Genomic DNA, 124283 nt, shown 5'->3' with positions numbered 1-124283 from the left:
GGAAGCCCTTACCTTCGAGTTGGGCATCTTTACTACTAGATTCAAGTGGGAAACAAAATACGGAAGACACCAGACTTCAATAAATACACAATGAATGACAGCAAAAGCTCTTATGTCTGTTGTACCAGTGGATAACACCTGCATTAGTTTTACACTACCTATCTGATGTAGCCTATGAATGCATGATATCTAGCAAATTATTAATTGTCTTAAAACAAAACGCTAAGGGTGAGTCATTTGTTGACTTTCACATACAACATATTAATGTTATTGAAATTAAAAATCACTGAAATCAAATAACTTAGCAAAATCATTGTGTCCCATCATGTTTCTTGTCGACATGCCCCTTTCAATGTCACTACTCGGGTATCAAGAATTCCGAGTTTCCCACTTGTAAATACAACTTCGCTGGGTCATTTATGTGCTCATAATTACGTTATTCCACTTGAAGGACACAGCAATCTAAGTTATCACCATGATTTTGGACACTTACACTCTTAGATTCAATTAATAATGGCTGACTGTGAATAGTGAAGTTCTGCATAGGCATGTTACTGCAAACTATTGATTTTCAATGATGCTGCACTGTTAGACCTAAATGACACAAACAAAAAAGTTACTTAATACTCCTTTAAAATATGGGTATAGGCCTACTCAAAAGTTGTCAAATGTTTGCTAATTTATGAGTCAAGGTAGCCAAAACATACTTAAAAAAAAGTATTTAAAAGTAAAAACCAAAAAAATTAACTTTTTTCTTGGTTTTTGCAATGCCCTGATGACAGGCTCGGATCTAGAAATGCAACATTAGGGGGGCAATGACACACGATGGGGGGACCTGAGGTGCGCAAGTGTGTCTTCCGTCGACTTCCATTTTATAACTCTGTGACACTTCAATAACTGATCACGATCGTGATCTCACTCAAGTCAAGTTCATCTTCAAAGATGGTTCTAACATAATTAAAATGCTTTAGGCCAAAGTTTTGTGAAGACTGCAGAGATGTCTTTTCACAAGGACGAATGACCATCTGTGGCCAATTAGCCTGACTAGCCTGGTCTCCCCTATATGTCATAGCAATATACTACCATCTGTTCCATGGTACACCACAGTACTTTTGTCAAGCTAATATCCATGTGAAATTCCCATATATGATTGAACAGCACAAAGGCTAATGAGATTCTATCAGCCTTTCAATTCCAGTGGTGTATGTGATGCCTATTGTAAAATGTATTGTCATCTAGCACTATAAAAGTTTGTTGACATGAGCCTCAAAATATACAATGGTAAATGTAAGTCACCCCTGCGTCACCTATTAAATTTGATCCAATACCTGCTAATTTAAACAGTATGAAGAGTTTTAAGATTCTAACAACAAATATTTCAAATTATGGCTGTTACAACCAAGAGCGTAGGTTTGGTTTGAAAGTTGGTAGGGATATATTACAAGGACATTATTCAAAACTTTGATATTACGAATGCGAGAAAGTATAGTGTATATAGGCACATTATTTCCTCAAATAAAAAGTCCCATTTTCTCTCCCACTGCCCCACCATATTAAATATTAGCCTGCTTTTTCACTAGCACTATTTTGATCTGGAATATCTAATTTTATTTCTAGTATTTTATAGACAAAACATGCTTTTCCTATTTACCCTGACATTCTTCTCCAATGTGTAAAATAAAACATGTATTGGCTAAATGTATGCTATACATTGTATACAAAATGCAAACATCCTTGCGCTGACATTTTGACGAGCTGCTTGCTTGACTCTCTCACACACAACTATGTTGTCATAGAAACACACATATACTAGACACATGCCTAATATTTTCTGCTCCCTGTATCTTTATACACTTTCACACATAAATGAATTAAAATCATACAGCAAGTTAATTTGTATACCAAAAAAAATATGTATACATCATACAGCCCCAATGGCCACCACTAAATTCTTAAGTCCTGCACCTCTAGTCCACCCCCTTACAGCCGATAAAAAATTCAAAGGTATCTTCCTCAAGAGAACGCATACCACTCATAAAACAGAATCTTCCATTGGGCCGCATACAAAACTCAGTACGTTTTTTGACTTAGTCTTAGATAGTAAAAATTTGGACACAAAAAGTATGCTTGTTTAAATCTATTAGTTTAATAGATTGGAATTAAGATACAAATGGAAATCTGCCCATGTAATCTTCAGAGAATGATGAAAAAAGCCCTTATGCAGTAAACACAAACTACTGTTATTGGTGCATCCTGAACAGCGCAGACAAAACTGACATATGAGTAATGATACTGATCATCAAATGAAAATGAAATCATACTATAAAGTTAAAGGATTTTTAAAGTGGTAAAATTGCCCAAATGTTGGTCGGGACATTTTAGATTTTCTAAAAGTCGATAGGGACATGTCCCTATCCTCCCAACCTAAATCTATGTCTATGGTTATGACTGTTTCAAAGTCATTTGTCTTTTTCAGATTAACATTTTTATCGGTTGATTCTCAAACATAACACAGAACAAAGCAAAATATACATGCACCAAGTCAACCATTATCCCCCATTAATTCCCTATCCCCCTCCCTGTCCCCAACCCCACCCCAACCCCCAATAAACATTCCCGTGGTCCAAGCCTGAGTATACATATATAAACTCGGAGAGAAAAAAAAAGGTTTCACATGGCCCTCAACAAGAGGCTTCCAGAAAAGTCATGTTTTTGTCCCATTTCTTACCATATGCATCTAATCTGCCAAGCTGTTTGTATGCCATCTTTTAGAATGCCGCCACCCTGCCCAATTCGTCCACAGAGCATGGACTATCTTCATCCTTCAACTGTCATTGCCAGCAGGTAGGTGTGTCTTTTAAACCAAGCTTAAACAATATAGAGGGAGTCCAATAGAAAGGATGCAAAATCTTAAACTGAATAAGGCATACCCTTGCATCCCTAGACATAGTTTTAATATTTTTTAAAATTCTTTCCCACTCCCCATCCTTCAATACCAAGATCAAATATCTTTCCCATAACCTCTTAAAAGCTGTTAAGGCCCTGTCACCAAGACTCTGAATCAATGTGGAATAAATACACTGATTCTTCATGCCCCTTTCCAAAGGTTGTGAGCACCACATATAGAGTGTCTGCAGCATTAGGGGGTTGTGTACTACCACCAAAAATAGTACAAAGTAAATGGTGCAACTGTAAATAACTGAAAAATTGAGACATAGAAATCCCAAATTTCTGTTATATTTTCAAATGATCTCAAAGATCTGTTTTCATTAAGGTTACCAAGTGTAGCAACACCCCTCTCCATCCAATCTTTCCAGCAAAAGGGGGGGTTCAGCCATATGCTTGAGGAAACATTTAGGCAAGTATCAAAACTGAACATACTGGAAACCTTTGTCCATACTGAATGCAAGTGTGAAATAATGGGATGCATTTTTACTTCTCTGGGCAATTTGATAGAAAGACTTTGCAATGGTGAAATTGGGGCAAAGACTGTCTGTTCAATGTTATACCAGGCAGGAGCTCTCTCAGGTGGAAGAGACCAATGGGCCAAGTGTCTAAGATTAAAAGCTAGTAATAAAACAAAATTTTGGGGAAGCCTAAACCTCCTTTATCAATTGGTCTATGTAACTTACAGAAATGTAACTGAGGTCGTTTACCATTCCAAATAAAAAAACTTAGATATTCTAGAGACAGCAGTAAATAATTGAATTTGGGGATACAATTCATTTTCATAACATTGACATTCCCAGCCATAGACAAATGTCTATCAACATCACACGAGAACTTTTTCATTGAGGGGTAAAAAAAAATAACTAAATGAATCTCTTAATTTTGCTGCAAAAATAAAATGCCTAAATACCTAATGCCTTCCTTGGGCCATTGAAAGGTGCCAGGTTGGAAAGCTGTGGTAGGGCAATATGCTGTCAGAGCAAGAGCTTCCGATTAAAACCAATTCATCCTGTATCCTGAAAAATTGGAGAAAGAGTTAATAATACTATGGAGGCTAGGCATAGATCTTTTAGGGTTGGAGACAAATCATTATATATCGTCTGCATAGAGTTTATGCACCACACCTCCTGCTACAATACCAGAAAAATCATACTCTTTTCTTAATGGTTCCAGGTCAAGACAGAACAGCAAAGGGGAGAGAGGACAGCCTTGCTGTGTTCCCCTTCCAAGACAAAAATAATCTGAAATTAATCTATTAGATTGCACTGCCACTGACGAATGTTTATAGAGTAACTTAATCCACCCAATAAAAGTGTTCCCAAACCCATATTTCCAAAATCTTAAAAAGATTGTCCCAATCCACCCTATCAAATGCCTTCTTGGCATCAAGTGAGATGGCAGCAATCGGGGTCTGATCATTCGCTACTGACCACATAATATTTACGAAATGTCTAATATTATCAGAAGAACCACGACCACTTGATCTATATGCATAAGAGATGTAATTACTCTGCTTTATCGATTAGCCAGAATTTTAGACAATATTTTTTATATTTAACTGGATCAGGGAAATTGGATGATAACTTTTTCATTCATTTGGGTCTTTATCTTTTTTAAGAATGAGACTGAGCAGGGCTTGCACCATGGTTGGCTGTAGATCACCTTTCTTTAATGACTCTGTGTAAACTTCTAACGTAAGTGGAGCCAGTTCTGTGACAGAAGATCTAAAAGATTCTGTGCCAAAATCTGGCCTCGGTGCCTTACCTGTTGGCAAGGCTTTAATTACCTCAACAAGCTCCTCCAAAGTAATATCTAAAAAGTAAAGTCAAAAAAGTATTTTAGATCAATCGTCAATTTAAGAAGTTCTAATGGCTCTATGAAGTTACTAATATCCTTATCAGTAGATGAAGACGTGGAACTATAAAGATCGAAAAAGAATTCTTTAAAGGCCTTATATATGTGGCAGAGGTAAATATATTGCTTCCAGAAGACTTTACTGAAGGAATGGTGGAAGAAAACTCTCTCTGTTTTATGTATCTGGCAAAAAGTTTCCCTGCCTTTTCTCCCGACTCAAAGTATGTCTGTCTTGCCCTGAATAAGCAAAACTCTACCTTCTGTGACAAAACAGTATTTTACCTACCTGTATATTTTAGCCGAGTCAACTCTCTAAGACCATTGGATGACATTTGGCACTTCAGCTCTGTTTCAGCTCTTTTAATACTCTTCCAATTCCATGAATTACTGTGCTTTGAACTTTTTAATGAATGAGGCATACTGTAAGATCAGTCCCCTAAGAACTGCCTTAAGCGCCTCCCATGCAAAGCCCACAGAGTACACTGAGGACCAATTGGGTTCTACATAAATGTTAACTTCTGTCTTTAACATTTGTTGAAATGCTGGGTCCTGTAGAAGGGATGTATTAAAGCACCATCTATATGATTTTCTTTTCTCTATATGCGGCAACATCTCTAAACACACCAAAGTATGATCTGAAACTAAAATGTTCCTAATTGAGCAAATAGTGGCAAATAGAATATGTGACTTAGATATAATATATATATATATATATATATATATATATATATATATATATATATATATATATATATATATAATATATATTATATCTAAGTCACATATGTATATATATATATATATATATATATATATATATATATATATATATATATATATATATATATATATATATATATATATATATATATATATATATATATATTCTACAGTAAATCTTATGAACTGATGAAAAAAAGGGGTAGTCCCTCCCAGATGGATTCAGAAGTCTACAAATGTCTGTAAGACCAAGATTTTTACACATCCTCTGTAGTGTCAATGTTGCTCTAAAGGGTCTATACACTTTTGCATCACTATGATCAAGGACCAGATACATTAAAAGATTGAAGTCTGGGTCACGTGACGCCATGTGAGGATCAGACATGTGAACGGCGAGCTCTGTGCACTTTGCTAGTTTTAATAATTTTTATGACATAAACCGGTGAGATTCGATACACTCTGTACCATAACAGTTCTAGGAGGACAATAAGTTGAATAACGGCCGTATCATCGGAATCCCTGAGGGAGCAGAGGGACAGGATACGGTGAAATTCCTGGATGGGCTCTTTCCCAATCTGCTCAACATAGCAGACCATAAGCTGGAAATAGAGCATGCTCACAGGGTTCCTGCTCGGTGATCCGCTGAGGGAGACAGGCCCGATCAATTCTGGCCAAATTTCTGAGATCATCCGATAAAGATCTTGTTATGCGAGACCTATATGAGAATGGAGTGTTGAGATCCTTTGAAAATATGGTTCAACATTTTGGGATTCCCAGGTCTCAATTCTTTAGGTATTTACAACTGCGCCACCTGCTCTGTACTATTTTTGGGAGTAGCATACACCCCCCTAAAGTGGCAGATACTCTGGGAATGGTGATTACTTAAAGACACATCCACCTGCTGGTGATGCCAATCAGAAGATGGGGACACAACTTACGTTTTTTGGTGGTGTGTTAAGATCCAAGAATTTTGGTTGAGGGTTCAGAGTTTTGTGTGTGACATACTGGACACTCAAATTTCATTTTGCCCCAGATTCTGTGTTTTAGGCGATGGGGCGGTCATTAATATAGGGAATAAATACATAAGATTTTGGGTCCTAGCCAGTGTTATGATCGGTAAACAGATCATTCTGAGGGGAGGGAAGTCGGCTGGTGCACCCTCATTTCAGGAGTGGTGGACGGAGATGGGCAGGGTGGCAGCATTTGGGGAGATGTCAGATAGAAGGCTAGGCAACCTGGAGGGGTTTAATAAGAAGAGGGGCAGCTATTTGACCTTTTTGGAAGCCTCTCGGGAGGGGCAGTGGGGAGGGATTTATAGTATAAATGTGTGTGATTATTTTTATATATATATATATACAGGTGCATCTCAATAAATTAGAATGTCGTGGAAAAGTTCATTTATTTCAGTAATTCAACTCAAATTGTGAAACTCGTGTATTAAATAAATTCAATGCACACAGACTGAAGTAGTTTAAGTCTTTGGTTCTTTTAATTGTGATGATTTTGGCTCACATTTAACAAAAACCCACCAATTCACTATCTCAAAAAATTAGAATACATCATAAGACCAAAAAAAAAAAACATTTTTAGTGAATTGTTGGCCTTCTGGAAAGTATGTTCATTTACTGTATATGTACTCAATACTTGGTAGGGGCTCCTTTTGCTTTAATTACTGCCTCAATTCGGCGTGGCATGGAGGTGATCAGTTTGTGGCACTGCTGAGGTGGTATGGAAGCCCAGGTTTCTTTGACAGTGGCCTTCAGCTCATCTGCATTTTTTGGTCTCTTGTTTCTCATTTTCCTCTTGACAATACCCCATAGATTCTCTATGGGGTTCAGGTCTGGTGAGTTTGCTGGCCAGTGAAGCACACCAACACCATGGTCATTTAACCAACTTTTGGTGCTTTTGGCAGTGTGGGCAGGTGCCAAATCCTGCTGGAAAATGAAATCAGCATCTTTAAAAAGCTGGTCAGCAGAAGGAAGCATGAAGTGCTCCAAAATGTCTTGGTAAACGGGTGCAGTGACTTTGGTTTTCAAAAAACACAATGGACCAACACCAGCAGATGACATTGCACCCCAAATCATCACAGACTGTGGAAACTTAACACTGGACTTCAAGCAACTTGGGCTATGAGCTTCTCCACCCTTCCTCCAGACTCTAGGACCTTGGTTTCCAAATGAAATACAAAACTTGCTCTCATCTGAAAAGAGGACTTTGGACCACTGGGCAACAGTCCAGTTCTTCTTCTCCTTAGCCCAGGTAAGACGCCTCTGATGTTGTCTGTGGTTCAGGAGTGGCTTAACAAGAGGAATACAACAACTGTAGCCAAATTCCTTGACACGTCTATGTGTGGTGGCTCTTGATGCCTTGACCCCAGCCTCAGTCCATTCCTTGTGAAGTTCACCCAAATTCTTGAATCGATTTTGCTGGACAATCATAAGGCTGCGGTTCTCTCGGTTGGTTGTGCATCTTTTTCTTCCACACTTTTTCCTTCCACTCAACTTTCTGTTAACATGCTTGGATACAGCACTCTGTGAACAGCCAGCTTCTTTGGCAATGAATGTTTGTGGCTTACCCTCCTTGTGAAGGGTGTCAATGATTGTCTTCTGGACAACTGTCAGATCAGCAGTCTTCCCCATGATTTTGTAGCCTAGTGAACCAAACTGAGAGACCATTTTGAAGGCTCAGGAAACCTTTGCAGGTGTTTTGAGTTGATTAGCTGATTGGCATGTCAAAATATTCTAATTTTTTGAGATAGTGAATTGGTGGGTTTTTGTTAAATGTGAGCCAAAATCATCACAATTAAAAGAACCAAAGACTTAAACTACTTCAGTCTGTGTGCATTGAATTTATTTAATACACGTGTTTCACAATTTGAGTTGAACTACTGAAATAAATGAACTTTTCCATGACATTCTAATTTATTGAGATGCACCTGTATATTTATTATATATATATATATATATGGGTGATTCTATAATTGCGGGTACATTTGTCATTTCAAAAAGTTAAGGAAAAGAACTGTTCACTAACAAAAATTCTTTCCAGTATCTTATTGAAAACATATTCAATTTTAATAACCAAACACAAGTTACTTCCTTTTTTTACTTTTAATAGAAAATGATTTATTTATAGTATCGTTTGTCAACTCTGTTACAGACAAATTAGGCAATGTGTAGAAATAACAATAAAACATAACAGGAAAAATCCTTAGACAAACAGTCCTTACATTCCAACACTTGAAACTGAGATAATATTTCATCTATGCATACATTAAAAATGAAAAAATATGTCTTCAAAGAACCATCCACTAGGAGAAAATATTTTTCATCTAAAAATGTATTATATACAATATCCAGTAAAAAAAAAAAAATGTTGTTGAATTATTATAAGGGTGCAAAAATACATCAGTAATGTTTATGAGATTTTAAACAACAATGTAGTTATTTTTTGTGAAAATAGTTCATTAACAGAGTTGACCCTTTAAGTAACAGAATTGATCAAAGTAACAGATTTGACAGAATCAACTTGGGGGAACAAACCCTCTGCCCCCCTAACCCCCCTCCCTGCCCCCCTGAACCCCCCTGCACAACCATGGAAAAATATAGTTAGGGTAACAAAAACAATTAACAATTCCATCAATGTAATAATATAATGAGCAAATATTCTAAGAGAACCTATCATTCAAACATCAAAAAGCCCTGTCTTCACAAAAATGGCATAGAAATAGAATCATGTATGATCTGAATGCCTGTACTGAAAATTCATGGTGCTCATTCTGGTGAAATACTGGCCCATATTTCCTTCGGTATTTCAACATGTCGTGATGCAACCTTGGTTGGGGATGGAATTAATCTTATAATATCCTCATGAGGATACCACAACACATCATCTCGTGTTGGCTAGAAGAAATGGTTCCTTCCAGTGTTATGCATACACTTGACCGTTGCATGCGTTTCGCTGATTGAGGATGGTTTCAGGTTGGATGTCATTATCATATTTCAGGACACACCAATGTCCAACAACATCTTGACACTCCCAACGGATTTCCACCTCTTGCTCTTCACTTGCTCTAAGAGGCTCAACAGCAAAATTGAAGGTTTTTGTATGGTGGCACTGGCACACCAATTTTTGCTTTGTGGAGCAGAAGCAGCTCACATCACGATAAATCAGCTGGCCAGGTGAGACCGTTATCATTTGATCCATCTGCATTGTTAAGGGCATAACAGGAAGTACTTTTGGCATTTCCTCAATGTAGAAGAGCTTCACTGATGTGTCTGCATCCATTAAGTCATGAAACAACTTCTGAGCACTAGGGACATCTCTCCCACAATTCACTAATCCATCAGCAGTACATTTGAGCAATCCACCAACTCCATCTGGAGTGCCCTTGCCATGACTGGCCTCAAAAAAATTCCATGTTCCAGCCATAAAGCCACGCCAGTGCAGTTCAGTGCTGAATAGGAAAAAATTCCCCTTTTGCCGGTACTGAGTACACGGCCCATCGCTAAAAACGTGAATGACTGATACTGAGGGATGGAATGTTTTGAGATGATCAAGGATTGGGGAGAGGTGAGCCCATATAGCAGCAGGACCTTTTTCCTTGGAGGATGAAATGGAGCAGAAACACATGTGGTTCTCTGCCCCTCTCATGTGAACTACACCTGTGTGTATTGTTGCCTGCTGTTGTGAGGAGGCAAAATGCACTAACTGAATCTCTGATGCATATTTGCATGCATAATTTTTGTGTACGATGTATTGTGATTGTAGCATTTCCGTCACACAAACACACACACACACACACACACACACTCTCCCCACTACCTCACATGAACAATCATGAACACACACACACTACCCTCTTTCTCTCTCACACACACACTACCTCACATGAACAATCATAAACACACTCTTACCTCTCTCTCTCTCTCTCTCTCTCTCACACACACACACACACACACACACACACACACACTACCTCACATGAACAGTCATAAACACACTCTTACCTCTCTCTCTCACACATACACTCTCCCCTCTACACACATACACTCTTTCCTCTCTCTCTCTCTCTCACACACACACTACCCTCTTTCTCTCCCTCACACACACATACATGACTGTCAATTCTGTTACATACTGTCAACATTGTTACTCTACCTTGGTAACAGAGTTTGATGGCAACCGAATTGACAGTTTTAAACTTTTTAGCCAAAAACTCCACTTGCTAGCATAAATGCTAAGAGCACATGGCACTAATGAAATCATGATTAAAAGACTTTTAAACAACCCACTGTGTGATCAGTGATAAATTCTGTTTTCCTTGTGGTATTGTGGTTTGACGTTTTACAAAATAACTCTTGGTGTAAGAACTTTTTAGACTGAAATATTTTCTCAGAGAGAGCACACATACCTTTCAGTGCTTTAGATCCTATCAGTGAGGGAAAGTGACATAGTTTCCTGGATCTTACATAGTTGTGGGAGATAATTCCACCAATTTAAAGGCAAAGTATGGTACGGTAACAGAATTGATGCAAGATTTATGGAGACACATTTTTATAAGATAAAAGATATTTTTAAATAATTTAATTTTGTAGAATTAAGAAAATGTCTATTTAGGGCATTTATAAAATAAATAAAATAAATGAAATAAATGAAATATTATATGGCCTGTAACATCTTGTGATCCTTGACAATAGTAACAAATTATTAAAATAATTAAAAATATAACCATTTAAAATTTAAAATTACTTTGGATACCAAATGTACCTGCAATTATAGAATCACCCATATATATACATCTCCACCCAATCCCATATCAAGGAGGATCCCAGCTTCTTGTAACTTTCCCTCAAGATCTATAAAAAAAGTTCTGATCATCAGCGTTGGGTGCATAAATATTAGCCAAAATAAGATTTTGCCCCTGTATTTCAGCCAAAACAATAATGACTCTTCCTAAATTATCTGTGATCTGTTTGAGACAATTAAATTGTAGATGTTTACTTATCAATGTGATGACTCCCCGCTCTTACTCGAACCAGCACAACAAAACACACGCCCACCCCATGCCCTACCAAGTTTTTTTTAGCTTCCTGTGATGAAAGGTGTGTTTCTTGAAGGAACAATATATCACATTTTTTAAGCTCAAGAAAAGATACAACTTTCCTTCTTTTTATAGTGTCCCAGCCCATTAACATTTCACGTGGAGAGAAACATTTTGCATACATTAAAGTGACATATTGACATACAAAAGAAAACTGTGTCCCCAAGACTAAATTATATAGAACACTATTCAACACTGATGTAACCATAAAATCCTTAATAACCCACAGAACAGAAAAACGATGTGCTTCAACCTCATGCATAACAGTCCCAACTGGTTTCCATCGCTCGGAAATCCAACGGTCCATGCTCTCTCATCAGATTTTCTGCAACACTATTGCTATCAGACTGCTCAAGTCCAGTGTCCCCCCCCCACTTTTTTTTTTTTTTTTTTTACATAAACCATGGCATTAAATTGCACATAAATGTATTCAATAAAATAGGCCCCAGTAAATAATAAAATCGAATCCACAAAATGAACAAATTAACACAACAATAAGTCAATAAAGGGAGAGAGAAAAAGTCTTGCGTCCATCCTTGGCATCAATTCTCAGCTTAGCAGGTTAAAGCAAATCAAAGCTTACCTTCTGTTCATGCAGAAATTTACACTCTTTGAAACTATCCCACTTTGCTTGCATAGCTTTGGCAAAGTCTGGAAAAACCATAATGTTGCAGTCCTCCAAGCACAACTTGCCTTTATTCCTCACCGTTCATAGAACAAAGTCTCTGTCTGCTGACCGCAGGAATCTTGCCAGGATGGATCATGGTCTGTCGGCTGTTTTGGGAAGCTGACAGAGAGCAGGCGGCACGCTGTGTAGATCAAATTCGGTATGAGCCCCTCCAAAAACAATCATATATTGACCGTCCTTTCCAACGAAACAAACATTACGTCTGCTCCGATATTTCATATCCTCCATTTTTTCCGCACACGTGGTGCATATCAGCCTTGGTGGCAGGCAGGTTAGCCTGTAGCTCTTTCCCGGCCGACTCCAGAAACTCGACTTGTTCTTCAACATTGTCTATTCTTATAATCAGGGTGGAAAGTTTTGCCTCCACAGCTCTATGTACAGGTGCTGGTCATATAATTAGAATATCATCAAAAAGTTGATTTATTTCACTAATTCCATTCAAAAAGTGAAACTTGTATATTATATTCATTCATTACACACAGACTGATATATTTCAAATGTTTATTCCTTTTAATTTTGATGATTATAACTGACAACTAAGGAAAATCCCAAATTCAGTATCTCAGAAAATTAGAATATTGTGAAAAGGTTCAATATTGAAGACACCTGATGCCACACTCTAATCAGCTAATTAACTCAAAACATCTGCAAAGGCCTTTAAATGGTCTCTCAGTCTAGTTCTGTACGCTACACAATCATGGGGAAGACTACTGACTTGACAGTTGTCCAAAAGACGACCATTGACACGTTGCACAAGGAGGGCAAGACACAAAAGGTCATTGCAAAAGAGGCTGGCTGTTCACAGAGCTCTGTGTCCAAGCACATTAATAGAGAGGCGAAGGGAAGGAAAATATGTGGTAGAAAAAAAGTGTACAAGCAATAGGGATAACCACACCCTGGAGAGGATTGTGAAACAAAACCCATTCAAAAATGTGGGGGAGATTCACAAAGAGTGGACTGCAGCTGGAGTCAGTGCTTCAAGAACCACTACGCACAGACGTATGCAAGACATGGGTTTCAGTGTCTCGCCTGGGCTAAAGACAAAAAGGACTGGACTGCTGCTGAGTGGTCCAAAGTTATGTTCTCTGATGAAAGTAAATTTTGCATTTCCTTTGGAAATCAGGGTCCCAGTGTCTGGAGGAAGAGAGGAGAGGCACACAATCCACGTTGCTTGAGGTCCAGTGTAAAGTTTCCACAGTCAGTGATGGTTTGGGGTGCCATGTCTTCTGCTGGTGTTGGTCCACTGTGTTTTCTGAGGTCCAAGGTCAACGCAGCCGTATACCAGGAAGTTTTAGAGCACTTCATGCTTCCTGCTGCTGACCAACTTTATGGAGATGCAGATTTCATTTTCCAACAGGACTTGGCACCTGCACACAGTGCCAAAGCAACCAGTATCTGGTTTAAGGACCATGGTATCCCTGTTCTTAATTGGCCAGCAAACTCGCCTGACCTTAATGGGGTATTGTGAAGAGGAAGATGCGATATGCCAGACCCAACAATGCAGAAGAGCTGAAGGCCACTATCAGAGCAACCTGGGCTCTCATAACACCTCAGCAGTGCCACAGACTGATCGACTCCATGCCACGCCGCATTGCTGCAGTAATTCAGGCAAAAGGAGCCCCAACTAAGTATTGAGTGCTGTACATGCTCATACTTTTCATGTTCATACTTTTCAGTTGGCCAAGATTTCTAAAAATCCTTTCTTTGTATTGGTCTTAAGTAATATTCTAATTTTCTGAGATACTGAATTTGGGATTTTCCTTAGTTGTCAGTTATAATCATCAAAATTAAAAGAAATAAACATTTGGAATATATCAGTCTGTGTGTAATGAATGAATATAATATACAAGTTTCACTTTTTGAATGGAATCAGTGAAATAAATCAACTTTTTGATGATATTCTAATTATATGACCAGCACCTGTATTTCTGCGAGGCCCTCCATGTCAGTCGAGATTTTCGTTAGTGCTGCATAAATGTTTGCAATATCTTCATCAGTGATTTTTTATGTCCCCACAGGCCGCCGATTTCAAATTTTTTGACATCCTACACTCCCAGCACAGTTTAACAATTGAAACAGTTTCAGTTCTCACTGGTTAATATTGATTAAAAGGATAATTGTAGCAAAGTGAAGTGGAGCTCGCCTCGAAGTCACCAACACTCGCATAGCGTCACGTGACTCCATCCCACAATTTTTTAATTCCTGCATATTTCCAGATTTTCCAAGACCATGCGAACCCTGAAAATAGTTCGAAATGGAAGTTTCGAACAGGGCTTCTTGTGTGGCGCCATTATTTAGTTAAAATATAAGCAAATAAAACATTCAAGCACAAACCAGTGATGCTTAATAAAATAAAGTCAAGAGAAACAAAAGTCAGACTGAGATCTGTACAGTTTATTCTATTACAGGCAGGGCAGTGTAAGTGTGTGCATTTAAATACATTCTCATTTTTGAAAGGTAAGACTGGCAGAGTAGTGACCAACTTAAGATCTTTTTTTTTTTTTTTACTGATGATTTAATCATTATATACTTTCTGTAGTCAACATATTGACACAGTATTAGGTTTTTCTTTCCTTAATAGTCATACTTTTTCTATTTATAATTTATACTGTGTACACATATACTAATACACACACACACACACACACACACACACACACACAGTACATTCAGAAAGTATTCAGACCCCTTCTTTTTTCATATATGTTGCAGCCTTATGCAAAAATGCTTTATTTGTTTCACATCAATCTCCACTCCATTCCTTTTTCATAACTTTGAAATTTATTAAAAAGAAAAAACTGAAATATCACATTGACAAGTATTCAGACCCTTAACGCCGTACTTTGTTGAAGCACCTTTGGCAGCGATTATAGCCTCAAGTCTTTTTGGGTATGATATGACAAGCTTTGCACACCTGGATTTGGGGATTTTCTGCCATTCTTCTCTGCAGATCCTCTCAATCTCTGTCAGGTTGGATGGGGACCGTCAGTGGACAGCCATTTTCAAGTCTCTCCAGAGATGTTTGATTAGGTTCAAGTCCAGGCTCTGGCTGGGCCACTCAAGGACATTCACAGAGTTGTCCCTAAGCCACTCTTGTGTTGTCTTGGCTGTGTGCTTAGGGTCATTGTCCTGTTGGAAGGTGAACTTTCAGCCCAGTCTGAGGTCCGGAGCGCTCTGGACCAGCCAAAATGTTTTGTAGCCTTCTCCAGAACTGTGCCTCTACACAATCTTGTCTCTGAGCTCTGCAGGCAGTTCCTTTGACCTCATGGCTTGGTTTTTGCTCTGATATGCATTTTCAGCTGTGAGACCTTATATAGACAGGTGTGTGCCTTACCAAATCATGTCCAGTCAATGGAATTGACCATAGGTGGACTCCAATCAAAGTGTAGAAACATCTCAAAGATGATCCAGAGAAATGGGATGCACCCGAGCTAAATTTAAAGTGTCATAGCAAAGGATCTGAATACTTATGTCAATGTGATATCAGTTGTTTCTTTTTGAAAAATTTGCAAAGTTATGAAAAATCTGTTTTTTGCTTTGTCATTATGGAGTATGGAGTGTAGATTGATGTGGAAAAAAAATAAATAATTTAAAGCACTTTAGCATAAGGCTGCAACAACAAAATATGAAAAAAATGGAGGGGTCTGAATAATTCCTGAATGCACTATATTATACATATATATATATATATATATATATATATATATATATATATATATATACACACACACACACACACACACACACACACACACACACACACACACACAGTATACTATAGCTATACATTTGAGAAGTCATCACTATGTTACATTTTATTGAGAAGTCCCATGTATTTATTTATATATATATATATATATATATATATATATATATATATATATTTTTTTTTTTTTTAACACAACTGGAAATAAGACAGTATTTACACATGTGAAAAGGTAGTGCTATATACAACCCTGTGAAAAAGTACAGCAGTCAGAGCTTATAACGTTATAAAGGCTTCAAACAAATCACTTAGTAGAGTAGCAGTTCCAGAAAATAAGTCCTGATTATTTTGTTTCGCTATATATGCCAGACTTTTGTATATTTAACGTACATTTATACATGGGGGGGGGGATTGAGCAAAACTCAAGAAGTGATGCACTTAATTTTGTCACATGCAGAACCTCTCAGTTGAAACTAATTTGCGCTGGAAATTTGTGCCATACAGCATTTTAAACAAATCAAAAGCATGCAAAATAAAATATTCGGCACTACACAAATTTGTGACTTGCTTTGAGAGCTTTGTGGTGACAAACTGCTGTACTATTTCACATAACCCATTTCACCCAAAAACATCCAGAAATAATATCCTTCATCCAGAAATTATATATAATGGAAGTTATTAAAATATTCTGCCACTGAGATAAACCACTATTTATTTTAATATAGCAACAACAGTAGAAATGATTTAAAAAAAAATGCAGATGAGAGGATCTCCTAAAAATTTCTCTATCCTTATTTTGCTACCGATTGCACACAATACCCATACTGCATGAGATGAGACTTTTCTCGAAGGAAGAGTCTCGTACTGCGTGAAAGACATCAAATTCAGGCAAGCCATTTAAAGGGAGTATTTTGTGACTGGTGCAAGCCTGTACCCATTCAATAACTCTTTCTGATGTCAATTGCATTTATGGGTAGTGGTTTGTAAAAATAAATAATCATTATATATTAATTGTCATAGAATTAAAACTTCTATATAGACTTTTATATAGTTGGCATTGTTTTGGCAACTGGGTGAAAAAATTACATAAAACTCGCATGCTTAAATTCAAGTGGATTTATGTAAATAAGAGATGACAAAAGTTAGCTAAATGAAATGCTTTACATGAGCATACAGTATTTTCTCATGCACATCAAGAGACAATCTTAACTCATAGATGTTCACCAACTATCAGTGCCACCAATTACACATACTCAGCAGGACATTTCACACAATCTTCAATTAAAAAATGAAAAATTACAATCCCCCAAAAATTAATCTTTGCCATTTATTATCCTTCATCTGAGACACCGATGTCCCATTCTTCATTCTTGAAAGTCCTGAGGAAATGCTTGTTGTGTGCATCCCGCCTCATAATTCTATCAAGTTAGTTTGTTAGTCTTCCCTTTTTGCCTATCCCAGCCTTTCCTTATAAGAAAATCTCAACATTTGTGATAGCTTGGTGTTCTGTGGCTTCAATGTAAACATAACCATGACATTGGATTGAACGTGAAAGTAGGGTCATTTGTGCAAACCTCTTTATATGATAACAACAACTTTAGTGTTTGAAGGAGCAACTCAGCACCTTGTGTGTTGCAGGCAGTGAATAGGACACTTCGTAATGGTGATGGACATGACACAATGCATTCAGCAAAGTCTAACGAGTACAAAATGAGGTCTTCGGTTTTCGATGAATCCTTAAAGGTCCGTAAGTCTGGAAGTCTTGGACTGATCATACTGCTACGCATGCAAGTTTCTACAATCAGTTCAGAAGAGCAAAGAAAGTGGGCCCACTAAGCATTGGGCAAGGAAAACAGGAGGGTCACTGTAGGGTAAAATAAATTAATGGACATTAAAGGGGAGCATTACGTTGAGGTTCGACAGCGGGCCACTAGACCATAGACGACAATTCTGCTTCCTTGGGGTTGGGAATAGCAGCAGAAGGTCGTAGTGTGGAATGGTTGACAGGTATTGCTCCATCAGGAGGAGAAAGATCATTGAGTTCTCCGGATGAGGACAGAGGGAAGGATGGAGAAAGAGAAATGCCAGAAGAGGGGTCAGCTGAGCCTGCAAAGGTGCGAGGGGGCTTGGGAACCAAATTGGGCTCTAGAGTGGCTCTGGCCAGTAGCTGCCTGTCCTTTTCTGAGTTTTTCACTCGCTGGTCCTCATGTTGTTCTTCAGCTTGACTGTAAGATCCCCGTCCAGACTCAGATTCCGCATCGGACAGTTCGAGAGGGGGAGAGCTGCTTACATCGAGCCTAAACAGAGAGTCCAGGTATTGGGCGAACTCCAGAACCGCCTGGCTGGGGGTTCCATTGGACAATGGTGGAACTGGTTGAAGAGTCTGGGACTGGCCACTCTCAAGGTCAACTTTGACCTCTCCCTGTTGCTCTTCCTTTTCAATCTCTCTATCCTTTGCCATTTCGCTAAGCTTTTCTTGCCTTGAACCAGTCCGGGATTCAACAAGGCAGGATTCTTGACTACTCGGAACAGCTGATGGCTGGCAAGCCACAGGTGTTTCTGGAGATGTGCGGACATTCATGCCTTGGCTGGCCGGCTGATCTACTGTAGTTTGCCCAAGCGAGAGCGGAGGGAAGTGCCCATTGTAGTGCGAACTGACTGCGAGATGATAGGTGTCATTGGAAGGTACAGCCAGTTCAGGCGGGGTAGGGCAGTACGGACCAGTCTCGCCCAGCTCATGGTCCACCGCATCCTGGCTCAAGCCGTCTGCAGGCAGGAGTTCTGTACGGGAGCTCAGTGAAGGATTCTCTTCTGGGATGGGGGCATTCAGAGGGAAAGGTAGACTCCCTAGACAGGGCGAGCTCCTCAGGGCGGCAGAGGAACGTCGAGAGTCCAAGCTATAGACAGATTCGGCATCAGACAGGCTCTCCATGATGGCGAGGGGAGCTTTTCGCTCCCGTAGCTCCACAGCCAAGTGCTCACGAGCTCCAGTGAGCACCACAGGCACAGGAGGAGGGGGACACTCCGAAAAGCCATCCATCGAGATCTCAGAGCGGGCACAGGAACTACAGCAGGAGAGGAGAGGAGGTGGACACAGGAGGAGGGTTGAACACAGGGGAATGTGGAGAAAAGTGACAAAGACCAGAGAGACAGAAATACAGAGGGAGGAGAAGGTAAATGACAAATAAAATGGAATTAAAAATGTGTATTTGAAGGAACAGAGGGACCAAAATTAATGGCATGTTTTTAGAAAGAAAAAAAAAAGAAAAATAGAAAAATCACCATATTAAAAAGTGTTAATAAGTGTTAATAAAAATCAGTGCAAATTCAACATAAAATTGAAAATGCAACAAAAATGCAAATTTTTTTTTTTTTAAATGACAAACACAATGGAGGGAACAAAAAGTGATTAAAGAACAACAGTAACAAGAAAGTGATAGGTAATAGGATGTGTTATAGGATGTGTTCATAGGAAATTAGTTAAAATATGACATTAAAAAGTTAAATAAAAAGAAAAGTGTCAAAAACATTTAAAAAATAAATTAAATTAAAGAGCAGAGAAGAGAGTGGATAAAAATTGGAAAGAGGAGGATAAAGGGTAAGGCTATGGTTAGGCAACACTAACATGACTAAAGTCTATGCTGAACTTTTCTACTGAACCAGAGAGGACGGGGTGGAAACTGTATACTACCATAAACAGTACCTCTGCAGTCGGCATGAGTGAGAAGGACAGGCAATAGAGTTACAAATCAAATGAAAAGACATGCTAAAAATCTCAATTAACTGAGGTGATGCCTTTTTAAACTGACTAAAAATATTTGCATACACACACACACAATTGTGTACAACTTTGTGCACAGATCAGCATTTTGTAGTCAAACTCATAGGTATGTTCTCATTGGTCAGTCACTTTGTTTCAAACTCTTACTGGCATGCTCTGATTGGTCCTTGAAGAACTCACCGGACACTACTGTTTCTGCGATGGTGTGTGGCGGGTGTGGGCTGCAGGGAACTAGAGGCATCGAGGAAGATCGTTTCTGGATTCAGGTCTACTTCCGTGGGACTAACCATTATCTTAGCAGCAGATAGTAAAGCTGTCTTTCCCTTATTATAGTTTTCCAACACCTGCAGCACGCAGAAGGAGAGAAAGAACCGGAGATATAATAGTGATTTGTTAAGGATTAAATCCACCAAGAACAAGAAAATAATTATACGAATATATACTGTATATACACTAGCGGCCAAATGTTTGGAATAATGTACAGATTTTGCTGTTTTGGAAGAAAATTGGTACTTTAATTCACCAAAGCGGCATTCAACTGATCATAATGTGTAGTCAGGACATTACTGATGTAACAAAAACAGCACCATCACTATTTGAAAAAAGTCATTTTTGTTCAAATATAGACAGGCCCCATTTTTAGCAGCCATCACTCCAACACCTTATCCTTGAGTAATCATGCTAAATCGCTAATTTGGTACTAGAAATTCACTTGACATTATATCAAACACAGTTGAAAGCTATTTGGTTCGTTTAATGAAGCTTAACATTGTCTTTGTGTTTGTTTTTGAGTTGCCACAGTATGCAATAGACTGGCATGTCTTAAGGTCAATATTAGGTCAAAAATTGCAAAAAAGAAACAGCTTCCACTAGAAACTCATCAGTCAATCATTGTTTGAGGAATGAAGGCTATGCAATGCTTGAAATTGCCAAAAACTGAAGATTTCATACAAAAGGTGTACACTACAGTCTTCAAAGACAAAGGACAACTGGCTCTAATAAGGACAGAAAGAGATGTGGAAGGCCAGATGTACAACTAACAAGAGGATAAGTACATCAGAGTATCTAGTTTGAGAAATAGACGCCTCACATGTCCCCAGCTGACAGCTTCATTGAATTCTACCCGCTCAACACCAGTTTCATGTACAACAGTAAAGAGAAGACTCAGGGATGCAGGCCTTATGGGAAGAATTGCAAAGAAAAAGCCACTTTTGAAACAGAAAAACAAAAAGAAAATGTTAGAGTGGGCAAAGAAACGCAGACATTGGACAAAGAAATAACTGGAAAAGAGTGTTCTGGATCTTAACCCCATTGAGCTTTTGTGGGATCAGCTAGACTGTAAGGTGTGTGAGAAGTGCCCGACAAGACAGCCACATCTATGGCAAGTGCTACAGGAAGTGTGGGGTGAAATGTCACCTGAGTATCTGGACAAACTGACAGCTAGAATGCCAAGGATCTGCAAAGCTGTCATTGCTGCATGTGGAGGATTTTTTTGATGAGAACTCTTTGAAGTAAAATCACCATATATTAAGAAGTTCTGCACATTTTTTTCCAAATTGTAATAGTAATTTTTCACGTTATTAATGTCCTGACTATACATTGTGATCGGTTGAATGCCACTTGTGAATAAAAGTACCAAGTTCTTTCCATAAGAGCAAAATCTGTACATTATTCCAAACTTTTGGCCGCCAGTGTACCCACACACACACACACACACACACACACACATATAGATGCTTGCATGATATCAAGATCTCAAGAAGAGTGATACAAAATCTTTTTACCTGAATACATTTGAGGAAAACTACAATTTCAAGATATTCAGTATGACTCATTAGCTAAATTCCAAGTCTTCTGAAGTCATTCGATATCTTTGTGTATGAAACATTATTCACGGATTATTTACTACTATGATGATGCTTTTGTTTTCTGCCTTTTTTGCAGCCTGATAGTGTCCCTTCACTATGAATGGAAAATTTTCCTTTTGTATCCCAGGTCTGAAGTAACACAAAGGAGAGTAAATAATGACAGAAATGTCATTTTTGGGTGAACTATTCCTTCAGTTCAGATGCAAGCCATTAATTTTTTGTTGGCATGAAGTAATATTGAGCAATCAAGCATGATACAAATGTCATATTTTTAACTACCATGTGCCAATATTTAGTTTACATATGTTTATGTAATTATAAGTTATAAAATCAGCAGGGGTACACAGTCTACCTGTATTATGTACATTTAAAAAAAAAAAAAAAAGAATTCTCCAGGACAGTCAACAAGAACAAAGTTGAGCTAGTGGCAAAACACATAACCAAGATAAAGTCATTTACACATCAACCATAAAGTGAAGATGCTGTTTTATTTATTAATGTGCATAAACATACGAATATGAATGGAGTAAGAGAGACTATATTCACATCAGTAAATGGATGCAACGGAATGCAATGAAATAATGTAAAACAAACTAAAATCAAACAATCATGACCATGTACCATGCAAAAAAAAAAAAAAAAAACCCTTTAATACAACAAATAACAATAAAGTAATAATTACACAAGACACAAAACTGTTTACATAAATATAAGGTAGCCATGTTGTGCAGGTTTAGAACATTAGTCATATGATGAAGTCATATGAACACAAGCTTTTCCACAAGCCTCAATCAATGTGAGCTTATAAAACCAAAAGCAGGATGCAAGACACAGAACCACTATAAACAAAGATGAGAAACTTTATAAAATTTCCTGTAAGAGTCAGTACAACAACAACAACAAAAAAAAACCTTTTAAATAAAGTGTGAATTGTATGTAAGATTCTTTTGGCACAGACCAGTAAGTAAACTTTTATTCCACATCTTCTAAAGCCATATGATATCTCTGTGTGAGGAACTCACCAAAATGTGTGTTTTTTGCTGAAAATCCTGCCATTTTGGCAGGGATCTAAAATGTTATTTACACTACTGCAAATTCAAACTTGCCGTGTGAAGATGCATCAGGTTTGACGTCAGTGACGTGAATGAATCATGACAAAATGTGCATTTTTGGCTGAACTATTCCTTTAAACTTGCCACTCCGAGGCAGAATTGTCTGAGGTTTGCCTCACCAACCTTTTTTACTGCATCACCACCAGCAATGAAAGAAATGCAACAAGCTGGGTGAACAAACACTGCTGCCCACCACAAGAGCTGACACACGGTTTAATCCACCTCCTCAAGCCCGAAAAAAACATGAAGCATTAAAGACAACGAGCGTACAAGCAGCTCTTTCCTGAACCAAAGAGATGATAAACTCAAGGCACATTTAGGGGAAGAGAGGCTGAGAAGAAGATTCTGCTGCAAAGAGCTGAAGCTATAAACCAGACACCAAACAGAAAATTAGGAAGAACTGATGGGTAGAGAGACCAGGTACAACAAATACACCAGCAGAAAGAAAGAGGGTGACACCTAAGACGCTCAAAACTCAAGCTGGAGAAGGTTTCTGGTAGTGAAGAACATAGATTGTTAGCTGCAAAGGAAGAAGGCACATGCATTTGGTTGTACATTGGACAATAAATATCTGTATTTTCAGATATTTGACACATAACATGTGGCAATAGAAGGCCTAAACAAATTGTTACGAGTTAAAACCGTTGAGGTCTCTTCAGATGGGCTGGTAGAGGAACTCAGTCCAGTCTGGGAATGGTCTGTCGGCAAGGGGGTTAAAGATGTGTTATCAAAGACTGGGGGTTTCAGAGAATGGTTCTCTGTGGAGAGCTGGGCTGAAGAGCCTTCAGCCATTAGTCTTGTTGGGGGGCCTTCTGATTGGGTATTGGGCCCCAGAGTTGGGCTAGGGTTTAACAGGAACTCTGAGGAAGAAGGGCAATTGGACGGTTTTAGGGATGGAGTACTACTTTCACTGGAGGGGGCTGAGGAACTTAACTTCGCAAACTGAGAGGGGGTCTCAGGGGGTGTATTATAACTCAAAGAGGAAGGTGGAAAAGATGCTTCAGAGGGAGAATCTGACATTTTGGAATAAAAGAGGGTGGAATCTAGCGGGGTGGTTGAGTCTTGGACCGATGAGGGGGTTTCTAATGCTGGTGAGTTTGAGGGGTCAACCACTGACAATGTAAGGCTCGATTGAGCATAATTTTTGGGTTCTATGGATCTTGAAGTATCGCATACAAGTGTTGGGAAATCAGGCCGAGATGGACCTGCTGATGTTTCTGGAACTAAGGACTGATGCAATGAAGTGTTATCTGACTGCTGAAGGGTAGAGGAAATGTCTCCTGGCCAATCAGAGAGTATTGTATCTGACCCAATAGGATATGTATCTTCAGGAACAGACATTGTAGGTGATGCAATTGGATTGGGAGTTCCTGTGATAAAGTTTTGAGTGTTTGATATCTCGGTAACACTGTTGGAAGTTGGCATTAACGGATTGACTGTGTTATTAAGTAATAAACTCTGCTCCTGAGTGTCTGAAGACTGCGGTTGTAAAGAAGACGTTTCATTGAAAGTTAGAGGAACAGAGCAAGCTTCTGGAACCACAAGACACTCATCTGGAACAAGAGGCATAAGAGGGGTGTCTGGGAGTGTGTTAAGGACAGGAAAACGCACTCGGGTGCTAGTTCTTTGGCTTCCAACCTGAGAAGCATTCAGTTCTGAAATGAAAAATGGGGTTTCCAGCACCTGTGAAGACAAACCAACACATTACCATACAAATGGACACATCAACATACTTTCAAAAACAAAAAACAAATCATGACGGTACAACAGCACAGCTTAAAACCAAAAAGCAGTCATTTGATTTGCAATGGTATTATGTGGTTGAGCGCATTCTTGCATTATTACAGGGTTATATAGTGACCATCAGATGTTTGTGCAATTCAACTGCATGTGTTATTATTCAGGTAACTAGCCATGTCAACAGTTTAACTAACTTTAACAAACTTGTTCAGCAAGATTCTCTTCAAACTGTTCCGCCATGACAGCAGTTGACCTGAGAGAAAACTGGCCGTGGAAGAAGAGTTTGCGCCAATTCTCGCTATTGACCGGTTTCAGTGATGTCACTTTTTCCTCGCAGCCGCCATATTTTTGACCATCAGTGGGAGGAAACAAAGGCAGTGAATGGAAAAACACCCGTGAAATGATAGAGAAAAACATCAAAAATTGCTTTTGATCCATGGTAAATCCCAGGAAAATTCATGCAGGTCTGAAGACAGCACAAATAAAGCCAAATTGGACTTTTGAGTACATTTAAATATATTTTATCCATGATTCATATCCGTATGCTGGCGAGTCCTACGTGTGACCGATGAATACATACACACGCCTGTACATCACCGCAAACATCTCTCATTCAGAAGTTACAAATGTTTTGTGTTGTTTTCAGGTCTGATTTGGTCACAATATTACAAAACGCCTGTGATTATCACATCCGTATGAATGTAATGTAACTCCTGAAGAAGGCATTTGTCGCATCCCACAGCACAGCACCTTGAAGGTATATGGAATTTTGGTCACAAATATGGCGGCGCGGTCATACAGTTACGTCACATGAAACAGGTATATAGTGCCCCTTGTGGCAACACTGAGAATGCAACATGTACATGCTGCATTATGAATTGCAAAATGACACATTTCAGAATGCAACGATGCACAAAATCAAGCTGGGATTGTCAGAAGTGTTTGCATTTACATACTTGCATAGAGTTTGTTCCGTGACTAATAGTTATGCTTGCCTTAACAAATGGCACTAATAAGAAGGCCGGTAAAACAAAATTTATTTATGCATTATTTCCAGCAAAAACAAGTTATGTTGTGGCCGATAATCTAGATGCAAAGGGTCACAACCGATAGTGTCAGAGACCTGCAACACAGATAAGCCTACAATCCACTGCAGACCACAAGATTTAAAAAGCAACTGATTCTTGACCCAGACATAATGAACCCAAAGCCACTGCAATAACTATGGTAGACCTGGGCACACCAGAACCACTCAATACATGGATTATTGTGGGAAGCAGGGCTGGGTGATGTAGTTAAAACAAATCTCTAAATTTTATAGCCTTTTGAGGACATTTGACAAATGTATCTCAATATCTATGTATTTGTTCAGAAAAAGCTTACAAGGGTGATTTTTATAAATAATTTTTAAATGGGGCTATCAAATTATTCACATTTTTAATCAAATTAATCACATGATATGCCAATTAATTAATCAAATGAATCGCAATTGATCATACATACAGACATATACACACACACACACACACACACATACACACATATGTATATGTGTATAATATATGTATATGTGTATGTGTGTATAATATACATACACACACACTTTGGCATTGATTTTGAAAATATGGCTGATCATGCAAAAAAAAAATTTTTTTTTATTTAAGGATAGTGATCATATGAAGCCATTTATTATCACATAGTTGTTTGACTCCTTTTTAAATCATAATGATAACAGAAATCACCCAAATGGCCCTGATCAAAAGTTTACATATCCTTGAATGTTTGGCCTTGTTACAGACACACAAGGTGACACACACAGGTTTAAATGGCAATTAAAGGTTAATTTCCCACACCTGTGGCTTTTTAAATTGCAATTAGTGTCTGTGTATAAATAGCCAATGAGTTTGTTAGCTCTCACTTGGATGCACTGAGCAGGCTAGATACTGAGCCATGGGGAGCAAAAAAGAACTGTAAAAAGACCTGTGTAACAAGGTAATGGAACTTCATAAAGATGGAAAAGGATATAAAAAGATATCCAAAGCCTTGAAATGCCAGTCAGTACTGTTCAATCACTTAAGAAGTGGAAAATTCGGGGATCTCTTGATACCAAGCCAAGGTCAGGTAGACCAAGAAAGATTTCAGCCACAACTGCCAGAAGAATTGTTCGGGATACAAAGAAAAACCCACAGGTAACCTCAGGAGAAATACAGGCTGCTCTGGAAAAAGACGGTGTGGTTGTTTCAAGGAGCACAATACTTGTTGACCCCTCTCCAAACATAGTGCTTATAGTTGTGACCATAAAGCTCTATTTTGGTCTCGTCACTCCAAATTACAGTGTGCCAGAAGCTGAGACGTGTCAAGGTGTTTTCGGGCATATTGTAACCGGGCTTTTTTGTGGCATTGGCTTCTTTCTAGCAACTCGACCATGCAGCTCATTTATGTTCAAGTATCGTCGTATTGTGCTCCTTGAAACAACCACACCATCTTAAATAAAATAAAAAACATTTTTTTGCATGATCAGTCATATTTTCAAAATCAATGCCAAAATTTCTGCCAGGGTATGCAAACTTTTGAGCACAACTGTATGTGTGTATATATATATATATATATATATATATGCATATTTGCTGAGGAAAACCCCTCAAATTACAATAATTATACAGTATATAATGATTAAATAATTTAGTTATATTTAAATAATTATAAAAATGATAATTAAAAAGCATTACATTATTGTGGCAGACGAGTAAAGCATTGATAAGACAAAAAGTGGCTTTAGAAGGCTATATATACACACAACGCGCAAATGCATCAGACAGACACTTTTGGAGCATCTCACTTTGTTTGCATTGCGTCATAGACACAGCGTTTTAAGTCGCTGTGTCAAGTTAAACATGGTAACTTAGAAAAACAAGTCTCGATATCCCTGCATTCGTCCGGCTGATTTTAAACCCAAGAATGCATTCTCATCTTGCGCTGTCACTGGTGTCAAGCAAGCCCGAGTCTAGTTTGTTCTTTGTACAGGTGCATGTTGCCTATCCAGCTGGAGTTTTACTAACTACTCCCTGCTGAAAACAGGTGGTACTTCAAGCTTGAATTGCTCTGATGGTAGAAATATTCCTTATTATAATCAGGGAACATGATTAATTGCATTCTTTTTTGAACGCGTTATTTTTTAAATAATCACACAAATTAACGAGTTAAACTGACATCAGTATTTTTAATAAGGAATCATAATTTTGAACAGTCATTCATAAAATGGACAGTTTGAACTGATTGGTGAAATTGAATCAAATTTATCAACTCTAATGCCATTTTTGCTACTGAAGTTTAAGAGATCATATTAAAATAATTTATCTTAACGCTCTCATATTTGCAAGCCGGGAGACAAGAGGGATCACAAAACTAATCTAATGATGGGGTCTTTAGGAAACTTAATGGCCAAAATAAAAAGTGTGAACAAATCATTGTAATTTTTTATAATATTGCCTACATTTATATTGCAAATGTATCATGAATATTTGATACATCACCCAGCCCTTGTGGGACGTTTACGATTGTTCTTAAGATCAGAATTAGATAGATGCTGCATCTAATGTTACCCAGATTTGCTCAATCACTGAATTAGCATGTGGCAAGACCTGGACCGTGAAGCGTGCACACAAAAATCAGACACACAATACACACCTTGTTGAGGCCATCCATCACCACATGGGGCATGTGTTCATTCAACATGGCTGAAGAAATGATGACCTCATCAAAGGCCTTGTTGTCCCCCCACAGAGCAGAGTAAGTGGGTTCTTCCTGACCACAACTTCACAGAGAGAGAGAGAAAGAGGGAGATTTTCAGTCTTTTGGTAACGTCATGCAAACTCTCCCAAAATTCTGACTCCGCTATAAAATATGTGGGATGTGATATATTTAGTGTTCTGGTTATGACAATCACTGTGATGATTGTTATTCAAACTGCGATTTAAAAAAAAAAGAAAAAAAAAAGGGTGTTTACTATTGAGTTCTCTAAAAGAACCAAATATGGCAGTGTTTCAGTACCACCCAAAGTGAACCAAGTGATAAAGAACCTAGTGGATTCAATCTCATTTTGGGCCAGTTATGTTGACAGGGCTTCACTTTTCATTCACACTGTTATTTTTTGATTGGATTTCAACTGTGATATATGAATAATTTAACATCTCATTAACATCTCTTATTGCTGCTACTTGGATATCAAGGATAAAAACAAAAAAGGTAAAAGTAGCTCTCATGTTCAATGGAGTGTGTAAAAAAAAAAAATAAATACAAACAAACTTTGTATCCAGGCTAGGTTATATTTTGCCCTTGCTTTGCTCCCAATAGAAACTTGCCCTTTAAGAGTGTTCATACATTCCAAAGTCCTTTTTATAAGAACTAAACTCAAACCTCTGTGAACCAAAAGAGAATTGAATCCAGTTCTCCTTGCATTCATATTGTCCTCATATCAAATCTAGTGAAATGCTCTCATTCTGTATGTCTGATGGTGGTGACAACTCAATAGAGTTGAAAGTCAGTTTGAAACCATCCTGTTTTCTCAATTCATTCATTGAAATGAATGCTAGATGTCAACATTTGTAATAAATATTTGACACGACAGCACACATTATGTTTGTTTCTGACGGAGTTGACATACATTAGGCCTACTGAGTTACGGGAAATGTACAACACTCATTTAGTTAGAAAATGGAAGAATCAAAAGGTGTTACTAAATGAAAAGGAATCACCAAACATAAATGAATAGCTCATGTTTATCATAGGGTTCTCATACCTTTTAACCAATGAACTTCCATGATTTTTCCATGACTTTTCCAATCATTTGCGATAACTAGATAAGGATTATTAAAAACCCTCTTATAGAGATTGCACTCACAAAGAGCAATTTCTAATCAATGAAACACAATGAAACAGCCTACTGTAGCATAAGCAGAAATACCTTTTTATAATTTTTTTAATTCCCAGACTTTTCCTTGCCTGGAAATTACCATTATAAAATTCCTTGATATTTCCAGGTTTTCCATGACAGCAGGAACACTGTTATCAGATTATTCCAAAATAATTCCATGGTACTTAACCCTCGGTTAATAACACATATGTATCCACTATATCTGAAGAGCAGATGAACTTATTTCCTCTTTCCATCCTTCCATTCCATTATTTCTTTACTCACCATGTCTCAGGAGGGTGGTTGTGCACCACATGGATGACACGTCCCGGAGGATACAGCGGGGTGGAGGCAGACAGGGCGATGCTCAGATCACTGGGGTGTAGACATAGGCGAGAGTTAGAGGGGGTCACGCCCTGAGATAGAGGGGGACCATCATCCATGGGCAGCTCTGATTTAGGGATGCACTTTGTACCGCCAGCAATGATTCGCCACTAACGGAAACAGAGAGAAAGATATAAAGATATTAGTTGAGTAGGGGTTGCTCCCACTAGTCGTGAATCTCATGACTTCAGGTTGCGCTTATTTTGTACATGATTGACAGAATTCCTCTGTATACAAACTGTGCCCAGTACAACTTTGTCAGTAGCTTTATATAGTAACAAAAAATGTCATAACATATCAATACATTGATTATTGATTATTATTTTTCAGTATGTTTTTGAGGCATAGATGTATTAACATTAGCTGACATTTAAATTAGAAGCCTAATTTGTGTGCTTTCCAATTCACTGTCAGTTGGCCTTCAGATTAATGTAGTCTGGCATAATAGCTTTGGGAGACCACAAGGGGGTGATATAACATTTACTTAATTCTGAATAATGCGTTGATGTGATACAGGTGGCATTCCAATGTTGTGAATCTAGTCACTATACACACAAAAGTTACAAAGGCTTTTGTACTTCAAGAACATGTTTTCTGATTATCGATGCATGAAAAAGGCATTGATCCCAAGCCAAAGTGACCTGTCATATTCAAATATTTGACATTACGTAACAGTGAAAACAGAAAAGTTAAACTAGAGCACTCCGTGTTCACAAAGCATGTTATAGGCAAACCAAGTGGGTGCTGTTAAAATTGTAAGTTTTAATGGCAAGTCATTTAGGGTGTAAACAATGGCCGACTAGTCGACTAGTAAAAATTAATAGTAACGCAAGCCCTAATATGGAGTCAAATGTATATATACTGTGGAGGGAATTGCAGAAAATAAACAACCAACATGGGGCTCGAACCCACAACCCTGAGATCAAGTCTCATGCTCTACCAACTGAGCTAGAAAAGAGGTGTGAAAAGCAGAATTCTGTTTGCATTTGAATAATAATACTTTTTTTTTTTTCTCCCCAATTTGGGATGCCCAATTCCCAATGTACTCTAAGTCCTCACGGTGGCATAGTGACTCGCCTCAATCCGGGTGCGGAGGACGAATCTCAGTTGCCTCCTCGTCTGAGACAGTCAATCTGCGCATCTCATCACGTTGCTTGTTGAGTGCGTTACCGCGGAGACGTAGCGCGTAGAGGCTTCACACTATTCGCCGCGGCATCCACGCACAACTCACCACGAGCCCCACCGAGTGAGAGAACCACACATTATAGTGACCACGAGGAGGTTGCCTCATGTGACTCTACCCTCCCTAGCAACCGGGCCAATTTGGTTGCTTAGGAGACCCGGCTGGAGTCACTCAGCATGCCCTGGATTTGAACTCACGACTCCAGGGGTGGTAGTCAGCGTCTTTACTCGCTGAGCTACCCAGGCCCCCATAAGACTACTTTTCAATGCAAAAGTCACTTTTCCCTCAGCTATTTCCCCACAGTTATAATTAGTAACATACAACTGACATTTATCTTTATAGTCCCAGTGGAAAAGAACATGAGAAAGTACATGACCGATAAAATGAGGGCAGATTATTACTGGATCAATTCAATAATTAATGCTACTGTGCTAACATGGTAATTCTTTTTTGTTTTGTTTTTTGAAGGACTTATTAATTTACACATTTCTCTGGAATACTTTATTATGCAGTCAGTCAATAATGACCGGTTGAATGTCCATTGTCTCTTACATACATGTATTGTGAACAAACATACCAATGAGGGAGTGGGGGGAAAAAGAGAATTCTAAGCAAGTTCTTTATGAAAAATGAAGACAAAAGGCAAACATTTATCAAGATGATGTCACTTTGTGTCTCTTTTCCATTGTAATGTTTAGTACTGCTTCATTATAATCACATCCCAATGAATGAAACAGAATACAGTGATTTTACCAGAGTAAAGGGCTGCTGTTGCTCAGTCAGAAATTCACTGTTGCATCAAACAACAGCAAAATAACTACGATAAAAGACAATACTGTTCAATAAAGATTACAAATTACATTTACTATTATAATTAATAATAATCATTAGAATACTACAGTTCATTAGCCCAACAGTAGGCTGGTGCATTAATATAGAGTTCGATTGATGTGCGGTCTCAGATATCTTTTATTTTACAATGGTTTCAAATATGGCTCATGCAATTACAATCAGAAATATCAATTTTATAAGGTCTATTTAACAGTTAAAGAGCTGATTGAGCTGTTTTTGATGCTGATAGCGCTGTGTGTCTAATATGAAATATGGGTAACACTTTACAATAAGGTTCCATTTGTTACCATTACATTAATTAACATGAACTAACAATGAACAATACTTTTGCAGCCTTTATTAATCTTGGTTAATGTTAATTTCAACATATACTACTAATATTTTTAAATCAAACTTGTTTTGTTACCATAAGTTAATGCACTTTGAACTAACATGAACTAACGAATGAACAATTGTACTTTTATTAACCAACAATAACTAAAATTAATAAATGCCGTCAAAAATATATTTGTTAATGATACCTAATGCATTAACTAATGTTAACAAATGGAACATTCTTGTACAGTGTTACCGGAATATGTTCAGCTTACCTTTGGTTTCTCACTCTTCTGTAGGACTTCAAGTAGGTGCCGACGGAAACCCTCAAGCTGAGAGAGGCCAATCCTGAATGAACATGGGAAAACACAACATAAACGTCCTCCTGCTCGTATTTATACATACAGTATATGCAAACATGGTCAAAGACTCATTTACCTGGGGACCAAGTCTTTTCCCAGCACGACTGAGGTGACGAAGTCTTTAGAGTACTCCATCGCATCCTCACTGTGAATTAAACAGACAAACAGACCTGTGTTTAACCAGGCTCTTTAAATCTACATTGACAAGGAATATTACAATATACAAAGAGCATTGTCATCTTTGCATTTTAATATGGAAGGGGACAATGAAACATTTAGCAGCATTTTAGTCTCTTAACTTCAACTTTGGTTGAAGTTGACGTAATTTTGAATTTTTGTTTAACACTTTTGTTCTTCACAAATAATTGGCCGACCCCCTCCTGTACTGCCACAGACCCATAGGGGTCTCTAAGGAGTTGTGAGACACACTGTGCACTGAATTAAAACAATAACTTTGTGTTTCAGGAAAAAGCTTTGACTGAATACTAATTCACACAGAAGCCTTCCTAAACCATATGCAAGATTAAGATTAGTGCAGCCCAAATCCGACTATGTTTACAGTGGATTTGAGCATCAGTGCATGTTTTTGGGCTGCTATTTCCCACATCCCCACTGCTTTATGGAGAAGTACAAGTTATTTTCTGCACAATTTCTTCAAGTGTAAAAAAAAAAAAAAAAAAAAAAAAAAAGCAGAAACTTCCAAAGCAGTTTTTAAATGCATAAACCTTAAAGTTAAGTAACACTGAATTTTAAGGTCATGAATTTAGGCAGATGCAAATGCAAACAAATGGGTCTGTTGCATCAACACTCAAGAAATATTTTAGCCTATTTTTAAGAATTACACATTTCAATTTCATTACAAAATTCCATCAAATTATATTGTGTAATCTTTAACTAAATTAAATTAATACATCTTAAAATATATATTGTATTTTATTAAAGATCACGCAATTCAATTTGATGGAATTGTGTTATGAAATTGAAATGCTTAAATCTTAAAATTATTTATTTGATTGAAGAGAGAATTCTTTAAGATAGTAGATTGCCACAGGCCGGTGGGTCCAAAGAGGGGGTGTTATATCGCGAAAAAAATGTTTACACTTAAAATGTTAAAGTCCCCGTATACATAAATCAGGTACAGTTGTGCTCAAAAGTTTGCATACCCTAGGAGAATTGGTTATATATGTACTATGCTTAAAGAAAACATGAGTGAGCAGGCAAAACACATTTCTTTTATTTCTTATGGGATTCATATTCAACTGTAGGTTATAACAGAATTGCACAATCATAAAACAAAACATGGCAACAAAGAAAAAAATGAAATGACCCCTGTTCCAAAGTCTGCATACCCTTAGTTCTTAATACTGTGTATTGCCCCCTTTAGCATCAATGACAGCGTGCGGTCTTTTGTAATAGTTGTCTATGAGGCCCCAAATTCTTGCAGGTGGTATAGCTGCCCATTCGTCTTGGCAAAATGCCTCCAGGTCATGCAAAGTCTTTGGTCGTCTTGCATGAACCGCAATTTTGAGATCTCCCCAGAGTGGCTCGATGATATTAAGGTCAGGAGACTGTGATGGCCACTCCAGAACCTTCACCTTTTTCTGCTGTAACCACTGGAGGGTCAACTTGGCCTTGTGCTTAGGGTCATTGTCATGCTGGGAAGTCTTTAGAGCTCACACCCCCCCCAAAATATCAGTGAGACACCACCATGCTTCACAGTAGGGATGGTATTCTTTTCACTTTAGGCCCTGTTGACCCCTCTCCAAACATAGCGCTTATGGTTGTGACCATAAAGCTCTATTTTGGTCTCGTCACTCCAAATTACAGTGTGCCAGAAGCTGTGAGGCGTGTCAAGGTGTTGTCGGGCATATTGTAACCGGGCTTTTTTGTGGCATTTGCGCAGTAAAGGCTTCTTTCTGGCAACTCGACCATGCAGCTCATTTTTGTAGTATCATATTGTGCTCCTTGAAACAACCACATCATCTTTTTCCAGAGCAGCCTGTATGTCTCCTGAGGTTACCTGTGGGTTTTTCTTTGTATCCCGAACAATTCTTCTGGCAGTTGTGGCTGAAATCTTTCTTGGCCTACCTGACCTTGGCTTGGTATCAAGAGATCCCCGAATTTTCCACTTCTTAATAAGTGATTGAACAGTACTGACTGGCATTTTCAAGGCTTTGGATATCTTTTTATATCCTTTTCCATCTTTTATAAAGTTCCATTACCTTGTTATGCAGGTCTTTTTACAGTTCTTTTCTGCTCCCCATGGCTCAGTATCTAGCCTGCTCAGTGCATCCACGTGAGAGCTAACAAACTCATTGACTATTTATACACAGGCAATAATTGCAATTTAAAAAGCCACAGGTGTGGGAAATTAACCTTTAATTGCCATTTAAACCGGTGCGTCACCTTGTGTGTCTGTAACAAGGCCAAACATTCAAGGGTATGTAAACTTTCGATCAGGGCCATTTGGGTGATATCTGTTATCATTGATTTAAAAAGGAGACAAAAGAACTACACTACCGGTCAAAAGTTTTGAAACACTTACTCATTCTGTATTATATTTTTTTTTCTTCACATTTTAGAATAATAGTAAAGTCATCAAAACTATGGAATAACGTAAATGGAACTGGGAATTATGTTGCGACTAAACAAAATCCAAAATAAATCAAAACTGTGTTATATTTTAGCATCTTCAAAGTAGTCACCCTTTGCCTAGAATTTGCAGACATGTACTCTTGACATTTTCTCAACCAACTTCTTGAGGTATCACCCTGGGATGATTTTTTAAACAGTATTTAAGGAGTTCCCATCTATGTTGGGCACTTATTGGCTGCTTTTCTTTATTATTTGGTCCAAGTCATCAATTTCAAAAACTTTTTTTTTTTTTAATTAAATTGTAGTTTTATAATGAAATAAATTAATATGGTGGCACAATTATATTTTTGTCTACAAAACTAATTTCAAACATTTAAGCATACGCCTTCAGATAAAAAGATTTTTAAGATCATGAGAAACATTTCAGTCAAGTGTTTCAAAACTTTTGACCGGTAGTGTCTGTGATGATAAATGGCTTCATATGATCACTATCCTTAAATAAAATCCTTAAATAAAAGACATGATCTTTGCATGATCAGCCATATTTTCAAAATCAATGCCAAAATTTCACAATTTCTGCCAGGGTATGCAAACTTTTGAGCACAACTGTATAAGAGGAATCGTTTGAAAGCTTAGAATCTGGACTTTTCAGAGAATACCATCACTTTTGCATTTATGTTACACAAAATAACAAAAGACCTTAAAAGCTTTGTCGCAAATTACCGCCCCCTAGAGGTAATGGGGTAGAAATATTACTATGAATATAAAAGTCTTTCACATAGCACTTTAATGGACAAGTCACATATCAAATGAAAGCTCTCATTCTCAGGAATGTGACTGTACAGTTTATTTTGTTGTCCTAATATCACAGTAAACATATTAATGCCTGATTTATCTTATTACTTCCGTAGCTCCGCCCAGTAGCAGTGAGCTGTGACAGGGCAAGAAGAGAGCAGGTCAGTCAAGAGCAGAGAGCCAATCATAACAGTGGGTGTTTACTGTCAAGTCTTAAAGGAGAAACAGCACCAAAACCGAGCGTTTCTTACAGAGGGTCCAAATGAGGGTGGAAAATGATCCTAAAATGATCCTAAAACTTCACAAAAATTATAAGTGAACCTCAAGGAACATTTTAAAATAATAAACAAGGCATGTCATGACCCCTTTAACTCCCATTCTTAAGTTACCACAGTGAATCCTGGAGGTTCAAGTTGTGGTCTGGTTTGCATTGTAAATGATGTTTTTTGGGGGTCAGTGGTGGCTCAGCGGTTAAGGCTCTGGGTTACTCATCAGAAGATTGGGGGTTCAAGCCCCAGCACTGCTAAGATGCCACTGTCGGGCCCTTGAGCAAGGCCCTTGACCCTATCTGCTCCAGGGGTGCCATATCATGGCTGACCCTGCACTTTGACCCCAGCTTAGCTGGGATATGTGAAAAAAAAGAATTTCACTGCATATGTGCAAACATATAATGTGTGATAAATAAATAAAATTAATTAAAAAAATAATTATTAAATTAATTAATGTGTAACAGAAAAGATTGGCAGCTTCCACTGAAATTATCAGAGTGTACACAGAAGGACTATGAACTTTTTCAATTTCATTTTGTTTTTCCATTTCATGTACTCACCATCATTCCAATACCTGATTTTTGTTTCCAATGAAACACAAAATGAGATGTTAGTCAGAATGTCTGCTCTTTTCTATACAACAAAAGTAGATGGTGCTTTATACCGTCAAGCTCCAAAAAAAAAAAAAAAAAAAAAAGACACCAATGCACCATAAAAGTATCACTGAAGTAGAACATACTGTATAACTCAAGTCTTCTAAAGCAATATGATTGCTTTGTGAGGGTATGGAAAACATTAGCTCGGACATTCTGTGTAACATCTCATTTGAGTTTCGTGGAAGACAGAACATAATACTGGATTAAAATGACATGAGGTCGAGTAAATGACAACGGAATTGTCATTTTTGGGTGTACTATCCCTTTAACACATCAGTTTATCTCTGCACATGAGGCTTAATGAATGTTATCATGCCTCAGTGACTGCTAAACACACGCAGTTATCTTGCACTTTGTTAATAAACGCTGTGTAGGACCGATCAGAGGTAATACTGACCTGAGGAGTCCGCCAGGAGGGGAGTATGCGTAACAGTGCAGTGAAGGATACTGCGGCCGGAGGAGGAAGGACAGGATGGCGGCCGTTCCGGCACCCAGAGAGTGACCCACAATCACCAGCCCATAGTGCATCGTTCCTTTACCCTGAAATACAAGCACATACACAAACATGATCACCAACTATAATGACTCATCCTACACGATCTGTATACAAACAGATGTAAGAAAGATAGCACACCTAAAGCTAAAAATGATCTAAAAATAAAGTTTGAATGGCATCTGTATGTTAAGATGTTTAGGCTGAATTAAAGGAATCAGTCAGTCACATTTAAAAACACCAACTGTTGGCCAAAGTGCTGTACAATTAAACTAGTTAAAAAGTAAGGTATGTATTACAAGAATACCAGAACAACATTCACAAAAGGAGATAAAAACAAATACACAAAAAGTAATAAATGTTACAATTGCAAAGTATCAAATGCTAAAACAAGCAAGTATGTTTTAAGACCTGATTTAATATCATCAAGAGCTGGAGCATACTTTATATGTAAAGGCAACTTATTCCAAAGCCTTGGTGCTGCAACTGAAAAGGCTCGATCACCCTTCAAATTTTAATCTTGATCTGGGAACAGTTAACTGTAAACCATTTAATGACCATAAAGGTCTAGAGGATTGATGCAGAGAAATTAACTCAGAAATGTACTCAGGTGCCAGAACTTTACATTAAAACTTTGAACTGGATCCTGCATTGGACAGGAAGCCAGTGAAGAGAAGCCAGCACTGGATATTATCTCTTTTTCTGGTTCCAGTCACAAGACTAGCAGCAGTGTTTTGAACCAGCTGAAGGCGTGAGAGAGAGGATTGTGAAACACCAAAATAAAGTGCATTACAATAATCAATTATATAAATAAATAGGAATAAAAGCATGAATCACAATCTCCAAATCTTTACAAGTTAAAAAGGTTTTTAACTTAGCGATGGTCTTTAGTTGAAAAAAAGCTACCTTTCACCACAGAGTTTATTTGTCAATCGAATTTTAGAGCTGAATCAAAAATTACACCTAGATTTCTTGCTTGGCAATGTAAGTTTGAAGATAAAGCTCCTGCATTTCTGGTTTCCATTGTAATGGAATTAAGAGAGCCAAAAACTAGGACTTCTGTCTTCGATTTGTTTAACTGTAGAAAGTTGGCTGCCACCCAGCTTTTAATGTCCTCAAGACAATCAAACAAAAATTGTAAGGCAGATACATCATTTGATTCTATCGGAAGATAGAGCTGAGTGTCATCTGCATAGCAATGATATGAGATGTTGTGTTTGTGAAAGATAGCACCAAAAAGGAAGCATATATAAAGAAAATAGAACAGGGCCTAAAATGGAGCCTTGAGGTACTCCACAGGTAATAGATGCAGAAGATGAAGAAAAGTTTCCAATCTCAACTGAAAAAGTTCCATCTTTGAGGTTAAGAGTCAAACCAATTAAGTGCACTACCCTGAATTCCAACCCACTGCTGTAAACGCTTCAGAAGGATGGTGTGGTCGATCATGTCAAAGGCCGCACTGAGATCTAGCAAAACTAGAATGGCACACTTCCCAGAGTCCACAGTTAATAACAAATCATTCATCACTTTCAGGAGAGCAGACTCAGTGCTGTGTCTTGCTCTGAAGCCGGAATTATATTTGTCTAAAATTTCATTTTTATTTCAAAATGAGGAAAGCTGCTGAAAAACAACCTTCTCCAGAACTTTAAAAAGTAAACTAGTAGTGTCTACTGCTTCCACAAGGAGACGTGGAGGAACAACATCCATAGAACAGGAAGCAGGCTTCATACGACAAATAGTATCTACAAGCTGAGAGAGTTGTACAGTCAAATTTACCTAATAAGATGAAATTGAAGTTACCTCAGTAAAGTCTTGTGGAGAGATTTTTTTAATGAAAACCTTTTTGTCACAGGCAGCAGGGGTTGAATCAGGAAATGAGGTGACAACAGGATTAAGTACTGTGTTTATAGTACCGAAAAGGATTTTTGGACTACGAACATTTAAATTTAGATTAAATCAGAGAAATAGTTAAATAAATAAAAATAAATTCTCTCATTATTAACTCACCCTCAAGCTATCCCTGATGTGTATGATTTTTTTTTTTCTTCTGCAGAACACAAATGAAAATATTTAGATGAATATTTCAGCTCTGTTGGTCCATTTAATGCAAGTGAATTGTGGCCAGAACTTTGAAGCTTCAAAAGGCACATAAAAGTAATCAATAAGACTCCAGTGTTTAAATCCATATCTTCAGAAGCAATATGATAGGTGTGCGTGAGAAATAGATCAATATTTAATATTTTATAGTAAAATATACATTTCCACTTTCGCATTCTTCTTCTTTTGTTTTTGGCAATGTGCATTCTTCATGCATATTGCCACCTGTTGGGCAGGGATGAGAATTTATAGTAAAAAAGGACTTAAATATTGATCTGTTTCACACCCAGATCTGTAAAATCGCTTTTGTGTGCTTTTTGGATCTCCATAGTTCTGGCGACCGACCAACAGAGCAGAGATATTCTTCTAAAAATATTCGTTTGTGACCAGCAGAGGGAAGAAAGCCATACACATCTAAGATGGCATGAGGGTGAGTAAATGATTTTAATGATTTAAATCATTTATTTTTTATTTTTGGGTGCACCATTCTTTTAATAACAGAACTGTAATGGTTTTAGGAGTTTAGAACAAACCCTAACCAGAATGTATGTGGAATATAAATCTAATAGTGCTACCTAGAAAATTGACGGCGATGTGTCTGGTTACGTTTTTACGATTAGGCAAGCAAGTTATTATTAAATGTATACAAAAATAAATAAAAATGTTCATAAAAAATTAATTTAATAAGATAAAAGATAAGCTTTTAAATGGACAAGTATAAAAGAAAAAATGAAAAACTGCCAGTAGCTACACATTTCTTCATTAACATGCTCTCTAATGAGTTTGCAATTTTTTTTTTTTTTTTAAATATCATGTTTGCATGCTGATATTTTTGGTGTTATAACCGGTCACAATAAATTAAATGTATAAAAAATAAAATTAAAAATATGGTAAAATGCATAGAATCACCCATATCACGTTTGAAGCAAGAAACATTTCCACTTACCAAATCTCTCCCAAATGCTTGAGAGAGAATCATCTCTTGCTCTAGTTTCTTCTTTATGTATTCAGCTGAATAAACCATTCCCTACAAAAGAAAAATTTCTATCTGTGAATCTGTTTCATGTTCATATCTGTCACACATAATCCGAGTATCCTCGGATTATGTGTGTTTGTGTCTACATGCATGTATGTATGTAGAACCTTATGTCCAAGCCATGTTCCATGCTGTTCCTCTAACGGCAAACGCTCCGAATCCCCAGTGAGATCCGTTAAAGCATCCTAAGAGTGAGAGGGGAAAGAGAGTGAAACAAAGATCAATGCAAGGGCTAATAGAAGGCGTGCCGGTCGTTTTCGCAAAACTATCAGGGTTATTTTGTGATAATGACCAGCTCACTGTACATTAGCCCACTGATACCCAATAAATAAATCAATGGACATGAAAAATAATTTGAGTTAAAATTATGTTATTATGTGGAAAGAGACCAAGGAGTGATACAAGAACCATGAAACTAAACTTTAATAATGTAATGGTCTGTAGTCAATTATTCTCCTTCTACCACAATTATCATATGCACATTTGTGTATCTCAAACATTTTTCAGATATTTGTCTCTTGAATGCTTGTGTGTAGAACTGCTTTCTTATGCCACCGATTTATCATCCTGCTTAGAAACAGCCCAAGCCAGTGTTACCAGCTCGAAAATGTCACCCAAGCCTCAGTAACTAGTTCGAAGTTGATGCAACAAATTGGTTGGAGAGTAGTCCCATTCAGCTTTCACATGTTAATATAATTCCATAGATGTTAAAGTAATCTGGCTCCGTTTCATTCATTTGAAACAAATCGGAAAGAACGTGGCGAAGTAATATGGAATTGTAACATGGTAATCAAACCTGGAGCTATTTCATAGCGGTGCAGATAATTAAAAACCAATCAACACCCTGGAACATCTGTCAACCAATCAGAATCAAGCATTCAACCATGCCATGATATAAATAGGTGCCTGCAGATTGACCAATCAGTATCAAGAATTTCAGAGCCATGTAATAATTAAACTGTAACTTTACTAGAAAAGAAAGTACCATTTACATTTAAATATAACTATTAATCATGTGAATATCGTGAAAATATGGTGAATCCTGACCTCATTAAAAACTAGTATGTGCTTAAGTGTAAAATTCACCTTGGGGGACAAAGTCCCTCTGATGCTGATTACCACTTTTTTCTTTGCATGATCCACTGCCACAAAGAAGGGCGTCTCATAAACCTACAAATCAGACCAAAATATGGACAGCAAAATTAATCACGTCTCACATTTATTGCAACAGTTATGGGTTTCAATGACTCATTAATAAACAAACTTTTATCAGACAAGAAAGCATTCAAATTCTACCTCAGGGTTTTGAGTCAAGGGTTAGAGTTACAGAACAGAAGATATATAGCAAGGTGTCATACCGCATCATGGCAGGATGTGTAGACAATTTGGACTTCTTTAAGATCTCGGTCCAGAAATTGCCGTCGGATGGCGAGAACGTTACAACCACAGCAGTTATCCTCCTCAACAGTGACTGACTGAGAGAGACGAGACCCTGAAACTGACGTATTACAACTGAGAAAAAGAGAGAGAAATAAATAGGGAATTAAAAGGAATATTCCAGGTTAAATACATCAATAAGTTAAGCTCAGTCGACAGCATTTGTGGCATAATGTTGATTACCACCAAAAAAAATTTAGTTGTTCCTCCATAAATAAAAAAAAAAAAAAAAGCAAAAATCGATGTAACAGTGAGGCACTTAGAATGGAAGTGAATGGGGATTTTTGGAGGGTTTCAAGGCAGAAATGTGAAGTTTATAATTTTTTAAAAACACTTAAATTATTCTTTTGTGAACACTCATAAATGATGGGGGCCTGGGTAGCTCAGTGAGTAAAGATGCTGACTACCACCCCTGGAGTCACGAGTTTGAATCCAGGGCATGCTGAGTGACTCCAGCCAGGTCTCCTAAGCAACCAAATTAGCCCAGTTGCTAGGAAGGGTAGAGTCACATGGGGTAACCTCATCGTGGTCGCTATAATGTGGTTCTCGCTCTCGTTGGGGCACGTGGTGAGTTGTGCGTGGATGCCACGGAGAATAGGTGAAGCCTCCATATGCGCTATGTCTCCGCGTTAACACGCTCAAGCCACGTGATCAGATGCGCGGATTGACGGTCTCAGACCGTGGGCAACTGAGATTCTTCCTCTGCCACCCGGATTGAGGTGAGTCACTACGCCACCATGAGGACCTAGAGCACACTGGGAATTGGGCATATAAAATAAAAAAATAAAATAAGATAAAAAAGTACCTTATTTTAGCTCTTAAGTTGTTTAAATTGCAGTTCTACTGCCATTTTAAGGTTTTACCGTTCATGGTGTTATGTCGTCATGGCAATAAAGTTGTAAAATTGGCTATAACTTTACACAGAAACTGTTACTAAGTGATTTTATCACACTAAAATAGTGTTAACACAGATGTTGTTTGTGTCTTGTGGCTTAGGGTTAGGGTTACACTTTTGAAACAGTGAGTATTTTAATGTTTATGGATTGCCCCATTGATTTCCATTGCCTCACGTGCTTCTTCTTTTTTTTTTTTTTTTTTTTAAAGAGAAAGAGGAATAAGTCAAAATACTCTATTGCCCCTTTTAGAACCAAGTCTCCCAAACCTAGGACACAGCCTTGGTTTAATAACCATATACAAGCCCTTGGGCAGGAATGCCGGAAAACACTGTGACACTGAATACTGCAGTAATGATGCTGAAAATTCAGCTTTGATCACAGGAATAAATTGCATTTTACAATATATTCAAATAGAAAACAGTTATTTTAAATTGTAAAAATATTTCACAATATCACTGTTTTTGCTGTATTTTGGATCAAATAAATGCAGCCTTGGTGAGCAGAAGTGACTTCTTTTAAAAACATTTTAAAAAATCTTACAGATCTAAAACTTTTAAATGGTAGTGTAGGTCTAAAGATAAGTAAAGTCTTTTTGTAAAAAAAATGTATAGTCAGATTACTTTTTAACTTAAGCTACAAACAATACATTCAATCATTAAGTCTCCTCACATTCATTCTCTCTCAGGGGAGGGGTCTTTGTCTCATCAGGTGTGTATCACATCAATATTCATGATCATCCACGCCTCCTTGCATATGGCCTTTCTAACACTAAAAGTGTCTTACAAAAGTTAAATGACTATATTGTTTTGTATGAATGAACGATCAGGATGGTTTTCACATCATTTTTGTAGCAAAAACTCTAGGCTACTAGAACAAATGTTTAGTATGTGTTATATGGCCTTATTTCAGTGACTTACATTGTTTTGTTTTTTTAAAAACCATGCATAAAAGTTATTTTCTCAAAAATACAAACATGTACGTACATGTTGTTCACATATTATTGTAGCCCAGTTTGTGCTGAATACAGTGTTCAGACTTTAGCCATTAATATGTTTTTAAGCAACTGAAAAAAGCACAAATGTCAAGGCATGTCAAAAGTTCTCCAGGGCCCAAAACACCCTCAGACCCCAGAGGGTTAAAGCCAATGGATTCCATTGATGTGCTAACAATCCAGGTTCAACTCAACACAACACAGATGTGACAAATCTCTTCCACATTAATCTGAGTTATTGGAAACAAAAGCTTAATGTGGCTTAATGCACTAAAATAATGACCTCCCCTGTCATAAACACTGTCTACTGCCAAATAACGACACTGAAATCCAAGGAGAAAGACAATGTTTGATGTGTTAAGCATTTTCTCCCCCATAGATGCCTGTTAGAAGCAGACATCTTTAAAGGTGCACTCAATATTTTATTTTTCCCATTAAAAAAGTTTTACTCCAAAAATAAATGAATTGTAATTTTGAAAAATATGTATAAAATCATGATTACTCACATGAGGTAAAGACTCATATTAGTAACCTTGCCAGTAACCCAACAGATGACATTTTAGAGTCACGTGACCAGCTGAATACTACTTGCTTAATCTTAGTAACTGTCTTGTTATTGAACACTTTCACTCTTGGATTAAATTAATCATGGCTGATTATGAATAGTGAATTTCTACAATGTAACCGAAAACTATTGATTTTGAATGATGCTGCATCCACACCACTAGGTGTCACTAAATCCAAGATGACAAAAACAAAAAGTTACTGAGGTCAAACTTTAAAGTACTAAGACAGAGGACTTTAACCAAATAAACCAAATTTAGCTTCACTCTTATTCTTTTCTCAATTTCTAACACTTGTCTTAGCCAGTTAAGATACCAGCGATTAGCAAACTGTCTGTCCGCACCGAACACAAAACTGCTGCAGGACACGGCACAAATCACAGCCAGTCCGAACACATTTGATGTTTAAGGTAAAGTTATGAGGAGAAGCATTTTGATCCAATGAGAATTCACAGTGGGCGGGCTACCCGATGCAACACCATAGAAATAGAAACCAAGCGATCAACACAGCGTCCTGTTGCTCGTCACAGCTAACGTACCGTGTCGTGTCAGGTTAGAACATGAGTAATGCCTCTGTGGAGCTTTTTTTTTTTTTTTTTTTTAAACTTACGAGCAGGTGCTGACAAGTCTGCAGAGTCCACATGCTGTTTTTTTTAAGAGATACATGGGCCAGCCATACGCCGCCATGGCAAACAGCATGTAGTAACACACTTCCTTATACATGGCCATCTCAGCCTGAAAACAGAAGGAGAGCATAAACACTCAAAACAAATGATCAACACAAACACAAACTGCAAAGAGACACAAAGTTTTTTTATATACCGAGTTCTTGAGGTCCAAGTATTTAGTGTTGCGAGTAACAGGCATCCCAGATAGAAAAGCTAAAACGTCATTGTTTGCCTGAAAGAGAAAGAAACAATATTATTTGCTATTTGGACAGTAAGGAATCCAATCAAAAGTAATGCTGTGCAAACTCGCTGGCATGATGCTGGGGTGTATTGGGTGGCTGGTGGTGTGTTGGTAAGCAGTCCTTAAGGACCCTGCACACTTCATACGAAGTCAAAGAATGAACGGGTATGACGTCATTTAGAACAAAATCTGGCCAAACAGCTCTCCTGGGCGAACTTTCAGGACAACTGTGTACCAGCTGCTAAACATCTTCTTACTGCCATTGGTCCATGTCATCGGTAGGCCTGACCTGGAGCTCCACCTACTTTGAGGCCACAGCTAATTCCTGTTCAGTCAGTTAAGATCAGTCAACATAAACACACCTGCGTGCAAAGTTATTAGCGAATTGGTGCAAATTCTTACCTACATCTGTATGATCGTTCGCGTTGAGACATTTTCCATGAGCATATCATACGATTTTTTTGTTTAATTGGTCTACAAAAGGAATCAAATCTACTCAAATACTCTAAGTTCCTATTGATGTTGTTGTTTGATGCTACTAGACTCATTTGCCATCTGCAGCAAAAACAATTCACACATCTACCCAGTGTAAGATTTGCCTATCATCATTCTTCTGTCTGTATTCTATTATTAACACGCTTTTGTACACCCATTTTTGTAGTAGTATCAGTGTCATCATAAATTACAATAACAGTGTGTAACCGGTGCATATTATGGCAGCGTAGCGTATTAGCGCATTAGCACCATGAATGCATAAGGTAAACATTACAAATTACACATTATCTACTGCATACATATTACTATAAATCATCATCAAGTAGTTAATACAGCATCTTTTAATGCCCTCGTGTGAACTCTACTCATAGAATGAGGCGTGAAGTCATTGATAACACATTTTAATGTCATATTAGTTGATGTTTTATATGTAGTCTTGAGCGTCCTCATGTTTTAATATATGGCTCCCCCAGTGTCGTGACCGCTGTCTAATGTTCACTAACAGTATGTCGTTGCTCAGCAGTTTCAAACTTCTTTTTGGCTCTGAGCAAAGAACGAAGAAGCACTTCGCCATGAGTGTGCCGGGGTCTTAAGCACCGTTCACACCATGAACGACATTGTCACTTGGAGATGCTAGTCTCTGTACTATCGCTAGTGGGCTGTCCTAACGATGTCGCTCTAACGTTATTGGGGACTGTACGACTGGCCATGGTAGCTTTTGAAATGCTGATTACAGATGATACTGTCGGTAAAACTAAGATATAATTCTAATTTGACAAGGAATCAGTTCTCTTGCCTCTAAAAAAGATTTATATAACCTGCTGCAGTGATCGTTGCATCATATCATTAACAAGACAAACAATCTATTAAAATAAAAAAAAAGCCAACAGTTTCTCACTCTGTTTTCCATGCATCGTTTCATTATCCATGCATGTGGTTACAAACAAATGATATAGAGCAGTGAAATCCCTCACAACATAATAACTTCTCCTTTGTTGCATGCACTCCACGCCAGTATTTCACAGCAGACCGGTGATGTACGCTCCACTGCCTTCCCTCTCATTGGCAGTAGCTCCCAAATGTCGCTCGTCATTTGCATAAGGTTAAACTTTTCTCAAATTTGTCATGTAACTCGCCATGGCCACATTTTGTCGCCAACGGTGACTGTCGCTCATGTCGCCAGAAGACGCTGTGCTCTTGTTGAAAATGAATGGCATCCTGTCGCTTTGTCGCTCAGTGTCGCTTGCAGTATGAACGGAGCTTTAAGTTGTTGTGGGTGGTTTTTAGCATTGCTATGCCCATGCTAGAGTGTTCAAGGTTATTATAAGTCCATTTGGACTTTTTGCATTGTGATATTGTTTTCATGACAATTAAGCACATTTCCCCCTGATTCTCATTACTGTCATCCAATCAAATAATGATACATGAATTAAACAGCAAAGTATTTATACATTATGGTAGTATTTGTTGAACTACCTTTCATTTATGCAGATTTACATGTTTAAAAAAATCTTTTTTTAAATTGCAAATCAATAATTTTTACAGTAATGAGAATAATTAATGAAAATCTAATGAGAAGCAAAATTGAGAAAAATAATAAAAATGCAAGAAATGTTTTTTTTTTTTTTCTCATTAAAGGCTAGCCCCCCCTTAGACTCTGCCATGAATAGAAATATGTATAGCCAGCTAAATCAACCTTAACTATGAAGCCACTACCATTTAAGAGCTCTCCCATGAAGTTGGAATTTTCCTAATCTTAAATACAGTATGAGTTTGACCAAGACGCTATCAGTTCTTATCAATCTGAAACTCGTAGAGTATTTACAGTAATTCTGACATGTACAGCATACACACCTTCAGCAAACGGCAAGTTCATTGTTTAATTCTTTGTGTATACCTGATCCAAGATGGCTGATCTCTTCGCCCTTTGTCTCTGTCGGAGGAGCACCAGGCCAGCGATGATGTCACTCGGCACAATATCCAGATCCCGGAAGAACTCTGCGAACAGGCTGGCCACCTCTGAGTAAGCGTCCTGAGAAACAATATATTCAACTGAGAATATTGGTTGTGTATGTAGGAGACACTCTCATTGTAACTGTCATTTTTGTGTTGTAGTTTGTGCTTGTGTCTTACAGATTGTGTATCTTGTGCTCTAGTGCAGCACATGAAGAACTTGAGTCTCCTGCTCCAGCTGCTGGCTTGACCCTCTTCTAGCCTGTGTCTGTCAGAGAGAGATACCAAACTACAACTCAGAATAAATACCATGATTTTGGAAATGAACACAACAAGCAGGCACGTTATTGCTGATGCCAATATTTCAAAATGTCCAAACATCGGCTGATTTATCGGCCTTTCCAGTACAGGTAGACCGCCATATCAGTTTTACCGATCAATCAGTGCCAATAGTTGCTTTTTGGAACTATCGGTTATCAGCTAAAATCTATGCCGATAGTTGCCTATAGTTTCCTTTTACTCCTCCATAGCATACTGTGGTCAGAGCTGGGGGATTCTACAGTTCTTATACCAGCTCATATCAATGCATATTTGGTTATTTTGATTAGATAATTAAGTGTTCTAAATAAAAGCGAAGGCATGCAAAGAAAAATGTGAGTAAAAAGATAAATGCTCTGTCAGCATATACATTGTGTCTCCAATTTCATATGTTTTAAATAATAATAAACCTTATTCCTCTTTAAACCTGATCTAGTGATTATATATATTTACTGATCAGCCACAACACTAAAACCACCTGCCTACTATTGTGTAGCTCCCCTTCGTGACGCCAAAACAGCACCAACCCGCATCTCAAAATAGCATGATATTCTTCTCGCCACAATTGTACATAGTTGTTATCTGAGTTACCGTAGACTTTGTCAGTTCAAACCAGTCTGGCCATTCTCTGTTGACCTCTCTTATCAATAAGGCATTTCCATCTGCAGAACTGCCGCTCACTGGATGTTTTTTGTTTTTGGCACCATTCGGAGTAAATTCTAGAGACTGTTGTGTGTAAAAATCCCAGGAGATCAGCAGTTACAGAAATACTCAAATCAGCCCATCTGGCACCAATGTCATAGTAATGAAAGACTAAAAACCTGTTCGTTCTCTTTTTTTCAAAAGAGCATTCTAGAAATATATTATATATATATATTATAATATGTAGATTGTATTTAAACATGGTTTAATGTGTTAAACTGAGCTGAGATTACCACAGTATTTTTGGCAGCTGAAAACGTTATTAAATTAGCCCAAATATTTAATAAACGAATACTCAGGGTGCAGGGAAACTTTGTGAATGAAGGATGTTTGAGTTCTGCAGAGTATTTTTATGAGTTCTGTTGGCATATATTCAGAGTGGGCCTTGTTATTGGCCTGTGTCTAAGACAAAAATGGCCAAATATTATCAGATTCATAGGTTTAGCCAATATAGCGGTCTATCCATGGAGCATTTGAACGTTAATGGTAGACCTAAAAATGCTATTCAACTGTTTTGAATACTACCACAAGATACTTACAGACATTACTCTCAAAATGATCGCTGAACACTATACCTGAGAGTGTATGTTGTAAGGTTACGCTGACGGCGGCGTGTTGCTTTCAGCTTCACAAAGGTCCGTCCAGTGGGGTCAAAGGTACACATCATGGTGAAACACACGCTGAAGATGACCAACCAGTTACACGCCACAATTCCTGTAAAACACATTTTTCAGTATTTAATATTTTCAATTTTCTGATTCCATTAGATTCATTGCACTCAAGATGCTTATCGAGAGATAGTTCACCCAAAAATAAAAATTCCAAACCTGTATGACTTGTTTTCCTTCATGCAGACTGTCAGCCTCAGTCCCCATTCACTTTCATTATATATAAAAATGCAGCATCAACATTTCATCTCTTGTGTTCCACAGAAAAAAGGAAGTCATTCAAATTTGGAATGACATGAGGGTGAATGATGACAGAATTGTAATTTTTAGATGAAACAACCATTTAAGCTTGATGCAGTTAAATGTAAAACAAACAGTCTTTTTGTCTGTCGGTGTCTTGAACAGACAGTCGATCACCAGTGGACAAAGTGTGTTATTATGGAATGGGGTCGACAATGACAGACACCAATTCATGTTCAGCACACACAGGAAAACTGCAGTAAGGGTATTGTTGTAAATGCAGAAAGCATGTTATAGCCATTCATGTCCTGATAGCTAAAAATGACTATTGAACTCACAAGAATCTGCTAAGATTAACAAGGGGAGGTTTTATTGGACTCTAATATACTGTAAACATACTACTTCTGTTATATACTATAAGCATGTCTGGAATGCTTTATGCCGTAAGCATATCCCACTGCTTTCTCTTTCAGAAATATGTCAGAACTATCCATTTTATAATATTCGTTATAAATCTTTTTTTTTTTTTTTTTACACATATTTACATAATGTGAAGCTAGTTTTACACTGATGCCAGAGTTATTTGTTACTGCCCATCAAGCTTAAAAAAAAAAATAAAAATAAAAAAAAAAAAATAATAAAAAACTGGCAGCCAAAAGTTTGGAATAATATACAGATTTTGCTGTTTCAGAAGGAAACTGGTACTTTAATTCACCAAAGTGGGATTCAACTGATCACAATGTACAGTCAGGACATTACTGATGTAAAAAAACAGCACCATCACTATTTGAAAAAAGTCATTTTTGATCAAATCTAGACAGGCCCCATTTCCAGCAGCCATCACTCCAATAACTTATCCTTGAGTAATCATGCTAAATTGCTAATATGGTACTAGAAAATCACTTGCCATTATAATCAAACACAGCTGAAAGCTATTTGGTTCATGAAATTAAGCTTAACATTGTCTTTGTGTTTGTTTTTGAGTTGTCACAGTATGGTATAGTAATGGACTGGCATGTCTTAAGGTCAATATCAGGTCAAAAATGGCAAAAAAAGAAACAGCTTTCTCTAGAAACTCTTCAGTCAATCATCGTTTGAGGAATGAAGGCTATACAATGCTTGAAATTGTCAAAATTCTGAAGATTTCATACAACGGTGTACACTACAGTCCTCAAAAACAAAGGACAACACTAAAGAGAAGACTCAGGGATGCAGGTCTTATGGGAAGAATTGCAAAGAAAAAGGCACTTTTGAAACAGAAAAACAAAAAGAAAAGGTTAGAGTGGGCAAAGAAACACAGACATTGGACAACAGATAATTGGAAAAGAGTGTTCTGGATCTTAACCCCATTAAGCTTTTGTGGGATCAGCTAGACTGTAAGGTGCGTGAGAAGTGCCCGACAAGACAGCCACATCTATGGCAAGTGCTACAGGAAGTATGGGGTGAAATGTCACCTGAGTATCTGGACAAACTGTCCGCTAGAATGCCAAGGATCTGCAAAGCTGTCATTGCTGCATGTGGAGGATTTTTTTATGAGAACTCATTGAAGTAGTTTAAGAAGTTCTGCACTTATTTTTTTTCAAATTGTAATAGTAATTTTTCACATATTTAATGTCCTGACTATACATTGTGATCAGTTGAATGCCACTTTGGTGAATAAAAGTACCACTTTCTTTCCATAAGAGCAAAATCTGTACGTTATTCCAAACTTTCGGCTGCCACACACACACACACACACACACACACACACACACACACACACACACACACACACACACACACACACACACACACACACACACATACATACATTCCGGTCCTCAAATCTGATTGGACGCTTCACTGTGTGTATCACTCCGCTTGTGTTCGTACTATTCTAAATTAAAGTGTAAGAGCAGTACAGATGTGTTAAGAGCTATCTGTCTCTTTTCCTTTAATTTTTTGACATTACATATTTTAGCCAGCATGTGGAGGCAAAAGACCATTTTTGTGTGTAATATGAGCCAGATGGTGACGTGAAGTGAGTCAGCGTCACTCAGTGTTTACATAAGACAGCACTCCATGATCGCTCGTATTACTACTACACTACGTAAGCTAGAAAATAGCTTTAAACAACTTTAAACTAACAACTTCAGCATTAAGGCTCATCACAGCTGAGACACAACAGACTGATTAATTACACAAACTCAAAGCGCTTACCTCTTATTGGAATTTCCACATTGGAGAGGACATAATGTACAAAATGGAGGACATTTCGGTTTCTATAGTGAATGACTCTTGCGCACCGGCTACAGCAAAATAGGGAGGAATACCCCTGCTTGAATGGCTGTTTTTCCACAGAGAAAATATAATATATTATCTTCAGAAAGCTGACTAACAGACTACAGCATCATCAACAGGTGATCGCACACGCTCCATATCTCTGTCTCTCTCTCTCTCTCACACACACACACACACACACACACACACACACACACACACACACATACACACACACACACCCTTGTTTCTCCAATAACATGTTAGAAACAGCCCAAGCCATTATATTAGTAGTTCTAAAGTGATGTTTTTGAAAGGCTTGGATACATTATTTGTTTTGAACCAGCAATGGCAGATTCTGATCCATTGCTTAAGTAGTTCTTTAAAATTTAAAATCTTCAGCACTCGGCCTGCGGCCTTGTACCTGTAGCTGGTCAGATGTGGTGTTATGCAACTGCAGGCATACCTTTAAAAAGGGGTTTTCAAACCGGACATCATTTGATATTATTACCATTCATTCGGAAACCATATGATGAATCCTGATTACTTTATTTTATTGACAGCCATATTATAATATAGTAAAAAATACAAATACATCTGCAAATAATTTAATACATTAAAGGAGCAATATGTAACATTGACATCAAGCGTTTAAAATGGGTACTGCAGTCCAAATTCAAAATATTTGAGAGTTGTCTCCCCCGCCTTCTCCTCCCCAGACTCTTAGCTCATGCAGTTTGCCAGGTTGAGGACACGCAACAGGAACAAGCAAACTGACAAACTGGCAAGCGACAAGACTTACACTGTAAGTTGATCAGCTAATGTATAATGTTTGCAATGTTTTTATTGTTTGCAAATTATAAACCAGCTCATGTGGATTTTTTTATAACTCTGACATTGTTAGCTAGATGTATTGCTGGCTTCCATGGCTGCAGCACGGCAGCAGTTGTCTGCTAACTTGTTTCAGATCTGGCAACCTGGGGTGTCGACATACTGTTGGGAAATGGGCAGAGGGTGGGATCACAGGCCAAAACACAAACAGAAATTTCGGCCTGGAACGGACATTTCAAAGTAGAATATACTGGCTGTAGCATTATTATCGGAGAAGCCAGTATTTCAACTTAGCATGTTTCCTAAATCTCTGATAACATAATGATAATTTTATGCTTTAGTACAGTAAATATATTACATATTGCACCTTTAAGGAAAAAATATTTCTTTTTTGTAAGAAGGGTTGTAATTCACTATTCTCTGTTAAGCTGCTTTAAAAAAATAAAATTCTTGTGAAAAGTGCTATACAAATACATTTGATTTGAATTGAAAAATTTTTATAATTGGGTTAATACATCTAACATTTCTCTAACAGAAAGAATATACATAGTCAAATTAAAGATTTTCCAAATAATATTTTAAAAATTTCTTTTGGCTTTAGTACAATGACAATATAAAAGCCAATTATTTATTTTTGCAAACAAGTAGTCTATATAATACCACGTCAATAAAGAGTCCAGATTCCACACAGTACCTCGAAAAAAAGATTGTTGAATTTCCATCAAAAGTAACTATATTCTAATATATGTGATTAAATATTTCTGTCACACTGCCCACCCCTACATGTCATTTATTGTTTGTATCTGTGTCTTACCCAGGGTGAGGTTCTTGGCTGTAATGTCAGAGCAAGGATGGTAATACTGCACCAACCAGGTGATGCCCACCACTGCATACACCAGCTCCACCAGTAGGATGGCTGCAGAGATGAGTAATACAACAAGAGTGTCAGAATTAAGGCCTATTCACAAAGAGCATGAATTGGTATGAAATTATTTTAAAAAAAAATTAAATAATCCCTATTCAATCCTTTTCACATAAGCTTTTGGGTCATTTGTCAATAACAGTATTCCAAACAGTCGTCGAAACAGAGAGCTATAACTACACATTTGGTCAAAATTGAGTTACTGTATGACCTGAAATTGGGTCTCCTAGACTTTGATCCATCATGTAACAGATTTTGCTCAACTATGCTCAGATTTAGAGAAAATAGTGTGAAAATTGCAGTAACTACAAAATCCACACTAAAGCCAATGTTTCAATGTTGCCATAGGTTTGCCTTTGTAAGAAAGGGATGCCTTATTCATAAAAACAGCTGTACTATTATTATTTCTAACAATAAGAGTATACCACTCTTATTTACGATGCTTGCGGATATGAATAATACCTAAAATCATGTGGTTTGTTGAGGTGAGATATTACTTTTCGAAGCTATCAGATTAAAAAAATTTTGCCTGGTGGACAATAAAACAGGTGAAGAAATTCCACAGACTTACATTGAAGGAGAGACCAGAAAATCAGAGACTTGGGGGGTGGGCTCTTTTGACTTAAGCCAGTAAGCAAGTGTGATAACATACCAGTTACATTTTAGTAACAGTTTTATTTCGCATTCGAGCAAGCGAAACCTGCATAATTCGATGAGTTATAGATTTAAAGCAAGTGAATTGCGTCGCTGTTGGTGTGAATAGGTCCTAATCCTGTACAGGTAACCGCATGTATGTTTCAGAGAAAGGACTCCTGCGCAGGTCAATGATTGTCTTTCTTTTTTTCTAGAAAAAACATTCCCTGACTACATATGCAAAGCGATGTACTGCACACTGAAAAAACACAGGTTGTTCGGTTTACTAAATTATATGGGGGGGGGGTCCACGCAATTCCCAATGCGCTCCAAGTCCTCGTGGTGGCGTAGTGACTCGCCTCAATCCGGGTGGCGGAGGACGAATCTCAGTTGCCTCCGCGTCTGAGACTGTCAATCCGAGCATCTTATCACGTGGCTTGTTGAGCGCGTTACCGTGGAGACCTAGCGCGTGTGGAAGCTTCACGCTTTTCTCCGCTACATCCACGCACAACTCACCACGTGCCCCACCGAGAGCGAGAACCACATTATAGCGACCATGAAGAGGTTAATTCAATGTGACTCTACCCACCCTAGCAACTGGGCCAATTGGTTGCTTAGGAAGCCTGACTGGAGTCACTCAACTCCAGTATGCATTCGAACTTGCGACTCCAGGTGTGGTAGTCAGCGTCTTTACTTGCTGAGCTACCCAGGCCCCCCATGCAACACAATTCTTGAACATTTTGTCACAACTTCAATTTCTAAATGGAATTTTACTTACTCCATTTGTGCTGGGACTACATGAATCATTTTTGCAGACATAACTAAAACTGGGCAGGGGATTTGTAGTTCCCAGTACGATTTGCGCTGGATATGATGGGGAGAGTAAACATGTTGTAATTAAATGTTATAAGTATTAAGTTAAGTAATTAAGTATAAAATCACTTTGAGGCTACTTAATTTGAAAATTAAAAAATTACTTTATTCTATTATGGTAAAAATATGTGTACAGTACAGATTACGTTTTCTGAGAAAGATTGAATTAACCAAGAAGAAAAAAAAATATGTTGATGTAACTTAATTGATTCACGTAGGACCAAATTAAATGATTAAATCATGCAAATTCAAAGCATCTTTTTTTCTGTACTGCCATTTTTACTAATGCCTACGGCTCTGTTCCAAAATCTAGTTAGCTGCATTAATGTCCACTACCTACTCATGCAGCTGCCTTTTAAGGCATCATCCTGACTGAAAATGTAATCTTGTAAATGACATACAGTATGTGGAATGCTACATAGGCAGCAACACACGCAAAGTGCACAGGAGACTCGACTCACAATTGATATATAGATTTTTGTGTTAGCATGTTGCTAAGCTAGCAACATGATACTCTGATAAGCATAAAAACACATAGCACACACAAACATTGGGTAAAAAAAAAATCTATTTGTAATTAGATTGAAATCAAAATTAATACTTTTGGTATTGAATTGATTACATTTCTAAAGGGACTTTTCTCTTGCTTCGTCCACCATCTTTTCACATTTTTCTTCACTAAGCTCCTCGCAATGCCTTATGGGCTTGCCTTCTCAGTAAAGGATATCTGTGATGCTGCCTTAGAATTTGACCAAAATTATGTATCTTTGAAGGCAGCAGAATTATGTTGTCTACTGTTTGAACCAGCCTTTGCATCGGGAGTTCACTAATGATGCCTTACAATGCTGTCTAGGTAGGCAGCTCGCTAGATTTTGGAACTGAACCTACGTATGTGATCACATGTACTGAGAAAACTAATGAAAGCTCTTTTGGGGTTGTCTCTGTGGTACATGAACAAGTGTTTGTCTTACCCAGCCGTATATAAAGCACGTACTGCACCGCTTCTCTGGGCTGTGTGTACAGGATGCTGCCTCTCATGCTTAACCACATGATGGCGCTCTCGCAGATCAGGCAGCTGACCAGGATGCCAAGGTAGCCCCGACCGTGATCCACCAGTGTGACTGAGCATGACTGCTCTGAACTGTACGGCAGCCCAAACAGAACCACGGACAGAACCACCAGCCTGCCGAGAGAATACAACCACAACATCACATGAACACTGATGCGGACCTCCAGGGAAGTGCCTACGTACAAGTCAGGATCACAGCGTGATGTGTTTTGGTTCGAATAAAATAACATATTGGGAAATGTCATATTCTTTCTCTCTTTTTTCACTTCTCAACAAACACAGGAAGCTATTTTGTGGTAGCACAGCAAAACAAAGCAAATGATGCACAGTAATTAGGCATGCAACTGATGCTTTATATGTGTATTTTAGCATTCTTGTGCAATTATAGAGAATTATGTTTAAGTTTAACAATGAGTATTGTTTTCAGGTAAGCTCAATCATTATTCTTTAAACACTGCACATAAAGTGCCTAACAACTAAAATGTTCGAAGAACATTAACAATTGCAAGTTGCTATTAATATTAATTAGCATTGACAATAATTCTTTAATTGAAACATCAAAAGTTTTGCACTCATAATATTTTAATTAGAGTTTTGTTACTGTGACTTTTGGTGGCATTCATCTTGTAAATACAATCATTCTGACATGACTGGAAGACTGCATGAAATACCAGAATATAACATCCTTTAACAGAAAAACTCAGTCTAGTGGTTTCTGTGATGTTGATGCAATTCCATGTAATGGGCCTCTTTCATGAAACACAACCAGGAAGAATTTACTTGTAAATCAGTTGTAAACGCATTCTTACGTACTACATAACCGCATTGAACTGAATGTGACAGTTCAAGTAAGAATGGATCTGGGACAAATTCTTTCTGCTTGTGTTTCTTGAACGAAGCCCAACGGTCATTGTAGTAGGCATTCACTTTGCCTAAAAATAAAAATAAATAAATAAATAAAAAAAAATAAAATAAAAAAAAACAGAATTTCATATTGTACTGTAGGTTTTCACAAACAGGGGTTTGCGAGGGAACTGCAAGGGGTTTGTTGGGAAATGCCAATGCTGAATTATATGAAAAACAAAAAAGGTTGGTTAAAATGTAATTATAAAATGAACATGCAAATATTTTAATTTTGGAAAGGTCAACATTACTTAAAATTTGAGGGGGCCTGGGTAGCTCAGCAAGCAAAGACGCTGACTACCACCCCTGGAGTCGTGAGTTCAAATCCAAGGCGTGCTGAGTGACTCCAGCCAGGTCTCCTAAACAACCAAGTTGGCCCAGTTGCTAGGGAGGGTAGAGTCACATGAGGTAACCTCCTCATGGTCACTATAATGTGGTTCTCGCTCTTGGTGGGGCGCGTGGTGTGTCATGCGTGGATGCCACGGAGAATACCGTGAGCCTCCACACGCACTGTCTCTGCGGTAACGCGCTCAACAAGCCATGTGATAAGATGAGCGGATTTACGTCTCGGACGTGGAGGCAACTGAGATTCGCCCTCCACCACCCGGAGTGAGGCGAGTCACTACGCCACCACGAGGACTTGGAGCGCATTGGGAATTGGGCATTCCAAATTGGGGAGAAAAGAGGAGGAAAAAAATAAATAAAAAATAAAAATATGAGTCATTTGGGTTTGGGAACACCAATTGTTCGGGAACCCCTAATGTATTGTATGGAAAAATACATAATATAAATAAATAAGTCTTTCAATAAAGATATGGTGTCGAGGACTGGTTATAACAACTTATTTTCTTACTGGTTTGAATATTTCATTTATGAATAAAAATGTCACATGATAAAATATATTGTATACAACACACACACACACACACACACACACACACACACACACACACACACACACACACACACACACAGAGACTCACCATATGCAGTGTAGTATGAACAGGAAGAAAGCCGGCAACACCAGGTCATCACTGCCTACTGACCAGCGTCGCCGAAACAGAACCATGCCTGGCATCACTGCCCTGAAACACAAACACATAAAAACACACTACATTTATAAGTGCAACTCACATACAGAGCTCTTGCTCACCACTTCTTCATTTCTTCAGAGGACATGAGAGAAAAAAAGAGCAAGAGCAAAGGAGAAACACGAACACAACCACATGAACACTACCACACACACAGACAGACACACAGACACAGAGCATGGAAATGCTATCACAGTAAGACAATCCTTGATTCTTCTTGGCTTTTATTCAAAACAGTACAGCAGAAACATTTCCAGACTGATGTCACAATGAAATCGGAAACAGTAGGTTTACTTTTCTTTAGCTAAAATTGGTCTGTGCTTACCGAAATGCGAAACATTGCCCCCAGTGTGCAAAGCAGTAAGTGTTGTTGGACATATGTGGGCTCCATTTTCTATGTGAAATGTCCACAGAGGGGCGCCAAAAGAGAGTTGTGAAACGAGTTGTTTGCAGCTGTACAGGATGTAAAACGGTGAAGAGGAAAGCGTATTTTATAAACTGTACCCCCCGACCTAAACCCCAAACCTAAACCTAAACATCAGTGGAGTAAAATGTTAATCCAAATCACCAGGGGTGTAAAGTAACAAATTACAAATACTCATGTTACTGTAATTACTAAATACGTAAATACATGTAACTGTAGTTTTCCCCAGTAGTAATTAAGTAGTTTAAAAATGGTATACTTTTACTTGAATACATTTTAAGTGCTGTAACTGTACTTTCACTGCGCTATTTTCCCACCACCTGTGTTCACTACTTCCCTGTCCCAATTTTATTTTTATCCATCAACGTGACTGTCTACAAGAGTCCCGTGACTCCCATCAAATCAAATCACACATAGAAAATTTTAACAGCAGCTATAGATCGGATGCCAACTATTATGGATGTGGACTATGCCTCAAACAGCAGTTCAACACCTGAAAGGGCTTTTCGCAGTGAAAAAGGCCAATTGCTTGATCGTGTCGAAAGTTTAGCTTGCTCAAGCCTGATATCAGCATTAATCCTGCCTCTAATTTTAAAAAACAAAGTAAATTTCATATTTCTGCTTACTAGATTCTGTGTCTATAACGTAGCCTGTAAATTAGCCATCTATCACTGAGATTATTGGGTTGTTGTGAGAGATTAATGCAATGTTATCAATAGGGATGGGTGATAAAACAATCTCGAAAAAAAAAAATGATGTCCTTGATATCGATGATAAAATTGAGTAATTTTCTATACTTAGCCTATGTTCTACATCTAGACCAGGGGTGTTCATTACATCGATCGCGATAGCAAGACAACCACTGGTTGGTTGATCTAGATAAAATATAAAAGATTGACTTTTTTTATTTCCTGGCGTCTGTAGCTACGCGCTTTTTGACTGACTGGCAGCTTATTTGTGCGCTATACATGCGCTTGTGCTCAGAGTGTTAATGCGGGTACGTGCCTAAACGATCAAATACACTTCATAATTCCGCCAATGCCCATCTTGGTGAGGCATTAATGTAAACACAGTCGGTTATGTCTAAAGTGAACGTAAACAGAGGGACAAAAAAGCATATTTGTATCAATGTCGGACTTGAAGGGTAACCGAAAAGACCATTGTCTAATATGTCATTAACAGGCTATTAATCAAACAACAATAACAAGAAAACCCCTCACTGCTTTTGCCTGAATAACTTTAGTAGCTTTAAAAGTATTAATTTAATATAATAAAACAGTGACATTTTTAATATTAATAATATTTTTTCATATTATTGTTAGTTTTTTGTTTTTTATAATACCGACCCCTGATGTAGAGATTGTGTTGTATAATAAATTACCAGGAAAGTAGAGATGATAAAATATTTTAGAATTATGCTTAGCCTTTATCGAGTTTTTTCTATTGCCTGATAGAAAAGTATCAACTTTTATAGAGCAATACTTCAGGCAAAATAGTCCTAATCAATCAATCACAAATACACTTCAGAAAATTGTGCATCATGCATTAGAATGAGAACACAACTATTTCTGGGCTTAAGATACAAGAACTAAATCAATGTGGAACACTGTATCTCAAAAGGAGTTCAATGTGGCCCCCCACGTACAGTGCTATTTAAAAGAATAGTTCACCCAAAAATGAAAATTCTCTCATCATTTACTCGCCCTCATTTCATCCCATGTATGACTTTCTTTCTTCTGCAGAACACAAATGAAGATTTTCAGATGAATATTTCAGCTCTGTAGGTCCATACAATGCAGGTGAATGGGTGCCAAAATGCTGACACTCCAAAAAGCACATAAAGGAAGCATAAAGGTAATCCATACAACTCCAGTGGTTAAATCCATGACTTCAGAAGTAATTCAGAAGTGGAGATTGACTGGACAGAGAGGAGAATTTATAGTAAAAATTGACTTATTGATCCGAGCCGAGATATTCTTCTAAAAATCTTCATTTGTGTTCTGCTGAAGAAAGAAAGTCATACACATCTGTGATGGCATAAAGGGGAGTAAATTTGGGCGAATTATTCCTTTAAAGCCCGATGTGGCCCCTGTACCAAACAACTTTTCCCACCCCTGCTCTACCTCCTCTATTGTGCGGGACATGACGCGCCAAGTAACCCTGCTTCTTTTAGCATTTTTTGCATTCCTTGCATTGTTTTGAACATGTTTTAGGCACAAAAATAACTCGCTCTGTCGGCATTAAGGGCATTAGACCCTACACATAAATTGATTTTAATGTAATTGTTTCATACATGATGATTTAAAATGGTGATCGGTGTATTGAAAATAACCTTTTCATCTTTTAATTTCTCTAATCATGTTGCCCTTTTATTTTTTGGGAATCAGATTCATTTAGTGTTTTTTTGTAGATAAGTGATGCATTTTAAAAGTTGCCAGTCAAAAATACCTATAAAATACATTTCCATAACCAGCCATAGAAGGGAATGTAAATTACGGTATGTGTGCTACATTTTTAAATTGCAGCATACAGTGTTTATTATAACGGTGCTAGCTTTCGCAGCTCAGTACTCAATACTCACTACTCAAGAGTACTTTTAAATGAGTTACTCTTTTACTCTTACTCGAGTAGTTTTTTGGACTGGTTCTTTTAATCACTCTAAATTGTTTGGGAAGTAACAGTACTTTTACTTGAGTATGATTTTTCAATACTCTTTCCACCCCTGCAAATCACGCTCATCACCGATTAAGCGGATGCAATTACTTCATGCTTTCGACATGGAACGCGAATGGGTCTCCTACGCTGCTGACGCAACATGCTTCCGGTCACGCTACAAGGGAAGGTAGACAAGCTTGAGCCGGTACAAAAATGTCTGATAGGAGATGCCGCTTGTCAGCAAGTCAGCATAATGTGGCCAATTCTAGGGTACAAATATCTCAGAAACAACATGCCGACTTCCTGTGTGATCATGTTGGCTATTCCAAACTCCACAACATTAACATTACTGTAATATATGACCGAAGTTAATTTATCAATTGCAGCTCTAAAACCTAATTCTCCATTCCGCATATTTGAACTGGCACACTACGTTCGGTTAAGGCACACGAGAACCTATAGTGTCTTGGACCAGTGGTGACTATTTTTTATCTGTAGCTGAAAGATTTCAGAGCTTTGACCGAGTGGAAAACTGTCAGTAAATTACATCGTACATTTCAATCTGTTCCTCACACAAAGCTATCATATGGCTTCATAAGACTTGGAATATGCCACAAGCTAGACAGCTGTAGTCAATTTTAACTGTTGTTGTGCGGAAAAGAGCTGCATGAAGATTCTTCGAAATCTCTAGTTTTGTGCTCCATGGAAAACACAATAACATACACGTTTGGAACGACATGAGTACATTAAAAGTTAAAAATGACAATTATATTTTTTGGGTGAACTGTTCCTTAAATTAATATTTTCCATAATCATGCATCAGAGACTCAAAATGCACCTAATATTTTAGTTAAAAAATGAATATGTCACACAAGGGGGAAAAGACAAATCAGCTAGCGAGAGAATGTGAGAAAGAGAGGAGTGAAAGAAATTATGAAAGAGAAAAGGAAAGGCGAAGAGGAAGAGAAAGTGAGCCAAGAGAATGTCGATGTAAAATAAATACCAGCGAAGAGCAATGGGAGTGAGAGTTTACACATGGTATCTTAAGGCATACTTTCCAACTACATTTTAACAAAAGAAAAGAGTGGTGTGTTGCAATGCAGTTGCTTTGGTGTCCTGGGCGAAGTCAAAAGACCACTGCACATACTGTACACACTGCAAAGTTTTGGGACTGTGACAGCCATTTTTAATTGTAGGAGTGAATTCCCTGAATTATCATTCTGTGTGTTTAAAGTATAAGAGTCACTCCACAATTATTGATGTAATTAAAACTATAAGTGTTTTGTGCAGTAAACAAGAAACATAAAATACTATGCAAAAGTTTTAGGCACTTGAGAAAAATGTTGCATAGTGAGGATTTCTTCAAAAATAATGACAAATAGTTTTCATTTTTCAATTAACATCATCCAAAGTCTAGTAAACATAAAAACAAAAAACTAAAATCAATATTCAGTGTGACCACCTTTGCCTTTGAAACTGCACCAATTCTCCTAGGTACACCTTTCTTGGTTGTTGGCAGATAGGATGTTCCAAGCTTCTTGGAGATTTCACCACAGTTCTTCTATCTATTTCGGCTTTCTCAATTGCTTCTGTCTCTTTATGTAATCTCAGACTGACACGATGTTCAGTGGGGGTCTCTGTGGGGGCCATGACATCTGTTGCAGAAAAGTACACCCTCCTTGAATTCTATGGTTTTACATATCAGGACATAATAAAAATCATCTGGTCCTTAGCAGGTCTTAAAATTAGGTAAATACAACTTCAGATTAACAACAACACATGACATATTACACCGTGTCATGATTTATTTACCAAAAATAAAGCCTTAAGAGGCTAAATAGAAGCCAGGTGCTGCTTATCAAATGCCCTTGATTAACTGATCATCAGCAAGTGTGACCACCTCTATAAAAGCTGAAGTTTTAGCAGTTTGCTGGTCTGGAGCATTCAGGTGTGTGTTAACACAATGCCAAGGAGGAAAGACATCAGCAATGATCTTAGAGAAGCTATTGTTGCTGCCCATCAATCTGGGAAGGGTTATAAAGGCCATTTCCAAACAATTTAAAGTCCATCTTTCTACAGTGAGAAAGATTATTCACAAGTGGAAAACATTCAAGACAGTTGCCAATCTTCCCAGGATTGGACGTTCCAGCAAATTCACCCCAAGGTCAGACCATGCAATGCTCAGAGAAATTGCAAAAAACCCAAGAGTTAAATCTCAGACTCTACAGGCCTCAGTCAGCATGTTAAATGTTAAAGTTAATGACAGTACAATTAGAGAAAGACTGAACAAGTATGGTTTGTTTGGAAGGGTTGCAGGAGAAATCCTCTTCTCTCTATAAAAGAACATGGCAGCACGGCTTAGGTTTGCAAAGTTGCATCTGAACAAACCACAAGACTTCTGGAACAATGTCCTTTGGACAGTCGGGACCAAAGTGGAGATGTTTGGCCATAATGCACAGCGCCACGTCTGGCGAAAACCAAACGCAGTATATCAGCACAGACACCTCATACCAACTGTCAAGCACGGTGGTGGAGGGGTGATGATTTGGGCTTGTTTTGTAGCCACAGGACCTGGGCACATTGCAGTCATTGAGTCGACCATGAACTCCTCTGTATGCCAAAGTATTTTAGAGTCAAATGCGAGGCCATCTGTCTGACAGCTAAAGCTTGGCCGAAATTGGGTCATGCAACAGGACAATGATCCCAATCAAATCAGCAAATTTACAACAGAATGGCTGAAAAAGAAAAGAATCAAGGTGTTGCAATGGCCCAGTCAAAGTCCAGACCTCAACCCGATTGAAATGCTGTGGTGGGATCTTAAGAGAGCTGTGCATAAACAAATGCCCGCAAACCTCAATGAACTGAAGCAACGTTGTAAAGTAGAGTATGCCAAAATTCCTCCACAACGATGTGAGAGACTGATTAAGTCATACAGAAAACGATTACTTTAAGTTATTGCTGCTAAAGGTCATTCTACAATCTATTGAGTCATAAGGTATACTTAGTTTTTCACACATGGCTTCTCCATTTTGGCTTTATTTTTGTTAAATAAATCATGACATGGTGTAATATGTCATGTGTTGTTGTTCATCTGAGGTTGTATTTACCTAATTTTAAGACCTGCTAAGGTTTTTATTATGTCCTGATACGTAAAACCATAGAATTCAAGGAGGGTGTACTTTTTTTTCCCCCATGACTGTACCTGTTCTTCTATTCTATTTGCAGAAGGAATGTTAGGGAGTCTAAAATGTATATTACCTATTGACACACTACAGCTGAAGATATAAATAACCATCTTATGTGCCAAATACTTTTGCACAGTACAGTAGAAGCGGCCAGTTTAACCTGTTACGTGTGAGCTATTTCTATCAAAAAAAAAATGTTTGCGTTTGCTTTAGGCCAGTGATTCTCAACCAGAGGTGCGGTGCCCCTTAGGGGGCCTCAGCAAACATACAAGGGGGCCTCAATATGACAAAAAAAAGAAAAAAAAAAAATCACTTAAGTTATATTCAAATATTCATTCAAATATTTAACTTAATTCAAAAGGCTAACATATTGGCATACAGTTGTGCTCAAATTTGCATACCCTGGCAGAAATTGTGAAATTTTGGCATTGATTTTGAAAATATGACTGATCATGTAAAAAAAGATACTGTTCAAATCACTTAAGAAGTGGAAGATTCGGGGATCTCTTGATACCAAGCCAAGATCAGGTAGACCAAGAAAGATTTCAGCCACAACTGCCAGAAGAATTGTTCAGGATACAAAGAAAAACCCACAGGTAACCTCAAGAGAAATACAGGCTGCTCTGGAAAAAGACAGTGTGGTTGTTTCAAGGAGCACAATACGACGATACAAAAATGAGCTGCATGGTCGAGTTGCCAGAAAGTAGCCTTTACTGTGCCAATGCCACAAAAAAGCCCGGTTACAATATGCCCGACAACACCTTGACACGCCTCACAGCTTCTGGCACACTGTAATTTGGAGTGACGAGACCAAAATAGAGCTTTATGGTCACAACCATAAGCGCTAGGTTTGGAGAGGGGTTAACAAGGCCTATAGTGAAAAGAATACCATCCCCACTGTGAAGCATGGTGGTGGCTCACTGATGTTTTGGGGGTGTGTGAGCTCTAAAGGCATGAGGAATCTTGTGAAAATTGATGGCATGATGAATGCAGCATGTTATCAGAAAATACTGGCAGACAATTTGCATTCTTCTGCACGAAAGCTGCGCATGGGACGCTCTTGGACTTTCCAGCATGACAATGACCCTAAGCACAAGGCCAAGTTGACCCTCCAGTGGTTACAGCAGAAAAAGGTGAATCCCATTAGAAATAAAAAATGTGTTTTGCCTGCTCACTCATGTTTTCTTTAAAAATGGTACATATGTTACCAATTCTCCAAGGGTATGCAAACTTTTGAGCACAACTGTATATAGGCATATAACATATAAACTGACATTTACTATAACTTCTGGAATCACTAAATTAATTGTGATAAATTATTTTAATTGAAGCTACTAGTTTCAGGGGGGACGGGGCCTTCAAATATTTAGTAGGACAACAGGAGGCCTTGGGGTCAAAAAGGTTAAGAGAGAACCACTGCTTTGGAACACAGGTGAAATTAACAAAACTATGCAAGGTAAAATACATATTAATACTTTATTTTAAAGGACTTTTTTGTTTATATTTGTATGAGATATACATCTTTTGGTTGTCAGTGAACATGGGCTACAGATGGTTTCCATGGAAACAACTTCCAGTCCAGAGAGCATAACGTTCCGACCCAGAAAACTTTCATGGTCTGGCAAGATTGCTCTAATTACAACAGAAATCATAAATCAATAGATTTAAATGGAAAACATGGCCAACAGGTAGTTTCAGAGTACACAATATGATGGCTTTGTTTGACTGTGTTTTGGAGACAAATCTAGATGGCCGATGCATGATAATACAGGATGTGATGACCACATGTTTTGTTGTTCTTTTTATGGATTGGGGTGAATATGCCCTGGCAATACACTTCCCCTGTTATGCGTGTATTTTTGCGGGTTGTGTGGAGCATTGGTTAAAGTCAACGTGAAATCAAAATTGACCTGATTTACTTTCTTCACACATGTTCCTGGTAGAATTGTGCATGATTAGTGCATATTATCTAAAGAAAAAGTTTGTCTTTGTAATCCTTCATCAAAATGTAAAAACTTGCTCTGCCTTTGAAATGACTTTCCTTATACAGCCAGACTAGACTGTGCGAGCAATTGGGTAAATGTTAACCAATGTCAAATATCTACAGTTGTGCTCAAAAATTTGCATATCCTGGCAGAAATTGTGAAATTTTGGCATTGATTTTGAAAATATGACTGATCATGCAAAAAAACTCTTATTTAAGGATAGTGATCATATGAAGCCATTTATTATCACATAGTTGTTTGGCTCCTTTTTAAATCATAATGGTAATAGAAATCACCCAAATGGCCCTGATCAAAAGTTTACATACCATTCAATGTTTGGCCTTGCTACAGACACACAAGGTGACACACACTGGTTTAAATGGCAATTAAAAGGTTAATTTTCCACACCTGTGGCTTTTAAAATTGCAATTAGTGTCTGTGTATAAATAGCCAATGAGTTTGTTAGCTCTCACGTGGGTGCACTGAGCAGGCTAAATACTGAGCCATGGGGAGCAGAAAAGAACTGTCAAAAGACCTGCGTAACAAGGTAATGGAACTTTATAAAGATGGAAAAGGATATAAAAAGATATCCAAAGCCTTGAAAATGCTAGTCAGTACTGTTCAATCACTTATTAAGAAGTGGAAAATTCGGGGATCTCTTGATACCAAGCCAAGGTCAGGTAGACCAAGAAAGATTTCAGCCACAACTGCCAGAAGAATTGTTCAGGATACAAAGAAAAACCCACAGGTAACCTCAGGAGAAATACAGGCTGCTCTGGAAAAAGACGGTGTGGTTGTTTCAAGGAGCACAATACGACGATACTTGAACAAAAATGAGCTGTAAGGTCGAGTTGCCAGAAAGAAGCCTTTACTGCACCAATGCCACAAAAAAAGCCCGGTTACAATATGCCCGACAACACCTTGACATGCCTCACAGCTTCTGGCACACTGTAATTTGGAGTGATGAGACCAAAATAGAGCTTTATGGTCACAACCTTAAGCACTATGTTTGGAGAGGGGTCAACAAGGCCTATAGTGAAAAGAATACCATCCCCACTGTGAAGGATGGTGGTGGCTCACTGATGTTTTGGGGGAGTGTGAATTCAGGTAATCTTGTGAAAACTGATGGTAAGATGAATGCAGCATGTTATCAGAAAATACTGGCAGACAATTTGCATTCTTCTGCACGAAAGCTGAGCGTGGGATGCTCTTGGACTTTCCAGCATGACAATGACCCTAAGCATAAGGCCAAGTTGACCCTCCAGTGGTTACAGCAGAAAAAGGTGAAGGTTCTGGAGTGGCCATCACAGTCTCCTGACCTTAATATCATCGAGCAACTCTGGGGAGATCTCAAACGTGCGGTTTATGCAAGACAACCAAAGACTTTGCATGACTTGGAGGAATTTTGCCAAGACGATTGGGCAGCTATACCACCTGCAAGAATTTGGGGCCTCATAGACAACTATTACAAAAGACTGCACGCTGTCATTGATGCTAAAGGGGGCAATACACCGTATTAAGAACTAAGGGTATGCAGACTTTTGAACAGGGGTAATTTCATTTTTCTTCTTTGTATGCCATGTTTTGTATTATAATTGTGCCATTCTGTTATGACCTACAGTTGAATATGAATCCCATAAGAAATAAAAGAAATGTGTTTTGCCTGCTCACTCATGTTTTCTTTAAAAATGGTACATATGTTACCAATTCTTAAAGGGTATGCAAACTTTTGAGCAGAACTGTATTTAGCAAATAATTTTAGGCTACTCTTGTAGGTAATGTGCCTTTCTAAAATCTTGCCCATAGTTAAGGCAGTAATGTATTTGCCAGTTAATGTAAAAAGGATTTGGCGATAATGACAAATAACGATCAGCATAGTCTTCGAGCACTGAACACGTGCAGCACGATTTTTCTAGCGCACACTCAGAATGCGCAGTATGCGCATGCACCTGCAATAATTTGTGGGTCCACAAGGTGGAAACACTCACCAATGGGCTGTTGCTGTCAGGAAGCGTGTGTGAAGAGATCAGAAGATACCTGCATTTGTATAACTTGAGTCTGAAGCAATATAAATACACCTTTATGGGTCTGAACTCCTCAAGAGAAATAGCCTAGTATCTAATGGAAGTCGTAGCGTGTATGTGCCAACCACCTGTGTATGTATGCACAGTCAAATGAAGTATACTTTCAAAGGTTCAACTGAATGGAGATACTTTAGTTAGTTTAACAGCGTTAGCTTCAAAACCGAAGTATACTATAGGCTTTAGGGCAGAGGTGCCCAAACGTTTTCCTGCGAAGGGCGAAAAATCTAACTTGATTGAGGGCTGTAAATGAAAGTAAATGTTGCATTATAACAAACATTTTCTGGTAACCTTATGACTCTGTCATCCTTTTATGTCAAATACCTTAAACAATTGATTCAATTTTTAAATGGCATGTTTCAATACTTACAAAGTTGCATGATCTCTACATTGCATAATGTGCATTGTTATTGAATATATATAAAAATTAGCACCTCCTTCATGCCAACTGAATAAAACAATGCAAAAATAAACATTTAACAATGAACATAAGAGATACAATTCATACACCAAAAGTGGTTAATATTCTGTAAAATTATTACTGTATCATTAATAACGTTTTATTGAACATCAAAGGCAATTTAACATCCAAATACACACACACACACACACACACACACACACACACACACACACACACACAGGTGCATCTCAGGAGCAAATTAGAATATCTAGAGAAGTAAATTTTTTTCTGTAATTTAATACAAAAACTTCCATATATTCTAGATTCATTACACAAAGTGAAATATTTCAAGCCTTTTTTTGTTTTTATCTTGATGATTACAGCTTACAGCTCATGGAAATCAAAAATCCAGTATCTCAAATATTAGAATAAAGAATTTATAATACAGAAATGTCGACCTTCTGAAAAGTGTTAATTTATACACTCAATACTTGGTCGGGGCTCCTTTTGCACGAATTACTGCATCAATGCGGCGTGGAGGCAATTAGCCTGTGGCACTGCTGAGGTGTTATGGAAGCCCAGTTTGCTTTGATAACTGCCTTCAGCTCGTCTGTATTGTTGGGTCTGGTGTCTCATTTTCCGCTTGAAAATACCCCATAGATTCTCTATGGGGTTCAGGTCAGGCGAGTTGGCTGGCCAGTCAAGCACAGTAATACCATGGTCAGCAAACCACTTACTAGTAGTTTTGGCACTGTGGGCAGGTGCCAAGTCCTGCTGGAAAAGGAAATCAGCGTCTCCATAAAGCTTGTCAGCAAATGGAAGTATGAAGTGCTCTAAAATCTCCTGGTAGATGGCTGCATTCACTCTCGACTTGAGAAAACACAGTGGTCCAACACCAGCAGATGACATGGCACCCCAAATCATCACTGACTGTGGAAACTTCACACTGGACTTCAAGCAACTTGGATTCTGTGCCTCTCCACTCTTCCTCCAGACTCTGGAACCTTGATTTCCAAATCAAATGCAAAATTTACTTTCATCTGAAAAGAGGACTTTGGACCACTGAGCAATAACTATTTGCAGTAATTCGTGCAAAAAGAGCCCCGACCAAGTATTGAGTGCATAAATTAACACACTTTTCAGAAGGTCAACATTTCTGTATTATAAACTCTTTATTCCAATACTTTGAGGTACTGGATTTTTGATTTCCATGAGCTATAAGCCGTAATCATCAAGATTACAACAAAAACAAATATTTAAAATGTCACTATGTGTAATGAATCTAGAATATATGAAAGACCCACTTTTTGAATTAATTTACAGAAAAAAAAAATTACACTTTTCCATGATATCCAAAAAAAATTTAAGATGCACTTGTGTAGCACACACACACGTGGCCAAAAGTTCAGAATAATGTGCAGATTTAGCTGTTTCAGAAGAAAATTGGTACTTAAATTCACCAAAGTGGCATTCAATTGATCACAAAGTATAGTCAGGACATTACTGATGTAAAAAAACAGCACCATCACTATTTGAAAAAAGTCATTTTTGATCAAATCTAGACAGGCCCCATTTCAAGCAGCCATCACTCCAACACCTTATCCTTGAGTAATCATGCTAAATCGCTAATTTGGTACTAGAAAATCACTTGCCATTATATCAAATACTGTTGAAAGCTATTTGGTTTGTTAAATGAAGCTTATCATTGTCTTTGTGTTTGTTTTTGAGTTGCCACAGTATGCAATAGACTGGCATGTCTTAAGGTCAATATCAGGTCAAAAATTGCAAAAAAGAAACAGCTTTCACTAGAAACTCAGTCAATCGTTTGAGGAATGAATGCTGAAATTGCTAAACAACAGAAGATGTCATCCAAAGGTGTACACTACAGTCTTCAAAGACAAAGGTCTATTGGCTCTAACAAGGAAAGAAAGAGTACAGATGTACAACTAAACAAGAGGATAAGTACATCACAGTCTCTAGTTTGAGAAATAGACGCCTCACATGTCCTCAGCTGACAGCTTCATTGAATTCTACCCGTTCAACACCAGTTTCATGTACAACAGTAAAGAGAAGACTCAGGGGTGCAGGCCTTATGGGAAGAATTGCATAGAAAAAGGCACTTTTGAAACAGAAAAAAAAAAAAGAAAATGTTAGAGTGGGCAAAGAAACACAGACATTGGACAACAGATAATTGGAAAAGAGTGCTCTGGATCTTAACCCCATTGAGCTTTTGTGGGATCAGCTAGACTGTAAGGTGCGTGAGTAGTGCCCGACAAGACAGCCACATCTATGGTAAGTGCTACAGGAAGTGTGGGGTGAAATGTCACCTGAGTATCTGGACAATCTGACAGCTAGAATGCCAAGGATCTGCAAAGCTGTCATTGCTGCACGTGGAGGACTTTTTTTTTTTACATTGTGATCAGTTGAATGCCACTTTGGTGAATAAAAGTATCAAATTTCTTTCCATAAGAGCAAAATCTGTACATTATTCCAAACTTTTGGCTGCCAGTATGTATATAAATACATATCTTTTATATATTATTATTAACTACATTGTAACATTTGGTATTTTTATCTCTGAAGCGAAATGATGAGGAGCAGACAGAGTGCCCGTCTGTGTGAGTTTATGGCACAAGCATCCACCACTGACTCTGCAACATCTGCACAACGGACAGAATGAAACAAATAATTTTCAGCGAAAATTCAAAAGAAGATCGCGATGGATATATTTGGAACTATATCAGATTGCAGGTGAATTTTTTTTCTTCTTTTTTTTTTGCCCAGAACCCCGATACTTTTCAACCCTGGATGGAACTAGAGATGGAAATGAGAGATGTAACAGGTGTTTAAGTGTCTCTCTTCACCATGCAGCTGGTACATTACACAAAAGCATATTTGCTATTTCTGCCTTTCTTGCAAATGTGATGTATTATGACTACTGAGGGAGCGTCAAGATATGAAAATCGTTCTCCGTCACGTGCTTGCAACGTTAACAACTTTGTTGATTATGAACAGGAACGATAGAGTTTTATTGTTTCACTCGCTTACGGAGACGCTGTATAATATCATTTGCATGTTGAATTAACTGGTTTAGAAAGATTTATACATCTTTAAAATCTTAAGTTCAGTAACTACGTGACAGCACGCGTTCAAACGCTGTTAGAGTTAGGTTGCACTGCTGACAGCTACGAGAGAGAGAGAGAGAGAGAGAGAGAGAGAGAGAGAGAATTTACTCACGCAGCTTCTGGAATTACAGTTTGATACAAAAACAAGTTTATTGATTTGATTTTGATTCTGTATCTATTGGCTTACTAATTTGCAGATGCACTGTAAAGTGAATAAAAGTGCGTGCGGGAATTTTCTGCATTATGAACGTAGAACTTGCATGCATGATTGAAATTGTGCGCAAAACCCGCAATCCCGCACCGATTTTCAGGCCCGGCAAACTGTATTATATTAAAATAAGAAAGTTTCCCTGGTTCCCCTACTTTATGATTTCATTATACAAAAAAAAAATTTAAAAAAAAAAGAAAAATTACTCTAATCTGCTAAATTAATGCAATGAAAAGCTGCATCAATAGCATTTTCCCCCCCCAATGTTTTCCCCTCTTGTCATATACAGCAAGGCGGTCCAAATCAAAGGTCATCACAGGCCCTGGTTTGGGCATCTCTGCTTTAGGGTAAGGTATTTATTTAAATTTCTAACCCTAAGTAGTAGAAGCAATAGTAACAAATAATAACTGTTTTCTAAGACTCCCCCGTTGAGCCATTGGTCAATCAAACAAGTAGTCCAGCCTCAATCTCATGCCATTGGTTATGTCAGAAGTTGACAAGTCAGAACGCTGAAAATACAGACCAATATTTTGAAAGTGTCTCTCTTTGGGAAGTCATCCTATGAATGGCTTATTTGAAGTAATATCTGAACATTAAACTGTGATACAAGAAAGTATTATTATAGTTATTATTATCTGATAAAACTGATAACAGAGGGCTACACTGCAGCTGTACAATCATATTCAAAGACTGTTACACTGTGCCGCATTTCTGCTAGTCATTTACCAATATTTCTGTTTCTCTTTACACCTGTGTCTCTTCATACCCCTCCTCCCCCCAACTTTATATCCATGGCAACATGTCCTACAACCAAACAAAAACATGCAGCCAGTCTAACCACCACAGATAGAAAAATACACGCTAAAACAAATATGACACGACACTTATCACAAACAATTCTCATTTAAACATCCTCCTCAGGCGTCCACAGGAAGGTGAAATGAGGCAAGAGTGACGGAAGCCTCTGACTGAGAGTAAAAGTTAGAATTAAATGGCAGAGCAATTATTAAACAACATCAATGAACTCATGTTTTGCATGACAGACTTCAGTCTGTTCAGTCCCATATAGTTACCTATTCATTTCTATGGGGAAAACAACAACTGACTAAAAAGTCTCTAATAAGTATGTCCCTTTTTTCCCTCCATAAAGAAATTGATTTGACAATTATGTTTTTCAAGACAGACCAACCCAGCTCTGAGATGGTTAAGCGATGAGATTTTTATTTTGAGCTTTTGTAGAAGTCACAAGTGAGGGTGATTTCAACTGAATTTAAAAAACAAAATTGTTTAAAAGCACAATTCCTGGTAAAGGACTATACTACCCATAACCCTGAAGAGAGATCCACCAATCAGAGTAGTCGCATGGAATTGAAAATCATGAAATCAAGAACCCAGCAGTGACTGCCCACTCCCATTAATCACTGTGAAAAATGTAATTGAGTTGGTCTCACTACACCCTCAAACTACTTATTTATACTTTGCAATAAACTTTAAATATATTGTTTTTATAATTAGTATCTTTGATTATATAGTCAATAGCTCTTTAAGGTACCACTGTTTTTTATTAAATCGTGTGTTGTGATTCTACAAGCCGTTGTGAGGTTGGTTTGTTTCATGAAACTCTGTTGAAGAATTTTTTGAAATGCCCATGGAGAAAATTAATGGGAAAAAAAAACTTCTGGAACCCAGTCCCTATACCCTTTTCTATACAAGTAGCAAATCATGGTTTTGCCAGATAGTGACAATAGGGATGGGCATTTTGGTCATTTGTCTACTCGAGTACTCTGACTAATTACTCGTAGAGTACTCGAGGGAAATGACATGTACATAACTATATATTAATAACATGTCTGACAAACGTCTTTGGCTGCTGCATTGCGTCTTGTTTTCCAGTGTATCGTCTATTCATTATTTTAAGCCCCATTCACACCGCCAGCGACACTGCGCAAGAGACAGCAACATGATCCTATTCATTTTCAATGAGAGCACAGCGACTTCCGGTGACACGAGCTGCCGTGGCCGTTGGCGACAGAGATCGCCGTGGAGAGCGACAAGACAAGTTGAGAAAATGTAAACTTTATGCAAATGATGAGCGCCATTCACGAGCGACTGCCAATGAGAGTGAAGACAGCAGAGCTCACGTCATCTGTCTCCTGGCAGACTGGGGACGAGTGCATGCAAGACAGAGAAGTTTCAGCATCATGAGGGATTTTTACGGTTCTATATAATTTGTCTGTAACCACATGCATGGATATAATAAAACAATGTTGCATAGAAAAGCGTGTCAGAAACGGTCTGCATTCAGAGTTAGTTTGATTCATTCATTCATGATAGACTGATTGTCTTAATGATTTACTACACTGAACACTCTGCAGTGTAGAGTGTTTATAAAATGTGCAGCAATGTACAATTTTAGAGACAAGAGAACTGATTCCTTGTCAAACTGTAAAGATATCTTAATTTAACCAGTATTAGGTCTCATCCGGGATCAAATTTTTAAACGTTATTGCCAGACATGCAGTCCTCCAATAACGTTACAGCGACAAACAGTAGGAATGCCCACTAGCGACACAGATCACAGGGTCTAGCGACACCAAGCCACAAAGTTGCTGGCAGTGTGAACGCAGCTTTAGGCTGTTATAAAATAATCTGTTACAAAATTGACAAAAGATTGCATAATCAAAATATAATGCATCATACTGTCATTATGTGAAGGTTCGCTGCCCAACTCGATGAAAGAATGTGCACAACGCGCATCTGTCTGTTCTTCTTTCAGGTTACCGTAGTAATCTTAGTAAGCGCACACCAGTTTTTTTTTTGTGACTGTCTGAACAGTCTATTTTCAAAGCGCGGTTGGCTTAACATGAGAAGCCATGATCATCGTGTTTTTAATATGTGTGTTAAGTTGAAGCTGTTGGAGTCCACCGCCACACGCCTGGTGTGTGTGTGTGTCTCCCCAAGTGTTCCCTCCTGTGGGGAAAGCCATGATGCTATGTATTGTTGTTGCTGTGATGACTCATGAAGTGTTCCATTCAACTCAGAGAGTCAGAATTTCCACCTTTCAACTAGGGAAAATGCAACGGAATGACACTTTGTCAGATTTCTAACTTGGAAACTCATGCGGAAATGTTCAATTACCATTTCGTCTAAATGTGTGTTACATCACGCAAACGTGTCAATGAGGTTTACAGTCAGTGACAAACATTCACTTTTATTAAATAATATCTATTAACGAGTCAACATTAAATGATAATAAAATGTGTTTAGCAAACGTTTTGCAAAGACAGGTGTCCAAAACATGGTTAATTACAATCTCTATTGATGATCGTAGCGATAGCATTGCAGCGTCGTATCAGTTTGTTTGCTTTTAGACATCTCTGACAATCAATGTACCCCTCAAAATCACAATGCGATCAAACTCTAAATTTAAAAAAGCTCCTCTTTGACACGTGTGTTTAGTTGTCAGGTAATTTTCACTGAATTTCGAATTAAGTGAGAAGTCACATCATGCATGATCACCATCGATCATTGATTTCATGATAGATTATTGCTGCCACGTCCGAGTACCAGAGTACTCGAGTACTCGTGCCCATCCCTAAGTGACAGACTAAAGGCTATTGGCTATATAAAATAAGGACAAGCTCTTTGATGCCTTACACCAACTTCCTGTTTCAATAGAAAACACATCAGCACAGGAAAGAAAACTGCATTTGTCAAGTGCCATGGGGTCTTTAAAGGGGAAATGGCTTAGACCATTTATTTGTGGAAACTGATAGATCATCTAATACATACAGGCGGTTGTTACAGTGTTGTCCATTAATACTGAATGAGTGTGAATAGTCCTTTTTTAATCTGCCATTTTTAGTAGACATGTTCCTTTCCTCCAATTTCTACCGATTTTAAATTAGCATGAAAAAAAAAAAAGTCTTTAGATACTGGGTCTAGTCAAGTCGTGTCACTGTTGTGTGTCTTTGCATTTAAACATTTAAGATGAAGACAGAATGTTCACACAAACTCAGACATACAATAAACATGCATTGAAAAGCAGACATAAACATACAAACACACACACTGCAGGTGGAGCAGGAAGATGTTGAAAGGAGCGAGTGGGAGGCAGTGAAAGTAAAACAAGATGAGGATGCAGTAAAAAGGAGGACTAGCATGAAATTAGCAGAAAAAGGCAAGACAGAGCAAGGATGAGTAAAGGAGGAAGAGAAAGAAAGAGGGAGCAACAGAATTTTGGAGCAAGTGATAAGAGCAGTCGAAGCCAAACTCAAGAGTTGGGATGTGCGAGATGAAAAAGGAGAAACTACAGAAATGGAAGGATGCAGTTACACAGTGATGGTGAAAAAACAACAAGGCCATTTAATGGTGAAGTTAAATAGAAAAATAAAAGTCTAGAGCATTCGAAATATTGTCGCATGTGATTCATGTAACACATTAATAAAATCGCAATTAACGTATTTACCGATTTGACATTTCATTCAGCTCTGTGTGAGTGCTGAACATTGGTTGGAATAGGGCAGAACCTTTGTGATGTGTCAGAGTACATTACATCCATGCACACACCACAAACACATGCAACAGTGATTCTGTGTCAATGATAAGTGATGGAGAAAGGACCTCTTAACTATATTTTCAGTACGGGACCTGTGAAAAGCTGCATTCACATGACCTGCTGGAGAGAAGCATCAGCGTATCCCCGGCGCCGTGCCGCGCTTCCGTCTTACCGGACAATTTGGATAAAGTATTATTTAGGTGCACAGTGTCCACACTAAAAGCAAAACAAGAAGTTCTCTGCAAGCGCTTTTCATGTGGAGTTAAAAAATGTCCCGAATCATGTGAATGCGACTTCATGATTGCTGTAGCAAAGTAGATAGCCACGAATAACAGTGTGGAGGATAAGGGTTTAAGAGATTTAATGCCCATTGCAATGAATACTTACATTTTTTTTCAATTAGTAAGCCTCTCACTTCGACTTTGGAAAACGTTGAATGTTATTTGAATTGGTGCTATTTTAGTGCATTTCTGTCTGTGGAACATTATTGAAACATTACCTTGTTTGGAAAAAGTTAATTAAACATTGTTATATATTGCTTTCTTTTTTTTTAAAGAACTAAATGCATTTTGATTGGAAAAAGTATAAATAGAGTAAAAGTTAAGCACTTTCGTGATTAATCACGATTAACTATTAAAAAAATCATGCGATTAATCGCAATTAAATATTTTAAATCTACTGACAGCAATAGATAGATGAACAATCATGCGATAAATCACAATTATACAGTGTATTTTAATCGACTAACGTCACCACATTTTATAAATGAAAAAAAGTCCAAACTCTTCTACTTTGAAGAGTAAATAAAACACTTCTCAGTTGGAACTTTCCTAGAGGATGGATTAAATCAAATCATGAAATAAATCGAATTTTAAAAATTATAATCTGATCTTTGCTGATGTAAGTGACATGAGCTATTTAAATCCAAGATATAAAGCCGTACTTAATAACATCAAGAAACATCTAACATGACTTAAGCATTTACCACTGATGGTAAATCTGGAAAATGTGCCACTTTACCAAATGTTCTTTTCTCCAGAAGTTCATGTGGTGACGCACATGTGGAATATTCCTCACATTAAAGGGACAATTCACCCAAAACTAAAAATTCCATCATCATTCGGCCTACATTTGACATTTTTATGCATTTGGCAGACGCTTTTATCCAAAGCGACTTACATTGCCCTGATTACAGGGACAATCCCCCTGGAGCAACCTGGAGTGAAGTGCCTTGCTCAAGGACACAATGGTGTTGGCTGTGGGGATTGAACCAGCAACCTTCTGATTACCAGTTCTGTGCTTTAGCCGACAATGCCACCACCACTCCAGCCTACTCACCCTCATGTCCCACCAACCCCAAAAGGAGGAATTTTCGCTGATTTCCATACATTGGCAGATGATTTGACTTACTTCAAAGCTTAAAGGACACAAAGGAGTCATAAAATTAGTCCAAGTAGTAGGACAAAACTATATTTATTATTATTATTTTTTTAATTCATGACCAAAAAAAAAAAAAAAAAAAAAAAAAAAAAAAAAACATTCCCTAGTGAGTCCAATATCTGTCTAATCAGAACAACAGGGAAAAAAAAATGCTTATATTGACTGATGAGTACAGGGATACTGTGCATCCCTAACTAAAGGTCACAGTGAATTATAAGGGAAAGACTACATGCTAAATACCATTACAACTGAGAAGAAACAGAGAGGTGAGAAAAAAAAAAGTAGATATGTGGATGAATTTGGTCAAAAAGGAAAAGATTGAATGTATGAGTTTAAAGGGAAGATTGGTAAAAAGTGGAAACATATTCAGCAATTGGCCCTGAAACGCATTAAATGAAGTGCTGACTTCATAATGGAAAAGAGGGATTATGTATTGGCATACCGAGGAATGGGGTGGAACGACAAAAAGAGTAGGAGGAACACAGCATGTTGAAAAATAAATAGGGCATGACAGGGGGGAAAGGTGTTGAGCATGTGTCAGAGAGAATGAGAGACAGAACAGAGCAGGATACAGTCCACGTAATGCCATCATTCTGGTTTCTTGTACCAACACTGAACTTGCCATAGGACATAAAATTAGCATTTGTGCACTCTGTGGGGGCCGTTCACACAAGACATGATCTCGTTTTCCATCTGAGCTAGTTTTTCCATCGCTGGTCTATGTACACATGCACCAGACAGACGTCTTTGACAGTTTTGTCGCATCCCGTTTTTATTTCACCCTGAGCACGGTGTTTTTAAGATGCCATGCTAAGTTAAAAATAGCAAATCAATGTCAGTTTTTTTAACAATGGACCAATAAGATACATATTAGGGTGGAATGAGCATCAGAACACAACAGTAGGGGTTCCAACAGTAAAAATGCCATTAATTTTCCCAGAAAACTATTTGATTTTTTTAACCTATCGAAACCTAGCATAAGCTCACAGGATGTTAACCGATGCTTCTCTAGAAACTGTAAGGCAAATGTCACTTGAACATAATAATTAAAATAAATAAATAATGTCAAATTCACAGTGAAGAACTTCACTACCCATAATCCTGAAAAAAAGAATAGAGATCCACCAATCAGAAGTCGCCATTATCATGGAAACAGGAAGCGCACTGAAAGAGCTGAGCAGTGACTGCCCATTCCCATGAATCATTGAGAATGATGTAAACGAGTCAGTCTCCTTACACTTTTAAATTACTATTAATTCTATTTTTCTTACATCTGAATATTTTGCAATAATCTTAAAATTGTACTGTTTTTATACTTGTAATCAAATGATAAGTCAATAGCTTTATATTGGACCATTGTTTCTGATTTAATAACATTATATACAATACTTCACGGCATGAGAAGATAATTCCCTCAAAGACTTTAATTACATTGTCTTTTTCTGATTTTAAATACTCTACTGCTTCAAAGTTTGTAAAGTTTTGCCAACATAAAATCATTAGAAAATTTACTACTGTGGTTTAATGTACTTGGGGTTCAACATGATCACACAGAATTCGGCATGTTGTTTCCAAGAGTTCCAGTACCCTAGGATCGGCCACAGGAAGCGTTTTGAGTCAGTAGCGTGGCAAACCCGGGTTCAGATACCACGTTAAAAACCAGGAAGTAATTGAGTTTGCATATTCTGTGATGAGTGTGATTCAGAGGTTGCATTTTCCCCTGTAACATTAGATTTTTACTCCAGTGATGGTTAGGTTTAGGGTTGGGAGGTACAGTTTATAAAACATGCATTCTCTTCACTGCATTACAGACTGTACAGCTGAAAACAACTCGCATCATAACTTGCTTTTTGCGCCCTTCTTGGACATTTTAAGCCCCGAAAATGAAGCTCACAAGTGCCCATACGCCCAACAACACTTACTACTTTGGCCACTGGGGGCAGTGTTTCAAATTTTGGTAAGCACAATGATTTTAGCAGAAGAAAAGTCAACCTACTTTTTCCGATTTCGCAGTGAGATCAGTTTGTGCAGTTAAAGATCTCATGATCAGCTTGTCTAATCATACAAAATGTGTTGGAATCAACTGTTCGTGTTGAAAGATGATATTTCAGAATATTTCAGTGTCATGCAATCCTGTGATAAAATGCTTCCTTGGTTAAGTAAAAATGGTATCTTGATGCCCACTTACAATGACCCCAAAAAGTATTAGGACACTTTGCATAAGATAGCAAAATACTAGTTTGTAAAACACTAGTAAATGTACTGTACATCCCACCTCACTTTGTGGCCTCATTAAAACAAATGATATGCTAATGCTTGTATTATGACACCTAATCCCAGTGAGTCATAACTGAAAACAGCCTAAAGTGATGAGCAAATCTTTTTATATTTTCCTGGTTTCACAGTGTTGCCCACTTCCAATGGTGATTATAAAGGCAAACTGTGGAGGCTCATGAAGATATAGTCCCCCCCCCAAATATCAAACAGGTCACACTTCTGTCCATGACTTGGGCTTATAGGGGGCAAATGTGTTCCCAGAATAGCATATCTGGCCATACATGATTTCAGGAACCATTTACAAAATATGTAAATATATATGAACAAATCAGAACTCCTTGCACACCTTAAAACAGGTGCAGAGGAGTGGTTCGCTTTGGTTCACATGGTGCCCTCAGCCTTCCTCAGAATACACACTTGAGACTGTTGGGTAGTCGTCCGTTGTAAAGTGCTCATTAAACTGAACACCCTACATACTTCATAGACATGCACAAACAAAGGCCACAAGACTGCAAGTCCACATCAATTGTGCCACTTGGGTCACAATTGTCGACTACTCGACTAGTCATCCACAAACCGACCAGTCACTTAGTGAGGTTGACCAGTTTTGGATTTTGTCTTATTTGGTTTTGATATTTTAAGCAATGGCAATTTAATTAGTGTGCTGAACTTTTCAGAGAACTTGTGTCTTTAAATTCACCCCCTTTACAGCACCACCAGTACAGCCATTGGACCTAAAATATTTGCAGGGTTTTTCCTGCATTAAAAATGTTACGGCAGCCGCCAAAGCGAAATAACACTTCGAAAGCAAGATGCGCTAAATATGCTTCTCATGTGGTATGCAGATGTGCACGGGTTGATTGAAGACTGGTATAACTTGCGTGTTGCGCTATCCACCGAGAATCTCTTGCGCAAATGATGCGCTCTTCTCGATCCTACTACTGTATACTGGAGCACGTGCGCACACGTCAATTGGGCTTCCGTCGATATGCGAGCTCCGGTGATAGGATAGCACAGAGCAGATTCACATGCGTGATTAAACTGGACTTCCCTCGATATCATGGCGTATAACAAACCTCATGCAATCCATTTGAATTCTACAAGAGAATTTTCTATTTTAAAGCTCTATGGAGCAATTCAACCATTTCAAATGGCTACAGCACTGACATTCTGAACAGCACTGACGAGGAAAGAGAAAACACCTGCACCAGCATCAATTACAAGGTTTTCACATCTACACATCAACACAACTTTAGTAACATTTATCACAGTAAACTTTAATAGAATTTTTCATTACAACTGTGGTAGTTGTATTAAAGTCAAGTTTTTAAATGTGTTTAGGCTATTATTTTTTCATAACAAATAAACTTTATTTAAGACAGCCTAACTAACTAACAACTGAGGAGTAATCCATGGTCTTAACCATGGTAAACACAAGGGCAAGTAGGATACAATGTAGAATATAAATTATGAAGATAGTCATGTGTAATATTGTAATGTATTTCCTGTTCTAATGATGTTTGGTATTAGAAAACAAACTGGCCTGGTTTGGATTCCTAAATTATTAAGAGTCTGATAAAAGGAGTTCCGGTGGTGCCGTACGAGGGTTGGATGTGTGAACGGCGAGCTCTGCGCACTTTGCTAGTTTTATTACTATGTGTCATAAACCGGTGAGATTCGATACACCCTGATTCTTACTGCTCTATGAAGATAATGTCAAAGAATTCAAAATCCTTGGGCTCTGGAAACATTAAAAGACACTTACGTGCTCAAGCTGATACCCCAGACAAGGCCGCAGACCAGGGACTCATTTTGGACGGCGTGGCGGGAGAAATCCAGTGGCAACTGTCCAGCATGTCGGTGATGCTGATGAAGGTCGTTGCGGACTTGGAGGATATTGCTGTAATACGTCGATCGATTATGGCCATAAGTCGAAATTCACCGAGTTGGTTACAAGAATTGGGGACATCGAGAAACGGATCGATTATCTGGAGTCATCGGAGAGGAAATTAGCTGCTAACCCGCTAACAACCAAAGTGGATTTGCAAAGCATTTGGGAAAAACTGGAGAATCATAAATCGACGAAACAATGTCCGAATTGTTGGAATTCCTGAGCACGAGGAAGTTCCTCGTTCCCAGATGAGCTCTTCCCGAGTCTGCCCGACATAACAGGCCATAAGCTGGAAATCGAGTGAGCTCACAGAGTCCCGGCTCAGAGATCCGCTGAGAGAGACAGACCCCGATCAATTCTGGCCAAATTTCTGAGATCATACGATAAAGATCTTGTGTTACGCGAGGCGAGGAGTAAAGGAAAGCTTTCTTGGAAGAACCACAACATTTTCTTGTTCCCATACTTTGCGAATTTGACGAAAGAAACGTGATCGATTCAAGGAATACAAGAAACTGTTACATCAACGGAAGGTTGCTTTTGCACTGATGTTTCTGACCAAATTGAGAATAGATACGGAGGATGGATGAAGAGAATTTACATGCCCACAGCAAGCACTGTCCATCATAAAAACATTGGAGTGAGTAAGCCATTTGGTGACTTTCATGTTGCGGTTTAATGGGCCCGAACTGAACATTCACTTGACTGTCTGAGGACGCTGGGCACCTTTTTCCATCTCTTTTTGTGCTGGTTCCGCCTAGCGGCTGGAGTTTGTTTTGCATAACATAATTTCTTCGGGACAGCTTGTGGATATATCTTCATGTTTTTGGTGCTTATGCCTCCTGTAGCCTAGAGTTTGTTTTGTGGAATATCTCTTGCAGGACATCGGAGAGTTTGGGTCTTTTGTTGTACTCAAGCATCGGCCGAATGGGCTGTCTTACTGAACATTTGTTTGACTGCCCGAAGAACTGAACAGCCCCTTCCTTTTCTTTATTTGTTTTTGTTTGTTTGTGCTGGTTCCGCTAGGATGAATCTACAAGTTGTGTTTATTCTGTTTATTGGATGGAGTTTGTTTTATAGACTATTTTTTGCTATGTAATTCTGTCTCAGCATTATTTATATTGAAGCACCCCATAAAAAGGAAGGTTATTTCTTTTCTTAAAATGTAAGAAATATGATAGTGTTTCTTCAAGAAATGCATCTTTCCCCACAGGAAGCTGAAAGATTTGGGAAGATATGGGGTGGACACATTTTCTTTAGTGCTGGCTCAAGTAAGAGCAGGGGAGTCATTACATTGATAAGTAAACATCTACAATTCAAATGTCTCAAACAGATTAATGATAAAACAATAATGACTCTTCCTAATTTAACAGAAATTCAGGGGCAAAGGTTGATTTTGGCTAACATTTACACACCTAATGCTGATCATCAGGGCTTTTTTATAGATCTTGAAGGGATGTTGCATGCCACTGGCACCCCTCATGTAATAATATTGGGAGTAGAATTTAATCTTTTGATGGATTCAATCCTTGATCATAGTGAAGCAAAAGTGTGTAAGCCCCCCAAAGCAACACTAACGCGTCACAGGATATGTAAAAATCTTGGTCTTACAGATTTTTGGAGACTTCTGAACCCATCGGGTAGGGACTATACATTCTTTTCATCAGTTCATAAGATTTATTCAAGAATAGATTTTTTTTATATATCCAAGTCCCTCATTTCATCTGTTGTTGATTGCTCAACTGGAAACAGTCTCAGATCACGCCCTGGTGTGTTTAGAGGTTTTGCAACAAATAAGAAATCATATAGTTGGCGCTTTAAATGTATCCCTTTTGCACAATCCTGATTTCCAACAAATGTTAAAGGCTGAAATCAATGTTTATATGGAGACCAACTGGTCCTCAGTATCCTCTGTGTGCGTGGCTTGGGAGGCAGTTAAGGTGGTTCTTCAGATCATACAGTTTGCCTCATTCACCAAAAAAATCCAAAGCATAAGATCTCGTGGAGTTGGAAGGGAATATAAAAGTGCAGAGGCAGAGCTGAAGTACCGAATGTCGTCTGATGGCCTCAGAGAACTGACCCGATTGAAATACATATATAATACTATTTTGTCAAGGAAGGTGGAGTTTTGGCTATTCAGGGCAAGACAGGGGACAAAGCAGGGAAACCTCTGGCTAGATATATAAAGCAGAGGGAGTCTTTTTCTACCAATCCCTCAGTGAAATCTGCGGGTGGTGAAATTTTTACCTTGGCCATTGATAGAATTCTTTAAAAGGATTATCTTGATCTCTGTAGTTCCACGTCTTCATCTACTGATGAAGATATTAGAAATTTTGTGGAACGTTTAGAACTCCCTAAACCGACGACTAGCAAAACAATTCTCTTGATTCTGAGATAACCTTAGGAGGAGCTTGGCGAGGTAATCAAGGCCTTGCCTACAGGATGGCTTTGCCGCTGAATTTAGACCTTATGCTACAGAACTGGCTCCAATTTTGCTAGAACTTTTATGGAATTATTAAAGAATGGAATGCTTCCGCCAACCATGACACAAGCCCGGATTAGTCCGATTCTGTCCGATGACATCTCTTATACATATAGATCAGGTGGGTTTTATTCGGGGATGCAGCTCTTCTGATAACATTAGGCATTTCATCAATATCATATTGTCATTGGCGAATGATCAGACTCAGGTCGCTGCCATCTCACTTGATGCCGAAAAGGTGTTTGATATGGTAGAATGGGATTATCTTTAAGATTTTGGAAATGTATGGGTTTGGGACTATGTTTATTGGATGGATTAAGTTACTTTATAGACACCCGTTAGCGGCGGTACAAACAAATGGCTTAATTTTAGATTATTTTACTTTGGATAGGGGCACCAGGCAGCGCTGCCCTCTTTCCCCATTATTGTTCTGTCTTGCCCTGGAACCATTAGCAGCCACGATAAGAAAGGAGGATGATTTTCCAGGGGTGATGGCGCACAAGCTTTTGCTTTATGCAGATGATATTTTATTATTCGTCTCTGACCCTTCTAGATCTATGCCTTGCCTCCACAGAATTATTAATTCCCAAGTTCTCAGGATACAGAGTCAATTGGTCTAAATCAAAAGCTTTGGCTCTGAGAGCGTACTGCCAAGTAACGGCTTTTCAGCCAAGCACCTTCCAGTGGCCCAGACTGGGCATTAATTATTTGGGCATTTTATTCCCAGCAAATTTGTCTGATTTAGTTAGAGTTAATTTTGACCCCTTAATAAAAAGGTTTGAGCGATGTGAGCAGGTGGGGTTCATTACATTTATCCATGATTGGGAAGGTTAATGTTATTAAAATGAATTGTATTCCAAAATTTAACTACCTGCTACAATCTCTCCCTGTAGATGTCCCCCGCTCTTATTTCAAGCAATTTGATAGCATAGCAAAATCCTTCATTTGGAATGGTAAGCATCCCAGATTACATTTCAATAAGTTACATAGGCCGATTGACAAAGATGGGCTAGGCCTACCCAATATTTTGTTTTATTATTATGCATTCGGTCTGACATTTGGCTCATTGGTCGCGTCAACCTGAGAGAGCCCCTCCCTGGTTTTGTATTGAACAGGTTCTTGCCCCTATTTCACCATTGCAAAGCCTTTCTATCAAACTAATCAGAGAAGTTACACCCCGTTATCTCACATTTGCACGTAGCATGGACAAAAAAAAAGAAAAGTGTCCAGAGTGTTTAACTCTGACATTTATTTAAATGTAGCCTCGAGCATATGGCAGAACCCAAAATTATGTATTAATAAGTCCCCTTTCTGCTGGTCAGAGTGGATTGTGAGGGAGGTTAATACGCTCGGTGACCTACATGAGAGTGGAGTGTTGAGATCTTTTGAAAATTTGGTTCAACATTTTGGGATTCCCAGGTCTCAGTTTTATAGGTATTTACAACTGCGCCACCTGCTCAGTACTATTTTTGGAAGTAGCATACACCCCCTAAAGTGGCAGATACTCTGGGAGTGGTGATTACTGCTTTTGGAAAATGCATGAGGTCATGAGGCATCAGTGTATTACTCCCTGCTAATTCAGAGTCTGGGGGACGGAGCTTTAACTTCCATCAAGAGACTATGGGATAAAGATTTCAACTTGGTATTGGAGGAGGGAGTGTGGGCTAGAATTTTAAAAAACATCAAGTCTGCATCTGGAGATGCAAGGGTGCGCCTTATGCAATTTAAGATTTTACTTGGATTTTATTGGACCACCTCTAGATTGTATAGGCTTGGTCTTAAAGACACACCCACCTGCTGGTAATGCCAATCGAAGGATGGAGACATGGCCCATGTTTTTTGGTGGTGTACTGAGATCCAGGAATTCTGGTTGAAGCTTTCAGAGTTTTGTGTGTGACGTGGTGGGCACTCGGGTTTCGTTTTGCCCTAGACTTTGTGTTTTGGGCGATGGGACAGTCATCGATGTGGGGAATAGTCACATAAAGAATTGGGTTCTGACCTGTGTAATGATCACCAGGCAGATTACTTTGAGGGGTTGGAGGTTAGCTGGTGTGCTCCCATTTCAGGAGTGGTGCACGGAGATGGGGAGGGTGGCGGCTTTTGAAGAGGTACCATTTGGAAGATGGGGTAACTTAAATTTGTTTGTTGGGAAATGGGGCAATTTAAAGTTTTTGGAGGGCTCTCAGGGTGGGGCGTGGAGAGAGTAGTATAGTTTTAATGGAGTATGATTATTATAATCACACACACCCCCCCCCCCGGTCAAAAGTTTTGAAACACTGAAATGTTTCTCATGATCTTAAAAATATGTTGATCTGAAGATATATGCTTAAATGTTTGAAATTAGTGTTGTAGACAAAAATATAATTGTGCCAACATATTAATTTATTTCATTATAAAACTACAATTTAATAAAAAAAAAAGTTTTTGAAATTGATGACTTGGACCAAATACAGAAAAGCAGCCAATAAGTGCCCAACATAGATGGGAACTCCTTCAATACTGTTTAAAAACATCCCAGGGTGATACCTCAAGAAGTTGGTTAAGAAAATGTCAAGAGTACATGTCTGCAAATTCTAGGCAAAGGGTGACTACTTTGAAGATGCTAAAATATAACGGTTTTGATTTATTTTGGATTTTGTTTAGTCACAACATAATTCCCATAGTTCCATTTATGTTATTCCACAGTTTTGATGACTTCACTATTATTCTAAAATGTGAAAAAAATTATAAGTGTTTCAAAACTTTTGACCGGTAGTGTGTACACATACACACACACACACACACACACACACACACGCTCAAAAGTTTGCATACCCTGGCAGAAATTGTGAAATTTTGGCATTGATTTTGAAAATATGACTGATCATAACATGTCTTTTATTTAAGGAGTGTGATCATATGAAGCCATTTATCATCACATAGTTGTTTGGCTCCTTTTTAAATCATAATGGTAATAGAAATTACCCAAATGGCCCTGATCAAAAGTTTACATACCCTTGAATGTTTGGCCTTGTTACAGACACACAGTGTGACACACACAGGTTTAAAATGGCAATTGAAGTTTAATTTCCCACACCTGTGGCTTTTTAAATTGCAATTAGTGTCTGTGTATAAATAGTCAATGAGTTTGTTAGCTCTCACATGGATGCACTGAGCAGTCTAGATACTGAGCCATGGGGAGCAGAAAAGAACTGTCAAAAGACCTGCGTAACAAGGTAATGGAACTTTATAAAGATGGAAAAGGATATAAAAAGATATCCAAAGCCTTGAAAATGCCAGTCAGTACTGTTCAATCACTTATTAAGAAGTGGAAAATTCGGGGATCTCTTGATACCAAGCCAAGATCAGGTAGACCAAGAAAGATTTCAGCCATAACTGCAAGAAGAATTGTTCGGGATACAAAGAAAAACCCACAGGTAACCTCAGGAGAAATACAGGCTGCTCTGGAAAAAGATGGTGTGGTTGTTTCAAGGAGCACAATAAGATGATACCTAAACAAATATGAGCTGCATGGTCGAGTTGCCAGAAAGAAGCCTTTACTGTGCCAATGCCACAAATGACAACACCTTGACACGCCTCACAGCTTCTGGCACACTGTAATTTGGAGTGACGAGACCAAAATAGAGCTTTATGGTCACAACCATAAGCACTATGTTTAGAGAGGGGTCAACAAGGCCTATAGTGTAAAGAATACCATCCCCACTGTGAAGCATGGTGGTGGCTCACTGATGTTTTGGGGGTGTGTGAGCTCTAAAGGCACGGGGAATCTTGTGAAAATTGATGGCATGATGAATGCAGCATGTTATCAGAAAATACTGGCAGACAATTTGCATTCTTCTGCAAGAAAGCTGCACATGGAACGCTCTTGGACATTCCAGCATGACAATGACCCTAAGCACAAGGCCAAATTGACCCTCCAGTGGTTACAGCAGAAAAAGGTGAAGGTTCTGGAGTGGCCATCACAGTCTCCTGATCTTAATAGCATTGAGCCACTCTGGGAAGATCTCAAACGTGCGGTTCATGCAAGACGACCGAAGAATTTTGCATGACCTGGAGGCATTTTGCCAAGACGAATGGGCAGCTATACCACCTGCAAGAATTTGGGGCCCTCATAGACAACTATTACAAAGGACTGCACGCTGTCATTGATGCTAAAGGGGGCAATACACAGTATTAAGAACTAAGGGTATGCAGACTTTTGAACAGGTGTCATTTCATTGTTTTCTTTGTTACCATGTTTTGTTTTATGATTGCGCCATTCTGTTATAACCTACAGTTGAATATGAATCCCATAAGAAATAAGAAATGTGTTATGCCTGCTCACTCATGTTTTCTTTAAAAATGGTACATATATTACCAATTCTCCAAGGGTATGCAAACTTTTGAGGACAACTGTATACATGATTTTGCTTTTATTATTGTAAGAATTAATAAAAAAAAAATAAAAAAAAGCTGATAAAAGAAAAACAATATCTGTTATGAAGTAGGAAACAAACATATTTACAAATCAGTAAAGTGGTTTACTCATGAATATTATAACTAGCCCTATAGAAATAAGGTGTTAAAAGGAATAGTTCACCCAAAAATGAAAATTTGCTGGTAATTTACTCACCCTCAGGCCATCTTATATAATCCCTCTCATGAGCGCACGTCACAGATGTACGGAAGTGAACATTTGTAGTTAAAGTATACAAGTATTGTTTTGTTTCTCAAAATAATCAATCGTTTTGGTTCAGAAGAACTTTATTTGTCGACTGGAGTCGTGTGGATTATTTTGATGCTCCCTAAATATGCATTTAGGACCATCAAAAAATGGAGTACATTCACTTGCATTGTTTAGAGGAGGAGGCCTGAAATGAAATCCTAAAAGTTTTAAATTCTGTTTTGATGAAGAAAGAAACTCAGATACATTTTGGATGGCATTTTTGGGTGAACTATTCCTTTAAGTTAATTTGATTGCCCACAGCACTTTAAAGTACAAAAATCTGTTGAGTTCAGAAGTTTCTAGATGCTCAGATGATCTAAAATAAATATTAATAATAATAAAATACACACACACACAGTATATATATATATATTATAGGCCTAGTTAGACTAAAATAGCAGATGGAATACAACAATGGATCCTGCGTGAATGGCCCCTTATTCTACCCATTGCAAAAAAATATGTTTGCAACTATTATTAGAAGCTTTATCGACGATGAACATACTTTGCATGACACATGCATGATGATAGCACTAAAGACACTGTCAATCAGAGGACTGATTCATTCATGAATCTAAAACTCTACAACACAAGACGTTGACAGCAAAGGCCGAGCAGTAATGGAAGAGCTAGCACCGATGGGAACAAACATTTCAACCTGTTATAATCTGTTAGGTGATGATTATCTCCCAGAGTGAATTAGTTTATAAAAAAAAATAATAAAAAAACAGATCTGCCTGGACAAGCTCATGCAATGTACTGAATCATGTGTTGAAACATTTTGTTTATACAACATGTTAACAAGAACAAGAATTATTATAAAGTCTAGAGCTGTTAAAAGAAAACTCTGCAACTGTTATGTCTCATCATCTTCAGTTCGGATTTATACTCGTCACAACCACACCATAACATCAGAATGTTTTCTCTGTATCCGGTCTCAATCTTATATTCAGCAGCTGAATGAACTCAGAAAAGACTCTGACTTACGGTTTAGACGATGTACGGAGCGGACGGTCTGCGTGAGTCTCAGTTTGAGCTTGAATCATTTTAAATCCCCATAAACTGCTAATAATAACTGGACCAATATCTTCTAAAATTAATCTTTCTGCAACTGAGGTAAAATACCCAATCCAAAACATAAAACCGATCAAGACACGATGAAGGCTACATTAAGTATTAAAGTGGCGCAAATGGCAGCGGCCTCGGGCACAAGCGAGGATGTCTCCATCACTATGCTGACTGCGGAGCTTGAAAAAAAACTTAAATATTATAAAGACCACATGAGTGCATTAATCAAGTCCTCCCTCGCTCCTATAAGTTGTCGATAGAGACTTTTCAACAAACTCTGTATACATTTGTGATGCGCCTCACTTCTGTAGAAACGACCGTGGTTGGGAACTTTGCAGCTCTAGCCAAAGCGGAGGCAGATATTTCGGAATTAAGAGCAACAAACACAGCACTTTTGGACCGTCTAGATGATTTGGAGAACAGCTCGTGCAAATCTTCGGTTTGTGAACGTTCTGGAGGATAGCGAAATTGGAACAGAGATGGTAAAAAATTTGCCGAAAGAAGTCATGGGGGAACAGGTGTTTGAAAAATCACCTGAACTTGAGAGCGCGTTGCACATTAGCACCAAAACCTAAGGAAGGTCAGCCTTTGAGGCCCATTATGGTCTGTTTTCATCGCTATCAGCATAAGGAGTGTGCTTTGAGATGGGCCAGACAGTGTGTGCTGCGATATCAAAGGAAGGCTCTGAGGCTTTAACTCGACTTGAGTGCAATCCTCTCTAAAAAGCGCGCGGCCTTCAAACACAAAGCAGCACAGTACCAGAAAGGAATCTGCTTCAGACTGGTGTATCCTGCCCGACTGCGAATTACATATGAGGAGACAGTCACCTTTGAAACAGCAACTGACGGCGAAGCCTTCTATGCTCAGTGGATCAACGCAACACTGCAGAAAAGAAATATGACTTAACCAACTGGTACTGGAATGGAATGGACCGAGGATTAAAATAACAGCATGCATGTACCTGATGACGTTCCAGTTACAGACATCGTGGATAATCTGGCTAGTAACACTTGGAGATAAAGACTGGCCTGGTAATAGTTAAGAAAATTTTTAGCAGTTCATAGGTTCTTGTGTTATACTTGGAGTAATATGGGAACAATATTGCAAGTCGGTGCACTGATTATTGTGCTATATAACTCTAGCATTAGAGTTTTTCTTTTCAAATTGTTGTGGGGGTTGAAACATATAACTTTCATATTTTTGGGAGCTCTGAAGAGGAGTTAATAAGGTACTGATGGTTTACTGGAAGTGTTACAGTATTGGAGTCCTGCAGCTTGCCTCAGCTGGGGAGGCAAACAAAGGAAAATGGGTTCTAAGGAACTTGGGATGGGTAACTGCCTTTTTTCTTAGACTTCTGTTTTTGTTACCTTTAGGGTGTATATTTATTGTTTTGACATGGTCCTTGATAGGTTGCTAGGATATTGTGCAATTCATTTTGTTACATGTTGAGATGATTCATAAGCATTGCACTGTTTTTTGTTACAATAAGTAACTGTTGACTGATACATTAGGAAATAGAGAGAGAGCAGGGATATCAGCCATCAGATTCACATCCTGGAATGTAAAGGGCTTAAATGAAAACCAAAGGAAAACCAATAAAATTGACAAAAATGTTCTCTCAACTTAAACGTCTTAAAACGGATATAGCTTTCCTTCTGGAAACACACTTAATTCAGATCACCTTAGACAGAAGAAATTACAGATAGGTCACATTTTTCATTCCAAGTTTAATGCAAAAGCAAGGGGAACAGCCATACTAGTACACAAAATACCAAGGCACTTTGCAGTCATCCCTTCTGAAGCATTAATTACACTTTTATTGATACCGAACAAGGAGGCAACCAAGTGTAGTTCATACCGGCCAATTTCTCTGCTAAATTCTGATGTAAAATGTTTTGCAAAGTTACTGGCTATTTGTTTGGAGTCACCCTTGGCCAATATAAATTCAGCCGATCAAACTGGTTTCATTAACGGCACTTATATTCCAATGTCTGCTGACATCTCAATGTCCTTCACACTCCTCCGTCTCATGAAATTCTGGAAGTTATAGTATCACTAGTTGCGGAAAAGGCGTTCAACTGCGTCGAGTATCTTTTTTTTGCTATGGAAAAGTTTGGTTTTGGTGCTACATTTATAGAATAGATCAGTCTTTTGTATTCTTCTCCTAGAGCATCAGTGGTTACTAATAAGTGCCATTCTGAAAACTTTTCCCTATCAAGAGGTACCCGCCAATGCTGCCCATTGAGTCCCTTACTGTTTACTATTGCAATACAACCATTTTCCCTGATGCTTAAAGCAACACCTTCATTCCTTGGTATACACAGTTGGGGAGTGGAGCAAAAACTCTATATGCAGACGACCTGCTCCTCTATATATCGGACCCTGTGTCATGCATAAGCGACAAGACCTATTTGTTTCATGCATTTGGTACACTGTAAACCCGAATAAGTTAGCAGAACAAAAAAATTTTAGGTAATCAGTTACATACATTTTAAGCTAATAAATTCCAAATTTAAGTAAGTGGAAATATCAGGTTTTGATTTTGTACTACTTATGCATGCCAGTTGCTCTTAACTTGAAAAATAGAGTAAGCAAACTTATACATTTTGATGGCACTTAACTTTAAATTTTAAGTAAACCACCAGATTTTATAATTATTTTTTTTTTGCAACACAAATCCATCACTTTATTCACCCAAGTCTGACTAGTGACTTGCTTAATAATGGATAAAGCAGTAAGATACACAATTGGTATCAGTCCTCAACTTAAGCTCAAGCTCCACTCTTCACCATAATGGTAACCCCCAATACTCCAACATAACAAAAACTCTTCTAAATGGCAACATAAAACATTAAACACTAACAAGTTTACACTAACAGTTCAGGTTACTTAAAAGGTGTCAGTTTCGTGAACTCAAAAGAAAGAGAAAGTTCTAAATACTTTAATCAAGATTACATTATTTGAACTAATTTGAATAACATTTTTCCCTACTCTACAATTCCCTACAATTAATTACTTGGAGCATTGGGATTTACAGTGTACAATTTCAGGTTACAAAATACATTTTTCAAAAGTGAGTGTCTGCCTGTAAATGAATTGTCTAGGAATATTCTGGACACAGTTTTACCATTTCATATTGCAAAGTCTGGGTTGAAATATTTACAAATTACTTAGTAATTTTAAGTAAATTACATGTGTAAATTATGAAAATAATTTTGCTCCACTCCTAATAAAACTTAAAGGTGATTTAAAAAAATTGAGGATTCTATATAAGAGCTTAGCTGCCAGGGTGAATTGTGTTCAAATTAATACCTAGATTCTTATTTTTATTCCAATGTCCTCCCATCTTTTTACCAAAGACCTTTTTTCGTTCTGTAGAAAAATTTAAGATTTTTATGGAATGGGAAAGTTCCAAGGATTTGAAAAGAGTACCTTCAGAGGCAGAGGGTCGGAGGAGGTCTGGCTCTTCCTAACTTATGTATTATCATTGGGCAGCACAGGTACAAAAAATTGCTTATTGGATGCATTTGCCGGGTACCAATTGGTGAAGTAGAGTCTAAATCACGCACAACAACATCTTTACAAGCCTTAGATACATCATGCCTACCTTTTAAAACGTCACAGTATACAGGTCACCCTGTTATTTACTCCACTCTTAAAATGTGGACCCAATTACGTCAGCACTTCCTCCTACGAGAAACACTCATATTTCAAAGCCTAATATGTAATAACCATTCCGTCCTGCCAGCTAAATTAGACTCCACCTTCTCGTATTGGCAGAAGATGGGTATTGTTCAATTTGGTGATCTCTATTCGGAGGGCATATTTTCCAGCTTTACTGATTTATGTTCTAAATATAATCTTAGTCAGACAGATCTGTTTTGTTACTTCCAAGTTTGACAATATGTCCGCACTCACAGCATATCATTTCCTTTTATTTCTACGGAGGTCCCCAGCGGACTCCCTCTAAGAAGTTACCTCTCACCTGCAAGGAGTTTATGTCCATAAACACTAATGTAACAGAAAAGAAAAAAAACTATTGGGAAAAGAGCTTGGAACAGTACTTTCAGATGAAATCTGGAAAAGTGCACTGCAAAAAGTTAACAGCAGTACATCCTGTGCACAACTGGGTCTTATACAGTTTAAGGTCCTGCAAAGTCTATACCCAAGTAGGGCCCGATTATCTTCCTTTTACCCGAAGAAGAATCCGACATGCATAAGATGCCATAGTGGCATTGACTAGTTATTGGTCCACTGTATTTAATACACTTTCTAAAGTTTGTGGTGCTAAAACCTTGTGCCAAAATAGCCATATTTGGGGTCCTGGGTGGGGATGCAATCCTGACTCAAAGAAAACTTAACATCATCGCATTTGCATCTTTGCTAGCTCACAGGCAAGTGTTATTACACTAAAATTTAGCAAATCCACCTAAAGCTGCACAATGGCTTCAGGACCTGATGTTATATTTGCACCTGGAGAAGATTAAATATATATAAATCAGAGGTTCACATACATGTTACCATACTTGGGAACCCCTATTATCATATTTCTCTAATATGCAAATCACTCCCTAAGAACTAGTGTGGTAGACTGTAAGATGTCACTGTAACACCATTACCCCTCTCTTCAGAAATTGAGCAAGTATATAAGACTCACGATGCCTGGCCAAATTGTGATATCCTTGATTTTCTATTCCCTTGTTTTTCTTTTTTTAATGGCAGTCTTTGGGGAGAGGAGAGTGTGCAAAGTATATTAAAAATGTATAAGTTATTGTAAAAAAAGTAAAAAGTACAAAAAAAGAAGAAGACAACTCTAATTGCAAGTCGCATCAAGGAATAGGTCGCACTCGCAATGGTTGGCAAATTGTCCAACAAACAACTAGCTTGTCAATTTTTTAGTTCTGACATTTTTAGCAGTGGTTCTTTATCCATCTGACAGACTGCTCTGCGTTAGTTGTTAAACAGTCTGCGCAGCAAAATACCCTTGGAAAATTTGCATCATTAAATTCATCTTCTTTAAAGCTACACTACTACAACCATAGAGGCGGTCGACCCATAGAGGATTTTGCCGATAATGATAACTAAGGTGGTGGAAAAGGCAGATAACCGATTAATCGGCCAATAGTTTTTAAAATCTATCATAGAATATAAAAGTCTTTACTTACCATGATGGGCACACACACAGAGGCTACGGAAGTACAAAATGTATTTAAAAAAAACCAACAAAAAAAAAAAAACAATATTGTGCAACCAAATTCCCAATAATAACCAGAAAAAAAGGACGTCACGTGACGCCATGCAAGAAGCAGACGTGTGAGCGACGAGCTCTGCGCACTTTGCTAAATATTTATTTTCATGTTATAATCTGGTGAAATTTTATACATCCAGTTACACATTTGCTCTTTGAGGCAAAACATGGCAAAGAAGTCAAAATCCTCGGGCTCTGGAGACATTAAAAGACACTTACGTGTTCAGGATGAAAGCCCCGACAGGCCTACAGACCGGGGACTCGATTTGGATGGCGCGGCGGGAGAGGAGATCCAGCGTCAGTTGTCCAACATGTCAGTGATGCTGACGAAGGTTCTTGCTGACTTGGAGGATCTCGCTGCAATACGTCGATCGATTACGGCGATGGAAATAAAATTCTCCGAGTTAGTTATAAGAGTGACTGATGTTGAGAGACGAATCGATTGTCTGGAGTCTGAGAGGGAATTAACCACTAATCCGCCCGCGACCAAAGTTGATTTGGAACATCTCCTTGAAAAGCTTGAAGATCTTGAGAATAGAAGCCACAGGAATAACGTTCAAATTGTTGGAATTCCTGAGCATGAGGACGGCAGAGATATGGTAAAATTCCTAGACGAGCTTTTCCCCGAGTCTGCTTGACATAACAGGCCATAAACTGGAAATCAAGCGAGCTCACAGAGTCCCAGCTCACAGATTTGCAGAGGGAGAAAGGCCCCGATCGATTCTGGACAGATTTCTGAGATCATCCGATAAAGATCTTGTGTTGCGCCAGGCGAAGAGCAAAGGGAAGCTTTCTTGGAAGAACCATAATATTTTCTTGTTCCCGGACTTTGCGAGTTCAACAAGAGAAACGCGATCGGTTCAAGGAATGTAAGAAACTCCTACATCAGTGAAAGATCACTTTTGCTCTGATGTTTCCAGCCAAACTGAGAATAGAAACGAAGGACGGTCGCAAAGTATTTACATGTCCCAATCAGGCAATGTCTTTTATAGAATCAATGGGTAAGTAAACCATTGGGTGTTTCTCATGTGAGTGGGTCGACTCGCTGTACTTACTCTGGCTTTTGATGAAGCTGGGAGTCATTTTGGTTTCTTTTTTCTTTTTGCGTTGGCTCCGCCGAGAGGCTGGAGTTTGTTTTGTGAATAACACTTTTCCTTAAAGAAACTTTTGCATTGACGAAGATTACTTTTGCATTGAAGTTCCCGGCCAGTTTGAGAGTGGACACTACGGATGACCGCAAAATATCTACATGCTCAAAGGATGTCTTTTATAAAGTTGACGGATTGAGTAAGTCATGGTGTATACTTTTATGCGGCCTCCGAGTGAATTGACAACCATCCGGGGAACCAGGATGCTGGTTTTGTTTCTTTTTGTATTGGTTCCTCCTAGCGGCTGGAGCTTGTTCTATTGAATAACACTCCTTTGGAACAGCTGTGGATTAATCTGTTTGTTCTTCGTGCTTATACCTTCTGCTGGCTGGAGTTTGTTTTGAGTATTTTAACGGGACATTAGAATGATTACGTCATCCGCTGAACTCATAACAGCTGGCTCACTGAACATTCGTTTGTCTGTCCGAGGAATCTGAACGGTTTTATATCAGCTAGAATTTGTTTTGTGGAAGATCACACCTTTGAAACAGTTCTGTGAATGAATCTACACGTTCTTTGTGTTCATTCTTCCTATTGGCTGGGGTTTATTTTACAAAGTATTTCTGTTATGTAATTTTGCCTCACAAATTTCTGAGGCAAAACTGAGCAATCCGATGGCAAAGTTGTCGTGGGGGCTCGTGGGCGTTCATGGACCTTTTGAGTTTAGAGGTATTGTCGCCGGTTGGTGCTTTTGTGCATGGGGTTAATGCGCACGTTTTTCTTTTTTCTGTTTGTTTTGTTCGGGGGGAAGTTCGGGGTTTGATTGTTTCACTAATGGGGAATGTGGTCTGTATAATTTTGTTTTTGACACAATTTATTTTTTCGACTATATCAAAATGTAAATTGTTAATGAGTGTACCATCTCTCTCCACATGGAATGTGAATGGGTTGGGGCACCCCATAAAAAGAAGGAAGGTTATTATTTTTCTTAAACGTAAGAAATATGATATAGTGTTTCTTCAAGAAACACATCTCTCCCCACAGGAAGCTGAAAAATTTGGGAAGATATGGGGTGGACATGTTTTTTTTAGTGCTGGCTCAAGTAAGAGCAAGGGAGTCATTATATTGATTAATAAACATCTACAATTCAAATGTCTCAAACAGACTAAAGATAAATTAGGGAGAGTCATTATTGTTTTCGCTGAAATTCAGGGGCAAAGGTTGATTTTGGCTAATATTACGCACCTATCGCTGATGATCACGGCTTTTTTATAGATCTTGAAGGGATGTTGCAAGCCGCTGGCACCCCTCGTGATATAATATTGGGAGGAGACTTTAATCTTTTGATGGACTCAGTCCTTGATCATAGTGAAGCAAAAGGGTGTAAGCCCCCTAGAGCAACAGTGACACTTCACAGGATGTGTAAAAATCTTGGTCTTGCAGATATCTGGTGACTTTTGAACCCATCTGGTAGGGACTATACATTTTTTTTTTTCATCAGTTCATAAGATTTATTCTAGAATAGATTTTTTTATATATATCTAAGTCCCTCATTTCATCTGTTGTTGATTGCCCAATTGGAAATATTTTCGTCTCGGATCATGCCCTGGTGAGTTTAGAGATGTTGCCACATACAGAGAAAAATAAATCATATAGTTGGTGCTTTAATGTTTCTCTTTTGCACAATCCTGATTTCCAACAAATGTTAAAGACTGAAATCAATGTTTATATGGAGACCAACTGGTCCTCAGTATCCTCTGTGGGCATGGCTTGGGAGGCACTTAAAGCTGTTCTTAGGGGTCAGATCATACAGTATGCCTCATTCACCAAAAATCCAAAGCACGAGAACTAGTGGAACTGGAAGAGAATATTAAAAGTGCCGAGGCAGAGCTGAAGCGCCGAATGTCATCTGATGGCCTCAGAGAATTGACCCATTTGAAATACAGATATAATACTATTTTGTCACGGAAAGTGGAGTTTTGGTTGTTCAGGGCAAGACAGTCATACTTTGAGTCGGGGGACAAAGTAAGGAAGCTTTTGGCTAGACATAAAGCAGAGAAAATCTTTTTCTACCATTCCTTCAGTGAAATCTGCTGGTGGTGAAATATTTATCTCGGCCATTGATATTAATAATGCTTTTATAGAATTCTATCTTGATCTCTATAGTTCCACATCTTCGTTTACTGATGAAGACATTAGAAACTTTGTGGAACCATTAGAACTCCCTAAATTGATGAATGAGCAAAAACATTATCTTGATTCTGAGATAACCTTGGAGGAGCTTGATGAGGTAATTAAGGCCTTGCCTACAGGCATGGCTCTAGGGCCAGATGGTTTTGCTGCTGAAGTTTATAGATTTTATGCTACAGAATTGGCTCCACTTTTGTTAGACGTTTATACTGAATCATTAAAGAATGGAAAACATCCGCCAACCATGACAAAAGCCCGGATCAGTCTGATCCTTAAAGGACAAAGATCCAAGTGAGTAAGAGTTACCGTCCAATTTCCATGATCCAGCTAGATGTAAAAATGTTATCAAATATTTTGACTAACAGATTAAGTAAAGTTATGACATCTCTTATACATATAGATCAGGTGGGGTTTATTCGGGGCTGCAGCTCTTCTGATAACATCAGGCGTTTCATCAATATCATGTGGTAAGTGGCGAATGATCAGACTCCGGTCGCTGCCATCTCACTTGACGCCGAAAAGGCATTTGATATGGTAGAATGGCATTATCTGTTTAAGGTTTTGGAAATATACAGGTTCGGGAGTACGTTTATTGGTTGGATTAAATTACTTTATAGACACCCAGTAGCGGCGGTACAAACAAATGGATTAATTTCAGATTATTTTACTCTGGATAGGGGCACCCAGCAGGGTTGCCCTCTTTCCCCATTATTGTTCTGTCTTGCCCTGGAACCATTAGCCGCCGCGATAAGAAAGGAGGATTATTTTCCAGGGGTGGTGGCGCGAGGTATGGGCATAAACTCTTGCTTTACGCAGATGATAATTTTATTATTTGTCTCTGACCCGATTAGATCTATGCCTTGCCTCCACAGAAATATTAATTCCTTTTCTAAGTTTTCAGGATATAGAGTCAATTGGCCTAAATCCGAAGCTTTGGCTCTGACAGCATACTGCCCAGAAACGGCTTTCCAGCCAGGCGCTTTCCAGTGGCCCAAACAGGGCATTAATTTTAATTCAATTTGTGTGATTTAGTTAGAGTTAATTTTGACCCCTTAATAAAACGGTTTTCAAGCGATGTGGGCAGGTGGGTTTCGTTACATTTATCTATGATTGGGAAGGTTAATGTTATTAAAATGAATTGTATTCCAAAATTCAATTACTTGCTGCAGTCTCTCCCTATAGATGTCCCCCTCTCTTATTTCAAGCTACTTGATAGCATAGCGAAGTCCTTCATTTGGAATGGTAAGCGTCCCAAATTACATTTCAATAAGTTACATAGGCCGACTGACAAAGGTGGGCTTGGCCTACCCAAGATTTTATTTTATTATTATGCATTCAGTCTCAGACATTTGGCTCATTGGTCACTTCCACCTGAGAGCCCCTCCCTGGTTCTGTATAGAACAGGAAGTTCTTGCCCCTATTTCGCCACTGCAGAGCCTTTCTATCAAATTAATCAGAGAAGCTAAGTTACATCCCGTTATCTCGCACTTGAACTCGGTAAGGACAAAAGTGCCCAGACGGTTTAATTCGGACATTTTTTCAAATGTTGCCTCGAGCATATGGCTGAACCCCAAATTATGCATCAACAAGTCCCCTTTTTGCTGGTCAGAGTGGATTGGGAGGGGGGTTACTACACTCGGTGACCTATATGAGAATGGAGTGTTGAGATCCTTTCAAAATTTGGTTCAACTTTTGGGGATTTCTAGATCAGTTCTAAAAAGCATTTACAGCTGCGCCACCTGCTCTGTACTGTTTTTGGGAGTGGTTTACACCCCCCTAAAGCGGCAGATACTCTGGGAGTGGTGATTACTGCTTTTGGAAAAAGGTCATGAGGCATCTTTGTATAACTCCCTACTAATTCAGAGTCTGGGGGATGGAACTTCAACTTCTCTTAAGAGATTATGGGAGAAAGATCTAAATTTGTTATTGGAGGAGGGAGAGTGGGCTGGGATTCTAAAAAACGTCAAATCTGCATCTAGAGATGCAAGGATTCGCCTCATGCAATTTAAAATTTTACATAGTCTATTGGACCCCCTCTAGATTGCATAAGCTTGGTCTTAAAGACACACCCACCTGCTGGCGATGTCAATCAGAAGATGGAGACACAACCTGTGTCTTTTGGGGATGTGTTAAGATGCAAGAATTTTGGATGAGGATTCAGAGTCTTATGTGCGAGGTTTTGGCCTCTCAAATTTTATTTTGCCCCAGAGTCTGTATCTTAGGAGATGGGGCAGTCATTAATTTGGAGAATAAGCACGTGAAAAACTGGGTCCTAACTATAATTATGATCGCCAGACAGATCACTTTGAGGAGTTGGAAGTTGGCTGGAGAGCCCCCATTTCATGAGTGGTGTTCAGAGATGGCCAGAGTGGCAGCTCTTGAGGGGGTATCCATAAGACTGGGGAGTTTAGACATGTTTGTGAAGAAGTGGGGCAGATATCTGTCTTTTTTGGAGGGCTCTCGGGGAGGGACAGTGGAGAGAGAGTTGTAGGGGTTTTATGTGTGTGATTATTATTTTTTTATTTTTTTATTAATTAATTAATTTATTTTTGTTGTGTGTCTATGGTTGTGTGACCACTGGGGTGTTGTTGGGGTGGGGGTGGGGAGGGGTAGTGGAGGTTGGATATTGATTCTGTATATGTGTGTTCTGTTATTTATATTTAATGGTTGAAAAAAAAAAAAAAATATATATATATATATATATATATAAAAACAGAAAAAAAAAAAAAAAAAAAAAGAACAATTGGTGTATATCATGGGACTTTTAACTATAAACAAGCCAGATTTTTTTATTTTATTTTTTGTGCTTATTTTAAGACTCTAATTTTGAAATTTACAAAATTAAGATTTCAGCAGGTAAGCCAGGCCAGGTGGGATCTTGGGTCTGTTGCAAGACCCCAAACAGCACCACATCACACAGGATGTTCAGCATCTGGTTGGATAAAGGCTTTGTTTTGCTTGTTTGTGAACAATATTGGGGGATGGCTGTACAATTCTGGAGATTATCTGATTAAAAAAAATAACACATGTTTGAACAATCTCAGTCTAGCAGACTCGCAGGTTAAATGGGGCCTCGGGTTTTGGTACAGCCTTAAAGTCAGCTTGTAACAGCACTGGCGACTCAGACTTCTATAATGTGACATACTTTCACATGAAATGGGATATTCATCAATGGGAAAAAATTTAGGACGGAACCGTTTTTTTCCATCTGGAATTGATTGTGATAAGTCAATATTCAATCCCAGAAAGGAGCCAAACCTGAAAGCAAGTAAGCTGAAACAATGCCTAATAGCTAGGACTATTTGGCTAATGGTAACCTCAGTCTTTTGGCCTGCATGGCCTAGGAGTCACCAGCGGAAAAGGACATTTTGTTTCAGAGGTGGCGCAAGTTATAAAATTATAGTGAAATCTAATATTATATTTTATATATAATTAGTGGTCAACCAATATATCGCTGAGGTCAATAAATCGGACGATATTCTGACTTTTTCTTGAGGGTGCCGAAAATCGCCTGCTTGCATGTGAAGCGACTGAGACATGTAAACGACCAGTCATAGTTCGTTTTGTTACATGCATCACGTTACTACAATAATAGACCGGTGTGCAACACAGTATCATTTAAACAGTCCACATATCAGAGCCGAGGCAGACGCATTTGAGCTCATAATGTTAAAGTGCTCAGCTGTTTCATTCTTCCTCTCTCTCCTCAACAGTTCCCTGTAAATTTTAATGGTCTTTTCTAATGATAAAAAAGGCAAATATCAATAAAATATATCATATATACCATCTACTAATATATCACATTTAAACATATCTCGTTTAAACAGATGTAATAAACCAACCTCACACAACTTGAGCAGATCCAGCATCCTGTGGAGAGCACATTTATTTACCACTAAACTACATATTCTATCAGCCTCTCCTCAGCAGTTCCCTTTAACTTTCTTTTCTAATGATAAAAGGCAAATATCAATACAACTTCTATTATATACCGTTTGCAAATATGAAGATATCTCATTTAAACATATGCTATTCATGAACCTCACGAAAATCCAGAGTTTTTTTCCCGTCGAGCACGTATTGTATCAGCCAGGATCAAGTTCCTCTGATTCACAAATCATGATGGTCAGTGGTTACAATCCAAGAAGGCGATCCAGGCTGTTTAAACTGTCAGGAGATTGCTGGTGCTTGCTGGATCCGCACAAGTGTGCGAGTGCAACCAAAGTCTTTCTAGCAAGTCAGTCCACTGTCGGCCTGACTTTTGGAACACTCTCAGGAGGCTATTTCCAGTCACGATAGTGCAGCTCCCATCTACTTGAACCGAAATCTACAAAATAGTTGGTCAAGATTACGATCAAAGATCATAATTCAAATCAGCAGTAAATTCTGACAACACTGGCATCATAAATGGTGCTTCTTTACCTCAGATTACGCAAAAAAAAAGAAAAAGCAATTTCCCCAGCTTTTATAGCTAAGGCGCATTTGCGTTCTCAAGTTGATTGATAGGCAATGTCTGTATCTGAAAGGAGATTGGCTCTTTTACCTGTAAGGCGGGACTTCCTATCTACATCAACTGACTGTTGGCTGCAGTTGGGTGTTCTAATTTGTCCCATTCATTTTAATAGAAGTTGAGATTCAGCATTTTTTGAGAAAATGCGATCGCTAACATGGACATGCCATCCATGCTGGACTATTGTGTGTACTGTTATTTCCTTCTTCCTAATATATTAACAATTTCTTCATGTGCAAATAAATGACTAAAATTTGATGACTAAACAGAAATCAGAAGAAACTGCTACCATTTAAAACAGCAGTTTTATGTTATTTTCTATATTAAGTTGTGTGATATATTTGAATTTTAATCGGCCACCCTGCTCTCTGGATATCGGCATCGGCCATTAAAAAACCCATATCGGTCTCACACACACACACACACACACACACACACACACACAAAATCGTGCAAGTCCCCTTCGTGCCGCCAAAACAGCACCAACCCACATCTTCTCACCACAATTGTCCGGAGCGGTTGTCCGAGTTACCATAGACTTCGTCAGTTCTAACCAGTCTGGCCATTCTCGGTTGACCTCTCTCATCAAAAAGGCAATCCCATCCACAGAACTGCTGCTCACTGGATTTTTTTTTACCATTCGGAATAAATTATAGAGACTGTTGTACATAAAAATCCCAGGAGATCAGCAGTTACAGAAATACACAAACCAGCCCGTCTGGCACCAACAATCATCCATGTGATTATCCAATCAGCCAATTGTGTTGCAGCAGTGCAGTGCATAAAATCATGCAAATACAGGTCAGGAGCATCAATTAATGTTTACATCAACCAAAAGAACGGGGAAAAAATGTGATCTCAGTGATTTGGACCATGGCATGATTGATGGTGCCAGATAGGCTGGTTTGTATATTTCTGTAACTGCTGATCTCCTGGGATTCACGTACAACAGTCTCTAGAATTTACTTGGAATGGTGCCAAAAACAAAATACATCCAGTGAGCAGCAGTTCGGTGGATGGAAATGCCTTGTTGCCAGACTGGTTTGAACTGACAAAGCCTACGGTAACTCAGATAACCGCTCTGTACAATTGTGGCGAGAAGATAATCTCAGAATGCTATTCTGAGATGCAGGTTGGCGCGGTCTTGGCAGCACGAGGGGGACCTTCACAATATTAGGCAGGTGGTTATAATATTGTGGCTGATCAGCAGTCCCAGTTCTACAAATTGGAAATATTTCGCCTTATGTCATACTTAATTTATGCAATCTGGCAACCATACATGCGAGTGCACGTGCTTTCTCTCTGCAAAAAACAAACAACCTCTTAGCACTCAATAGTGCATGGAGGGGACAGGTGAGTAAAACCAAGTGAGAGAGGAATATATTTATTCTTTGTGTTATTTGTAAAATGCTGAAGTCCCCCACAGCTGTATGTGAATGTTACCCTGGCAGTAATCATTTATCAGAGTCATGTAGCCTTATTCAGTGGTTTCCTGAATATTTTATGTTACTTTTAAACCAGACTCCTGATGTAGAGTGTTAAATGTATTACTAAATTACCATTGCATTGAAGTATGGTAAAATAATCAATTAATAATTTTATTCAGCCTTTATTCCGTTTTACTAACACATGATAGAAATGTAGCAGCAAAACTTCAAACAAATCACAGAATGGTCCCATCAGTCTGTATACACTTCAGAAAATTGTGCATTATTCATTGAGTGCACTACTACTTCTGGGCTTAAAAGATACAACTATGCAGACATTTTTATCTTCTCTTCCATGTTCTACTTAACAGCTGATGTGACCCCAGTACCAAAATAAAAATCGCACACACCTGCTCAATTGAATATGTAAGACTAATACTGTAAATTGGCAAGCAGATTTCCTTGAATACCAGCAAACACAAAAATCCTTGCATTTTGCATCAAAACTTATAAACATGTATGATTTTGCAAATCAGTATCCTAATCTGCAGGCACAGAATGTTGCTGTCATTTTCAGCGACAGATCATGGGGAAAACAAAAAACCCCAAAGCAGTAAATGTTTTGTACGTTAAAAAAAAACTAACTTTTCTTTATGTTGTTTAAGTAGCATTTAAACATGATTTAATCTATTAAAAAATTTAATTATGATACATCTCCACTTTATACAGAGCACCCCGACTATTTTCAGAAGCACCCTCAGTGATTTTCATCTGGAACCGGGCCTGCTGATCAGTTTAATAAATAAATATTTAAATATAAATGTGTATGTATATATAGTATTGATGACTAACTTTTTTCTAAGTTACACTATATTGCCAAAAGTATTCACTCATCTGCCTTTAGACGCATATGAACTTAAGTGACATCCCATTCTTAATCCATTGGGTTTAATATGACGTCGGCCCACCCTTTGCAGCTATAACAGCTTCAACTCTTCTGGGAAGGCTTTCCACAAGGTTTAGGAGTGTGTTTATGGGAATTTTTGACCATTCTTCCAGAAGCGCATTTGTGAGGTCAGACACTGATGTTGGACGAGAAGGCCTGGCTCGCAGTCTTCGCTCTAATTCATCCCAAAGGTGCTCTATCGGGTTGAGGTCAGGACTCTGTGCAGGCCAGTCAAGTTCTTCCGCACCAAACTCGCTCATCCATGTCTTTATGGACCTTGCTTTGGGCACTGGTGCGCAGTCATGTTGGAACAGGAAGGGGCCATCCCCAAACTGTTCCCACAAAATTGGGAGCATGGAATTGTCCAAAATCTCTTGGTATGCTGAAGCATTCAGAGTTCCTTTCACTGGAACTAAGGGGCCAAGCCCAGCTCCTGAAAAACAACCCCACACCATAATCCCCCCTCCACCAAACTTCACAGTTGGCACAATGCAGTCAGACAAGTACCGTTCTCCTGGCAACCGCCAAACCCAGACTCATCCATCAGATTGCCAGATGGAGAAGCGTGATTCGTCACTCCAGAGAACGCGTCTCCACTGCTCTAGAGTCCAGTGGCGCCGTGCTTTACACCACTGCATCCGACGCTTTGCATTGCACTTGGTGATGTATGGCTTGGATGCAGCTGCTCGGCCAAGGAAACCCATTCCATGAAGCTCCCTACGCACTGTTCTTGAGCTAATCTGAAGGCCACATGAACTTTGGAGGTCTGTAGCGATTGACTCTGCAGAAAGTTGGCGACCTCTGCGCACTATGCGCCTCAGCATCCACTGACTGCGCTCTGTCATTTTACGTGGCCTACAACTTCGTGGCTGAGTTGCTGTCATTCCCAATCGCTTCCACTTTGTTATAATACCACTGACAGTTGACTGTGGAATATTTAGGAGCGAGGAAATTTCACGACTGGACTTTTTGCACAGGTGGCATCCTATCACAGTACCACGCTGGAATTCACTGAGCTCCTGAGAGCGGCCCATTCTTTCACAAATGTTTGTAGAAGCAGTCTGCATGCCTAGGTGCTTCATTTTATACACCTGTGGCCATGGAAGTGATTGGAACACCTGAATTCAATTATTTGGATGGGTGAGTGAATACTTTTGGCAATATAGTGTATGTAATGTAGTTGATTTATAAAAATAAAAATAAAAATAAATAAAAAAAATCCTTTGGAATCATTTGCACAGGATAAAGGATACAAATCCAAAATGTACCAACAGTCTTATCAATGGATAGTGCACATTTTCTGTTTTCAAATATAGTTTTTGTGTATTTTAGCAGCTATTTTATGTACCTATATATATATATCTTATTTACAATATTTACATTGTATTATATACAGTATATTGGCATCGGCCACTGAAAATCCTGTACTGGCCCTGTACCACAAGTAAAAATTAATAGGACAATGTTCAAACACAGCTCAAGGGTTAAATCAGATAAATGACCTATCATCAACTAATCATAATGATCATAAACTAGGCTCTTTTTCCATATACAAAAAGCTGCACACAATTAACAGCAATTTCCTCTTGTAGTGAGCATGCATTTGCCTGCCCCTGCAAATCACTGATGGGCTACCTCCAGTACTGAAGACAACCACAACCTCTCCATTAAGAATTAAAAGCTTTTGGTTCTGAATTGCACTATCCATTCTCTGTCTCTCTCTCTGTCTGTGTGTGTGTTCTAGACTAAAAGTATCTGTAAAACTACTATAACATATCTAAAGAAGATGAGATATCCTCTATTAGTGTCATAATGATAGCCAGGAAATAAACAGACATCTACACCAGCAATGAAATGCAGTAACCGTTGTAATGTACACTCAAAATAATAACTCTTTATCTGAACTCTATTCAATCATGGAAAGTGGTTCCACATGTTTAAAATTAAAACGAGCATGTAATCTCAACTATTTCAAGTTGAGAGAACCCTAATAGAATTGCGTAAACCAAACTAAATTAGACATGTTAATTCCGTGACTAATTAGCCAGTACAGTAAAGGCTAGCATGCTATATGAATGCTAATAGGAAACACTTTGCAATGGTTAGCATAGCAATTGCTCAATGAGTATAGAAAAAGGGCATTGGCAACATGTACCTGTCCTCAAGCTAATCACAAGCTCCACTCTTTACATTGATGGTAACCCCTGAAACACCAACATAACAGAAACTTTTATCAATCTCACATGGATTTAACCACTGGAGTCATATGGATTAATTTCATGCGGCCGTTATGTGCTTTTGGAGCTTAAAAATGTTGGTCACCATTCACTTGCATTGTATGGACCTACAGAGCTGAGATATTCTTCTAAAAATCTTTGTGTTCAGCAGAAAAAAGTCATACACATATTGGACAGCTCCAATTTTGGAGTTCCATATAAATACCACAGTAAATCAATAAGGTAATGTACTGTCCAATGTGGGCCACAACAGTACTTTATTTGGAAGTACAATTTATTTTTTTAAATCAAGGATTTTTTTAATCCTTGATTAAAAATTACTATTGTATTATCCACAACTAATATATACATATATACATACACATTATATATATATATATATATATATATATATATATATATATATATATATATATATATATACATACATACATACATACATACATACATACACACACACACACACACACATCATTAATTTATTAATCTTCCAGCACTAACAAACGAACAAAAGTACTCTGGTATTATGATTCAGAGATGGTTTTAAATGGTAATACTATGGTACTTCGATATATACCATGGTACAGAATGATTACCATATTCATGTCCTATGGTATGACAGGATAGTCCAAGGTACTTCAAATAATACCATGGTACAACCATTCGACGGGTTCAAAAACATGGTAATACAATGGTACTTAGGATTTAGGCGGAAACTATGGTTACCATGGCAAAATTTCGTAAAAGGGTCGCTTATAGAGATTCTCACCTATAGTATGACCGTGTCTTCCCGAGACCTTCTTCTGCATGGACTCTCTTATCTCTCCCATCCTCCGCAAATACACACAGACACACAGAACCGCAGAAGCGACCCAAATCACGGTCCCGAAGCAGCTACAGGTCTCAAAACAGCAACAGTCTCCCTAAAGCCACAAGAGTCCCCGTTAATGCGGTGTCCCGTCAGCTCGCTATAAACCGGGTGTGTATGCAAACCTCATTTACACACACATGAAAGAGCGTGGATGTGTTGAATGCGGCTCGGAGGTCCAGAAACGGATCTTTTATTTGATAAGGATCGCCTCCGATTCATTGACACTCCAGCGAAACGTCACCGGTATTTTTCACGCCTTTCCGAGTGTGCGTCGCGTTGGCAGCCACTCCGTATTCCCTCATAAATGTTCAGTTACACACAAATCCTTTATTTGCCAGGCTTGGGCGTGACATTTCCTCTTCGCGTAGGAAAATCGTGCGGTTAGTCCTGATCCCGCACTGCCCGCAGCAACAGCAGCAGCAGGTTCCAGTGGAATTGACTGCCATATATCTTTCCCTACGATCGTTTTTCCATACAAGCAACGTCGTTGCAATTCTCCACTCCAGTTGCGCAGGTTTAACCCGGATCCCGGTTCCTGACTGCGCTCCTGGCGTATCTCACGTCATCTACTGGGTGCCGTATGAGGCACTACGTTATTGGCGCACGACGCTGCGATTTTCCGCTGCTTAGGAACCACTGGCACAGCGTTGGGACGGGCTTAATGAACACAGAGGAGACTTCGAAATTGTATGCTGGGCGTGGAACGACGTCATTTCCTGAATTCCTTAATGCTTTGTATGAGCAGCTTGCCAGCTGAATATAATGAACCAATTAATCAATTGTGCATTTATAAACATTTCGACAAAATCAGACAGATTTTTATTGTGGCCATTCAGTTACAATTGAATTACTTTCGACAGACAGATCACAAAATACAGAGATTTTTGTGTTTGCTGGGATTCAAGGAAATCTGCTTGCCAATTTACAGTATTAGTCTTACATATTCAATCGAGCAGAGGTGTGCAGTTATTTTGGTACAGGGGCCACATCAGCCGTTAAGCAGAACATAGAAGAGAGAAGATACAAATTTCTGCATAGTTGTATCTTTTAAGCCCAGAAGCATGAATGATTCACAATTTTCTGAAGTGTATACAGACTGATGGGACCATTCTGCAATTGCTTGAAGTTTTACTGCTACTTTTCTATCATGTGTTAGTAAAACTGAACAAAGGCTGAGTATAATTATTAATAGTTTATTTTACCATACTTCAATGCAATGGTAATTTGGTATTCAATTTAACACTCTACATCAGGAGTCTGGTTTAAAAGTAAAATAAAATATTCTGAAATTATAGATTCTAAAAGCTTATTTTAAAATTGGCCGCAAAGTGGACCCGTTTACTTGTTTTATTCTGAAAGCATTATGAACCTGTTTACACACACATGGGTCATGATGTGGGTCTCGTCAATGGTTTGTTTGGCATCCCATTCAGCACACAACTGAATAAAACAGGCTGCATGACAATGATACATTATTACTGCCAGAGTAACACTCGCATACAGGTGTGAGGGAATTCAGCATTTTACAAATTACACAAAGAACAAACATATTCCTCTCTCACTTGGATTTACTCGCATGTCCCCTCTTTCGCAAATGATGCGAAAATCTATTGGGATTTTACTAAAGATCATCACTGAAAAGGTTTTCTCGCAGACTTGGCACTAAACAGCACACGCAGCCTCACGTATGGACACGGAGTGGCTACATCACATTCTTCTTTGAGCATAATATTGCACTATTGAGGGCTAAGTATTTAATCTTTTTTTTTTTTTTTTTTTTTTCCGAAGTGGAGAGAGAGAGCCCACACTCGCATGCATGGTTGCCAGATTGCATAAATTAAGTATGACACAAGGTGAAATACTTCCTATTTGTGCATTTATAAATCTCTGCTTGGGGTGTTGCATCTATTATCTGGCAACCCTGAGCATATTACAAGCTTGTGGATGCGCGATAGGTCCCAAAGCCAGATAAATCAAAGATCTAATAAAAAACATTCATGATAAATCGACCCGCGGGCAGTAGTTTGCCCTGGTCTGCAATTGAGGGTGTTCTAAGATTCGTTTGAGGGTGCTTAGCACCCCCGTAGAACCAGGCCTGATAGATAGATAGATAGATTGAGAGACTGACAGACAGACAGACAGACGGATAGATGAATGGATAGATTGAGAGATGGACAGAGGGACGGGCGGACGAACGGATAGATTGATTGATTGATTGATTGATTGATTGATTGATTGATTGATTGATTGAGAAATGGATGGACAGACAGATAGATGGATGGATGGATGGATGAATGAACTGAGAGACGGATGGATGAGGGAGGGACGGACGGACAGACAGATAGATAGATAGATAGAAAATTGTCAGGTCAGATGTTAATAAGACGGACGGACAGACAAATAGATAGATAGATAGATAGAAAATGGTCAGGTCAGATGTTAATAAGATGGACAGACCAGCAGACAGAGGGACGGGCGGACGAACGGATAGATAGATAGATTGATTGAGAAATGGATGGACAGACGGATAGATAGATGGATAGATTGATTGACTGAGAGACTGACGGACAGACAGACAGACGGATAGATGGATGGATGGATGGATAGATGGATGGATAGATTGAGAGACAAACGGATGGAGGGACGGACAGATAGATAGATAGCTTGATTGATTGATAGATGGACGGACAGACAGACAGACGGATAGATGGATGGATGAATTGAGAGACGGAGGGAGGGAGGGGCAGATGGGCAGACAAATAGATAGACAGACAGATAGATAGATAGATAGATTGATTAAGAGACTGACTGACAGACAGACGGAGAGATGGATGGATGGATTGAGAGACGGACGGACGGACAAACAGATTGATTGATTGAGAGATGGACGGACAGATGGTTAGATGGATGGATGGATGAATTGAGAGACGGACGGAGGGACGGATGTATAGATAGATTGATTGAGAGATGGATGACAGACAGACGGATAGATGGATGGATAGATGATAGATAGATTGATAGATTGATTGATTGATTGATTAAGAAACGGACGGACGGATAGACAGACAGATGGATGGATGACTGAGAGACGGACGGAGGGACGGATGGATAGACTGATTGATTGAGAGATGGACGGACAGACAGACAGAGACAGACGGATAGATGGATGGATGGATGGATGGATGGATGGATGAATTGAGAGACAGACAGAGGGACGGGCGGATGAATGGATAGATAGATTGATTGAGAAATGGATGGACAGACGGATAGATAGATAGATAGATAGATAGATAGAAAATGGTCAGGTCAGATGTTAATAAGACGGACGGACGGACAGACAGAGAGACAGATAGATAATGGTCAGGTTAGATGTTAAGACAGACAGACAGATAGATAGATAGATAGATAGATAGATAGATAGATATATAGATAGATAGATGTGAAACATGAATGACATTCCTGGTCAGGTATAACCTGCTCCAGCACTCCCTCAAAAGGAATTCTAATTTGATAAAGGAATGCATAGATTGCCTCTGAAAAATGACAGAATTTTTCAGAACATAACTATTTTTTTGCTTCAGACTCTATAATCTATAATGATAATGGTCAGGTCAGATGTTAAGACAGACAGACAGACAAACAGACAGGCAGATAGATAGATAGATAGATAGATAGATAGATAGAAAATGGTCAGGTCAGATGTTAATAAAACAGATGGACGGACATACAGACAGACAGATAGATATATAGATAGATAGATAGATAGATAGATGATAGATAGAAAATGGTCAGTTCAGATGTTAATAAGACGGATGGATGGACAGATAGATAGATAGATAGAGAATGGTCAAGTCAGATGTTAAGACAGACAGACAGACAGACAGACAGATAGACAGACAGATAGATAGATAGATAGATAGATAGATAGATAGATAGATGTGAAACATGAATGACATTCCTTGTCAGGTATATCCTGCTCCAGCACTCCCTCAAAAGGAATTCTAATTTGATAAAGGAATGCATAGATTGCCTCTGAAAAATGCAGAATTTTTCAGAACATAACTGTATTTTTATGCTTCAGACTCTATAATCTAAATGTTGTTGAGCTAGAACAGAACAAATAAAACACTCATTATACAAGTTGGAGCCAATTTGCACACATCCCAGCTGCACTGCACTCCCCTGCTTACGCAGATGAAGTGGTACATCCCAGTGCCTCTCCTCCTTCTCTTACTGACCTCCTTCATCACTCCATTTCCGTGGATTCTATTTCTCCTTGAGGACGGATTCAGGCCTTCCTGCAGAGCAAATCTCTTTGTGTTTCATCCTCTGTGTCTCAAACCTTCCTTGAAAAAAAGGAGGTGGTGAGGAAGAGTTACAAAGCAACATCAAGAAGGTATGTTACATCCATCACAATCTTTTTGAATTTACAGTTATCTGTCTATACTGGGAGAGGATGTGATGCGCTGCTGTGGCCTGTGCAGCCTGCAATCCCATCATAACTGTATCCCAACAGCTATCACATCCTCCATTACCCCGTTTTTCAGTCTGTCTTTTCAGCTTATACATTTTTTGCATAGCTGACTCAGTTTTAGACCTAATTTATGGCTTTTTTAATTCTAATTTGCACTCCCCTCCTCTTTTCAATCCTGTGGATGACTCATGTTGTTCCACAGGGAGACAGAAGCATACTGAAATATTTCTGCATGTTGTTCATTATACTGGCTGCAGAGAATCAAGCATATCTATGTGATGTCTCAGAAGACATGTATATTGAGTGTGTGTGATAGGAGCACTGCTGTATCAGTCAGCTCTTACATGTCAATTTTGTCCCACGTGCTCACAAAAATTAAAAAAAAAAAGAGCTTTAACAAATAACACAAATGCATGTATTTTACGGAAGCAGCCACTAATGGATGAACAAATACAGCATGGGAAAATGTCAAATGGTCATGGCATATAATGTCATTGCTATGTCAAGGTCAAAGATTCTTGGAAGTCTGTAAAGGTTTCTAGTGGTGTCATTATTTTTGGGTGACAAAAATGAAGAATAGTTCACCCAAAAACTATTGTCATCTTCCTGCTCTTCCTACCTCTACATATTTCATGTTCACATATATCCATTTATAGAAAATAAGAACCTAAATCTCTCTCTCTCAATGCTTTATAATTGTATTCCAAAAGAAAGCCCACCACCTGCTGGATCCAATTGATACTACTCCCTCATGGAAACAAAAGCTAAAGGGGCACCAAAGTCTGCCCCAAAAGCAGAGAAGAAGGAGGCAGCCCCACCCATAAAGGCAGACCCCATCCCTGCTGAACCAGCAGCTCCTGAACCTGAGAAGCCAGAGGAAGATGGAGCTACCAACCAACAGGGGTCAGTAGAGTCCACAGGAAGCTGCTGTGAAACCTTGGAAAGCTTGAAGCCTTTCCTGATTGGAGGAGCTGTAGTTGCCCTTGGAGCTGTGTTGGTGGGCGTAATCTTATTAGCAAAGAAAAACTGACCTAAGGCCTGTGATTGCTTATTTAATGGCAGGGTTGAGTAGTTCACAGACTATCAAAGTTTATTTAAGGGGGTTGGGAGTCACTAGGCTTCTTAATTTTATGCTGTACTTTAATTTGAGTGCTTGTGGTGACATTGCCATCAGCTGTTAACACAATCTAGAGAAGCATTTAGGCAAGAACATGGCCAAATCACAACCATACAGTAAAAGCACCTTTATCAAAAGAAATATGATACAGTTGTATTTAATGTTTACACTACAACTTTTTTCATCAGTCACAGGCCTGATGGTTCACTTCTCAAATAACGTCATCTTCATTGGTACCACAATGTTGATATGAATACAGTTATCCATCTTGAAAACTGAAGTACAATTGCACAGGTCAATCTTTCTGTTTTTCAACCTAGTTTCAACAGCCTTATAGGGAAAGTTCACCCAAAAATTAAAATTCTCTCATCATTTACTCACCCTCAAGCCATCCCATATGTGTATGACTTTCTTTCATCTACTGAACACAAATGAAGATTTTTAGGAGAATATCTCAGCTCTGTTGGTCCTCACAATGCAATAATAATAAAAAAAACTTCTAAAAGTAATCCATAAGACTCCAGTGGTTAAATCCATGTCTTCAGAAGCGCTATGATATGTGTGAGTGAGAAGCAGATCAATATTTAACTCCTATTTTGCTTTAAATTCTCCTCCCTGCCAAGTAGGTGGCGATATACATGAAGAATGCAAATCGCCAAAAACAAAAGAAGAATATGTATGTGAAAGTGAAAGTAGAGATTTATAGTATATAAAAAAGTACTTAAACATTGATCTGTTTCTCAACCACACCTGTCATATCGCTTCTGAAGACATGGATTTAAACACTGGAGTCTTATGGATTAAGTTTATGCTGCTTTTATGTGCTTTTGGAGCTTCAGTGTTTTAGTCACCATTCACTAGCATTGTATGGACGTACAGAGCTGAAATATTCTTCTAAAAATCTTTGTGTTCAGCAGAAGAAAAAAAGTCATACACATCTGAAATGGCATGAGGGTGAATAAATGATGAGAGAATTTTCATTTTTGGGTGAACTACTCCTTTAATTGCATAACTGCCAACTGTAAGATAAGGCAATAATAGAACGTATGATATGAGTTTCAAAATACAGGACTTTTCTGCAGATAAACCATGAAATTGAATCTCAAAGGAAATTCAATGCTATTTAAACCTTGATTAAACTGATTAATTTCAACTCCAATGTTAGTTCAAATCAATATGTACAATGATTGTAAGGGTGCATTTGTTTGTAAATAACACTGAAATCTATTGGAGTTTGCCTTGCCTTGTTGAGAGAAAGTGTCAACATGTAAAGAAATCTCAATTGTAGTTTTTTAGTTAGACAAATGATGCACATGCGAACAGATTCTTCTATCACAATTTTATCACCTCAACCTAAAAATTAATTCATTCAATTATTATCAACATATGGATCTTGCCTACTGTAGTAGATCTGCGTCATTTCAAATTCTTAGTTTCTTGTCTGATGTTGACGATTTTCTGGATGATTATTACAAAGTGGACTATGGAATTAGATTTAGCATGTGATGCAACATAGATGCAACATAGATTGTTAGGGCTCTCTTCCAAATAGCTTCAATAGTACAGTTCCACTATGATGAACGCTACACGACAGAAACAATCCCCAAATGCATGCAGACACAAACAATATACAACTTTAATATAACCCTAATGTACACACAATTCCCCTTACATACTGTTACAGAAATCCCATTTTTTATAAAGTGCGTATATAATGCAATAATTCAAATAGGACTGTGTAATTATAAGATGATCAGAAAAGAAGATGGTTATGTTGGCAAACGTATCATCGTGATGCTGCTGATAATGAATGCTTATGATTTTATTTGTTGGTTCTAATGAAGTTTACTTATCCCTCTAATGTGCCCATCCTTTCCTTCTGCCATAATGTGTTTATTTTGCACAAAACCTCACCTGCTGTCTCCCTCCTGTTCCTTGTGTAAAATAAAAATAAGATGGCTCCCTTGTGACTCGATGACCTTATTAAAGGACAATGAACCATATTTTCCCAGACTGAGAGTGTTTTCTTTTCTAGTTATTTTTGTTCCATTTTGAGTGTGGAATTCAGCTCTTATATCTATTGGTCCAGACGGTATTTGATGTATTTTGCATTATTTTGAGGGATGTGGAATTCTGCAGAATGAATTTAAATATGGTAAAATGTGTTAAATGGAGCTCAGAGTAGCTGAAAGCACAATCAAATAAGCTAAAATATTTAACAAGCAGACACGCAAGGGGTGCGGGATGTGTGAAAGATGCATATTCCAACTCTGTAGTGCAGATTCCATGAGCACCTGCCCACATTTTCAATTTTTCATCCTTGTGACTGATTTCTTTAGGATCCATTCTTGTATTTAGTGAATTAACCACCTCAACACTGAACAGGAAATTTAATAAAAGCAAATCTGGAATTCAAAGTTTTGAAATCTTAATCCCAACACATTTTCTTATACCTTGCATAGCTTCATTGTTTTCTTTGGAATATTTAGATTCCTATGCTGGTCTAGGCTAGAGCGAGACCAATATATCGGTTTCACCGATTAATCTATGCTGATAGTTGCTTTTTGGAAGTATTGGTTATCTGCAAAAATCTATGCTGATAATTTTATATATATATACACAGGTGCATCTCAATAAATTAGAATGTCGTGGAAAAGTTAATTCATTTCAGTAATTCAACTCAAATTGTGAAACTTGTGTATTAAATAAATTCAATGCACACAGACTGAAGTAGTTTAAGTCTTTGGTTCTTTTAATTGTGATGATTTTGGCTCACATTTAACAAAAACCCACCAATTCACTATCTCAAAAAATTAGAATACATCATAAGACCAATAAAAAAAAACATTTTTAGTGAATTGTTGGCCTTCTGGAAAGTATGTTCAATTACTGTATATGTACTCAATACTTGGTAGGGGCTCCTTTTGTTTAATTACTGCCTCAATTCGGCGTGGCATGGAGGTGTTCAGTTTGTGGCACTGCTGAGGTGGTATGGAAGCCCAGGTTTCTTTGACAGTGGCCTTCAGCTCATCTGCATTTTTTGGTCTCTTGTTTCTCATTTTCCTCTTGACAATACACCATAGATTCTCTATGGGGTTCAGGTCTGGTGAGTTTGCTGGCCAGTCAAGCACACCAACACCATGGTCATTTAACCAACTTTTGGTGCTTTTGGCAGTGTGGGCAGGTGCCAAATCCTGCTGGAAAATGAAATCAGCATCTTTAAAAAGCTGGTCAGCAGAAGGAAGCATGAAGTGCTCCAAAATTTCTTGGTAAACGGGTGCAGTGACTTTGGTTTTCAAAAAGCACAATGGACCAACACCAGCAGATGACATTGCACTCCAAATCATCACAGACTGTGGAAACTTAACACTGGACTTCAAGCAACTTGGGCTATGAGCTTCTCCACCCTTCCTCCAGACTCTAGGACCTTGGTTTCCAAATGAAATACAAAACTTGCTCTCATCTGAAAAGAGGACTTTGGACCACTGGGCAACAGTCCAGTTCTTCTTCTCCTTAGCCCAGGTAAGACACCTCTGGCATTGTCTGTGGTTCAGGAGTGGCTTAACAAGAGGAATACGACAACTGTAGCCAAATTCCTTGACACGTCTGTGTGTGGTGGCTCTTGATGCCTTGACCCCAGCCTCAGTCCATTCCTTGTGAAGTTCACCCAAATTCTTGAATCAATTTTGCTTGACAATCCTCATAAGGCTGCGGTTCTCTCGGTTGGTTATGCATCTTTTTCTTCCACACTTTTTCCTTCCACTCAACTTTCTGTTAACATGCTTGGATACAGCACTCTGTGAACAGCCAGCTTCTTTGGCAATGAATGTTTGTGGCTTACCCTCGTTGTGAAGGGTGTCAATGATTGTCTTCTGGACAACTGTCAGATCAGCAGTCTTCCCCATGATTGTGTAGCCTAGTGAACCAAACTGAGAGACCATTTTGAAGGCTCAGGAAACCTTTGCAGGTGTTTTGAGTTAATTAGCTGATTGGCATGTCACCATATTCTAATTTTTTGAGATAGTGAATTGGTGGGTTTTTGTTAAATGTGAGCCAAAATCATCACAATTAAAAGAACCAAAGACTTAAACTACTTCAGTCTGTGTGCATTGAATTTATTTAATACATGAGTTTCACAATTTGAGTTGAATTACCGGAATAAATGAACTTTTCCACGACATTCTAATTTATTGAGATGCACCTGTATATATATATATATTCCTCCATGTTCCTTTGTAGACGGTGCTGGATGATTTTACAGTAAAAACAACTTGGTCTTACAGTATTACAGTGGCCTCTAGAAGTAAAATGAAAACTATGAAATCACTGACTGACAATGTTCTTCCATATTTTTATCCTCACTTCAATGCAAATTTGGTTATTTTGATTAGATAACTCAAGTGTTCTAAATTGTGACTTTCTTAAAATCCATGTTCTATATTTGGAAGCACATGTAACTTAACCTATCCTCAGCAAGAGGTCACAATGTTAAACTGCCAAACAAAGTGTTGAAAAATGCAACAAATTCATAAATATCAATATCAATCAATATAATTTATAAAGTAAACTTTACTCACTTTGCGTCAACTCTGCCATTTTTTTTATAATCCTGAATAAATCAGACAATGTCATGATATAACTCTGAGTACCTCTTTCCCACTTCCTGCTCATGGTGGATGCAACAGTAGGACATGTGGTCTGGTAAGTTTTATATTTTTGTATATTTTAAACAAACAAGGTTTAATTCTCTGCAGTCACAGCTTCAAAATGTCAACTCCGTCATCCCATTATGATAATTTCTGTTAGAATTGTGGGATACATTTTGCTATTTTAGTTGAAAATATAGAGGTAGCTTTAACTGAGGAAAAAAACAAAATGGCTCAGAGCCATTAACATGGTTAAGATGGAAACATATTCAATTTTGTCAACTCTCTCTAGAACTTTCAGAATAGTCTAAAAGCAGAAACATGTATAAAATGTATTTTATCACTTAAAGGAATAGTTCACCCAAAAATGAAAATTTGCTGATAATTTACTCACCCTCAGGCCATCCAAGATGTATATGACCTTCTTTCTTCATCAGAACAGGATTTAAGATTTTTAGGAAAGTATCCCAGGTTTTTAGCTTCATCCAGTGCAAGTGAATGGACACCATTTTTTGATGGTCCAAAAAGCATATTTAGTCAGCATCAAAGTAATCCACACGACTCCAGTCGATTAAGTAATGTCTTCTTAAGTGAACTGACACGTTTGTTTGAAAAACAAATCGCTAATTAAAACATTTTTAACTTTAAATCGGTGCTTCCGCCAGCTCTCTGTAACTGTTTGAATTGACCTAACTCTCACTTGAAGTACGTTCCTCTGTGGTAAACTTCTGAATTCTCGTGTGAACGTGCCAACATGATGACGTGAGGCATTCAGTGTTTACAGGAAGTTAATAAAGTTTTAATTAACGATTAGTTTTTCACACAAACGTATCGATTCACTTCAGAAGACATTACTTGATTGGCAGGAGTCGTGTGGATTACTTTGATGCTGACTAAGTGTGCTTTTTAGACTGTCAAAAATTGGTGTCCATTCACCTGCATTGGATGAAGCTAAAATCCTGGGATACTTTCCTAAAAATCTTAAATCCTGTTCTGATGAAGAAAGAAGGTCATATACATATTGGATGGCCTGAGGGTGAGTAAATTATCAGCAAATGTTCATTTTTGGCTGAACTATTCCTTTAACTCCTTTACTGAACACCATTATTAGATAATTAAAGACGTTACACTTCTGATGGATAGATCAAATTAAAAAAAGCATGCTTTTTAGTGTGTCTGATGGAGTTGACACAAGTTATAGTAAGATTTAAGTTATGAATAAATGTCAATTTTCAGAAAGAAAAATATTTTTATATTTTTATAAAACCTGTTCCCTTACATGTTTCATTAGCCGAGACCTTTGTCTATATATACATTTCAAATTAATTTTGTATAATATATATATATATATATATACCCAGATTAAAAAAAAAAATTGTTTCTTATCTCAAGAATCAATGATTGGGATTTTGGTTGCACAACAAACTGCATCTAGAATTGTATTAATTTTGGACTCTTATAGCCTCTGTGTCTATGTCCATAGTACAGTAAGAAAAGGCTCAGAAAGATTTTTTTAAATTCTGTCAATCGATTTTAAAAGCTATCGGCCGATAAATCGGTTATCTGCCTTCCATCACCTTAGTTATCGGTATCAGCCAAATCCACTATCTGTCAACCTCTAGTTTAGGCTGGTTAATGCTGGTTAGTGCTGGTTTGGTACTGGTCTAACTGGTGGAACAGATGAAGCTGGTTAAGTTAGTTTAAAAGCCTGGTAGGGTCACCAGCACAACAGCGTCGCTTTCAGGGGGTTTGAGCACTCAAAACACAACAAAAGCTGGTGAGTAACAACGCTGGTCTTTTCATGAGGGTATGCCGAAAGACTAAGAAACAACATAACATGCCCCCGTCAGTCCCACCAAGAGCTTGGACAAGGGAGTCCTTTCCCCTTGAGTATTGATGATGATTGCACATATTTTATGACAAATAAATAAATAAATAAATAATTGTAATAATCTAGCGTAATGAATTTTTAACTAATGGTAAATGTTATGCAAAAATGTACCATATTGCTCCTTAATTATTATTTTGGTGTTAAGTTAAAAACAATTTGTAGAATATTAAAACATTACTAATTATATAGGCTGTCCACACACGTTGCTTGCTTGCTTGCTAATGTGGGTCACGGAACGTTTTTATGACCTTTTTTCCGCCCGGGCCCGTTGAACAGAAGCAACTCGAAGTAGGAAATGACGTAGTTGAAATGCGTTTGTTGTGAGCTGCGCAAGAGACAGGTGGAGACTGCGCTGCTGTTTCGGTAAATGTTGATTGTGTCTTTTTCATTGATCGGGCATCTAATAACAGTTAACAGACTCTAAATGTAATAGTTTATTTATTGGCTCATAGATCGGAAGTGCAGTAATGCAGTTTATATATGTGAAATACGGTGATAGAGTGTATTTATCTTGGCGCGGTTGTGTATATTTTGCAGCTTTCAAAAGGATTTATAACAGCCTACGGATAAACTTCAAAGTTGTCACTAACATTAGTGGCACTTCTGCCCTCTCGAAACTAATCTAGGACGTTTTAAAGCGGAAATGATGTTGTCAGAGGTTTTAAGATCCTCGCCATGTGTTTCCTAAGAAACTCTTACTTTTTAAATTTTTTAATTCAGGCTTCTGCTCCTTCACCATGATCATCCCAGTTCGTTGCTTTACTTGTGGGAAAATTGTTGGGAACAAATGGGAGGCATATTTAGGTCTTCTTCAAGCAGAGTATACAGAAGGGTGAGTTTATAATATCTGCACGTGTGTGTGTGTGTGTGTGTGTGTGTGTGTGTGTGTGTGTGTATGTATGTATGTATGTATGTATGTATGTATGTATGTATGTATATGTGTGTGTGTGTGTATATGTATGTATATGTGTGTGTATGTATGTGTATATATATATATATATATATATATATATATATATATATATAAATAAAAGGATAGTTCACCCCAAAATGAACATTCTGTTATTTATACTCATCCCCATGTCTTTCCATGTGCTGTTTATTATTCACCTTGCATTATTTCCATGGACACAAAATTAGGGTTTCACATATAGTACGCTTTAAGTGAACTAAACTCAGTTCGGTTAAAGTGAACCAGAAAGGGAACCAGCCACAAATGACCTCAGTGCTTTTGGTCTTCACAGTGTAAGTGGACTTAAAAGAAGACCCAGTTTGTTTTTTGATCCTCTTCACATTATTGTGGTCTCAGACCCCTTGTTGTTCACACCACAGCTCCTTAAGAACTCAGACCCCATTGGAGCTAGGGCTGTCACGATTATCAAATTTGGCTGACAATAATTTTTCATAAATTATTGCGATTATTATTATAAGCAATTGTCATACTAAGGTGTACGTATGCTTATTACAGATAGGCCTACACCTTAAGTAGTAATTTATTGATATTTAACTTTAACTCATATAATAAAATGGGGCTATATGATTACTTGCACAGGGATAGAATGACATGAAAAGTAATATTTTATATGTTATATCATTTATGAAACCCAGACAACACCTCCAATTATGGGGAAAAAAATAACAGCAAACATGTTTGGAATGACATGAGGATAAACAAATGAATAAATAATGACAATGTTTTTTTTCTTCTCTCCTTTAAGATCTGACACTAACAGGAAGTTTCTGCTTGTAGTACATTAAACTGTATTTCAATAATTAAATCTCACTCTTGTCATTTCCACAGTGACGCTCTTGATGCTCTGGGTTTGAAGAGATACTGCTGTCGGCGGATGCTTCTGGCCCACGTGGATCTGATTGAGAAGTTGTTGAATTATGCACCGCTGGAGAAGTGATGAGCTTCCAGCATAACAGAAGATTGACCTCAAATTCTCATACTTTCATAGACTCATGAACATGTTGGAAGAGGTACAGACATGGCCTCAGACCCGAACATGGCTGTTTCTGTAGACTGCATCTGAAGCATGCTTGTGATGTTGAATTTTGTTTACGAGCATTTTGTTAAATAAAGTTTGAAATGTATTTGTTGAGTTCATTGTCTTTTATGTCACAATAGCTTAAAGGAGACGATATCTCTTTTGGGGGGCTGATTAGGTTATTTACTCTCATGTCATTTTACCTGTGTGGGGATAATATGGAGAGTGTGTGGAATTAATATGTGAGTTAACATGATTTTAGTGTGATAAAAAATTGCTTACCTTTTCTGTGAAAAGTTTATCCAATTTGACAAATTCTTAAAGGAATAGTTCACCCAAAAATGAAAATTCACTCATCATTTACTCACACATCTGGGATGGCATGAGGGTATGACTTTCTTTCTTCAGCAGAACACAAATGAAGATCTTTTGGTCCATACAAAGCAAGTGAATGGTGGCCAGAACTTTTAATCTCCAAAAAGCACATAAAGGCAGCATAAAAGTAATCCATATTACTCCAGTGGTTAAATGTACATGTTCAGAAATGATATGATAGGTGTGGGTGAGCAACAGATCAATATTTAAGTCCATTTTTACAATAAATTCTCCTCTGCTCAGTCAGTCTGCACTTTACATTCTTCTTGTGTTTTTGGTGATTTACATTTGTCATGCACACACCCCCTACTGGGCTGGGAGAAGAATTTCAAGCAAAAATGTACCCACACCTATAATATCACTTCAGAAGGTATGGATTTAACCACTGGAGTCGAATGGATTACTTTTATGCTCCCTTTATGGGATTTTTGGAGTGTCAAAATTTTGGCACCCATTCACTTGCATTTTATGGACCAAAAATTCATAATTTGTGTTATGCAGAAGAAAGTCATACACAACTGGGATGGCATGAGGGTGAGTAAACCATGAGAGAATTTCCATTTTT

General features: G+C 38.2%; 2 protein-coding genes and 1 long non-coding RNA gene across 4 annotated transcripts; 2 read left to right on the top strand and 1 right to left on the bottom strand.

Moving 5' to 3' along the window:
- Positions 1 to 17121: 17121 nt before the first annotated feature.
- On the bottom strand, positions 17122 to 109749 carry LOC127445501 (diacylglycerol lipase-alpha-like). 2 transcript variants are annotated; one of them, XM_051705633.1, is made up of 20 exons: positions 109123 to 109749; positions 58116 to 58217; positions 56132 to 56343; positions 53547 to 53648; positions 49310 to 49448; positions 47895 to 47982; positions 47659 to 47793; positions 45180 to 45257; positions 44968 to 45092; positions 41829 to 41982; positions 41557 to 41640; positions 40578 to 40655; positions 40381 to 40461; positions 37242 to 37384; positions 32606 to 32674; positions 32443 to 32515; positions 29719 to 29927; positions 28209 to 28335; positions 19982 to 20145; positions 17122 to 19085 (listed from the first exon to the last, which is right to left on the bottom strand). In XM_051705633.1, exons 2-20 carry the CDS (start codon positions 58208 to 58210, stop codon positions 17951 to 17953), a joined length of 3291 nt encoding a protein of 1096 aa, XP_051561593.1. In that variant the 5' UTR covers positions 58211 to 58217; positions 109123 to 109749; the 3' UTR covers positions 17122 to 17950. The 2 variants fall into 2 exon arrangements, with proteins under 2 accessions (XP_051561593.1, XP_051561602.1); XM_051705642.1 differs by lacking the exons at positions 17122 to 19085; positions 19982 to 20145 and adding an exon at positions 21602 to 24464.
- A 3731-nt stretch (positions 109750 to 113480) lies between these two features.
- On the top strand, positions 113481 to 116818 carry LOC127445666 (uncharacterized). The gene is made up of 2 exons (XR_007898037.1): positions 113481 to 113620; positions 114409 to 116818. It is a non-coding gene; the product is annotated as an uncharacterized LOC127445666 (long non-coding RNA).
- A 4801-nt stretch (positions 116819 to 121619) lies between these two features.
- Positions 121620 to 123449, top strand: LOC127445657 (DNA-directed RNA polymerases I, II, and III subunit RPABC5). Its single transcript, XM_051705887.1, has 3 exons — positions 121620 to 121715; positions 122073 to 122184; positions 123154 to 123449. The coding sequence occupies exons 2-3, from the start codon at positions 122090 to 122092 to the stop codon at positions 123260 to 123262; spliced, it is 204 nt and encodes a 67-aa protein (XP_051561847.1). The 5' UTR covers positions 121620 to 121715; positions 122073 to 122089; the 3' UTR covers positions 123263 to 123449.
- Positions 123450 to 124283: the final 834 nt, after the last annotated feature.

The sequence above is a fragment of the Myxocyprinus asiaticus genome, chromosome 1 (assembly GCF_019703515.2).
Source record: "Myxocyprinus asiaticus isolate MX2 ecotype Aquarium Trade chromosome 1, UBuf_Myxa_2, whole genome shotgun sequence".
In the NCBI taxonomy this organism is placed as follows: Eukaryota; Metazoa; Chordata; class Actinopteri; order Cypriniformes; family Catostomidae; genus Myxocyprinus; species Myxocyprinus asiaticus.
Note: the sequence above shows the minus strand (reverse complement) of the source record. Positions and strands in the feature narration are given on the sequence as shown.

Coding starts and splice junctions, on each gene's coding strand:
- LOC127445657 (XM_051705887.1), top strand. CDS start 122,090: ATGATCATCCCAGTTCGTTGCTTTACTTGTGGGAAAATTGTTGGGAAC. Junction 122,185..123,153: donor CAAGCAGAGTATACAGAAGG/GTGAGTTTATAA, acceptor TCATTTCCACAG/TGACGCTCTTGATGCTCTGG.
- LOC127445501 (XM_051705633.1), bottom strand. CDS start 58,210: ATGCCAGGCATGGTTCTGTTTCGGCGACGCTGGTCAGTAGGCAGTGAT. Junction 40,462..40,577: donor GAACATGGCTTGGACATAAG/GTTCTACATACA, acceptor TTTCTTTTGTAG/GGAATGGTTTATTCAGCTGA. Junction 28,336..29,718: donor AACCACCCTCCTGAGACATG/GTGAGTAAAGAA, acceptor CTCTCTGTGAAG/TTGTGGTCAGGAAGAACCCA.